A 139,644-nucleotide genomic window follows, 5' to 3' on the forward strand; every position below is an offset into this window, starting at 1 on the left:
TTATTCGCTAACACTCAGCTGTGGTCTGTTTCCACCTGACACTAATTTCAGGATTTTCAACATCGAAGAACAACCTGTAACTAATGAGGGAAAAGTAGGAGGATGTAACAAGAAACCAGCTACATTAGTGTCTGCATCATTTATATGTTTTTTTCCCTGATGTGCCGCGACTGATGGCAGCTGACTTGGTATTTATAAAAAGCTGTCAGCAAGTATTTAACACCAAGCAAAGTCTCGCCTGCTGTATCAGGGAAAAGATAATGCTTTGTGCCATATGCAGCCATCTCCACAGTACAGCAGAAGACATTTAATGAGAAAGCGGGAGGAGGGAAGGAAGGAGAAAGTGTGTGCAGGGAGCAAGGGAACCAGATGCTGCTGTTAATGCACCTCTATCTGAGCCATCATTACGAACTATAAAAGATTATGGGGACATCAAGGCAACTGCTGAAAGTACACACACACGATCACAAATGCCACTGAGTTACAATGAGGATTTACAGCACATCGTCTGTGGCCCTCATTACACATTGCGTAGTCTGATGTGGAGCAGAATAAGAAGCACTTGATACATGTTAGTTACATTCAGTTACAGTTTCAAAGAGGTGGAATATGGGGCAAGCTTAAATGGAAACCAAAAGCAACATGTTCAGTACATGCATGCGTTTAACACACAAACACACACTTACATGTACTCAAATAAAGAAACAAGCATGCTCACACAGGACTTGTATTTAGAGCATCTGATCATGCTGAGCTCCTGTCAAATCCAACTCAGAAAGCAACCAAGGTGGAGGCCTTTTAAGTGACAACATCAAGGATCTGTGGATACAGAACCAGTTAAATTAGGCCACGGCTGTGGAGAGGAGGCACTCCATGATCAAAGGCTGCGCTGATACCGGTTTGACTGTTCCATGTTACCGAGGCGAGGCGGATATTTTCAGAGCCGAAAAGGAGAAATTGCAGTGGAGGGTTTATCTCAACAGCGATTATATGTGATCCTGGGACGGAGACAGAGGAGATGGAAACACAAGGAGAGATGAGCAGAGACAGAGAGAGAAACTAAAAGAGAGGGCACATAAACAGTAAAGATGGAGGAAGGGGGGTGGGGGATACAATTTGAAGGTAATTAATGAAAAAGCAGCGAGGTGAGATGAACAGGAAATAATGGAGGAAGCTGAGGCTAAATCCTGTTCTTTGATCTCTTGCTCCAGTGAGACTCTGTATTTTGTTAACACCTGGAGGTACAGCAAGTACTCTGACTCACATCTGTTCCCTCCGTTATAAAACACACTGAGGAGATGAGGTTGTGTTATCGGCTAGTAGGCTTCCTTGTCACGGACGCAGAGGGAGGAAGGATCTGATGGTACAAGTACATGTACTTTCAATCATAAAGTTACAGTTTAATAGTTTAATAGACCAGCAATATGTAAGAAGAGTGAAGTCATGCCCTTACTCCGTCCTCACACCATCAAGTGTACCATCACCACACTGCCAGTCGGTTGTACATGGAACTACAGCTCAGAGGGCAAGGGTATATGTGTGTGTGTGTGTGTGTGTGAGAGAGAGAGAGAGAGAGAGTGTGTGTGTGTGTGTGTGTGTGTGTGTGTGTGTGTGCGTGTGTGTGATTAGAGGGACAGAGACAGGAGGATGAGATAGAGAGAGGACAGATCGGAGACACAAGCGGGAGGCAAAGGGCTCCCGAAACATCAGCGGATCCACTGATGTGCCAAGGACCATGAATCCGATTAATAGTGTGATGTGAAAGCTAATGCTATTTATGCTCTGAGTCAGGGTATGGATCATTGAGATAAGCGTTACTGCTGAATGTAGATGGGCAACCAATGGTAAATGACCTGCTAACCTCTTCAGCCAACGAAGCGGGGTATCCATAACGAGCACACCCGTCAGAGTGACAATGCTGCGGAAACTCCACTGCTGTGACCTCTTGTTTGGCCATGCTTCATTTGAGAAACACCAGAAATTCCCTAATTTCATTTCAAAGGTCTCAGCACTTGTTTCAGTACTTGTAACACATTGTGATTCTACAATGAGCACTTATTTCTCTGTCCTCTGGGGCAGAAGTATCTTGGGCTGGTTAATAAAGGACTACAACAGTTTTCTTCACACAAACATGGCCTCAAAACTCTCAAAGGACTATTAACCCCTTGAACTCTGATTTCCTGTTACAGTTTAAATAATGCTAGAAAGTTAGAGAAAAAAAAAAAACTTTTTGAGAGTGTACGACAATGCCACATTCATATTCTGTATCTGCTGGTTTCATCTCACTTATTTTGAGTGAAATATTCAAACCAAAGATGGCATTGTTTTAAAGCTGCACCATTACATCAAACAGAAAATATCATTTTATACACTTTTCCCTGTAATCCAGCAGGATACATTTGGTATCTCTGGAAACCCTGGGATCTCCAGCAGAATATAACATAAAGTGCTGTAGTTTTCAACAAAGCATGTCCGTGCAGTGTGCATTTGTAATGACAAATGCACTGATGAGACCAGCAGGGTTGAAGAGTTAACAAGTCAGATGAAATCCTCAGCTTGTTACTGTCCAGCCGTGTCATGGTAGAACTGGAGAGTCAGCTATAGCTCATTTATCTCTGAATTTGTTTGTCTTTCTAATGAACCACTAACAGCTCTCATTCCCTCTCTCTGTCTGCATCATCTCCCACTCTGGGGCCAACAGTCTGTCATGAGTTACCACTCCATGTGCTGGTGAAAATTCATTAAACAGTCAATATTGCAGAAGTGCTGCTGGAAAAAATGCACTTGGGAGTTAAAATCTAATCTCATTGAAAAATATTTACTGTTCAAAAGACTCAATCAGCCTCAGAAATAAAGTCCAAGAGGGAAAAAGACTTAATTTCTAAGCTATTAGAACCATTACAACAATCCTGATTGTGAACATCTTTCTCTCTCACCCACACACACATGCAAATCTCTGAAGTTTTGCATAGTTATTACATCTCCAGATTTTCCAATTTTGTCGAGCGCTTTCAAATTTTATTAAGACTCTACCAATGCGCTTTTGTTTGCTCTATGTCTTGGCAATTTCTCAGCAAATGCTGTTTTATCTGTCTCTCTCTATTTCTCTATCACGTTCTTTCTACCTCCCACTCTGTCTCTCTCTCTCTCTCTTTCTCTCTCTCTCTCTCTCTCTCTCACACACACACACACACACACACAGTCAAAACTGCACTATGTACCTGCATTTAGTTAAAAAGCAATATACTACTAACGCACTGTGAGAGAGATGAGAAAATAATTAAAATTCCCGATGAAGCTCTTAGTAATAAACAGCGACTGTAACGGTTGTAATTCTGAACAATAATCTTCTTATTAGGGGTGTGAATCTTTGGCTTAACATTAATTTAATCTGATTCACAATCCACTATTTGGTGATCTAATTCAATTATTATTTTTTTTTTTTCTCTTTTGGAATAAATCAAGTCAATTTGAGTTTGTAAACCATGGTTGAAGTCAACCATTCACTCCAGTAACTTTTAGCAAAACTTTTCATATTCATATATAAACACATGCAAGAATGTAAGAATATCTTTAATCTTTTGAAATATGTAAAAATGTAAATAATGTAATCATGTAAAAAAAAACAGACAAAAGAATTACTTTAGCATTTATTATTCTATAAAAAAGTTTTAAAAAGTGTAAATTCATAGTATTCAGTGAGCTCACGACCATTTTATTTATTTTTATTTATTTATTTTTTTTTAAGGATTGTGAATTAATTAATTTAAAGCCTTTCATTATAACTCAGAGCAATTTGCTCTATATGCTCTTTTTGATTTGATCTTTTATCAGACTTGATATACTTGATGCATGGATGCAATTGATGAATTCCTCCTTTGCGCACCTCCCCTATAGGTCTTTTCCTTTTTAATTCTTGTTTACCGCTGCTCTGAGTATGTAAGATAGGTGTGCGACAACATGATGGATGGCTCCAGCTTTCACAATCCTTTTATGTCAACAAGGATGGAGAGGAGGCAATGAAAGACCCTTGAAAGCCAACACAAAACACTCCAGTGAAGTGAGTACAGAAGCTAAAGGAGATATGGCAAAAGGGAGATGCCGTGCACATGACAGCTTTACAACGGCGAGAACAAACTGACAGTAATATCTGCCTACTCTCAGAGGACTGGAGTCGTCTGACAGGCAGCTGCAAGAAGACGTTTAACTTTCATTTGACATAGTGCGGATCGGGACACTAATACAACAGCATACTAAGCCCGAGAAGAGAAGTGTAGCTTCTCTCTCAAGTCCCAAACAGATGGTCTCTTGATCTCTCTCCCTTTCTCTCTCTCACGCTCACACAATTCTTGCTCTTCTAAACTGTGTTCAGATCAAGATAATTTTACCTTCAGAGAATGCAAAACTGACAGACGACCCATCTTCTTTACCCTGTGCAGCAGAATTTTGCTGCCGCTGCTTGGTTTTCTTTCCTGTGCCATATAACTCAAAAAGGAAATCTCCCTCACCTTCAACCCCTCCAGTCTCCAGACGAACACTTTATCTTCCTGTCTACAGGCACAGCAGACTGAACACACTCTCTAATAGACGGTGTTTTCTGTCCAAGGCAAGCCTGTCTGGAGGCTGTAAGGATTGAATCTGTTGTTTGAATAATACTCTGCTTCTATGTACTTCATCAGCAGTGGCATAGAAACATAATAAGATATAAAAGCACACACACACACACACACACACACACACACACACCAGTATGAATGAGTTCATCCTGGAGAGTAACGTCTCTGCCAAGCTCTTTCTGGTACAAAAGCACATGTACAGTGTGTATTAGCGCAGAGCTCACCTGTACTCATGCAAAAGGCTCCAGACTCATCTAAGTCACTGTTTGGTCACTTGGGCCATCGAAAATATCAGTGTGTCTCTGCCTTTTTTTCAGTACCAGTATCAGCATGTCCAAGTCTTCCCTCTCTGATATGAAAGAGGTTATTTTCTAAGTCTTTTTTTAAAATATTTAATATTATTTGAATGTATCTTTTTCATATTATTTTGCAATTGCAAAATGTATTATTGGATACTGATTTTGAACATTTAAAGATTTAGAGCATTCACATAAAATATCAGCTATTGACAATTTCAGTAAATCAAACAAACAAGCAAGCAAATAAATAAATAAAATATCAGAATCAGTCTTGTTCTTCAAAGCCCACATCATTTGAACCCAAATCAACATTTGAATCTTTAGGCAGGTGCTCCGGTGTTCCTGTCCAGATCATGAGCATGTTTCAAACCGCTTTCTCCTGAAGGTCACATGACCTCTTACTAATCCAGAGGCTCTTCCTCCTTCAGTAAGCAATAAAAAGAACAGAAGAACATGTAGATCCCTTTCTCCCAAGTGTGGAGAAAGAAAGCAAGTAACACTCTCACTTACTTCAGCAACAATGAGCTGCCCTTGAGCAAGGCACCCGAACTGCTCTGCTGAAGCTGCTCAGTGGACACTGAACACTACAGGACGGTGGCTGTCCTGGGAGGCTCCTGGGTGTGAATGTGACGCAGGGTGCAACTCAAGAAGACCATATGTGTTTATTTGACTTTCCAGTGAATAAAAGCAGTGACAAACGATTTAAAGCTACTGTGAAATTTATTGGACAGACTGAGACAACTTTGAGTGAGAGAGGACAATAACATGGACCAGCAGTCTTTATAATCTGTCACTCTGGATTAAGGTGGGCCAAGGAAGAGGAGGAAGCAAGCAGTTTTCAGTTACACACATCACTGAGACAGTAATTGATTTCCAATGTGATCGAGTCAAACATCATCAAATACATGAAGTTTACTTTGCCTAGTATTTCAAAATTGTGAAGGTAATGACACACACAGTTAATCAGGGTGAGTCTACCATAGCAGTTCAGCCAACAGAGCCCTGTTAGAGGGCAAAGTCTGTGTGACGATGACAATATAATTATGCTGAAAAAGAAATGTGCAGGCGGGAGATTTTCTCTGAAAAATCTAGCCTTAAACTTTGCTCATGAAATATGAGTTTTGTGTTCAGTGCTCAGAGTAAGATTCATCTGATTGATACAATCAGGACAACAGAAAAGGGAACAAATGATAAGGGAGAACATGATCTATATTTCACTCTGTCCCAGCCAGTGCTTCTCAGATCTTTTCATCCATTTTCATTTGTACATGGACCCTCCAACTCTCATACATACTGTGAGTGAGGAACTTAAAGAAAGCTCAATACTGCCTCCTTATGGATATCAAGTGTCAGAGTTTACAGACGTACCCACCAACATGCAAATCTTTGTGTTGAGGACTTGCTTTCTGCCAGTCAGTAACGAGATCAGTGTGTAGCAGAACTGAAAAAGAGAAAATGAGGAAGACAATTAATCCTGGAGCCTAAAGGATTTTGTTTTTGGTTCATCAAAATGTAAAAGAACAGACTCTGCCACAGATATCCACTGGAAACTGTAATGAGGCAGAGAGACAGAGACAGTGCAGCTTTATCCAACAGCTTCTCCATGATTTGATTATGTTATTGGTATCACAAGCTTGCATCCTGACTCAAGTGGCTGACATGTCATAAAATATTAATAGACTAAGTCTCTACATGCATCTGTAACATGACTAACTAACCATTACAATATACTGCCAGTGATGTAATTCTATGTAATTACAATATCTAAGCTACATAAATGAACGTTTTTTTAATTGAAACTACTTTGACAGAAAAAGATGACTAAATCCTTGTCTGTTACCATATTTACAATAACTAATTTATTGTTTGTCTTGTTAATTAGTGTGTTAGTTAGTTGCCCATAAAACAGTCAAGCATAATTCACAAAAATTAAAACATTGTGCAGGAGGGGCTAGAGTCCAAATTGACTTGATAGACAGTATATTAATGATAACCAGAAGTTGGTTGTGCAGCTTATTAATTCTGTGTTTTATTTCTGCAATCCAAAACAGAAGTTGGTGTTCCAACAATGTGATACAACAAAAGGCCAGCATCAAAATGAAATCACAACGCTGGTCACAGTGGCTTCATCTGATCAACTTACAGGACCACAGAGACTCTTCGATGCTCACCATGGATTTATATTACAGTGCAGGAGAAAATGACCATGTGCCATGTCGCATGAAACATCAGCTGTGTCCGTGGAGTACATTATAATGTTGACAACCACCTGGAAGAGCATCTACACAGGCAAGAGAAAAAGTCTACAAAGTCACAGGCGGCAAGAAGAAAATCGTGCTGGAAATGGTTCTGCTCTGAAAGCTTTTCCCTGTGAAGGAAAGGTAATCTGCAGCTTCCCGGCTGTTTTGGGTAAACTGCTAACCTCACATGTTACCAAAAATAAATATTCCTTATCAAATCCTCTTTCAACCAAAAATGCACTTGCAAAGAATAATGAGGTGCCTTCTGAGGTAAACAGGAGTGAGCAGGTTTCCACAGCTACATGGTGTTAGCTGGCCATACAGGCTGCTAACAAGTGTGCTGCCACAGCAGAACAGGATCAGGCCCAACTGTAAATCCTCTCCTCTGTATCTCAGGATCCTCGTGTCAATACATCTGCTACTACAGCTTCACTGTGTGGAGTGGCTCCAGAGGCTGTTAATGAACAGGCTTTCACTGAAGACAGGAAATTCGCTTACACAGGTCCCCACTGACCCTATCACTCCTGCTGTCAAGACAGTTCTTTTACCTCTGAGACTTAAAAAAAAAAAAAAAAAAAAAAAAAAAAAATACTCTTGACTGTTAGTTTGCCCTGAAAACTCCCACCAAGCTTGTCACCTGAGGCTCAGCCAAGTTTGCTCAACCTCACTCCTCAAATGCTCCTGCTGCCATGTCTGTTAAAGCAGGGCCGCACATTTTACAAAGATGTTTTAAGTGAGACAGCCTTGGATATTAATGCTAATGAGTCTGCCACAGCCTTAACCAAGTTTGTAACTGAGCAGCCTCTGTCTTCACTTTCTCTTCCAGGAAAGGAAAATCACAAAATGCACATGACCGGGAAAGTTTTCCACCACTTTTACTGACGTCTATGAATTCTACATATTTCCACAAGTTAGTTTCCAGTAATCTCCTTGTGTGCAGTCCAAGCAGAGCAGAAAATTACAGCAACTTCCACCTTTGTTCACCCAGATACTGTGGTGGTCACATCTACTGCAACGGCCCAAATGATTTCAGGGAAGTGGCACCAGAAGCTGCTACTGAAACATCACCCGCAGCTACCCAGAAAGCCATTCCACACAAGAAAAAAAAACTGAGATGTGTTGATTCCTGCTGAAAATTCTCATTAAGCTTGTCTCTCTCCAAAGCAGCACAGTCACAGTTCGCTGAGGATATTCATATTTCTGCACCATCCCCAAAAATACCTTAAATGATAACCTTGTTGATACAGATGAAGTTGTTTTCACTGCAAGGAGTAGCTCAAGCTATAACCCCAAGGCATATATATGAGTCAAATCATTAATGTCAAGAAACCATTATATATTATCATAAACAATGAGAAACAACACAGAGGTACTAAATTTGGCAAGGTAAAAGAACTAGAGGATGTAAGAAGGCAACCAAAAATTGAGAAAATTTTTATTAATATAGTCTTTTTTTTCTCTCCTTATCTTTCCAGCAAAGAAGGAGCTACAAGGTAGGAGCTGTTTGTTTGCTTGTTTGTTTGTTTTTGATAGTACAGAGCAGTGATTGTTCTCAAGAGATTTATCCTTTCTTGTGCAGCAGCCTGTAGTTACTTGAAGCCCTGCGTTAAATCATGGATTAACTTTCGAGTGTCTTTGTGCCTTGAAGAGTAAAATGAATTCAGTTAAACTCCCTCTAATCGACTGAGCAATATAATTAAAACAATAATTGAGTAAAATGTAGTAGCCCTCACCTTGGTTGCAATTTTTCACTGAAACTGTTAACCCGGGGTAAATTGGACTGTCCACCTAATTAGTTTTGAACGTATGTGGTCATTTTTTTTTTTTTTTTTTTTTTTTTAACAAGACGAACTACCAGCTGCAGTTAAGCGATTCCTCGATTGCTTTAAGGATCTTTGCTCTTACATCTGCGCTGTTAAATTGTAAATGACCACTTACTATGCTTTGAATTAATCACTTTGCAGCAGCCTGTAAAGTAGCCTATCTTAGATTAGCCAACAGAGCGAAGACGAAGCAGCGGCAGAGGTTGCTTTTCTCTTTGCCTGTATATTATCTTTGTTGGCTGTCTTTTTTTTCCTGCCCCTCCTCTTATGCTAAATAGCTTCGGTATCCGGAAATTAGCAATCCCGTGATGTTAGGGGGGAATGTTAGCACAGCATCGGAATGAGAAAAAGTGCCTAGATTTACAGTTAAAGCTCAATGTTTGGCGAGGTTTTCGCCTCAAGACATGGGATCGTCGCAGTGGAGGGATGACGGAGGATGTGTCCGCCGACATGGACGGTAAAGGGATGGTCATGTCCCTCGGAGGAACTCTCGCTAACGGGATGCTGTATAGTTAGCCTGTCCGGACTCCGTGTTCAGATTTGAGTGCCACAAGCCAGCTGGCTAGTTAATACACTCCGTGGTAAGTTTGCACTCTCCGCCTCCCTGTTCGTCTCCCACACTCAACACGGAGTCATGGCACAACCGCAGCTGGAGAAAGTGACAGATTTCGGAGACTACACTTGTGGCAAAGAGCTGAGTGAGCTGCTCAAACAAATCAGCCTGTCGGATGTGCGCCTCAGTCCAGACGGACGCCACATCCATGTCATCCTCCGCAAGCCTAGAGCCGGTCTTGTGACTTTTGACAAGCACGAAAGACCCCAGTTCATTCAGAGCCACAAGCGTCTGGATTTGGGCCCGGCGCGGACTGTCCCGGTCGTGGATGTTGTGTATTTGGACCATAACAACAGCAACTACAGGAAGACTGCTGTTTCCACTGTAGCAGTGGTGTATGAGAATGGAAAGACTGAGTTTTGGAAATTCCAGGAGTGCAAAGCAGGCTGGCATCTCGTGCAGACCTCAGACTTGTGCAACAGCCCCCGGGCCAGAGTGGTGTCTGTGTCTGCCTGCTCCAACCTCATCATCTGGTGTGAGGAGAGACCGCCCTCGGAAAGCTCCTCTGTCCTCAGCGCCACCAGGAATAACTTGAGATACTGTATCTGCAAGCGGGACTTTGAGGTAGAGGAGGGCGCCGTCAGCTTAGGAGGAGTGAAAATTGCCCTTCACAACAACCCTCGATACACTGTCATCAGCTCAGGTGAATATGTCTACCTGCTCCCCGACTCTGAGGAAAAACCCCTGTCTAGCATCTCCAAATTCTTTCTTTCCTGGTCACCCCAGCACGACACCTTCAGGGTCAGCAGCACATGTAAAAACACTCTTCTGAAAAAAGACTCCCCTGCGGTGAAAGAATCTGACTTTAAGAGGCTAGTTACTGACTGTTTAGGATATTTATCATCCTCGCAGCCACCTGAGATATACGGCGTCTCTCCCACAGCTGGTGGAGGGCTGCTGCTTCTGCTCAGTACCTGCTGGGTGTGTCTGCTGCAGAAAGACGGGACTCTGCGGCAGGTATATAAACTGGCAGACAACTGCTCGGTGAACTCCGGGACACACAACAGCCTCCACGTCTACCAGGACACCTTGGTGCTGGTGGTAGGACAGAAGTTGTATTTGATAGACTTGAAATGTGGCAGGGAGCTGGGGAGGATCTCTCTGAAGAGGGAGGGCTTGTTATATGTTAACAGGGTCGAGAGACAGTCGCCTTACCTGCTTTCAGAGAGTGGGTTGTATGTGGTGGTACGCCGGGACACAGACACCAGAGGCTGTGATGCCAACTCTAAACTGAGACCGTCTCTTTTTGGCACAGTGGAGAGCATCTGCCCTGGACTCTTCCTTGTAGAGGCTGTCTTTGAGGAGGCCTGTAAATACTACCAGCAGAGGAGCCTGAGCAGCACCCAGCTCACTGTGGACGCACTGAAGGAAGGAGGCAAGTTCCAGGCTCCCATTTCTCTAGCCTCCATTCTCAGGAACTACCTCAGTGCAGGAGGGAGGCAGAAAGGAGCAGAGGTGTCCCAGGGTGGTGGAGGAGGCAGTGGGTTTGTGGCAGGGCAAGACAAGCTGCATGGCTCTTTGGAGGCAGAGCTGAAGGCGTTGGTCTCTCTGGAGGATGTGAAGTTGAGTTTAGTTCGGGGAAGTGTTAAAGAGGTGGAGGCGCTGTGTGAGAGCCTGGTTCAGCAGGAGGTAGCCAGGCTGCTGTCTTCATCAGAGCTGGACAGAGATGCTCTGCTCTACCTCAACTCCATCTTCCGCATCTTCCCCTGCCAGGCCTGGAGGGCTGCACAGGCCACCCTCCAGCTGCGCTGCAACGGGGAGGGCTCTCTGTCCAGCAAGGCTCCCCCTGAGGTGTGGAAGACGGTCCTCAGTCCTACCCAGACCCCCGGCACCCCAGCCAACCACCCCTATACCAACGGTGAGCCAAAACTTAAGCTTAACCTCGACACCAATTCCATAACTAACTCTAACCCCGGCCCCACCAGCTCTACATTCCCAGCTGCTAATCTAGCGCTGCCTGTGTTTGAGCTCCTCTGTCACTCCGTGTTCCACTTCCAGCCTGGCTGGTTGCCCAGGTTTCTTGAGCTCGCCCAGCAGCAGCAGGGCTTAGCTGGCCTGGGCCTGAGTCTGGCCTCCTCCTCCTGGAGCTACTCCAGTGGGAGAGGAGGGGACGGCGGAGAGAGCAGCGTGCCCCTGTACAAAAGAGCCCTGTCTGTCTTGTCCAGCCTGGAAACAGACAGAAACCGGAGTCAGGACCTGGAGGTGGAGCTGCTGCTGGTCAGTGGACGGCCCAATGCTGTCCTCCAGGCCCTGAGGATTCTCATGAGCCGGCAGCAATGGGAGCAGGTCATCCAGGTGGCACAGAGGTTCTGTAAGCAAAGTCCCCTGCTCAACAAGGAGATCTTCACCACTCTGCTGTGTGAGGTGGCTCAGCACAGAGACCTGGATCCGTATTTGGATCTTCTGTGGGCCCTGTGCCCTGAGGACCTCACCGTCACCTCCATCCTCAACCTGGTACTGAAAAACATCCCTTCACCGAACCTCCCTTGCAGTTCCTCATCCCCCAAACCTTTTGCGGAGCCCCACAGTAGCCAGCTGACCATTGGCCTTTTGAAGCCCCTGCTGAGTAAAGTTCTCCAGAGGGAGGCCAAGCCAAGCCAGCGCTACGCAGACATCCTCCAGTCCCCGTCATTCCCTCCTCCCACGCCCCCTCGCCAGGCAATGGAGCAGCCCAGGGCGGGCACTGAGCCCAGCACAGACTCACCTCATGGCAGCAGCATCACTACTGCAGCACTGACAGGCACACCTGAACAGCAGCCCTGCTCACAAACAAATGTCCAGGGGGCCAGAATGCAACTACCTGCTAACCCAGTCTGACCCACCTGTACATGTAAATGCACACACATACAAACAGACTGGAAATGGAACATCAACAGTAACATGTGCATTTATGTAGAGTTCACACATAATCTGACCTAACTTCGCCAGGCAAAGTAGTGTGTGTTAGGCGGAAAAACAGTGACAATCAATACAGAATAATATCAGCATAATGCAGAAAACAATATCAGTATACTGCAGTTATTTATGTGTTATGTAAGAGGCACACTTTCTGGAAATAGTAATCTCAGACAATGTGACCACTAGGGCCTAGGAAATGACTACTGAAGGTCTTACAATTGTAAATAACGCTATTCTCAAGCCTTAATATGTATATATGTGCGGTGTTATTTAAACTTTTAACCCTAAAATGGTGTTGCATGCACATGGATAAGAATGTCATTACAATGATTTGCATGGAATACACTTGGCCTTTATCAAGATACCATTGATAAACATTGATTTTGTACTGACGCAGTATAGCGTGACCACTCTATACTTAAGTACAAGCCTACTAACTCCCGTTTTTGGGGTTTTTAGTATCTGTGTGCAGAATATTATCTGTCTTAGCCTTTAAAAGTAGCTGATGTCTGCTAACTGTGCCCAGGTATTGCTGCCTTTCACTAGATTGTTTGTGTCAGTGCCGCAGTCTATTGTATTCACTGTTATACAGGAAAACTGGCCTTTCTGTTTGAATGTTTGTTTTAAATGAGGTATTTCAACACCTGTGTTTTGGAAGAGGCCGGGTTCAAAGTTCCTTCACTGACTGCTGGTTTTGTATTCTCCATGATACTGGTCAGCTGTCGAGCTCAAATATTAACCCGATCTCTGTGGACTCAACCACAACATACTAGTCTGTAAACCAGACCGTAAATAATCCGCCTGTCCAGCTTCTGCGTTTCATTTTTTCCATTCCTGTCATCCGTCTCAGCCTCTCCAGACTCCATCTTGTTCAGGCTGCTCTTTCCCAGGTTTCCACACAGAACATTCCAGCCAGAGAACCCAAGAAAAGTGACTCACAGTTATACTTCAAATTGAATTTCGGACGTAATTCTGTTAGGCAACTAGTGTGGGTGGGGCACATTGTGACACACACACACACACACATACGCCGCACAAGGTCATGTCTTCCTTCATGGACCGATGAGGATAATGATATTAAAGAGATGTTAGGCCCTCTGTCTTCCTCCTGCTAGCTTTATCCTCACTCTGATACTGCTTTTGCACTCCTGCCCCACCCAGTCAGTATTGTTTGTACTGTACTCTCGGCGTATTTGTTGACATGAATGTTAACTTTTTTCTGATTAAATGCAATGTACATCAAGTGCTGTGAACAAATTATGTTTAAGTGCCTACTTGTAAGTATTACACTTGGATGCCTATGCTAATTGTTTCTGTTTTAGTAGTTTACACTGCAGGATTTAATCAAAGTAAAAGGCTTGTCTTTTTGTTACTGAACTGTGGACCACCTGCAAAACAAAATGCTGTTGATATTGTAACACTTTTTTTAAAGAACTTTTTAAGTAAAAGGATAAATGGACTATGCAGCTATAGATCACAGATGTAAAAAAAAAAAAAAAAAAAAACAGCTTGTGACATCTGTATGGCGAACAGTTACAATCAAACTCCAAAATGCCACTGTACAATCAGAGTGCCTGTCAGAGCACTGCGGCTCATTTACACAGCAGTGTAACATTTCTGCTGCGTCTCCAGTCTCCTCAGCGTCACTCCCCCATTTCTGAGCTGGTGGTGGGGGCTGGAGGGTCTGTTTTCTCTTGCAGATTACAGTATTTTACGGTTAACCAGTTTACTATGTGGAGAATGGCTCTAATCCGTGTTTTCTGATTTTGTGCTTTTGTAATTCCAGTATGTGGCTTGATGCTCTGTAAATGTTTTCTCTGGTCTGATTGTTGCCATTAACTTATTAATAGTTTCATTCTAAGTATACTTGAACAAGCATGACAGTAACGGTGGGACTGCAAGCAATACAATGAAATGTGTTTAACGGGCACTAGATATGTTTCAGTCCAACTGTGACATAACCGGGAAATCCCTGACTTCCCCAAACAAAACCAGTGGATTATTTCAACTGTTTAATGTTAATTTGCCATAAATTTTGCTGGTAATTTTTAACAGGTGCAAGTGAAACTCCTCCTATATGTGCCTGACAAAGTGTCCCAGCTAAGTGGCTTTGCAGACTTTTTTTTATGATGCTTTCCTTTTGCCATGTTTGAAAAACATAAGTATTTATGAATGGATTCTGTATGTTATTAAACTAAAGAAAAACTGCTGTATGGTCTCGAGTTTCACATGTTTGTGTGCCATTGTAGGTCAATCGTATGTTCATCAGACGTAGAAACTGTTGTTTGCCAGCTTCTATTCATTGCATTCAAGTGTATTTCATTTTCACATGCCTGCTGCATGCTGCAGTTCTGGTTTGTTCGGCTTTGTCAGCACACTGCACGGGCACTATTTTACGACGATAATCTAGCTGACAGATCACACGCTATTCAGTTGTACACAGTTGAACGAGTCAAAGGCAACATAGCTAAGTTTATTCTTTTTTTCACTGAGTCAAACTTGCAAAACGGACACTCCTATAGACTTTGTGGTCGCTTAACAGTGGGCATGCCAAAAAGTGGCAGTCATGTACACATACAAATCTCCATTCATACCATATGATCCACTGCCCCATTGCTGAGTTTTAACTTGAAATTCACCATGTCCCTGCCACGGGTAAATCCACTTACAGCTGCAGCCATGTGTATGTGTGTGTTAAGCGGTGAAAGCATTTGAGTGTGTAAATGCACAGGAGAACAGTGGCTGTTGTGCTGTGTTGCTATGTGTTGGTCAAGGCTATAAGAGGAATGTTGAGTCTTTACCCAAGCTTCTGAATCAGACACCACCTCACCGACAGGGCCACAGGGATGCTAATACTGTTAAGTGGACTGGTCGTGTGTGTGTGTGTGTGTGTGTGTGTGTGTGTGTGTGTCTGGTTCTCTCAGCACACAGGCAGGTTCCACATGAGGCTGTGAACATCTGATCACAGCAGTGGAATTTTAATTAAATGTACGGGCAGAAAGTGGAGGATAGTCATTCCTATGTCTTCAGTATCGGAGGCAGACGGTGACAGGAGAAGAGATGCAGTCTTCCCATAGGACAAGAAAACTGCAATGTCCTGCAGATACAGACATCAGGGTCAAATTCCATGCTGATACCTAACCTAACCGCCCCACATATTCTGAACCAATCTGGCTCTCTCTCTCCTCTCTCTCACACACACACACACACACACACACACTTTGCTCTGCTGACTTGCTCTGTGTCAGGCCTCTCGTATTACAAGGTTGGTGTTGTAATGCCATTGATTCACCTGTTCTATTTTTAGATGCCATCCTGTAAACAATAATCAATCTAAACAGATGCTGGCTGGCTGCTGCTGTCCAAACACAAAAGGCTTGTCTCTGAACTGCTGACTGTGCTGCTGATCTGCATGAATGGCTGCATCATTAGCCCTAGTTACACTGCATTCAGCCTGGCTTTAACTGCATTCATAAATAAACCTTTTTAACACTTAGCTAATAGGGCTCTCACCATGGTGTTAACCAACATTTTACGCTCTCAACTTTGGGTTAACTTTGTCTTTCGTCAACTTGGGGCACAATTAGTACCGGCTTTTATAACTAATGATGCCCTGAAGAAGAAATGCAGCATGTTGTTTGCTCTCCAGCATCAGGAGGTCACAGTTACTGGCCACAGTTACCACAAATACTATGCCAGTACCAACAAAATGTGTTTGTGTGTGTGTGTATTACATGACATACTTGAACTTTGACCTTCCCCACATTTGGTAAACATGTTAGCAGCTAGACCAAAAGGTGACTGCACCATTCATGAGGAGTGACACACAAAACTTCATAAGTGCAATTACAACAGGAGAGATTAAGGGGCTGATCAACTTGGGTTGTGCTTGATTTTGCAGTGCAGCCAAACTTGGTCATACAACAGTTGATGCAGTCCAAAAGTGGTTCATGAAACCTGAGCCAAAGTATATACTTGGCTAAAAATGTGCACAATTAAAAGCACATTCACGGGATGGGATGAAAATAGAAAAAGATTGAACTCTGAGGTGAAGCTCATGTTACCGTCAAGAGGCAGAAATATACACAGCGAAGACAAAGCGCAAACAGTCAATCAGTGATCATTTTTACTGTCAGTAGTTTTCACAACAGCTAGCAGAAATGCTTACAACATTGAATCAAGCTGGGAAGAAAGACCATATAAAGTGCTGTATAATAGAAAGATAAATAACTTACTCTTGGTGTCAAGTACAAAACTGAATCAGCACAAAAACAGTAATCACTTCAGTCAAAATCACTAATCATTACAAAAATATCTTTGGGCATAATAAAAAACACTATAAAAATGATACAGTGACACCAGTTTCATGGCAAAATTAAACAGGAAGTGTAGCCGTTTCATGAAATGTTTGATACACAGTATATGGCGATATGGTACAAGGGTTTCCATTACAAGTGCCAAGTATAATTTAGGGATTCATTTAAATGTGTTTCCTGTTGGCACAGCCGACAGGAAGGATTAAACCACTGCCAGGAATGGAAAGAGACTGACACATTACAAATGCCTATTGGCACAATTACATCGGCCTATCGCTACATTCATGAAGCACTAAATGCAGAAAGACTGCGGCAGTGTGTGTGTGCATCAGTGTGATCGTGACCATTTTACACAAAGCAGCTTAACAGTTTGAAATATAAAATATGCATTGTTCTCAGAACACAGCAGCAGTTCAGTCCATTTATTACGCAGGTACAAAAATTTTAGTAAAATCAACGCAAAAATGTATATTTGAAATGATGTGTCAAATTCCCTGCAGATTCCCTTATGCCCTGCGTTACCCCTGAGATAAATTCAGAGATTTGTGTGTGTGTGTGTGTGTGTGTGCATGTAATGTGTGTATACTCCAGTTGTTAAGGAAATGGCGTTGTTTCTCCCCGCTGAGGTGAGAACATGAATAGGCAGTAATTCCAAGTTTCAGTTTCATTCTGTGTAGTCACGGACGTGGTTTTTTAAAAATTATTATTATTTTTCATTCAGAGATGACGCTGTTACATCTGTAGTCTTGTAAAACAGTAACACACACTCTCAGTCTTCTCCTCCCCTCTCAGTAGGGTTTCATCTGGGCCCGTGGGATGTGGTTCATGATTATGTGGTTGCTGTGAGCAGACACATGACAAGCGGTCAGAGGGGGCAGCGGAGTATAATGAATCAAACATGTGACTCTTTCACAACGTGAGTGTGAATATGTGTTTGTGTACGGATATGCATGCATATTTGCAGTGTGTGTGTGTGTGTGTGTGTGTGTGTGTGTGCTACTCACTCATAGACATCAGAGGAGTCCATTCTCCGGTAATACTTGGCCAGTTTGATAGAGAAGATAATGCTGGGGATGAAGAAGATCAGACACCAGCCCAGACTGAACCAGAATGCATTCTGCAGAGACAGAGCGCATGTGAATACAACACCAAACCCACACAACATGCAAAGAGAAGTTAAACTGGCCAAATTATAAAGTATTTAAACTGACAAGGAACACAGACACTGAGTGATTTATTCAGATTTGAGAATTGAGAAGATTTCAGAGGAGACTGTCTTTTTTCTTACATTATTAGCTTTAAAATCTTTCTCTTTAAAGGATTGTTCTTTTGAAAATAGGAAACTTACAGCACGTCACTTATGTCTGTCCAACCAAACAAAAAGGTTGTCGACAGTGGCTTCTAGCAAGTTTTATTTAGCATTAATCATAAAACACTGGCTTTTGTACATCCACGCTCCTCTGCTGCTAATGCTGTGTTCATAGGATCTCAGAAGTCGGAGTATCCATCTTGTAAAATTTTTGACCTGCAATACCATGGTATTGCAGGTCATGTTCATGGTATCAGCTTGGGATAAATTAATGCTCACAGGAGCAAGAAACCCAGAATTTTTCCTCAACAGAGAATAAAACAGAAAAAACCGTCTGGTTTTCCTGAGTTGACACCATGAACACCACGTTGTCAGAAGTTTAAGTCTGAGTTTGAGTGAATGCAGCATTAGCCATGGTGTCAACAGAATGGTGTGGATATATATGCAAGGCAAAGTGCTATGAACAGGTTGTAAGTGATGGGTATCAATGTTTTAATCGGGCCTTGGATACCAAACCTAGCATTTCATTAAAAAATCAATGAGGGACAAAGATGTACAGCAGGAAGCAGAAGCGTCAGTATCTGCTTCTCACCAGAGACTCCACCATGTGTGAGCAGATGATGATCTCTGCTGAGTCCACGGCTCCCGACACCGGCCCACAGCGGCCTATCTGCTGCGTGATCTGAAGGAGAGGGCGTGCGCAGGTCAGGCACAGGGGAAAAAACACACACAGGCGTATGCACAGTATGTCACAGCACAACATTTGGCCAGAACTGAGTTTACCGTCCCATTGGCCCAGTCAGCAAATGCAGTGAAGTATCCCATCTGACAGTCCAAGAACTCTCTGCTTTCCTACGACAGACAAAGCAAGGGGGAGAGGGGGAGAGAGGGGGAGAGAAAGACGAAGAGAGAGAGAGAGAGAGAAAGGGAGTAAATTCCACACATTTTCTCCCGACTTTACAGTGGGAAGTCATGAGGATCAGTGAAACTCCCAGCCATTTCACCAGAAGGTGGAATGACCCGTGAATAACTGCAATGGCGCTGCACTTAACGCAACACCATTGCAAATACTGCGGGTCAGGGTGGCTCAAAATGCAACACTGCAATCAGTTTGGAAGCTTCAGTTCAAATGGACACGTAATTCTTATCCACAACACACACTTAGAACGCAAGAAACGTGTGGATATTAAACCAACAACCACAGGGTTTAAACCACTAATACACCCATACCAGCTGAACTGACACATATCTCTGTAATCTCTGGCCCCCTTGGCTAAACGACTGAGCGACGAGAGGCATTAAGGATCAACACAGTTTTGTCTTGCTCATGTGACTCGTGGCTCTACTCACACTCTTGACAATCTGCGTTGTGTTTGTGTTCAGGAAGTCTTGTGCTGCTCCCACGTTGCTCAGCACCTCCCCCACTGTTCCCTAGAAAAGACGGGGAAATAAAGAGAATAAGACAGTGATGGGGAAGGGAGAAAAAAGGGAAGGATTGTGTTCTCGGTCCTTGCCGTTCCACATATTAGTCAGTGTACTCACATTGATTTTTTCCGCTGTGGATCGAAGACTCTCTATGGCTGCACTGAGCTGATTCTGGAGGTGGAAGACATCATAGCCATGTACGTGTAAATGTGTGTACATTCAGACACCAGGCCAAGGCAGACTATAGCACTGGAACTCACCAGCTGTGGGATGATGGTTATTTCTATGTTGGTCTGGATCTGTCTCAGGTCCCTCGCCTCAGCTCTCAACTCTGCCTTAATTCCATCGTTTGTCTAGAAATAAGCGAGTGACAAGTTAATCAAAAGGACTAAAGCATCAAAATGTAATAAATAAGGAATCGCATCACAAACTAACTGCTTGGATGTTGTTTATAGCGCAGAAAAGCACAGTATTTTTAAGGTTGATGTATTCATTCACATAAAAAGTGTAAAATATGTGCTGAAGGTGTGTAATATTAATTTGTCATGACTCACTTGAACAGTAGCAAGCTCTTCAAGTTTATCTGCCGTCGTATTTAGATTAATGCTGGAAATGTTGTTGATCTGGAGAGGACAAACAAGAAGCATATGCTGCCTTTATAACATAGCATGTAACACGCAAGAAATGATAAAACAATGACACCCAGGCATGCATGTCCGTATGCAGTGGCTACCTGCTGTGTGACACCAGTGAAGTCAGCGCCGTCAGCCTTGGCAGAGAAACTGCTGAGCTGGTTTTGAACATCAGGGCTCAGAAAAGTGATGGTGGACAGGGTAATGTCAGTATTCTCAAAGTGCTGCTGGATATCCTCTGTGTACTGTGTGTGTTAGAGACAGTGAGGGAGAGAGACAGACAGACAGATAGACAAAACATGATGCACACCATCTTCCATCATTATTTTTTCATATTTTTTTAATCAACGGAAAGTAACTGTGTGAACTGTGATGTTAAATTATGGCCTACTTTAGACACATTGAGCAGGTCTTCAAGGTCAACGAGCTCATACAGGCGAAGTGTCGACCACAGAGGCCTGTTTTTCTCACAGTCACTGTAAACAGAGACAGGCAGACAAACAGGCAGTGACATTAAAGCAAAGCACTGTACAGCTACAGCCTCAAAGGGTGTCATATGCCCACATTTTAATACAATGAGGACAAAAAAAATGGAATCAGGATATATCCCTTACCAGGATAGGCAAACAAAAGCTAAATAAATTGAAGAGTAAATGCAGACAATTTTGTATTTGTGTGTGCATGCCTGTGCATGTGCGGCGAGGATTGGGATTATATACCTGTAAATATCGGTGAGTGTGAGGTTTGATTTCAGTCCCAACATCGGGCCTAATTGAAATCCTGGAATTACACCTTCAGTATCAATGAACTGTGGACAAGAGGAAAAGACAGTGATGTGTACATACATGAGCTGTCAGGGTTTTAACACAACACTTGCATAGCTGTGTGCATGTGTGTGTGCGCGTGTGCCTGCGGGGTGGGGGTGATCACTACCTTTAGCAACTCTCCGTTGTCCCAGGGCTGGCAGACGAGTGTGTAAACGTTCCCACCTAACAGGAATAGCAGCAGCACCACTATCATGAAGAGCCAGCCGAACAGGAAGCTGAAGCCGGCACCCCTGCAACCACATCCAGGTCAAGGATAAAACAAGAGCTCAGACTGTGGCTTAAATCCTCTCTGCTGTCCGAGAGCCTACTTATGACTCCAAGTGTCCTGAAAAGGTTTGGAGCAAGACACTAAACTCCTAGCGGCTCGTTCATTGGCTCGTTCATTGCAAATTGCTCTGGATAATAGGGCTTAAAAAAATCTAATTGCAATTGTTTTGATAGATATTGTGATTGTGATATGATTTACAGTTGCCGTGAGGATGATTTCCATGGGGATGATGTTTGCTTGGTAATTTTCATTTTCACTGAGAAAAAAAAAAAACAATTAAATGATGATGATGTAATTTTTGTGGGCTCTGTACCACACAATCATGTTCTCTTATGTCCAGAGAAAACAATTTGTAGGCCAGGGCATCTCTGAGATTTGAATATTGTATTTGGCCATATTGCAGTTTTCATGATATTTTGATTAATTGTTCAGCACGAGCGGATAAGAGCATCAGCTAAAAATGAACAGAACACAGTAATAAAATGGTGCAGCACTCACATCATGAGGAAGGTGCCTCCGCAGTTTGCTGTACAGGAGCGATCTGCAGGGTCTGCTTTTGGTTTCAGCCCCAGGGGGCCCAGGAGGAGGCCCAGGATGTTACACACCACCACCAGGAGGACCACACAGCACAAGGCCACACACACAGTCCATCTGGAAAAATGTACACACAGACGGTTCATATACACAATTACTCCCCGCCTCCCACCCCCTCTTGTTTACTACGATCACCCCATGGATGCCTTGTTCTATCTGTTTTATTCATACAATATCTTATTTGAACTCCTGTGCCACTGTAAAACTTACTTTAACCTAACAATTTTCTTGCACTAAATTAACTTTTGTTTGATTTTTTTATCTTTTGTTTTATGTCTGTTTTTGGTGTTCGGCAGCACATGTGAAATATCATGAAAACAAAACCTAATGAACTTCAACTTGAAACCTTGAAATGTGGTGATCTCGCTGTATGACTAATGTTTTGTGGTTGTTTTGTGTTTGCATGTGAGCACGTACCTGATGTATTCTGCTGTATCGACCGTTGGGGTGACTGTGCCGATTTCTCTCTGCAGCTGATCCAGTCTGTCTGACACGTTGCTCAGAGCAGATAGAGGGATGTCATTCTTCACCTGGGAGATCTGGGTTTTTATCTCCTCCAGCTGCTGCTTTGTACCTAAAAAGCACACACATTCAAAAGCACAAATCACATATACAAAAGGGTAGTGATGGCCTGAATCCTGCGGGGGATGAACGTTGTGCTCACTCACTCTGAACTACGTCCTTGGTATCATTAGTCACCCTCTGGGGAATGCTGCTGAAATAGTCCTCCACCTGAAATAAAGATGTGCAAAACACCATTACTTTGACGCACCGGCTTATAAACATATTCATCTCCATTTGTTTTGAATTTAATGTCAGTGTCAATAAGTGTTTAACCCAAACAATATGTTTGTTTACACGCATTCTCTACATCTTGAACTAATTGTAAAATTAATTGTAAATCACATTCCAGAGAATATAACATTATCTTTGGTTGCATATCCCTCACACTCTTCACTTAATCAATAGACATTGAATAATGACGAATGATGGTATTATTTTCAGTTATGGTAACATTTTCTGTTAAGAATGAATCATTTTTATTTTGGTTGTTTCCTAGACAGAGAAATCACTGACCTTCCTGATTTGGGATTTGAGATCAGCCTTAATGACTTCATCCACTCCTGACTGAAGTTCCGTCAGACTGGAAGTCTATGGAGACAGGCATGTTCACCCACACACACACACACACACACACACATATACACAAACAGGTCTTGTGAGCCGTGATGAAATGTAGATATTGTAGCAGCACCGTAAACTAACAGAAGGGGGCAGCAGACATCAGCAAAGCAAGCGCATGCTGTATGTTTTCATGATAAAAGCCTCCAACAAAGAAACAACAGGTCACACAAAAGGAGGTGACATCAAAGTCATAACCTGTTATAAAGTTTTTTTTTTTTTTTTTATTGGCTTGTATTGCTTTCTCTGTGATTCTCTACCACTGTGGTCCCCAGTGAGATGATACAAGTGACAGTAAATTTGGCAGAATTGTAATATCTCACCATTTACAGTCGCCTATATGATGACGGTGAGTTATCGCGATACCTAAATGTCAATTGCAACATGATTGGCTAACTGATGTTTCCTGTTGCTTAATAACTGTCACTCCTCTGTGAGGAAAGCTTTAGTTTTATAAGAGTGAATACGCAGAGCCACCTTGTTCAGCTGTATCTTTGTCATTCAGTCAGTCAGTGGGTCAGCTCATCAGTTTACACAGGAGTGCTATTTACATTCCACAAAGACTCCATGTCTCCCAGGTGAGCAGTACTCACAGTGATGGTGGTGTCCAGCGTTAGTTTCTGTAACTCTGGCTGCAAGGAACCACAGTTTATGCAGTTCGGATTAAGGCTGGTCCGGTTGATGCGATTTTTCACATCACTGACGTTCGCCTGGAGGAGGTTTACACTGGACTGTAAACGGGCCAGAGATGAATTCAACTCCCTCAGTTGATTACTGGTGCTGATAGTCTCTGTACATACACACAGTAACACAAGCATCAGGGTAAGGTATCTGTAGCTTTAAGGTGATAGTTCAGAATTTTACACAAATTGTGGTATTTGTTGGTTTATGCAAGCGTGATACATCCACCAAGTCCGGTTCATTAACTTCTTCCCTGTCACGAGAGCGAGTTTCACCAGGAGTTTACTGCTCCAAAACGAATGGAGTAGGTAGACACCTGAAAACAGCATGATTTTGAGCAGCGACACAAAGTTGAAAAATTGTGAGGGATGCACAACACCAAGGGGCTGAAAAGAGTGCTGAAAGTGAAACCAAAACAAACATTTGCTGTTGTGCATGCCTGAAATAGTTTTTTTATTTTGTCACCACTCAATATCCTGTTGTTTTCTGGTCTTTATCTCCTCCATTCATTTTGGAACCAGTACACTCCTGGTCTGGTTTGCTTTCTCGAGACAGGGAAGGAGTTACTGAACCATGCTTGGTGGATATATTACACTTGCGTGGACCAATGAATATCACTACATGTGTAAAATTTTGAACCATGACTTTAAGAATGTCCAATTTTAGACTTTTGAATTTGAGACCAGTGTAAAAACTAAGCTAAAGAAATAAGATGGCAAAACAAACTTGTCACTGAACAGTGAAAATATAAGACTTCTGATAATAATTGAATACATTTTAATACTTTCCAAGGCAATTAACAGACTGGAGCAAGCAAGATTGGACATGAATCTTGTCTGTGCCACTACTGATACTGATCTCCTTCCATGTATGCGCCATAGGTACAGTTTGTATACATGTATTTAGGTGCACAGAGTCAAGCAGGATAGGGTATGGAGGTGCACAGTACCTTGGTCCATAGCTCTAACTGAGCTCAAAGCTGGATCTACTGTTCCTTTAAAGCTTTGCTGGATCTCTCTGCCAAGCTGTGGGCCAATATCTGACACACACACACACACAGAAAAAGAGGTAAGTGACGGTCACGAATGCACCGAGAATAGGAAATGTGCTACAGCTTTTACGAAGAAAAACATTGGGTCAGTTCCTCAGAAAGACCACGCACTTCCCAAAACTCACCATTTAGATTTTCGCTAACCTCATGTACGGTTTTGTAGCTCTCATTCACCACACGGTCAAATTGCTGGAGATAGGTAGGGGAAAACACATTGATTTAAAGCATAAACATAAGATATCCTTTGAAATATAGCAAACAACAGAAGCCAAGGGCAAATGACCTAATCTAATCACACACGGCAGCTTTGCCAGTGAAAAGAACAAACGGAAACACAGCACTCTGTCTTTCCCTCCAACTCTTTCTCACTCCCTCGCCTCTTAAGATAAGTGTATTGACACTTGAGGACACAGGGCAGTCTTTAATCAGCGGGGTGAATGGAGGACTGAGGCTGTGTTTGCAGCACTCACAAAAGCTGCCGACTCATGGCGGATTGATGGTATGGGTGGGGTGATTCATGTGACAGGGTTGTTTATGTTAATGGTTTTAACAAGTTAACAGGTAACAGTTTCAAAACACATAAAAACTACATCAATCATTAGCCAGTCATCAATCACTATAAATTAATCCTGCCACTATAAAGTGACTGACCTTTGACTATGCTGCTTTTGCATATTCCCATCATTATTTGACCCACTTAAAGGATCATACTAGTCTTATCTTGACTTTTCATCAACAGCTGTGATCATATTTTTCCATCACAAATACGGGTCCCATAATTGTATCCAGAATATGTTTTGATAACTTAGACATCAGGGCTAATATACCCACACTTCAATCCCCTTCATGTTTAAAAACAAAATGTGAAAAAACACTGTCACTTACAATTTGCACATTAACGCCACATGCAATTCACTCTTGCAATTCAGCCCAGCATACCACTAAACTTGAGAGTTAAAAACAGGTGGACCCAAAAACCACTTTGAGCTTCAAATACGGCACATGTGGTATTAATGCACAAATTATATGTGATTACAGCAGAGTAAAACAGTCAAGAATTTCCCTGGTTGGGTTCAATAAAGTATATCTATCTATCTATCTATCTTAGCAAATGTGCATGGCCCCTAACTATACACAAGATGGAATTGCCTACACATGCTGTTTCAACGTGAATTTGCACAAATGAGGTTGAGTTAGCCATGACCTCTGAGCTACCAAAGAATATTTTGTACACACTCATGTAAACAATCATGACCTTCGATAAGAGGTAAAAATAAGACTGGTACAGCCCTTTAAATTGATTTAACAGGGGCTTACCTGAGGCACAGCACCGAGGAAGATGTGCAGGTTGTCTATAGTAATGTTGAGATCCTCGGCACTCTTGTCCACACTCACTTTGAGGGCCTCATTACTTTTGAACATACAGATGTTTCCTGCGCTGTAAATATGTACACACAAACACATACATGTAATTTTCTGTCGTAACCAAACATGTCTTTACATATCCTCTTTACATAAGAAGAGACACATGGAGAGGCAAGCAAGCATACATTTTCAATCTGCTTTTTCTTCGCTTAGTTCAAGTAACACATCATTATTTGCTATTCAGGGAGACACATGAACACACACACACACACACACACACACACACATACACAGACTCACAGAATTATGAGTGTGGTGATAAATGTGCTCCAGTAGAGTGCTCTTCTGCGACAGTGCATGCCAGACGTCTGCTCTTGGTGCATCTTCCCACCGCAGTTGCCACAGCAGCGACAGCATGCCAGGAAGAAACCAACTAAGGGCATCAGGACAATGTAAATGATGCCTATAGCTGCACACACCAAGAAGCCAACCTCATATTGTAGGGCCTGAAAACACAAACACAGAGAGACAAATGACACTTCTAATTAGGACAGTTCCCTCTGAAAATGCCACAAATATCAATTTCAAGGCCGAGATGCTATAACAATGTCAGCTCTTTGTGGTTTGTTGTGACGTCAGACACACTGAGGGTTCAGAGTTGAGATGGATTAAAGAGTCTTGGTAACTCTAGTAGACAGGGAAACACACACACACACACACACACACACACACACACACACACACACAGACATAAGGGCTCTATACATTAATAATTCTCAGGTTACCAGCTCTAGGGGGCAGGACAGGGTGTGTCTGTGGCCTTTTAAAAACAAAATTCACGTGCGCAGAGGTTGACGACAACATCCCAGCATATAGGACACTCGTTGTCCTCATTTTCATTCACTCACTTCTTTGATGATGTTTTGATCTGACTGTGCTTGGTTAAAATCCTTCACAAATGTCAGGAGCAGATCTAGAGGAAAAAGACAGAGAGAGAAAAGTTTGACATTTTATTGCAGCTCAAGATGAAAAAGAAGACATGAAAAGTTCATTTGAAAAAACATATACCGTATCTCCAATTGTGTTTATTCTGTAAACTGTGTTCCAAGATAATATCAGTCAAAAAAAACATACGTATCTGTTTTTAACTGTTTTTGCGCATGAACTCTCTGACAAATACATTTTAAAAGGCAGGAGTCAAAGGCTGGATGGAGAACAGGCCTCAGATTTTGACTGTGGTAAATGCTCTTATGTGTGTCACCCACACACACATTAGCTTTGCCGCAGGGACAATATGTACCATGCTCTATACAAACATTTTTATCTTTCACATTGTAAAAGTTGAAATCAAACACCTCACCGCCACGGTTACCAGGAAACCAGAACAGCTTTCAGAGAGATTAGCTTTTTACAAAGATACGCTGCCTGTTGTTCTTTGTCTCGCTGAAACCTGTTGTTACGGTTATTGTTCACAAAACACAGCCGCTGAATGTAAAGGGAAACTGAGACGAGGCATTACTCAGGGATTCACAAAGATGCAGAAGTGAAGGTTCTCTGTTTTTGTGTAGCTGTTCCTATCAGTCTGTCTAACAGCAGACTGTAGCCTGGTAACACACACACACATATATATATACATACATATACATATACATATATATATATATATATACACACACACACACACATACATACATACATACATACATACACACACACACATACACATACGCACACACACTTGTTAGTCACATTTTCCCACTGTGTGACTATTAACTGGTTAAATGTATATATATTTAGTTGTTTTGAAATCCACAAATAAACTCAATAAAACGGTCTAGAATTGGGGAAGCCCTTTCACCAGTTAGTAAAGGTCATGCTGGAGAGCTGTCAGGTCAATGAACAGAACTGCAATCCGGCTCTTAACCCTGATACTTGGGCAACAAGCCAGGAAGGGAGGGAATTAGAGAGAGAGAGAGAATAAATATCCGTTCTGTTTAGCTCTGGCTGAGACGTTGTGAGAAAAGCTTATGGCTTTAAAAAAAAAAAGTACAGGATGTGTAGGCAGGGAAGTTCACTGCTTGACATTTAACCGAAAGGAAGCGATGAGTAGTATCAGAAGTCTACTGATCAGTGATTCACTGCTGTAACAGGAAACTGTTGCAAGCAATCACAGTATCAATCAATCAGTCATAGCTACACTATATGATCAACAATGAATGTACAATTACTTTCAACTGGGCAAAGGTTGATTGTGTGTCATGTGATTGCAGCAGAGTAAACAGGAGAAACAGGTGACATACTGGACTATTGTCATTTATGAAACACAATAAAGCGAAGACTAGAACATGTAACAACAGACAGTATCACGCTGCTGCTACGTCAACTTTTATATCAGGCAGAATGGGTATATTACAAGCCTGAGTCATTGCCTACTAGAGGAAACACTGGCCCAAAATTATCACCTGAGTAGTTAAATATTGACTGAGCTATATGCAAACATTCCCCTTGACTAATTGAGCCAAGCCTGTGATATGGAATGTAGGTTAAGACTAATGCCTGGTAGGGAAACCGTTCCCCGCTCAGGGAGTGGAAACCAAAGTATTTCTGTTTGATTTGCATAGTGATCCATGCACCTGGCAGCACAGAGATGAAAAGATAGGAGGGACAAAGCAACAAAAGTCCTAAAGCTTGTAGATACACAGTGTACTTAGCGTCTAAACATGCCGGCGGATATTTGTGGGTTGACGACCCACAAATATCCTTGGTTAATGAGTGCAAAAAAGAGAGGAGGATTTCTCCAACACTGACCTTGAGGGAAAGGGTTAGGCTGGACCGTGTGGAGGAAGGACTGGACGATATCTTTCATGAAGCCCACGCCAGTATCCACGGCAGAGTTGTTGAGGTAATGGGGCTGGTTGAGACTGTGTGGCGCCACACCTTTAGGACACTGAGGCTGGGGAACGGTGGACTGAGCCAGGCTGAAGCCCAGGAGCAGCACTCCTACTGCAGCTCTGAAGGCTCCTGCACCGCCCTGACACCTCCAGCATCTCGACTGCTCACAGAGCCCCATGCCTACAGATGAGAAGGGGCTGGGAAAGACTTGTCCGTTTTATTGAGCGATCACCTCATGGCACTATCTCTGACTCAATGCACCTGTGAAAAAACAAAAGGGAAACCACCCTGACACTCTGGAGAAGAAGAAGCAGCAGCAGAGGAGAAAACCACAGAAACCAACAGTGTGACTCACCAAGAGTGTGGTCTCTATGTAGTGCAATACAGAATGGCATAAGGTGGAAAAAAAAACTGTTGTGCAGAACAAACACAATAGTGGCATTTTGCATGGAAAAAGCCAAATGTTACAGCCCATGCGTATTTAGTCTGTCAGAAAAACAGTGTCCTTTAACACTCAGTCTCATGCTCTGCTCATCCAGCAATACTGACACAGCAGTACTGCCCACATCAGCCTGGGCAGTCATGCAGTACAGGATACAGTATACTGGCATGTAAGATCCATCTGAGATCCAAGGAAAGTATTGGGGCGGATGACGAGACCTATGAAAAATTGATTTAATGCGATGCCAGCCAGTGATCTCTCCTCATCTGAGTGTGGTGTAAGAGCTGTGTTCATAGTGTAAACAGTGAAGGGCTGCAAATCGGCTCACATACCTGCATTGACACTGTTTATCCAGATACAGCCAATCTAAACTGACTCACAAGACAGCACATTGTGAAACAAGACTCAGGACATTCAGGACCTAATTGAAAACACTGAATCCTCTACCCCTGACTCAAACATTTCTCATTACACTTTCATAGATTGTATGGTTCTGTAGGTGTTGCTCTCCTCAGTAGCCAAATAAATGAACTAAATGCACCTTCCCCCTCTTGCCCAATGTTAGGTATTGAAAGCTGAGAAAACCAGGGTGTTTTCTCTGAAGATCTGAAGAACACAGTCAGCTTTTTAACCCAACACACAGCAGCCTGAGGATATTTACTCGCTGGAGCTCTGGAAACAAACCGTGACTGTCTGCTGCTTTGCCTCTATGGGTGTGGGTGGGACAGTAGAGGACAGGGAGACAATGAAATAAGAGTCATTGTAAAGTGAAGGAGAAGGATTAAGAATAAGGAAAATTAAAATAATAATAAAAAAAAAAAAAAAACAAGAAGAGGAAGAAGGACATAGCAAAAGGGTGGGTGCTGTTACCTGTTGTTTCTTCTTGGGACAGGAACAGCTCACCTTGGCTGGTTGGACACTGAAGAACAGTCTCTCTCTTGTCGGATCTCCTGAAATATTTGTGTAAGTTGGGACAGGTCCGCAGGGGTGTGTGTGTGTTACTGTTTGCTCCTGTAGAGACGTGATAGGCTCTGCTACTCTGCTGTGAAGTTGAAGTTGACTGTCTCTGTGCCTGGAGAAATTCTGGCACTAAGAGCAGAGGGGAGGGGAGGGAGGGAGGTGATCGGGGGAGGGAGAATAGGAGGGTCTTACAGGGAGAAACAGCGAGAAGGAGGGGGTGACGTGGGAAAGAGTGAGAGGGTGGGAACCGAGCAAATAATTGAAAGGGTTACCGTCAAAGTGAGCTGATCTTGTTTTTTTCCCACTTTGTTTCCTCGATTGTGAGGTGTGTGTTTGTATGCCATTGGTGGGGTGGCTCTTATCTAACATGGCCATAATGTCAGTGTGCAAATCACCGGTTCTGAGTAAAAACTAGTTCTATTTAGCAAGAGTGTGACAAATTTTATGACCATGACTTTGCGTATTTAAGGTTTCAATTGAACATACAGGAATCTGGTTGCTTTAGTGTTACTGTCACATGTCATTAGCCTTATCAAGTCAATAAAAAAATAATCAAAAACATACAGTGTATATTAAGAGCGGTAAATGTTGCAACTTTGACCTCTGCTCTGTTGTTTTAGATTATAATACACGCCTTCTGGTTAACCCAAATTATCAATTTACATTACACATGCTCACCTCACGTGCCATGGTAAGGTGTTCAAACAAGCAATGGCCCAACTATGCAGGAAAATATGGGAGGGATAGGCACTCATGGGAGCAGATTTATGAGACACATGTTGCCAAAAAAAACCTTAAAAAAAAAAAAACTTACTGGCAGTATGATTAAACCAGTGTAAATTAAAGAGGGCAAAGAAATCATATTACATTATCATTTTTCCCTGTAAGGGTAAGACTCTGGTGAGCAAGCCAAGATGGGATTTCAGTTGTTGTTTTTGGGGGGTTTGAGACAGAATTGTAGCCTAGAGACTGATCTGTGCGTAGCAACTGTATGGTGCTGTTACAAAAGACATACCCATACCTGTGCCGAGGCACCACTTTGTAGTAGGAGTGAAGAGACGGTGACAATCATTCTCCTGAGATCTCCTCATCAATGTTTGTGAAGTCTAAAGATAGCTTGAAACTGGTGCATAATTTACAGTATATTATGACTTTGACTATAATCTGTGTAGCTAGGCTCTGACTCAACCGATGTTAAAGGGCTGAGTGGATAGACATTTGCATGGCTGGAAAACAAAACTGAAATATGAATCCTTCTAATCTAAAATTCAGTGGAGGCAAATGAAGTCATGCTTACCTTTAAAACAGAGGGAGTTATTGTCTCACCATTAATCCATCCTTTTCTCTTGTCATTTGCGTCTTCGGTTGCCTATCACTACTTCTCATCCCGGTGTGAACTCAACAACAAGTCATCAATTACAGGCTGATCCTTTAATCTGTCTTGACATGGCCTGCCAGCAGCCTGTGCACTGACCACTGATCCAGTGGCTTTGGCACAAGGGCCATCAAAACATTTTGTTGGCCAGGCCTGCAGCGCTGCAAATACTGTACAACTGAAGTCGTTCCAGTTTTTTTTTTCCCTCACTAGGTCAACATACCTGGCTCTGGAAAACCTTTGGAAACACCCCGGCCTCCCATCAAAGGAATGAAGGCATACTCAAGCAAATGCTCAAAATGAACAGTATCTCACAGCTCTCACAGTCTTTCTGTTTTTGTCAGCAGCTGCTAGGATTGGTATGATGTTTTGGTGACTCCTCCATCCTGTCCAGATACACTGAAAAACTCCCTGGTCTAAATATCTCAGATGACACACTAATTTTTCACTCAGCTCTTTCTCCAGCCCACTGTTGTTGTTGAGGTTTTTGGCCTTTTTTCTGTCATACAGTACATCTCTAGTGCCTGCGTGATTCACAGGCTTGGCATTGACAACAGCTACCCCGCACTGTCTCATCAGGGCCGAAAAAGCCATCTATGGCCAACAGGAAATTTTCGTTATCGTCACAGTTTTGTCATCATGACAGCTACGTTCCTCCCTCCCTCCTGCATCTCCCAATATGGTCCCCATCTCTTACGCTACCCTCAAACCTGGCAAGCAAAACTAGGTGAGATGTGGCCTCTCAAAATAACCAGCTGCTCACTTGTATTGGGAATAGCTCCTTGTTCTATTGGCATGTCAGGGACCACTATGTCTAAAGAGAGTATGTTTAAATAAAAAAAACAATCCAGAAACATTTGTTTCATGATTTGCTTGCAGCTGCTCTGCTTGCAACTGGAAAAACCACCCATCCACTGCGGTCATATTTGCTGTAACATCTTTGGACCTGATCTGATGGTTTTCAGGGATGACAGTGACAAAGAGCACGATGGGAGTATCTCAGTGAAAATTCATCTTTATTGATACCATACATGAATTATCAATGACAGAAACTAGGCAAAATATATATATATCAAATCACCCCTATGGTGAGGCGCTACAGGAGCCAGCTATGGGTGCATTGCCGTTACATCTCTGTCTCACGTGGTAAGACCTTATCCCCTAAATATTGTCAAAGTCGTTTATAGGGAACATAAGGTGTCATTAGAATTTCCTCTAGAGTCCATTCTGTGTCAGCCCGCTGATCTCATACACCACAAAAGTAGACTAGGGGTGCTAAAGACAATGACCAGAGGTTTCAAACACAACAGCCCAATGTGGCTTTACAGACAGCTTTTCTGTTACAAATGAAGGTGGAGGAATTTGTGAAAGTCTGCTGAGTCTATCCTGGTGCTTTGGGTGACCCCAGGTGGTGAAGTCTGCAAATTACTATCCCAAAGCTGTTAGCTGAGGTCTGGGCAGGGTTTCCTGCAGTTTCCCCGAGTCCAAAAACATTTCCAAACTACTATGATTTTATGGATCTGAATTATTTAACAGCTTAAAGAATGATGCCAGTGTTTTTTGACACTGAAGTCGCATCTTTCCCCAAGACTGGATTTAATAAGAAGACCAATTGCCAGCATCATTTGCCATTCATGAGATATTTATTTGCTATTTTGCAACCATTCATCAGTCATATCCTGTTAGTGTAACCAAAAATGTACATCATATCTCTCACATAAGATCACTTTAGAGGTGACCATGTCTTTTTTCTCCCCAGATGTGCTCATTTATGAATTTTCAGTGTCTACAAAACAGTTTCAGACACATCAGAATACCACAGCCGTGATAAATCAGCAGAAAATGGCTATTAAATATCCCTAGATTAACATGTAGGCTATTGGTAAGAAATATTAACCATCAGGCCAGAACGACCCAGGAGCCGCATGTCAAAACACACTGGCATCAGAGTGACCTCTTCTGGCATTTTGTGACAAAACAGACTCCCCAAATTCCTCCACATATTATCATGACTATTGTACATGTGAGCTGGGTCCAAACAGAATGTCAGTACATAGAAAAATAAATACAGTTTGCTGAAATGAAGCCAAAATTATTTTTTTCTTCTTTTTTTTTTTTAAATCAGTGATTGTACTGTTAAAAATCATGTTAAAAAATTTTTAAGAGGCTTTTCATCTCTTTACATTAGATTGAGTTTCTCGGGTTTCTAGGGAGGAATACATATAACTTTTACAGAAACTACTACCTAAAAATATACAAGCACAGACACATAAACATGAGGGGGGGAAGCCAACAAAATGATTTTTTAATAAAACAAACAGCATAGTGTAGTCAATATCTAAAGAATCTTACATGTAGCTCCTTGGTCTGTAGCTTTCTTAATTGTGATTAAAAACATTCCTGGGAAACTTAAGTTAATACAAAAGTCTTTTTTTCTTATTTTACAATCCTGTCAAAATTGTTTTTTAAAATGTTTTGAGTAGCAAATTTGAGAAGTTTCTGTTAATATATTTTCTAGAGAATACCCCCAGATAGAGATTTCAAGACAAAGCAAACAGTTCTGCAATGACGAGACAACAGATGCAAACCAGGCGGTTAATGAAAATTTAGAGGGGAAACTGCCATCCAGTGTGCTGTTTTGGACTCAAATCAAACAAGATGGATCTCATGTCATGACACAAAAATAATTTTAAAAATTCGTTCATTCATTGCGGTGCAGTGTTAAAACACTAGCCTTGTTCTTTCCCAAACCTGTCTTTCTTAGTATCAAAGTCAATGGACTTCATGTCAATGTAATGTCTCACACAGATTGATGACGTTATATCAAGCAAAGACTTACATGGAAGTTATAACCATCACAATAAGAATGATCTAACAGCAATACTTATACATTAATATACCACGGGTGCTCTTGTCCCGCCACAGGTTTCAGATGTTTTACAGTTCGTACATTAGCAGTAATAGAAAGAACAAAAATACACCATCAATTCATAAGAAAAATAGATTGGAGTTACAGTGGAAAAACAGTGCAAAGAATATTCTGGGGTGTTTTTGTTTGTTTGCTTGTCTGTTTTATTTTTTAGAAATTGTTTACAAAAATAAAAAATTCAAAACAAATCCAAACATAGAAAATAAAAACACACTTCTGTAGCATCTGGTGCTCTGGTCCAGACATGCTGCGTACCACCTCTCTCCAGTACCTCAATGTTTAATGGTGTGGGTGTATGAGTGTGTGTGCGCATTTGAGTATGTGTAAGTGTGTAAGTGTGTGCATATGTGTTTGTGTGTATGTGTGTGTTTGTGTGTGTGTGTGTGTGTGTGTGTATGTGTTTGTGTGTGTGTGTGTGTGTGTGTATGTGTTTGTGTGTGTGTGTGTGTGTATGTGTGTGTGTGTGTGTGTGTGTGTGTGTGTGTGCATTTAAGATTTAGCGTAGTGGTTCTCAACTCCGGTCCTCAAGCTCCGGCACTGTACAGGTTTTTGTTCCAACCAGGTCCTACAAAAACAAATAATTGAGTTTTTAAAAACCGAGCGGTGAATTTTTATACTAAGAGTGCACACAGTTTCTACAGCCTGGAACAAAAAACGTTAAATAAAAGCTAAGCATTTCTTCCCTTTGACATGAGCACAACAGAAACAAAGTGGTGCGTCGTCAAGGAGACGCACACCGAGACCCGAGGTTGGAACAAGAACCCACTGACATGATCGCCATGGCGAGCACTCGGATGACAGGACACACCAACTCTGGCTCAAACACTGTGGTGAGCGATGATGGGGAAAACACATGCACGCTCACACAAGCTTGCACGCACGCACACACGCGCACACCGCCACCTTCCGGTGTCACCACACCTTTAGGAGGCCTGACTGCCACACCAGAGGAGGAGATGGAGCCGAGCAGACGAGGGCCAAGGCTGAGCACCACTGAGCATGTGCAAAAATGTGAGGGAGCGAGAGTGGGATTCTGCGGGAGATGAGCAGGTTGAAAACCTCCATCTGTCCTAATGTGACAGCACAGGGCTCTTTCAGTCCAACGACTATTTCTCCTTTCCCCTAACCACTCTCTCTTGAGCTTAAAAAAATTTAAAAAATAAACAAACAAGACAAAGCAAAACAAAACAAAACAAAAAAACAAAAAACTGTCCATTGTGAGCATACAAGTGCTCAAGACCACCCTCCCTGACTTCTCTCCCCTAGAGTGTTGGCTCAGGTGGATCCCAGTAGGGCTGGGAGCTCAGCACTCTACTGAGACGACTGGGAGTTGTCGTTCTTGCTCTCCTGGCTGGAGGGAGCCTTGTTGTTCCAGGGCGAGTGTGCCCCCAGCGCGGGTGAGCTGTTGAAACTGTCCTCATCTTCCAGGCCATTCGCCCCATCGAACTGCGTGTTCTCCAGCCGCGTGATCAGACGCTCGTCCTCGTCACCAAACTCCCCTCCCATCAGAGTGGGCTCTCCCACCATCATCACGTCCTAAAGGGGACAGCAAGGGCCGGTACACATTATCCCCATATTACAGGGGGGTGCGCGGAATGACTGACTGCACGGATGGGCTGAAACTGTTAAAGGTTTGGCCTAACGTCTACGTGTGCTCTTATTGGGCTCAAATCCAATTTTACAAATTACATTTAGGAAAAGCTCAGATTTTAATCAATCACTCTCCACAGAATGTAAATGAAATGCACTGCTATTGATACTTGGATCTTTTTAGGGACTTTGTGCCATCAATGACAAATGACACTGAAACCCTATCTCAGACGTATTAATGTCCTCTCAAACTGAACCCAATCACAAGACGTGGTGTCGTTCCGCTGGCATCAAACAGGCCCTCTACCCCGATCAAGACAGTTCAGCGGGCCATACTGCCCTCACTCCCTGCCCCTGCTCCAAGAACTGGGGACAAGGGGCCCTCCCTACTGGCCAGCAGTGGGCATCCCTGATCCCTTGAGTGCTGCATCACGGGGGGGGGGGGGGGGTTTCATTCCACCTCGGGTCTCGTTCACTCAATCAAACAACCAAGTAAGCAACGACAGCAGTGCTGTGTGAAATCATGTGCTCTGACAGGCTTAGTGCATTAATTCTGTACGTTGTGAATCAAAGTAGTACAGCGGAGTTAAGAGAGAAAACCTAGCTATCCCCACTGGAAATCAGAGCAAGGTGTTCCTGACCACAAATCCAGGAATAGGTAACCCCACCACATGGCCCCCAAAAAACCCATTAAGCATTATTGAGATATGGAACCATCTGTGCCTGTGTCTGTGGTTTAGAGGTCACTTGTACCTCCTCTATATAAGCCCATAAGCCTGTGGCCCCAGAGGACCAGGGACTGCCCATCACTGGTTCACATCAGGGGGTCTATAGACACTAGAAAATACTAACTAAATCTCCTCATCCTCAGAATTATAAAAATCTGTCACACACCCCCTCCCGTCTGATTCTAAATCCCACCTCCAGAAGCCTTTCAAAAGCTAAATCTATCCTGGATCTCCTGCTACACTTACCCTAAAACCCACTAACAAACCCCACTACGACCCCCCTCCACCCACAAACTGCTTCCCTACTTGCTTGTCTGTTGTTTTATGCCCCTGCCCCAACCCTCTGTCCCACCCTATTATGCCCTGCATCAGCTAAATTTGGAGGTGCAGTAGAGGTGGAGTAGATGGTATGCTTACAGGTACCTGGCTGGAGAGAGAGAAGCTGTTGGCTGGACTCTTCTTCTTGCTATTGCTGTTGTTATTGCTGCCTCCGCCGGAGCTCATAGTGCTACCACCAGAGACCTTCCTTTTCCGCCGTTTGTTTGGCGCTTGTCTGGCTGGCTCAGCTACATGTGCAAAAGGAGACGATGAGTTAAGCAATGCTTCATGCAGAGTCTTGTGCAGGTGTGTGTGTGTGTGTGTGTGCGAGTGCCTGTGAGATCCAGGTTCACTCCTGGGCCTGCTCCAGGACAGGAGTGAAGCTGTCCTGGAGCAGGTTCATGCCTAGGACCAAATCTAAGACTGGTTTTTAGACAAATCACCTTTTTCTTATTAGTTTTGAGTAGCGGTTTGGTACATTAAGTTACATTAAGAAGTTTCCTTTAGGTTAGATAGTAAGGTGCTACTAATAAATCTAACCTTTACTTTTTTCCATATAAAGTGAGACAGGTAAATACAACAAATTTTCTTAGATTTCTCTTTAAGAACGACAAGTATCGAGTGAGTCAGGTGTAACTTATAATGAATATTTTACCAGTATGTAATTGTAACTGGTTAAGTATAAAGGCAGCATTAGGCTCAGTGGTAGGTGCAGAATAACATTGAAAGAGTTGACTGTGATGCAGAAGAATCTGACTCACTTTGAAAAAAAAAAAAAAAAAGATGGATAAATGAATTTAAATAAAATGTTTGTTGAACTTAAGGCCTCATAAATTCAATGTGTGTTACCTGGAGGTGCCACCATCCTCTGCCATTTCTGGAAGAGGCAGGTTTTGAGGCAGTCTCTGGGGCTCAGGCTGTAGGTCTTATGCCTGGACATCAGCTCCTGCATGGGCTCCAGTATCACACATAGCTGAAGGTAGGTAAAGACAAGACATCAAGGGGACAAGAAGAGATGTTAGCAACTTGTTACATGAGTAGTAGCAACTTAATTCAGTGACTGACCCCAAAGGAAAAAAAGAAAATGTGATCATGACAAAATTTGCTTACACGGAGGTAGTTGAGTGTGGAGTTGGACAACCCACATCTCGTGATATTTTTAGCCAGCTGATCCAGCATCTGGGGATCCTGCATGTTGGGGAAAAAATACAAGATATGATGGAGATGAATTAGCATGTATTTATGTATGTGTGTGTGTGTGTGTGTGTGTGTGTGTGTGTGTGTGTGTGTGTGTGTGTGACTCACATGCATGGCCAAGATGCTCCTTGGTAGGACCTCTCTGTGTTGTCTGATACTGAAGTGCCACGTCTTGATCCTCATCATGTCATCAAACATAAACTCTAGGTACAGACGGCCCTCCACACACACCTGGCCGAGAGAAGAGAAACATGTGAGCAAGGCGACAGATAAAACCTGCAGCAATCAAAAAAATCATTTACAGAGAGGAGGGAATACTGTAGGATGCAACTCTACCTGCGTGAACATTGGTTTGCCGTTCTGGGTCACCATGGTACACTGATCACAGTCGAGAGACACAAAGTTACTGTGGAAGGACTCCTTTGGATGCTTCAACACATAGAACAGCTCAGTGGCGCCCCCCTCAAAGATACTTCGGAAGTATCGTGGAATCAACGTCCTGCCAATGGCTGCAGACAGAAATTTATGTTACTGGTTGTGTCATCACGTCAGTGAGAACAACATTAGATTAGGAATAAAATGAATGAAACTTTAATCGATGCCCTTAGGGAAAATGAATCATCACTTGTAAATATTTTCTTTATTGTAAAACTTACTGTATCGTTTGGGCCCATCCTCCAAACAGAAAGTGATGGTGAGCATGGCATCATCCTCAAAAAACTCTGTAGTGAAGGCATCCCACCAGAGATTGTCACAATCCTACAATGGAGGAAGTACAAGCATTAAATTTTTAATTCTATGAAATGAATCATGGTTTACATAACTTAAAAACCTACATACTGATGAATTTCTTCATTATTATAAAACAAGTTGGGGGTATAATCATTATAAAGATCAGATGTGCTTTTATCTGAACCAGTTTTTTAATTCCTTACTACTTTACTTTGCCATCCAAATGTAACATCAGGAAAACTACTTTATTTGAAAAGAAATCACTGTATAAACAGCACCTAATGGAGTTAGAATGACTTTTATATATTTAATATTAGTTTATGTAAACCCTTGGTGGCCTTCAGATTACATGAGGCCAGATGTTCATACCCTGATAGGTGGTATTTATCCAAACTCCCTATAAATGCATGCCAATGGCTATGACATTTACTATGATTATTTGATTTTAAGTTACTATATTAGTATTATAAGGTATTTCGCTACTTTGACCTTGAGTATTTGGTTGGATACAAGCTTGCAACAGATTTGGTTGCAGTCAAACACTCAACACCACACAGAAGGTGACATGCACCTATTTGTTGTAATGTGTGAACTAAAAACAACAGGGAAAAAAACATGGCAAAAACAGCTTCCCACTTGCATGCTCAAGTATGTAAACAGTTGGCACTCCAATTATTTTTTAGCCAGGTTGGTCAGATAATCCTATTAGAGCCTGCATGTAAATGAAGTCAGTGGGTTCTTTAAGCTTCATTTCACAGAAAATCCCTGAGCATGGTAAGCCACACATCAACAGCAGCTGGGAGGGAGAGCGAGTACGGCAACACACTCTAGTTCACAGGAGCTGCATAATGTAGCACTGAGGACTATCGCTGGAATTAATTTCGAAATAAAGTATTCAGAAAACAAATCTTCCAAGGGTTTTTAGACAGGAGCACATTTCAGAGCTGAGGTTTTATTCTTCTGCACGTGGAATGTGGACTGTCTCTCACCTCTGTCCAGTTCTGTAGCCTTTTGTTCAGCTCAAATATCCGGTAATCTGTCTGGTTGCCGTACGGTGTGGGTCTCCTAAAACAGAAAACAGAGGAATAAACATTCTGGGGTTTATTCAGTGGGTGATCCACACCCACAGTGCAAATAAATGGTACAAGCCAAAGGCAATCTCTAATTGAGATTAATTACAGACAAATGTAATGCCTTGATTTCCAAGCACAAATCAAGGACACTGGCGCATTAACACTGTATAAACTAATTCTGCACTGAATCAACCACATCTGTTATACTCACCCCATTCCAGGCTCCATGTATGATGGGGGGTACATGGGTGTTGGCCTGGCAAAAAAAAATTGCAATGATCAGTGACCATTTCCCCACAAATTATGTAATGTTCACATATATGGCAAAGTTATTATGTGCCTTGATTTGTGTAAACCACAACTTCAAAACTGCAGAAAAATGTATTGTTTGGATCCATTTTTGTTATGTGGTAAGCACCGATGCAAAAATGAGTGGGAAAACATGTATTTCAGATAAAAATTCAGTTTACCATCTAAGGAGATGTACAATCAATCAATTAGTAAATAAATGTTTGGTGTTTAGGTAATGTGCCACAGAGAGGAATGAATATAATCAGTTGTGTAACATGTAATTGGAGCAGTACTGTGTGTGGCTGCTAATGCCTGGAAGTATTCATCTGGCATGTTTAATTAAACTGAATGCTGCTTCTTCCCTATCTTCTTCTCCATTTTTGCCATTAGAGGTCACACATTTCAAAATCAGCCTGCTTCTAGCTAGTCTTATCTCATTTGGTTTTCTTCCACCATCAATACTAAAGATGTGTCACTGTAATCGGCAATGAAAACAGTAATATCTGCGGTCTGTGAAGAAATACTTGCCCTGTTGAACACAATAATAAAAGCCACAAATCATCAGTGCTGGCAGTTTTTAATAAAAAGAAGAAATACTGAAAGATAAACATGCATGCTTTGGCAAACACATAGATCAAAAGAAGAAACCAAACTGAACAGAACAATATGTGACGTAAAAGGGAAAGCAGAACGAAGAAATCCAAAAAAGAGGAACAAACAAATAAAATGGCATGGGGGGGGGCATTTATTGAAGTTCTAATACTGAACAATCCTTTTCTTCAGGTAGAGCTGCCTGTTCCTGTTCTGACAGCAAAACAACCAAAGGAGGAATCCTCTGGCTTTTCGTGCAGACCTACCCCACATCTCTGTCCAGCATAGCGCCCGGGTGGAAGGGGGGAAAGCTGCCGCCGTTTGGGGGCTCCTTAGGAGAGTACAGCTTGAATGACTTTGACGAACAGCCTGCACACAAGCACAGAGTGGGGAGGGGGAGGGAGGGATAGAGATTTAGATTACTTCGATTTAGCTCGTTCAAATCACAGCATCATCTAAGTAATCTAATGTCGGCTTATTTTGGTGAGATTTATTGATATAAAAGCACATTGCCAAAACAATTTCCTGCTGCTTTCATCATGTAATGTATCAGTAATCCAGTAACAAACAAAAGAATAAACAACAGTCTTTGCTTATTAGCCCATAAAATCTGAGACAAAAAAATCAGTGAAATGGGGGAACACTAGCAGATGAGATGGACAGTCAAGGTTTGGCATGTTCTTTGTGTTCTTTACCATCCGCACCATTACAGGGAACCCTCCTCTCTCTCTCGCATACAGACCCATCTCATGTGATCCCAACCATGCTCCTCTGCACTGTGTGTGTGTGTATGTGTGTGTGAGCCTCCCCCTCTAGCTGCCTCTTCCACCCATCCCCCACTCCCTGCCCTGGCTGGCTGTTGTTAACCCTTGTCTGCCCAGATAAGGCATTCATGTTGAAATAACACAGTGCTTTGAGAAAGCATCTCTTCAACCACCGGTATCCCTGCCTCATACAGGCAGAAACTACGTGAAATTAAGTCTACTGCGTATTATTTTTTATATTTTACACACAAGTAGAACTCCAACATCAAATGCGGCAAAGATGCTATGTATGTCTACTTCACAACTTGCAGTTGTGGTCAAAGTAGAAGCAAATACTGAGGGAGAAAACATGCACGGTTGGACTTTGTAATCTGTTTCTTCTCCTTTAAAGCCCAGTTTCCACTCACCTAACGAAAGCAATCCCTTTCTCAGTTACCCCCATCCATCCCCGGCTTCACTACACCCAAGAGAGTCGTCCCAGGTCATGTTCTCCTCCCCATTACTATGGGGGTGAACCTGCTCTAAAGGAGCCCACAATGGTTCTCAATGCATTACCTCTGACCTATAGACCCACCCAGCCAGCAACACCAGACAGCATTCAGCCCCATCTAATAAGTCTTTGTTCAATTTAGTGCACATTGTACAAAGCCAAAAAACTCCACTGCAGCATTGCCCCCCTCCCCAAATCTTTAAAATCAGATCATTTGTGATCAAGCAAATGCCAAGATGCCCAAGCTTAATGGTCTATTAAAATGCTCATGCCCGCACAGCACACTATAAAGCACACACAGCCTGTAGCACAAATTCTGATACATGGCTTACTCTCAGCTCTAATAAGTACCAGCCCACACCCTAAAAAGACGCCCAGTCACAAGAGTTAAACCTATTTATACAACATCTATGTATTTTGGGAGCCAATGCAAGCGAGGAACCTATGTGATGACAATTTCAGGGGCCAAACATTTTCTTTTATTGAAAGGCTTGGTTAGGACAACATACAGAGATAGGTTACACATGACAAATACAGATGAACCACACCAGTCTCCATGCATTCAGCAGCAAAGGAATAATCAGTCTGAGATGGGAACTCAGAAATAGGATGATGGTGTATGCGTTTAGTACAATGCAATAACAATTTCACGCAAACAATGTAAATACTTCCAGCGGCCCTTGGCCAGTAAATCAAGTGCAAGGTGCAAAGACCACCTACATCTGATCTAGCTATTGGTATGCAGTGTTTGGCCTGCGAAAAGACATAGCCAGCATTTAATTAGGAAGCTGCTGCAAGCACACAGGACAAGCAGGAGACTGAACTGCAGGGCCGCATTCATTACCCGTTTGAAGGGGACGGATGCCATTGCTAAGCTATCGTAGTTGCTAAACTATCGCCGCATCATCTTCCATTTGGTCACGACTTGTTTCAGTAGTTTGTTGTTAAACAGCGGCGTTCAGTAGCGAAAGTAGTCCGGCAGTAGAGTGAAGTTACCTGCAGAGAAAGGTTCACCGAAACGCGGTGTTGTTCAACACCTCCGCTCGGTGTTTCCAGCTAGGTAGCCTCGCTGCTAGCCGGAGCTGCTGGATGGTGGGAGCTCCAGCTCCGTCGGTAATAGTCCTGCGACCCGAAAACACAAGAGAAGCGGTGGGAAGTAAAACGCCGATGCTAGTTCCCAGGTTTTGCATCAACCTGCAGCCGCAAAATATATGCTTTAAACGGCATTTGTTTAGGGGGGCGGCGTTGACGTTCTGTACCCACTATTACTACTAAACCGTCTACCGGACTCTTTGTTCCTGCCAGCCGAGACTCGAACAAAGACTCCGCCTCCTGCCCGCCGCCCATCCCATCAGACATCCACGAGTGCAGCACGGCGGGTCCCTAACTTTTCCAATGGCCAGGACCCCCAAATACACCAATCAGCCCAGGGGTCCCAAGAAAAACCAGGTACTGTTTAATAAGTCGTCAGAACAATTAGAGAGTATACAGAGGCGATTACTCTGATCATACAGTATGCTACACTTGTTTCACAATGTCCAAGACAATGTGGAGGGACTGATGTGTCCATTAGGTGTCCATTATGTTCTTGATTTAAAAAAAAAAAAAAAAAAAAAAGTTTGGAAACCCCTACTATAGATCGCAGATATGCATTTAATATTTTTTTTTCTTTTTCATAAATATGACCTGGTGCAGAATTCTTATAAAATTGTCCTTAGGCTGGCTTTAGACAATGCAGCTTATATGCAATCAGCTGCAGGTTGCAATGAAACTATGTGACTAAACTCATCTTTGACATTGTAAATGATGATGAGCCCAATTTATGATTTCCATTAGATGATTTTCCTACTGAATTTCAGCACAATTAAGTTGCATGGAACTGAAGGGAAGTTGCACCCAAGCTTGCAGCATGTAAAGCCAGCCTTATGCCTTACACACTTTCTCTCCATGTGAAGTTAAATGGTTGAACTGATAGGGAAATTAAAGCACACCTGATTTTCTTGGGGAACCCATGGAGCCCCCAAAAGAAGCCCAGATCGTCCCTGATTTTTCACTTTGGGGCTGTTGTGACATTGTCAGTCCTAATCTTCACAACCATACAGCAGTAACATTTGTCTTGATTTGCATCCCTTTTTTCAAATCTATGCAGCATTATTAACATGGTCTGTTTGCTGTGTTCATAAAGCTGTGATGCTGACAAATAGCCCTTGTCCAAACAGTCTGCGTTATTCAAGACATCCTTATGAAGGCTTATGAAAAACTGTCCTGGGTAATAAGACTTAAGTCTTTTCAATCGCAATCCTGAGTCTTTTACAGCTTAAGATTATACAAGGATCTAATTTGCATTCCCATTTTCAATCAGTGACTATTCCAATGTTTGCAAGCAATACAAATGTACACAATAAAACAACCTTTGTAGTTTCAAAGTGTATTTAAAACTTGTTGTGTTGTGGCTTCTACTTGAGATGCCAGTCTGTTTGTAGGCTTACAAGCTAAGAATGCCGCTCAGAGAGGCAAAGAGGTACATTTATTGAAAGGCAGTGAGTTTAGTGCAGAATGGACACCTGACCACCATTTTCTCTGTCTGAGGAAAAGGACATATGCCTGTCACTCTTGTAACCCCAGCAGAGATGTTTCAGCCACAGCTTGTCACAACTTCAGACATGATGAGCATGCCACCCTGTAAAGAGTCAGCTACTCCTGCTGCCTCGCCGTGATGTTGGTGAGATGAATGTCATGACTAATATGGAAATCCCTCAACACTTGGCTAATTTCTCTGCAACTGATTGAAAATGATTGAATGTACCATAAAATAAGTGCCCATCCTGGCTCTTACGGGAAAGAAATAATAAGTGTAAAGAAATACATGGAAACAAATAAGAAAGAACAAAATAGATGGTTTCTGATAACCAAGACCCAGAATATGGATGTCCTCTTTAAATTAAGTAATTCCCAGATCTGTCAATTTGTCCCATGTGAGGAGCATGTGATGGTTTGAGATACAGGGGTCTTGATAGAACAGCATCTCCCTCTGCTGGCAAACATGACAAACACCATCTTCACATTTTGTTTCTGGACTGTTTACTTTCCAATGTGGGTCAACATGCAAACATAGACAACACTAGATTTTACATGCACAATAATACAGCAAGGGGAAGCTGGCATTATTGTCGGTATAGCATAAATCTGCTAATGATAAAATGGAAAAATGGAAATCTCGGTCATGTGAGAGTGAGGGATGTTGTTAGATATGGAAGGATGCAGAATGAGAGTTGTTCAGCCCTGAATCGAAATCAAACAAATCAAATCAATCAATTCAAAAAATGTCAAATGCAGCATGTAAACACACATGCGCACACAGTTCTTAGCAGTACGGATTTTGAGACAGTGATAACATTATGACCAGGAGGCGCAATGTTCCAGTCTTACCAACTACAAATAGTCTCTGAAATACTGATTGCATTTTGTAAGCCACAGAAACCGATGCAGCTTCTTCTTTTTAGATTATGGAGTACCAACAGTGCTATCACTATCTATACTGTATATCCATGTGAATTGCACTGAATAATCCAAGCTTTCCATTATAAGAGTAAATAACAGCAGTGTATTTCTGCTCTAATATCAGTAAAATACAATACAGATCTGATTTGATGTTTTGATTCATTCATCTGATTTCACTGCAGAGAATCTTGCTTAAAGAAATTAGCCTTGGTAGAGAGACGGAAGTGAGCTGTTAAAATGTTAAAACTGGCTGCTTCGCACTCAACAAATATTAGCCATGTGCAAATATACCATGTAAACATTTTCCAAGAGCTTCAGTGTTGTACTGCGTGTCTACAAGAGAGCGCACTTGTGAAAGAGAGAGTGTAGCAAAAGAGGAAACCAGCAGGCACTGGGAAACTTTGATAGAACAGATAGAGCTGCTAGTGAACATCATGTTCAGATTCCTGTTGCTGCCTTTCTCGAAATCATTGTGGAAAGAGAAATAAATAAATAAAACTGTCGTGGCACTTCACTGGTAGTGATGGCAACAAGGCAGCAGACAGAACAAACACACTGCAGCCGTTCTCTCCAAGGAGGATATTACTGTGGCTTGACAGGAGGAAGTTAAGCAGTGTGTGTTAAAGATAAAGCAAAGGATAACATGAGGGAAGGAGGGAGTGTATATGTGTGGATGTGTGTGGTGGCTTTGAGAAGGGGTGGGGGCAGTGGGTAAATGTCCATTTTATTTTTGTACTAGCTGCTAGGACCAAAAAAAAAAAAAAAAAAAGATGCATCATTAGACATGGTGCAGAGGAGGTACGTACTGTACAGACGAGTGAGGTCGCTTATCTTAATCCATAAAAAAGAGAATAACCCACACACACACTCACATTCTCACACATACACAGGTGGCACAGAGATGCAACACAAAGCAAACAGCTCTGCGGCTGTCTTCACGCCTTTTGTCATCAACGCAGCACTGTTTCATTGTGAATGCCATTGCCTTCTCTCTTTCTCTCTCTCTCTCTCTCTGTCTCTCACTTCAAAACCTGCTTCCACTTGCACGCATAAAGGTATGTTTTGATGCAAAATCTCGATCCCCTTCCTTTTTCTCCCCCCTGTCCTTCCCCTCCTCTCGGCTGTGTGGCACATGCCAGATTTCCTCTGCCATCCTGTCAGCCTGCAGCAGATGTGACATCACTACGACAGCTCGTCTCCACTCTGCATCCTGCCCCCACCTTCTTGCCCCCCCCAACCCTCTCTCTGCCTCCCCAACATCTCTTGTCTCCCACGCATTCCTTCTTTCTCTCTGCCTCTTTCAGCACAGAGCCATTTTGATCTGGCAAATGAGATCTAAGAGACTCACAAGGGCAGAAAGAAAGAGAAGGAGAGGAAAAGGGTAAAAGAAGTGAACAAATAAAGAGGAGAAGAAAAAGAGAGAGAAGCACAGGCTCTGGCGTACTGAGTGCATAAGGCTGAGACAATCTAGTTGTTGTGTAACAGTAATCAAAACAGCACTGGCTGTTTGGCTGCCATCTTGGCTCTGCTTTAAGTCACTTTTCTCCAATCAGGAGCCATGTGACTTTCTGCATGAGGTAACACCACTGTTACTGCAATCGGCACTGAAAGGGGGGTGAGGGAGCGCACAAGAGAGGGAGATGGAGAGAAGTGGATAGAGAAAGAGGGCGAGAAAAAGGGAAGCAGGGATAGGAGGGAGGGGTTAGAGTGAGATGGGTGAGAGACGGAGGGAGCAGTGGGGAGAGCTTGCTTGAGCGTGTGCATGTGAAAATGAGAGAGGGGGTGTCTTCAGCTCACAGGCAGTCTATTTTTACCATTTAGTTGGAACAAAGGATGCAATTGCCTCCAATGTGTTAGGACAGATCTCCTCCGTGCTGTTACCAAAGCCTTTCAAAGGCCGATTCACAGTAAAGCAACAATAACAGCAGGATGTCACTGGGCTGTCAATGAACTAGACAGACGAGAACACAGACACACGTGCACACGAACACGCCCTCCTGTATTATTTAGCCCTGGCTCACATACTGTCACATGTATGCACATAAAGCACAGTCTGTGCAGATTCTTTGGTAATATTCCTGTTTTTTTATGAGCCATCCTGACCGACCGTGAAAGAGGGAACGAAGACGAGGAGCGGAGGAAAAAAGGAGGCAGAGAGAAAGTGATGTGTGGATAAGAAAGGTCATTTTGCTTCTCCAGTGCAGCTTCACATACAAAGAAAGGAGGAGGGTCCTCCATCCACCATCACAGAAGAATGTAAACAAACCAGCCTTCAAATGCAACCTGTCATTTATATGCGCACACACACAAAGTAAGAGTAACAATGGAAGCAATGTTGTACTGTGGGTATCTGAGAGATCCACTGGCCTAAACTTGTCCCGGCAGGCTCCCCATGAACGTGTGTGTGTGTGTGTGTGTGTGTGTGTGTGTGTGTGCACTATGTTCATGGATATGCATTTTTTTTCACATGCCTGTTTATGTGTGTGTGTGTGCACTATGTTCATGGATATGCATTTTTTTTCACATGCCTGTTTATGTGTGTGTGCCTGCACATGTTGTATGTGGGTGCGCCACATGCACACATGCACATAACAAATCTGCTGGTGGACCCCCTTTCCCAGTATATCCTTCAAAAACATGTGGATGTCATTAAAAGTTTCTGCTCCACAGTAACGACTGTCAGCACAGCGAGCAAAGGAGGCAGAGATAAAGGAGAACTACAGGAGACAGTGAGTGTGTGTGAAAGATATGAGAACAGAACATCAAGCAGAGGCCTTTCTAATATTATTCCATCTGATACTACCAATGAATCAGAGCAAGCCCATTAAAATGATACTGACACCCTAATTCAATCTACCCTCTCTGAGATCCCCTCGAGCAGATGCTACGATTCAATTTCTATCTGTTACTCGCTCCCTCTGTGTGGCACACTGTTCGTCCCCTGGTGCCGCGAGCCTCCCAGTGTTCACGAGACAATTGCTAACCCAGTGTCTCTGTGGACGGCTGGCTCTGGTTGGAGTAACTCTGAAGGGAGACAAAAACAATCTATGGAAGGAAGCAGATTATCAGATCTTGATCTTGATAAAACTGTCAAAACATTTCACCTGCCAAGGACCAACATGTGCAGACAGACGCACAGAAAGATTTCTTTCCTCTGCCTCTGATACACTAACACAAAGAAAGTGTGAATATGAAATACCAGCATGATACCTTAATAAAGGGACTAAACTATCTTATTTAGCTTCAGTTTAACCCCGTAGACTGTAAAATAAACAAGTAAGATCAAGACTTTTTAAAGGAGACCCGGGCAGAGACAAGAAAGCAGAAACAAGACAACAATGTAGCAAACAAATAGCATGTGATGATGTACAAAAGCAAAATACAATCAAAGTTGCAGAGAGGGACAGAGCAAAGTAAAATTTTGAGCTTAAAGACGCCCAAGAGACAGAGGTTCAATATCAAACAAGGAGGCTCACGTGTCAAACCAATTACAATGTTAGCCAAAGAAAAAGACAGCTCCGCACTGAGAACGGCTTTTTAAGCTTTAAATCATTGTGCAATGAGCAAATGAAAGTACTTTTGCCTCATTCAGCTCTGACCCTCAGGACAGACAAGCAAAACAATTCCTGTGACAACAAACAGCGATTTCCACCAACTCTCGCAGAGATTTTAAAGTGCAAACAATCAGGAGGCAGACCCACAATGGCCCAATGAACCTCAGAGAAATAATAGAAAGGCTGGGCAAACGAAGGAGTTATTGATATCTCAACGTGTCTGCATGTGGCAACACTCAAAGAGCCATTGATCTGCTGCACAGCAAGCTAGTGTGACTGAGAAGGTCGGGAGAACAACTGAGTGTTAAAGTGTGGTAGCCACAGTCTGTCTATAACCTCTTTTTAGGACATGTGTAACAATGAGTGTAACACAGCTTCAGAAACACACACACACACACACACACACACAGCTTGACACCGGCCCTAGGCAGCTTTGCAGCATTTTTACATAAGTCATCTTTCTGACAGCAGCACTGAGCACAGAGACAGAGAGAGAAGGAGTAAGAGAGAGAGCGAGAGAAGGAGAGAGGGAGACTAGGCACTCACCGGGACAAGCACAACCTCCAACAGACATCTTCTCACATGTTGGGCTCTGCTCTAAACGAAACAGCTGCGTCCAGTCCACACGCTGCTCGCATGGGCAAACTCTGAGGAAAACAACACAGACAAGAGGGGTGGAGAGAGTAAGAGGGAGTGGTAGAAAGCAGGGCAAGTATACCAGAAGTACATTTCTCTCTCTCTCTCTCTCTCTCTCTCTCTCTCTCACTCACTCACTCTCTCTCTCTCTCGTCTCTATCAGAGACAGGAAGTTGGCGTTGGTGCTCTGGCTGCATCATTAATAGGCATATTGCAATCCATGTGGGAGGGAAAATGAGAGGAGTGAAATAGGAAGAAAGAGTAGCAACAGTATGCGAGACAAGAGTAAGTAATACGGAAGGGAGCGAGGGAGTGTACAGTGTGTGCACGCGCATGTGTGTGTAAGTGCGCATGAGAAGGAGAAGGCAAGAGGGAGGCAATTAGAGCAAAGGAGAGGAAAAAGAGAAAATGCACATGGTGTATGTGTGTGTGTGGCAGTGATGCATCGTCTATTTTTGCCTGGTGCTGCTGTGGGAGATAAACATACTCAGTAGGAGCCCAGAGGCAGAGGGTCATTACTGTCAAACAAACACACACACACACACACACACACACACACACACACACAAACGCACACACACACAAACGCACACACGTACACACACAACACACCCTGCCTCCTGTATGACAGATTTCTCCCGTCCTCCATCTCTCATATCTGCCATCCATCTCTTTCCATCTCGTTCTCTCTCTCTCCTTCCTTCTGTTTTTCCGCTGCAGAGAGAACGCTGGTGTTAATCACTACAGACAGTATCGATTAAAAATGCAAAGCCCACCTGGAGCGCAGGGACACTGGAGACCCATGGGAGGGATGAGGAGCGTGCATGTGCAAATGTGCCCGCACACACACACACACACACACACACACACACAAACAACAGGACCTGCCTGTAAACAGTGTGGCTTGACTGCAGACTGGGTTTGCAAAGCAGCCTCTCTCTCTCTCTCTCTCTCTCTCTCTCTTTCTCTGTATCTCTCTCCATCTCTCTATTTCTCTCTTCCTCTTTCTACTTAAACGTCCTTTCAGTATCACTTCACTCTTTCAGTTTAATCTTCTCGCTCTCCTGATGTTACCTTGACCTTTCCCCTGCTTTATGTTATTTGATTTGACTTCACTTTATTTCCTTTCCCTGCTCATTCATCCCTTAATTTCTCCGGCTCAAGTGTGCCTGTTCTCAAAACCAATAATCTCATAATCTCACACTTCATTACACAAACACACGACCACATAACTTGGTCTCATGAGCGGCCTTTGTTGCTCAGCTACTCAATCCTCTCTGATGGATAACAGATTGAGCAGAGTCTTTGCATCACAGCCACGGAGTAAAAGAAAAACCAATAGCACGGAGAAAAGGGTACATTGTAAAAAAAAAAAAAAAAAAAAAAAAAACCTCTCTCCTGCAGATTTATACATTACATTATTTTACAACTTCAGGCTAAACTCCCAGCAGAAGAAAATGCAATGTATTCAAACTGTAGATTCTCAGTCTAGTATATCCATCTATCTCCTTGTAGCTGTGCACCGAGCAAGCTCCCAAAGTGCGTGGAAGCATAGTTTAACAAACGTCAGATCCACTGTCTGTCACTCACAGCCAATATACTGACAAAGACAAACAACTGTCTTCAATAAAACGAAAGCTGACAGGCACATTCCCTGCTCACCGCCGCACTGGCAGAGGCATCACAGTTAAATGTCATACATGGTGTCAGACACTGTTCTCAAGACCGAGACACAATGAACAACCCCGCGGGCCTGCTCCTCTCCTCTTTGCCATCCCTCTCTCTCTCTCTTTCTCTCTCTCTTTTTCTGTCTCCCTCTCTCTTTCCCCCCATTTTTGGGTGCCCCCCCTCTCTTCCTCTGTGTTTCAACAAGGTCTTCTTATCCATTCTCCCGCTATACTCTGCCACCTTTTAGTCCAGCCTTGTAGGTCAGAATCTGTTTGTCTGGCCATTTCCTTGACTAACTTGCTACTGTAAAATGGCGAACTCTGAACAAAGGCACATATGAGAGAGAAAGAGATATCTCAAACACTGCTAGTGAAAGAGAGAGAGAGAGAGAGAGAGAGAGAGAAATGGAGGGAGAGGAAGAAAGGAGGAGGAGGGGGTGAGGAGTGGTGTGGGGGGGTACATGAATGTGATTTGGGAAATGGCTTCTGTTTCCAGAAGCATTTGGTCTTTGAAGCTGTGCACTTTACTGACTGACTGCACAGTCAGGCATGCTTTCTCCCTCTCTCTCTCTCTCTCTCTGTCTAGGTCTAGCTCTCTCCCCCTCTCTCTCTCCCTCTCTCTCTCTCTCTTGCTCACTCTCTGAAACACAGTGATTCGCACTCTGTCAACACATCCGCACATCACTTAAAAAAACCTCTCCGAGAATAACGAAGGTCCTTCTCCATGTTCCCCTCCCTCTCTCCCCACTATGGGAACGCGTAGCAGCAGTTCCATAACACTATCTGACAGGCAGCAAAGTGCCTGCACACAGACCGATTGACTGGCTGGCTGACTGACTGACTGAGACACACACACTTAACACACTTCCACCCATTAGTATGTTGTCTCCTGCTGATACACAATAAATACTGTCATTATCTTGCGGGCATGTTCCTAACAAGCTTGTTTTAGCGCATCAGCCCACAGCAAAAGGTAAAAAAGATGCAGTTTAAAAGGGATCAAGTGGCATACTTGTTGTCTCAGGTGAGTTCCTGTCATCTGTGCTTACCTCTCAGCCTTTTGTCTTCAAGCTCTTCTGCCCCCCCCCCCTTCTCTCTTTCTCTCCACACTCTCTCTCCTTGTCTCTCTCTCTTGCACACAAACACTCAACATCCTCCATCTCCACGGTTTTTACCTTTGTCTTCTTCTTTCTCCTTCTGCTACGCACGCTGCGCACACACACACACACACACGTGCGCGCGCTGAAGCCTCGCTCACAAAGTCCTCCTGGGTCAGCCACACAGAGATAAAGAGAGAAAAACAACAACGCTGCTGGACTGGCAGACGGAAGGAGAGTGAGATGAGGGGATGCAGATAGAGACACAAATGGAGAGGGATGGTAGCAGTGTGCAAATTGGATGATGAGAAGGAAGGAAGGAAGGAAGGAAGGAGGAGGAGGAGGGGGGAGGAGGAGGGGAAAGAGGGGAGCTCTCAGCTGCACTGGTATGAATATGACGCAGAGGCAGCAGCCAGAGCCACATCTCCTCTCCTCTCTCCTCTCCAGCCCCATCCCTCCATACCCACAGAGAGAGAGAGAGAGAGGGAGAGAGGGAGAGAGGGCACTGTATCCATAGCAACGCCAGAGCAGCGGTAGGTAGCAGTTAGGGAGTGTGTTGGGGCACAGTAGTCTCCTTCTCGCACACGCATACACCACGAACACAAGACCATAAGTCTTTCGAGCTCCCACAAGTACACAGTCCTGTATATACAGCCTCTGATATACGAGAGAAAATCTCCACTGGAAGATACAGGCGGCAGTGAATCCGGTGTGACATGACAGGTAGCAAGAGGCACAGACAGGTGAGGCTTGTTGTGTGTCACAGGAGACACTTGGGGGAAACAGGCGCTGAGGCAGCAGAGGGAGATTATAAAGGTGATTTAAAAAAAAACAAGATGGAAACCACACAGACTTGTCAATTAGAACAAGTGACTTCAGTATTAGCTCTAATCATGTGGAGTCTCCGGTGGTTTTGGTCGACTCAACACATAGAGGGTAAGGTTATTGTGAAGCTTTTATAATATGAATTGGAGATATCGATCTGGGACTTCAATGGCAAACACTGTTTCTACACACACTCATTCAGAATTTCCTGAAGTTCCTGATGAAGATCCTCATGCAATCAGAACAATTATCCTATTTTCCTTTCAACTTTGTGTAGCAGCCCGCACACTAAACAATGCATAGGCAAAGATGCCCCCCACTTATTGTTGTTATAGCCTTTATTTTACCAAGATAGTCTCTTGAGACACAAAAAATATAAAACAGAGAAATTAGGTAATAAAAAACACAGAAAAATGGACTAAGCCACTGAACATTAAAACAACTGCACTTGGCCAATAGAGTTTAAAATGGCCATTACCTGAAATCCCTTCCTCTGGTCTTTAATGCATTTAGGCAGTGGCCCAAGAAGACAAACAAAAAGCCTTCTATTTTGTGTGCAGACCTCTATCTTTTTATCAGAGCTTTCAGATTATCATCTAAACTAGACAGCATGTTTGTTGTCTAGGTGAAACTGTCAGCTTCTTCAAATGAAATGCAGAATGAGACAGGAGTGATCAGTAGATTCACTGTATTAGAGATGAAAATTGCTCTGTCCTCTGAGGGAGGATTTGATTGATGCCAAGAAATGCACAGCTCACAAAACCAGGGGAACAGTTCACTGCGGTGTGTCTATAAGCTGGTGTGTCCTTTAATTTGACCTGCACAACAAATGAGACAGTTCAGGAAGAAGGATTCCTCACAGTCAAGAAGTTATTGGCGATGGTAACAAAGTGACAATTTTTTTGTTTTATTTCTGGGTCACACAACTGAGAATAAATGGCAAAAGTAAAACAGCAAGAGAAACTGTGAAAGTGATAAACTGTATTGCACTGAGGGCCTCAGTGTGTGTTTGTGTGTGCACGCGAATGCATGTGTGGATGTATGTTTGTGCGCATGTGTGTTGCTGTGGCAGGAACCACCTCTGATCCATTTCTGCCTGTGGGACACAGGGAATTGCCCATGGCCTTTTGTGTCATGCAGCACCTGTCCTAATGAAGAATACAACACCACCACTTTTGTACTTGACCCAATTTAATCCCCATTTCTCCCTTTCTCTGCCTCTTCTTGCACTTTTCCTTCCTATCTAAATTACAGGCAATGACTGTATCTATCCTGTATCTATTTTACATCTCCATCTCTGGAAGAATATTTTTTTCCTAGTAGCTTGTTAATTAAATATAGATATGGATCAGTTATTTGAAGGTGTATTTATCCTTTTTTAATTTTATTTATTAGTATTTTTTGTTGTTTTTGCAAAATTTACAATAGAACTTAGGGGAGTTAGTTACAACAACATCGCAAAACGCAATTTGAAACTACAGCAGTGCAAATTCATTTGAAATGACATGCTTGTCATGTTATTATTTCAAGAGTGGAGGTGGAAATCTTTAAAAAAACTAATCCATCATTAAGAAAATGACACTGAACGAGTTGCGATGAGTGCGAACTGTCACTGTGGCACAAAATAAACCTCAGTCTGGGGAGAAGCTTCTCCACACACACGCTAAATGTTTTGTTATCAAAAGAATACCTAAGAGTCCCCCATTCCTGACAGAAAAAAAATCTTATTTGTATTCTCATCACTAAAAAATAAAATAGCATGTGAGAATTCACATTTGATACATTTAATGAACTAGTTGTAAAAGAAAAAAAAAAAAGAAAAAGGGTAAACTCTGGCTTCCATTCATATCACTATAAGGCAAACAAGCATCAATATAAACAATAATCCATCATAAATATTCACTGCAGGCCCAAAATATGGATAACCTGAGATTTAGAATTGCAAGCAGATCAGAATCTCACACTGCATCTGTTCCTTTATCACAGGGCCTTTATTTTTATATGCTCATGTGAGGGAAATATTGAGCATTGAGGCGAAATATTTGTGAGCATTTTAGGATGTACTTTTAACAAATTTACACATCCACTCAGATACTCTATCTGTCAATCTTCAGACCTTCATCCTCCTAAAAATCTCACCTGCAGAGGTCAATTTTTGATTTAGGAATTCGAAATTGTGAAATGAGTTTTCCCACCTGGCAAAAAGCTGTTCTTTAATAAAATATTACAAAAGATGCATTTTTTTTTGTCCCTCACTTTGCATCCATTTTTTTATATAACTTGCAGTAATTTGTACTATTATTATTATGTATTACTGTTATTACTATTAACCACTATTCCCTTCACGTACATACACATACACACCCAAACTCACTTAATCAAATTACAAATGGTTTTTTTTGCCTCTCCCTGCACTGTATATCACTTATTATCCTTGTCATTTTTTTTATAGGAATATATTTTTTAACTGTGCAAAAAATAAACCCTAACCTAACCTCGATGGGTTTATCCTCCACTATATCCCTGGTTATCAGACTGAGTTGATTACTAGATACACAAAAACAGAAACAGTACAAAGAAACTGTACAGCAGCTTCATTATTTATGACTGCAAAGGAATGCAAAGCAATAGCACAGGGGTAAAGTCAATACTCTTGTTTTTAGTTAGGGGGCAAACTATCACGCTGTGCACTGATTTCTAGATGTGTGAAACCATTGAATGTCAGATTATCTTTGTGTATTGCTGTTTTCTGGTTATCTCTCCAGGTTATCTATTTTACAGGTCATTATCAGCTCACAGTTTTATGATTCCTTTTAAATCCTAAGCTTTGGATTATGGGAGTAAAAGTCAAGAAATTTGTATTTTTCCTGAAATGGAAAGATGTAAAATGTAATTGTAGTTAAACCACTTCTACCTTTTCTACCTTTGGATTTTAGGTGATAAGGAGCAATGGAGCATTCATCATCACATAGAAGAGACACAGCAAGGAGAGAAATTGATATGTGTGCCTGTGGTGCCACGGTCAGAGCTGCTTGCTGTGTTTATGCTGCCTGACTTGTCTTGTTATTTCAATGAGCGACATTTCAACACAAAATTCATTGTACGGGAGGTCCTCACAAGGGAAAAAAAGCGAATTCTGATGTATTACCATTAGGTTACGGTTAGTAATTTGTGTTTGGGTGAGGTGTTTGGGTGAGGGTTAGCGTTTAGGGTTGGGTTTTGGTTAGGGATATCTATTCCCTCTCCAATTTCTGAGGCCTGAGCTATTTGTAATGGTTAGGCTATATGTTGTGATGACTGACAGTTTCTTACATCAGTCATATATTTGCTTTGGCGTGTTGACATAGGTGCTGGGTGAAACTAAAAGTCATGTGGCAGCTCCTGATGGTCGGCACTGGGAGGCAGGAGCTGTCAGTGTCGGTTTAGTTTTATGGGATCATTTACTCTTCCTAGCCTTTATATGTCGCAACAGATTCAGGGTCTTTCTCCTATCTGATTGGCTGTACCAACTAGTATTTTAATTGGTTTCTGCCTATTTCTGAGTTATTAAATGTCTGAGTTTGGGAAGGTTTTTGGTCAGATTATGACAATAATTCTACTCTAAATGGGTTAAGGTTAGGATTAAAGATGGTTTTTGCCTAATTTTAAGAATAATTTAGGATGTAAGTTTTGTTTTTGGGTTATTGGTTTGATTAAGGGCATAAATTCATTGTGTGAGTGATATGGGTGTGTGTGTGTGTGTGTGTGTGTGTGTGTGTGTGTGTGTGTGTGCGTGCGTGCGTGCGTGCATGTGTGCGTGGCTGTTACATGCTAATTTATTGCACTTGATGATACAGCTTGTGCGGCCTTCAGGGGCCGTCAGAAATGTCGTAATTGCTAATTGTACACACCTGGTAACGTATTAATCGGAAATTAATGCTTATTAATTTTAATGGGAAAGTCTGGATTTTACATGATACAAAGTATGTAATGTTAGAGGCCTAGTGTAGAAGACTGTCAACAGACGATGGTGCTTGTGATATTTTTCACTATTAAATGTTACGTCTATTCCTGTGTATGAATGATTTTGATTGATTTATGACATCGTATGCGTTTTAAATTAACCAGTTAGCTTTCAAATTTGTTTTCCGCAAATTATTTAAAACATCAATTACATGCCTGGTGCGTTGTTTCTCTTTTTTTCTCGCTCCTCTGGTAGCCAAAATACAAATAGCCACTTAAAGGCTGCAGCCATGCAACACAGCCTGGCTTACCTCTGACCTCGCTGCATCATTTTTTACGTCATTTTGCCGGGAATGTCAGACCACGTGTCTCCCACCGGCTTGTTCCTCTAGTGTGCGATTCATTACTTTCATTCCGAGCTTCACCGACCAGTCAGGGCAGGGACACTGAGTACCAGCAAGATGGCGGCGCGGTGGGGAGCAGGCGAGGAGATCTTAACTGCCTGCAATATGGATTTTTTCTCCACGGATACACTAGACGAGGTGAGGATTAAGAAGCCACCATGCGTTATTGCCTAATGTGTGATTTCAGTGTCAGTTGTTGCGCCTTAATGTCTGAAAAGCAGAGCAGATGTGTTGTGTACAAGCTGTTCACTGCGCATGGAAAAGTGACACGTGGATACAACCATGCCATTAGCAAACTTGTCAGAAAAGCCTCACAGATTTTGGATGACTATAACTCATCCCACGTCTTGATTTTGTTGTAAAAAATCTAGTGGTCAGTGCTGGATACTTTATCACAAATGTGTTATTTTTAGTTAAACGTGGCAAGTGTGGCTGGACCGGTGTCGTGCGTCGGCAAGTTGCTTTCCCCCTTTTAATCACTAGTCTTTTTTTAACAATTGAAGTGACAGCTGTGTTTTATGTTTCTGTTTGTCCTGGCATGTCTATCAGATGCAAAATTAAATCATGTAGCTCAAATCCAAGCGCAATCGACCAGAATATATGCAAGACGTGTGTGCTGCTCGCCATCTGACTCACACACGTGGGAATGCAGAGCACAGGAAACAAAACCAGCCGCTCCACTGTCACTCCAGTATTGATTTACTCATTTTAGAAAACTATTCTGCCCATTGTATCTTGCTTGTCAGTGGTTGCTAATCTATTATTAATTTGACGGATGAAATGTCTGTGCTTAATGCCAGCACATTGCGGGACCGTGTCATCATTCTTGATGATGATGCACTTATGCGTGATGGCGACCTCTGATACAGCGAATAACATTACCTGAATCGATTGGATCATCAGTACTGGCACTGCAGTCTAAATATTTTTTTTCCCATTCCATCTGTGTAAGTGTATCTGATAATGTTTTTTTTTGTTGTTTTTTTTAGTCGTGGTGAATCACATGTTGGTGGTTTTGCACATGCGCCACGGGCGACCTTAATTGAACCCACACCCTTCCATGGGGTTGTTAACATGTTTACCATTAAAAAAAAATATGCTACAATTGCTGCTTGTTAGTCAATGTACGTTTAGAGCAATGAGGACTATGAGATTTGGGCATGCGGCCACCACGTTGCGTTTGTTGTAGTGCAACACGTGGTTTGAGTGTCCCCATACGGGGTGAGGCGAGGATCAAACATGTCTGCGTCCTGTGTCTATATGCAGTATGTATGGTCAGAAACACGTGGGTCAACAGGAGATTACACTTCTTTGTAAAGTTTTGCTGCTCCATTCTATCAGTAGTACTACAACTTTACTGTGGGATATGTGTTTTGGTCATATTGTTGCACATCCTTCAAACATCTATCATTTGAAACAATGTTCAATGGCTTGTTTTATCATGTAGTAAAAATCAAATCAAATGAAATCCCAGTTGACAGTGAGAAGTAATTTCCTATTTGTGGTATTCATGCAATAGATAGGCTGTGGCCCACATTCTTCCAATGCAGTCTGTCTATTTAAAATTATGTTTGGGTTCCTTTGTGGTTTAGAAGATATTAGCTGGAGGGGGTTTTGCACTGAGATTTAAAACTCATCAGTGTTGTTCATTCAGCCTCAGCCACCTGAGCTTAAGTCCCCTTACCCCATGAGTTTGTTTGAGTTCATTATTTCATTTGTATCACCAAAACTGTGAAATCTTACTGGTCATTTGTGTACTTTTTGTGCGAGTTGCATATCTAGTAGGTAATGTTTGTGATATGTTGTTTTCCTCCTCATCCAAACTAGAACTAGGAACATGTGCCCTCCCTTGCCCTCTGGGGTTTCCTTTCAGAGGCCCATTCTCATGTGCCAACACTTTGTGCTTTGGCTTATTCACAGCTTAGTCATCAAACACATAACCTAGATTTACCAAATTGTTAGACTCCAGCTTTTGCTCAAACTTGATCTCAGGTTTTATTTGAATAACACTTGTAAAGGGCGTTATTTGTGAATATTTCCCTCTACTAATCACTGTTGTTGTGCTTTACCTTCATTCAACTGTGTGGCTCCTTACAGCTACAAAAGGGGTAATTATGCAAATGCAGGCTGTGGCTTTATTTCTGAGTCCATCCTACTTTCCAAAAAATGGTCAAAATTTCAATTGCAGCGCAATTGCCCAACTGTCATTATACAATGAAGCAGATAAGACCCAGTGTTAAACTGCAACGCTTACTGAAACTAACTGGTACCAGAGTGACCTCCACATGAGCGAAAACCTTATGCACTGATAACAGCATACATCATTTAAGACATCTCAGTTCTTTAAGAAAATATGCTGACATAAAAAGAGTAATTTCTAGTTTCAATATAGGCATTAAGTCAGTCTGTAGAAATGTTCAAAACATTTATTGATACTATGGATAGTCATTTGTTTTAGATTTGGATCTAGCCTACCTGTGGAAATTGGGGTCACAGTTTGTTTTTATACAGAGATGTTTTTGCCCATCAACTTTTTGTGCTGTAATTGCTAAACATCGGTAACGGAGCACTTCTGCACTTGGAAATGGCTTATGGTTTTTGTTTAAATGATGCATTTTATTTTGTCTGCTTTTATTTTGTTTTGCATATCAAGAAAAATATTTTTCCTCTCTCTAGACTGATGGGCTGAGCTCTGGAGAAACTCTGGAAGCCCTTCAAAGCTGCTTAGACCCCTCCATCCTTTCCATCTTCGAGGACGCACCAACTGCAGAGGCAAGACTCTGTTAACATGGTCACTTTAGATAAATCTGTGCTGTGTAAACATTTAACAGATATTAATTGGTGTACATTGTGCATAACTTATAATTTCATGTTTTACTTTAGGCTAAAGGACTTGATGACGAGAGCGAGGCAACGCTGCTAACTGCCCTGACAGAGATCCTTGATAATGTTGATGATGAGAACCTGTCCCCGTTTGACACACTTCCTGACTCAGACCTGTTGTCAGGTCAGAAGGGCAGGGAACACTCTCCGGTTAGTGCCCAGCTGTCATGTTCACAGCGCACAAAGTGCCTCACACATGCCTGCTCATTACAACCCCCATCTGGCCCGTGGAGCTAGAGTGCAGAGCCTTACAAGCTTTACAAGGGGAACAGAAGCCTAATCAGCTGCTGTGTCTTGGTTTTAAAACTACATCTTACTGATTATGTTAAATGTGATATTACCTCTGTGTATTAATTTCATGCATTAGGCATAATTAGTTTTATATATTTTTTTTTTCCATCTTCACTCTCTAGCTCAGGAGATTGCTGTGCCTGTCCCGTTCCCCTCCAGATAAAGACACTATCTGCAGTACAAGACCCTTATCAACTGGAAAGGTAGCCCTCCCTGCACACAATTTATAGATTACATCTAGTACAGATGACAGATTTCAGGGTATGACTTCATGTTTGTCTTCCCCTCTGCATTCAGAGCCTCCCCAGAATACAGGCTGACTCTGTCCAGAGGAGTGATGGCGAGGAGGAGGAAGATGGCTCCCTCACCCTGAGCCCAACGAGGCAGCCTTCCTCTCCTGACAAAGAGCTGCTGGATTGGGGAGGTCTGACCCTCCCTCTTCCCGTCACCCTTGAGCAGGAGGGCGAAGATGGCCTTTCTCTTAGCTTGGGGGACTTGGTCAGGCATATGCACCCATATTGTATGACCATTTGTGTGGAAAATGGAGAGGAGGAACACATGCTACCCGAAGGAGGCATCCTGCTCGAAGTTGTGGATCAAGGTGAACATGGAGAGCCCATCCTTGCCATCCCAGATCTCCCTGTCTCCCTGCCACTAATTGAACAGTCCTTAGAAACTGAGCAGAAAGTTCCTGATGAAACAGAAAATGCAACCTCCGACACTTCCGAGCATATAGTTGTTGATGATGATGATGATGATGATGCCACAGCCAGTGAGGCTCCAGTGAGAGTTGCAAGCCCTGTGACCTCAGCCCTATGTTCAGCTGTGGAAGATGAGAAGGTCATAAGAAGACCCAAGGAGAAGATAATAGAAAAAAGCCCCTCTCGGAGAAAAAAGAAAAAGAAAAGCAGGAAGGAGGAACAACCCAAACTTGTGGAGGAAGTTCCACCTGTAGAGAGGAGAGTCCTTCGGAGCACCTCAGCAAGGACCGCAGTAGAGGAATCACCCAGGAAGCCTGAAAAAAGGCCAGTGAGAGAGGAGATGAAAAACAACGTTCCATCGGTTCCTGTTACCTCACCTGCTTCCTCTTCAAAACCTAAACTAAGTGCATGCCAAACTAAAAAACACTCAGACATCACCACTCTAACACTACCCCCTGAAATAGGTGTAACAGGATCTGTGTCATCTACACAAGACCCATTGCCATTAAATGCTAGCTCTGAGAAGAGTCAGCCTAATGGTCCATCCACTGTAGTGAATCCCCCACAGTCTGTTGAAACACCCAAACCTTTGGCTTTAACACCAGAGCAGCTTGATGTCTCACCAGCAGCTACCTTAGCAGTCCTCTCTGCCACCCAGGCAGCCCCTGTGTCCTCAGATAGCCACTCAGCATCTTCTAGCCCTGTCACACCTCAGATCACATTGTCCCCTAGTGAAGCCCTCCCTTCTGTGGCCCCTCCAGTTCCAGAGCCCAAGCCCAGACCTCTTAGTCTGGAAGAGTACCGGCGGCTCCGACAGCAGAAGAAGCCTGCTCCAGTGGAGAGGCAAGATGACCACAGCACCAAGTGGCCCAGCCTTCCAGAGCTCCCTAAAGAGCTTCCACCCATCCCCTGCTTACCAGACCCCACTACTAGAGACACTCGCCGCCCTGTCCTGTCAGGGAAGAAGGAAGAGGTAGAAGTCAAACCGGCTTGGCAGCCCATGGGGCCTGGGGCTCCACCTACCCCTGAGGCACTATTGGTACCACCAGCCTACATGATTTCCTCTACCAACAAGTCTGCCGCTGCTGCTACAATTTCTAAACCCCAACTTGAACAAGCATCTGCGCCTCAACCAGCTTCTGCTCCAAAACCCTCTCAAGTCCAGAGTCCTTCAGGCGCTGCCCCTAGCTCTGTGAAGAATTTACCCACACAGCAACAGTCCACCTCGCTCCCTGCTAAACTTTGTGTGCCACACAGCTCTGGGTCACCATCTTCTTGTCAACCAGCCTCACAGCTGATGCCTCCAGTTGATCCGCAGTGCTCTTCTGAACCCATTGGAGAAAAAGCCGGAGTTGGTGAAAGGCCCCAGTCCCATCCAGGTTCCCCTCAATCTGTGGTGCTCAGTGAAGTCTTCTCTAAAACCACTACCGAGGTACTGAAACCCACCACTGCTGCTGTGCCTGCCCAGATAGGTACCACTGCCCTGCAGAAAACCACTGCTTTTGCCCAGAAAGTGGCCTGTCTTGCTGCTGCTACTTCCATGACTGAGTCAGTCACATCTGATAGTAAGGCTTCCAAACTGGCAGTATCTGGTACCCAGCACTATTCCTCCCATGCTACTCATTCTAACCCCCCTCAGTGCCTAACGGCTGTGCTTGGACCACAAAGGAAACCCACCACAGCCACAGAACCCTCAAAGGCCAAGAGTCCAACCCAGGAGCTCATTGAGGCCTTCACCAGTGAGATTGGTGAGCCTAATGTTTTTAGTTAGTAAAATTGTATCTTCATCCTTGACGTTCTGATAACATGGAAACACTTTTTTTTTAGATGTGGATAAATGTACTCTATCATGCATTTATTTAAAAAAAAAAATCTTGAATCAATACAATCTTTTATAGGTATCGAAGCTTCTGACCTAACAAGCCTGCTGGAGCAGTTTGAAGAGACCCAAGGTGAGAGAGATTCAAATCAATGGCTGATTTCACTCTATCCATTTAATCATCTATTGTTTTCACTCTTCCTTGCCAGTCCTCTTATCTCAGGAAACATGCTTGTCTGTATCATGTAGATGGTCACACATTCCCTAATGAGTTTTCACTGAACCAGTGCTCACGCTGTAGTGCTGGTGCATGCATAGCTGTGCTGGTCAACTGCTCAGTGGGTCACATAGCTCTGTACGCGGCTAAATGTGGTTGAGAGTATCACTTTCCCGCTTTCGTAATGGCAGGAAGCTGCGTGTAGTATTGCATGGCTATCTGTGGATAGGAGTACTGTGTTACGGGGTGGAGTGAGTTTGACTGAAGGCGTATGGCACTACTACTTGAATATTTCCATCGCCCCAAACATCTGTTGTGTAGAATGTTGTATTTAGATTTAAGGAATATGATCAGCAGTAGGTCAAGAGTCAAGCCAGAAGACCTCCTCTGGATATTTTGTAGCAGCAGAAACAAGGAGACCTCAGAGGTCATAGTCTAACAAAAGTGTCCTATGATATCACAGGTCACATGAACTTCAGGCTTATCTAATCCTTCCAGGGAAGTATTTTTAAACACTTTCTTTTAAGTGCAAAGATTTTTTGGAGTTAACCAGTTCTAGGAGCTTCTGGCAGTGACAGTCGCTGAAATGTTCCCCTTTAAGAGATGGGCGCTGCGGGCAGCTTTGTGCTCTTGTCTGCTCAGCTGCTGGAATTCTGCCCTGTCCGCAAATCCATTTAACTCTCGCCCTGCTGTCTTTGTCTGGGCGGATGTATAGGCCCCAAGCAGAACAAGTGATTAGACTCTATGTGCCATTGCTCTCATGTCAGTGGGTTTGTTATCACAGTGGATGTTCCAATGTTCATGTCGTGGTTAATGTACAGCTGCTGACCATTTGGAGAATTCACCTTGGTTTAGTACATCATAGTCATGAGAAATACCATGTGTCTTACTTCATATTCAAAGCTTAGTTCTGTTCTGAAACAAGTCCTAGTGGAATGTATGCAGTGATGACATTACTTAGACACTGTGTCCATTGCGTTTTGTGCCTGCCACGGAAGTTGTACAGTCAGTGTTACCTGATCTTGCAGAAGTTGTAGCCACACACAATCTTCAGTCATTCCATTTTCTCTGTTCCTCACTCAGTTCCTTCTTTTCCCTATGTTCATCCACACCCTTCCCTGTTTCCCCCCCTCTCTTTAGCCAAAGAGGAGCAGTGTGTGCCGGAGGTCTCTGGTAGAGCAGCTGCTGTAGGAAACTCTAGGTGAGTTACCCTACAGCCCTCATGCTGCTCTGTGTGAGTGTTGCAGCAACTGTTTGACTGGGAATCTCTTGGCAAGTGACACTACTTGCAGTGTATATGTGTGTGTGTGTGTGTGTGTGTGTGTGTGTGTGTGTGTGTGTGTGTGTGAGAGAGAGAGAGAGAGTTTGGGGAGGTGGCCTATATCCACCTTTTGCCAAGACCTACCGCAAACCTCATACCCTGCTGTTTGTAGGGCCCTGGTAACAACCTTGTCATTTTCAAATCTGTGCACTCTGCTTTTTATGGTCATTGTCTAGATTAGTTTTGAAGCTCATCTGAAGACAGACAGAGGTGCAGGCTACACTGTTTAACTGTGGTATGTGTTAACAGACCCTTGTGCTTGTTTTGTAGTGTGGAATTGGCTCCAGAGAAAACATTTGTGGAGCGTGTGAGAGCTAATGACCTCTCAAGCACTGCAGGTACGTTTTCTGGGCAAACGTGTTTTAAAATGGTGAGCAAAACAAATTCAAGAGGTGTCCCAGTACCAATAACTTTAGTATCAATATAAACCCCAGGGGTTCTAAGTGAAATCATTAAAATAACACAAAACACAACATTTTTTTTTATATAATTTAAGTATCCTAATAACATTCAGAAAAAGATGACTGGTTGATTTGTGATCAGACGAAGAACAAGAATGTGTGTGGTGCTCTTGGAGACGGGAAAACAGTACTTAAGAGGGCTATCCAGGCACTCCAAATATCCTAATTAACATTGTTTTGATATTTTTAAGAGGGCCCAATTAAAATGCCAAGCTTTTCCCTATGAGGCATATTTTCGCCTCACATAGTTTTCATGCTCTCAGATGCTACCAGCAAAACAGCATGGTCATCAAAATGGAGCATATGATTATGTAGTCGTCTGGAGTATGACTTCTGGTTTTAACATGTATGGTGGCCTGAATCTTTGTTTTTATAACATTTGTGAGGGTGAATTTATTCTAAGTTGATGATGGTAACTATGCGATGTGAAACAAACAGCTCATGCTCTGGTTTCTGGTCCTGTTTAATCTGATCAGGCTCAACGGTACTTTTTCAGCACTGGTTCACCCTGCCACACATAATGAGTCCAACATCACTGTGAAGCGAAATGCTTTTTGATTGTTGTACAACAAATTTCTTTGCTTAACCCTCTTTCTCTGCCCCCTCAGCTCTGACACCACCAGCCACTCCTCCCCACCAGATGTGGAGGCCTCTGGCCCCTGTGGCCCTGCTGGGAAAGGGCAGGGCCACTGAAGCTTCCAAGCCAAGCCCCTCCAAAGTCATCCAGATAGAAGCCCGGCCTCTGCCGTCGACCAAGTTTCGGGGCACACCCACTATAGCTGCTGCCACTGTAGCCCCTGAACTAGCATTCATGGATCATGATTATTGCCTCCCAAACAAGGGCGCTTCCACCGGTGAGTCAGGCAAGCGTTGGAATGTCAAACAGCAGCCTTCCATCACCATCAAAGCGATTAAGCGCCCCGCTACAGCCACTACACAGCCACCCACAGCTGCCCCGGCATCCTCGGCATCCTCCCTCCAGGCCACCTCAACTGCTGTGGTCACAAAATCCCAGGAGTCTCCACTAACAGAGACCCTGGATCACAGGACTGATGGGATGGAGGGAAGCTCTGTTTTGGAGACTCCGGACGCCTCCCCCGCTCGGCAGGAGCCTGATGCTGCTGTCAAGGAAACGGTTCCCAGGCAAGGACCCACTGCAAAGTCCTACCGTCGGCCCGCTGCCTCTCGCACCCCCAGCCCTCAGTCAAGCCCCAAAGAGTTTAAGAGGGGCCGGCCTAGAAAGAGAGGATCCCGTCGTTCCCCGAGCCCTACATCTAGTAGCTCAGAGGCTGACTCCCACTCCTCTCGGTCTAGATCAAGCTCTCCATCTAAGAAAAGGTGAAGCCCTCAGTCACATGCAATAGTTGCTGCTGTTTGTGACTACTTTTTCTCTTAGCTGCTTGTTACTCACTGGACTGCTTTCATGTTTGTTGCCTGCATCAATGTTGAGTGTTTTTTTTTTTTTTTTTTTTTTTTAATTGTCTTTATGTTAACTGCTAATTAACAACACGTCCAGGTACTGCAGTTGGCACATTTACAGAAATATTGATTAAATGTGCACTGTGCAAGTGCACATTTGCAACCCATGCAATATCCAGCACCCATTTCTGTGGGTTGTGATTTCCCCATGTTGATCGCTGATCCTCCTTATTCCTCTCCAGGTATTGTCCCCGTCGCTCTGAGAGCAGTTCCAGCTCATCCTCCCGCTCCTCCTCAGTGTCCTCTCCCTCAGTCTCCCTCTCGCCTCCCAGGAGGAGGAGGTACTCATATTCCTCCTCCCGTTCTGGCTCTTGGAGTCGCTCCAGATCACGGTCTTGTTCTCAGTCCCCTCAGAGACAAGCTCACTGGACTAGAGGAAGAAGACTGCACAGGTAACAGTTCAGTGCATGCACCATGATGTTCATCTGGATGGGAGTTAATACAGATTATGCAGCTTCGTCTCTGCAAAATAGTTGCAAAAATTAAATGTGAATTTCATTTTGTTTTCTGCAGCCCATCTTATCAGCCCGGCTACACACACAGGCCAAGGGCAGATTCTGAAGATGTGAAGAGACGCAAGGAGAAAGCCATTGTGAGTTGATTAGGTTGTGTGAACCGCTTTTGCTCACACAGACCATATATTGCAAATCCTCTTTTGTTTTCACTGTGTTGATCATCTGACTGACTGTTTTTCAGGAGGAGCGCAGGGTTGTTTATGTTGGCCGAATCCGGGGTACGATGACTCGGCGGGAACTGAGAGAGCGCTTCTCTTTATATGGAGAGATTGAGGACTGCACCTTGCACTTTAGAGATCATGGGTAAGTAGAGAAAAACATTGTATACATGCTTTGTTTTTCAGTCTAGTGGTCAATCGCTGGTGGGGCGAAAAAGCTCTGGTTGATCTACCACTTTACTGATGAAACGATTTAATCAGCTATTAGAAACTCTGCACTGTCTTTGAACCTTGTTGGCCATATCTGTGACCTCCTAGGCCAAGCTACAGTGCTAAAACAACACCAGGCTTGTTCATAACTGGGGCCTCTTGGCAAAACTCCCAGGTTGCTCTTTTAAAAGCAAGTCACAACTCAAAAACCCATGTAAACATTTGTCAGACGTTCACTAGACTGAAAATTAGTGTAGGCTGAGTACAATATAATGTATTGTATTTTTTCCCTCCCTCTATGACAGGGACAACTACGGGTTTGTGACTTACTATTCCACAAAGGATGCTTTCACAGCCATCGAGAATGGAAGTAAGCTACGCAAGCCTGATGAGCTGCCGTTTGATCTGTGTTTTGGTGGAAGGAGACAGTTCTGTCAGACCAGCTATGCTGACCTGGGTAGGCATGCCTGTGATTTGCTCTTTGTATGCTAAAGATGGGGAAAAAAATACACCAAATGTTGTCTGAATCATATGGGTTGTATCCTTCAAAATTAATAACTGTCCAAACATCAATAGATTGTAGATTAAGCTTGTTTTTTCTCAGATACCTAACCTTATTCAAGACAAGCAGTTGATAGATGCACACGAGGCTTTGTACACTGCCCTCCCTTCCTTTTATTTTCCTTTTTGATGTGATGCTAATTATGTCTCTCCCCCCCTACAGATTCGAATAGAGAGTACGAACCCTTGCCTACCAAGGGCAGGTTCGATGCACTAGACTTTGACACTTTACTGAAGCAGGCCCAGAAGAATCTGAACAGGAGGTAACAGGAGGCCTGCTGCCACAGGAGGCGACAGACACTTACCTCAGAGCCGTTGGATGGACCTACACCGCCAACGCAGCCTTTACATTTATTTGTTGTATTAGATTTTTTTTTTTTTCCAAATTTGTTTTGTTTGTGCAAGCTAACACCTTCTATTGAAGTGAAGATTTGTATGAAAAGAGTAAAAGAGTTAAAAAAAAAAAAATGGAGTAAAATTAAATAATTTTTTAAAGTTTATTTAAATGTATTATCAGATTTGAATTGTATGGAGGGAAAAAAAGAATATGTTTTAAAATGGAGAAAAATCATTGGGAGATGGTGTAATACATTTCAGATGTACTACAAACCCGAATAAATACCAAAACCGAACATGAGTTGTTTGTTGTTGTTTTTTTGTTGCATTTTTTGTGTCACATTTCTGTTTGGTTACATACATACTTTACTGACATACATTTGTATCTTATTTTATTTTATTGTAATGTTTGGAGGGTTATGTGCTGTAGTAGAAGTGCCATGGTAATAATGAGATCACCTTTCACCCTCACCCCACACTCGCTTATTGCTCTGCAAGAGGGATCGATGACACCATTGAAACACTTTTAAACTTGTATCTGTAAAACACACATCCTCTTTGCCGATTTCTGTAAAGAGAAAACTAAAAACATCAATCACTGATTTCCTTATGGGCAGATCTCAAAGGGTAAGGGTAGGCAAAATCATGTCAGAGATGCGTTTTACCTCTGTTGGCACAGCACTGGGCAGTGTGTTGTCACTTTGGTATTTGTTTTATAGATGGACTGTTGTCGCAGCAGATGTCCTGCTCCGGACACCATTTAATCATTTGTGAATGACATTGTCGTGGTCAGCCCATTGGAGTATGATAAAGTCAAACATAGTCTAGTTGTAAATAACTGTCAACTGGAATGAGGCCTCACATGATCACAGGAGAGGAGATTGTGGTGATGGAGTATAAGCATCTTGGTCTTATTATAGATTACAAACTCCTGGGACCAATGTGCAGATGCTGATTTTAAGAAATCAACAGTGCATTCACCGAACTTTTAATGTTTTACAAATCTTTTATTGAGAGCCTCCTTTGCTATTGTATTATATGCTGGTATGGACATTACAAAATCTCGCACAAGAATAAATTAGTAAAAACTGTAAAAACCTGTGTGCAATCATGGGGGAGCAGCAGGCAGAATGAAATGTACCACCTGTTCCTGACTAAGAAGGCGAACATGGTCTGCATGGATATGTCCCATCCACATGCAGTGGAGTTCCAGCCACTCCCCTCTCATCTGAGGTATATGTACTCCAAGATCAGAGCCAGCCGTGCAAAACTCATTTATTCCCATGGCAATAACTTCATTAAACAAGATGCAGTACCATGAGGGGTCTGGGGAAACACATGGATTAGGGGAGGAGGAATGCAGGATGTGAAATACAAGGACTAGGTTGATGTGGAGTGGCTGCCACAGATGATCATGGACTGTTGCTGTTTCTGTTTATCTAATTAGCTATATCTTCTGAGCTGTCCCGTTTCCCCAGTCCAAGTAAGAGTATGTCACTCTCCAGATGTTTTCAAACAAAGGATTCAGATTCTGCTGACAAGGGATTCAGTCTTCACACATGGAGGTCATTGACAGACAAGCTCCGCCCTCCTGTTTGAAATGTGGAGTTGGAGCTCAGAGAGCCGTTCCTAATATGGTAATAGCTTTCAAGATCGTAGAGTGGCATAGAGATGTTCAACACAACATCTTGCTAAAGCAGAACGGTGGGGAATATTCTCCGTTCAGTATCCAATTTTTTGATTAGTTCAAATTACTAGTAAACCGCGTTTTGTAATAAGCTGAGAGGGCATCGCTACTAACAATAAACTGATATAAATTGGTCTGTCATTTCAGTTTGTGTGCTTGTTCCAGTAAATATGCACTGGTTTTCCGTCTTTTTGAATAATGTCTGCGCTCAACCTTGACTTTACAGGCTGAAGTGTGTAAAATGATGAATTTGTATAGCTATAACTATGCACAGTAATTTGCATAAGCGTAAATGTTTAAAAAATTGGGGTCGAAATGTTAATCATCTTCTATACACTGCAACATCTTTGTTGTGTTTTGTCACACAGATCTAGTTTTGACTGGTTTTATCTAGTCCCGTGAGCATGCGCACTCGGTGTAAACAGGAAGAACCGACCGAAAAACCAGGACAAATCTACTAGAACTGGAAGATAAGGATCGGCCAAAAACTAATGAATGTCTTGTTTCTGTTTACCTGCTAACCAACGGGAACGATGTGCCATATTACCTGATACTAATCGCAATTACGTGTCGTCGGATAAGTGAGGAAATTATCGACAAGCTTGGATAGACTAGCTAACGTCGTAAGCTACTCAGACGTATTGACGCGATTTAATTCTCGGTTTTTGCCAGGCGAAATGGCCCTCTAACTTCCTGGTTCCTTCGTGGGAGAAGTACATTTTTCTAAATCTTTCGGTCTTCCGATTACTCTATATTTGGTCGCTTTGCTCTGAGGATATTTAAAGCAATGGTTCAAAAGGAAAAGACGCTAGAGACGTCTCAAGTTGAGGGCGAGCCGAGCCCCAGCCCAGTCTCCGGAGAGGCTTGTGCCGAGGCCCCCGGCCCGGTGGAGGAGCCCAGCATTGGAGTCGAACCAACAGGCCATAGAAAATTCATTAGCGGAGTCGTTGAAGGTAATATACAGAGTCAACATATGGTACATTGGTGATTTGTACGCAGTCGATGAATAATGAAACGCAGAGTACTGCTGCAGCAGACATATTTGCTGGGGGGGGTGAGGGCTAATGTTGACACTTGTCAAAACGTCACCGAGACGTAAATGTGTAGTTGGTTAACATTTAATGATGGGACAGTCAGAAACGGGTCGTGAATTATTTATAACGGCCAAGTGGTTGTCATAGTGATATAACTGTTCACTACAGGCAAATCAATTTGAAGATTTACGCACATTGTACGTTGGCATTCATGAAGAGGCACATATATACAATGGTTGGGTATCCCAAGCACGTACAGCCCCAGCCCATACCTTGGGGGCGATTGTAATGATAAAAGCAGCTGAACATACACAGGGAATTTCGCTGGTTTGTCAGCACCGCAGGCTGTGTTGTAACAGAGTTTATTGCTTGACGCAGGTTTTTATGGTCGGCCATGGACAATGGAACAAAGGAAAGAGTTGTTCAGAAGGTAAGAAGATATTTTTGTGTTGTGTCTTACCAGTGGTATTAACTAAATGACATTCAGTGCATCATAGTTTGGTGCAGATTTGAGTGTTTTTGCTTCATTGTGTTCCACAGGCAGCAGAAATGGGGACTGAATACATACCTTTATGCACCCAAAGATGACTACAAACACAGAATGTTCTGGAGGGAGTTGTACTCCGTTGAAGAAGCAGGTGAAATTTTAAATGTCCTCTTTATAACAGAGTTTCTGTCTTCTGTGTTGCAGTGATGAGATTAATGTCTAGTCATCTAAATGAAAAAGCAACTTGACCACTCAATTTACAACATGATTGAAATATTTGTGATCGTTAATCACAGCTGCAAATGAATGCACTCCAATGACCAGTTGATCTTCCTACCTGTCCTAGAGCAACTCATGACTCTTATCAGTGCTGCTAAGGAGCATGGGATAGAGTTCATCTATGCCATCTCCCCAGGCTTGGACATCACCTTCTCCAATCAGAAAGAGGTTTCTACACTCAAGAGGAAACTTGATCAGGCATGGCTATATTTTGTGCTGCAGTACTATAAAATGTATATTAATATATAACCCATGTCAAGAAGATCCCCATGCATCATACAACCATTGTCATTCTATAATTTCTCTTTCCTTGATTTCATCCTCACCCTCTTCTCTCATCCTCAGGTCTCTCACTTTGGCTGCAAGTCCTTTGCCTTATTATTTGATGATATTGACCACAACATGTGCCCTGCTGACAAAGAGGTGTTCAGCTCATTTGCACACGCTCAGGTGTCCATCACCAATGAGATCTTCCAGTACCTGGGAGAGCCAGAAACCTTCCTCTTCTGTCCCACAGGTAAATCAGTCCCTGAAGCCATCCCACTTTTTACCAAGTTGCCATAAAGCTCACTCATATGCACATAGGATACCTTTATTTATGTATGTATGTATTTATGTATTAATCTTCCTGAAACACAGAGTACTGTGGAACATTCTGCTACCCAAGTGTCTCTCAGTCCCCCTACCTCCACACTGTAGGAGAAAAGCTGCTACCTGGCATTGAGGTGCTATGGACAGGTTAGCGTAACACAGTCTACTGGCAACTAGCCAACACCATTACAACTGCTTACTGAACAAAATCAAAACAACGTGAATGACTCAAATTTGTTTGATGGCTCTCTAAAAACTATTTTCTTTCTTTAGGTCCCAAGGTAGTGTCCAAAGATATCACAGTAGAGTCTATTGAGGAGGTGTCCAAAATCCTGAGAAGAGCCCCTGTCATCTGGGACAACATTCATGCCAATGATTACGACCAGAAGAGGCTTTTCTTGGGTCCATACAAAGGCCGCTCCACAGAGCTCATCCCTAGATTGAAAGGAGTCCTCACTAACCCTAATTGTGAGTTTGAGTCCAACTTTGTGGCCATCCACACCCTGGCTACCTGGTACAAGTCCAATATGAACGGGGTGCGCAAGGATGTGGTCATGAGTAAGTATGAAAGTACAATTTTCAAACCTGTAAATTTAATATTTTGTGTGGATACAGGATGATCTCTGATTTTTTGCTCAAACAGTATGTGGTTGTTCTCTGTCATCTGGCATACTATTGTAACACAGTCTATCAAAACTGTGACCTCTGTCTCTTTGCCCCTCTCCCAGCGGACGGTGAGGACAGCACAGTGTCCATCCAGATCAAGTTAGAGAATGAGGGCAGTGATGAAGAACTTGAGACAGACATGCTGTACAGTCCTCAGCTTGCCCTTAAACTTGCCCTCACAGAGTGGCTAGGGGAATTCGGTGTACCTCATCAATACAACAGTAAGAGTTGTCCCTTCATTATCTTACATACTGCCTGTTATTGTGTGTAAAATCTATCCTCATGACTTCCCTTGTGTAATATCTACAAACAGGGTCATAATGTTTCATGGATAGCCTAGAATGATATTTTTATGTTGGGTAAATAAACATGATATGACCAGGCTCTGCTCTTTCTTTCAGGCCGACAGGTGCCTCACAGCGGTGCCAAAAACTCAGCCATAGACGTGACAACCTTGGGTGCCCCCTCTCTCTGCTCATCAACCACAGTCACCACAGTGTTCCAGCAGCCCATCATGTCTCCAGCTTTGCCGTCACTTTGCCCAGATCCACATTCCCACCCCATGGCCAAAAGACAGCAGGAAGTGGAGGAGGTGATTGGTCATTTGTCATATTACAAGTATCACAGATAGAAATGTAGAAAGTATCATTTTTGCATCAACTTTTGGTAAGTCAGACAAGTGTCAGACACTCCTTTGTATGTGATATCAAACTTATTATGGTTATGGTGTGAAAAAAATATGCTACAAATAAAATTAACCATGAATATTCACACCTTGCTGTGAATTTTCACTGAATCCCTACAGTCCTCTTCTCATGTTCATAAATCACATGTAGGCTGCTTTCCCCTACGTGGGAATGTACAATATCTGGACTTTTTCCCAAATGTTTAGGAGAAGAGCATCTGTAAAATAGGGCATACGAATATTTTAACTTGTCTCGTCTATGCAGGTGGAGGTGGAGAAGAAGGATTCAGATGAGGAGCCCATGGAGATGGTGGTAGAAAAGCAAGACGAACCAGAACCAGAAGCCGAAGCTGATCCAGAAGGCAAGCATGTTAGTCCCACCTTGGCTGACAAGATGGCTGAGGACCTGAAGCCGATGGATACAGACAAGGAGAGCTTGGCAGAATCCAAATCTCCAGAGGAGTCCATCCAGGAGGACTCAGGAAGTGATATCGCCCCCATGCAGACAGATGAGCAGCTCAAACAGGTGCCACATATAACTTTGAATGTTTGCCCTCAAGCTCATTGGCATACAGGATGTGCATCCACTTCAATTTAATGCAAAATTGTTTCCCTAGAAATTAAAATTATTGCTCATTTGTTTATCCAGGATGTGTTTGTGCCTGGGCCCAATGAGAAGCCCCTGTTCACAGCAGAACCCCTCACACTGGAGGATCTGAGTTTGCTGGCTGAACTCTTCTACCTGCCGTATGAACATGGGCCCAAGGCCATGCAGATGTTAAAGGAATTCAACTGGCTGAGAGCCAACAGCAGCACTGTCAGTGTCAACTGTAAGGGCAAGGACCCTGAGAAGGTGGGTTCAAGCATTGCAGTGAACCAATTAAACAATTAATTAAAAAGTAGATTAACATCCAACACTTGGAAAATGGTTGCATTTTTGACAGCAAACCTGTCCAGGCCTGGTGAAGATGTTAAGCACTGCAAAACAAAATGGTGGATGTGTACTACCTATATTGCCCATTGGGTGGTGTGCTTATGACATGAGATGAAGCCTATTTTTTACCACAGAGCTTCATGTTGTATGATATTGTAGAAGGCACAGCTTTCTCTTTGTAGCCCCTTACAAAGAGTCAGTATTAGGATTTTACTGATAATTATCTTTAACCACTTTTTTTTCCAAATCTCATTTCCCATCACTCTTTTGTTCTGCAGGTCGCAGAATGGCAGTCCAGAGCAGAGAAGTTTGAGGAGATGTGCTGTTCAGTCATCCAGATGTTCACACGTCTGTCGAATTCAGCCAACCGAACCATCTTATATGACCTCTACCCTTACATCTGGGACATAAAGAGCATCATTTCTATGGTCAAGTCTTTTGTCCAGTGGCTAGGTATGTATGAGAGGGAACACATGGCCCTTAACTGACAGAGTAGCAGAGTAGTAGAATAGCAGTATTCTCATCTAATCTGGAAATACTGACCATAGTCTGTCTCAGAGGCATTTACACATTGATATCACCTTATCACTATTTTTTCTGAGATTCAGACTATATAAAGAACAAGCATTTTAATGACATCACTGGGATGCAAGGAAATAATCCACAAGCTCATTGTTTTGTAGTTTAAACAGTCACACATCATGCACAGTCTGCTTAACAGATGGTAGCAGCACTGATTATCAGTCTTGATTCGAGTAATATGCAGCCACTAACACCTCCAGTTTTAACTGACGGCATTCATTGAAGATCAGCTTAGAGCAAATCAGGCCTGATACATTGCCCATTACTAGTTCTGATTCTATTAATAGGCCTTTTGGTGACAAATTTGTTTATTGCTTTTGGTTTTGTTTTGGTTTATTTCTTTGTCTGACTGAATGCCGCTTGCACTGCTAGCATTTCCATATGTAAGCCATAACAAGCTGCTCCATCATGGTGATATCTAAACTGGGTCTCTGTGTCAACTGTCCCAGCAGGGTTACTGCTGCTTGCTGTGTATCCAGTAACATCACTGCTGCATTCCCACACAGACACACTTGCTTCCATCTCTCTGTCTGTGGGGATGGGCACCAGGGGGAACTCCCTGCCCCCCCCATGCCCTAGCGCGCACGCGAGCTTGGAGAGCAAGTTGACTGTCTGACTTTGGAAGGCCATTCTGGTGCATAAACCAAACATCTGAAGTGGTTGCTGCTCACCCAGCTGTTTTCACACGAACCATATGGCTATATATTGTAGTAACAGTTAAATGCCACAGCCTCACTGAGTAGCTTCTTAAAGAGGTTGTTGGTATGGTTGGAAATCCTCTGAATGATTTTCTCAAACTGTATGATGGTGAGCCTGCCATAAGAAAGGATAATATATCCACACCCCTCTCTCTGTTTCTGTCTCTTACTCCCACTCTGTCTCTCCTTGAGTCACACTTAACATGCATTCATTCATCCAGGATCTCATGCAAATGGTGCACCATGATACAGTTTGAGTGACATTCAGTGTTGTGATAATATCTCCAGTTTTTTGGAGTGTTCTTTGACAGTGTAAAGCACCAGCATGGCCTGTAGGTTACTCCCTGTAACGCAGTTTCATTCACAGGTTTCTGTCTTGTCCGGCTATATGGTAAAGCTGAGGACTCTAGCCTACAGTACACAGCAGGCAGCATACCCACACTGGCAAACCACATCCAAACTGGATACCACTTGTGTAAGAAAGTGATTATAACCATTCTAGCAACAGTGGGGGGTTTTCCTTAAGCAGGAATCAAAGAAATTTGATGAATACCCCCATGAATATGCTTTAAATCCCTTCACAATTGCAGTGTCAAGAAACACTCAATGGTTTACCTCTGTGGCTGCAGGTTTTTACATCAGTCCCCCTCCATCCATCTTCCCCTTTGTTGGAAGCTGTGCAGCCGGCACTTAGTCACAACCTCCCTGGTTTTTGTACTGAGAACACATACTAATGATTATTTTCTACTGTTTTCTCCCTTCACTATGTACAGATGGAAGAATCCACAGTACAAGTTTCTACTGCTATTGGATCGACAGTGGCCGATGTATGCACAGTGCAGGCGTTGTCTCTTTCTTTTGTTCATGTTTGAATTGGATTTGTTTTTATTTAATTACATCAGACTGATAAATGTAAATGATTGATTTGGAGGAAAGGAAGCAGCCCTCCGGATGAAGTCACATTTTGCGCAGCGATTTAGCTTGGAGTGATAAGTGTTAACTCCTAAATTTCTCTCTCTGGCAGCTTCTCTCTAACTTGTTTTTTGTTTCTATCAGTAGGCTTATAGAGATGGTTCAGACCAGCCTGATGCACCTACCCAAGGGAATTCACACCTGGCTTTAAAATTTAACAGTGGCACATGATCTACATTCTACTCAGGGATGATTTTGACCATGTAGTTATTATTAGTGTACTTGCATAAATTTGTATGGCCATGTTGGTTGGACCATGCAAGACTAAGGGTTGCAGGTTTGCTGCACAACAGTGGCTGCGTTAATATAAAGTAGACTTGGTGGATAATTTAGGTGCAGGTCGTTCTGCATTTCTTATCCCTTTTGCAGCATTTCACTTGAGCGCTCTGTAAAGCGAGTTCTGAGTTCCTCCCCGTGGGTGCATCTGTGTGCTGTGTTGTGCCAGCTCGTCAGAGGAATTGTCTTAGGTGTCAGGGTGAGATCACATGTAAAAGCAACAATACTAGGTGTCCTGCCCGCGCGCTGCATATGTCTGGTCACATGACAGGGCTCCTTGTCACCAGGCCCAGACGCACTGTACATAGTCTTTGCCACTCAAGACTGAGACATGATGGCACCCAGTAAAGAACTGTGATGTGCTGCTTTTGTGTAAGTTGTTTGCAGCAATGCTACTGTAGTTACCAAGAAACAAGTGTGTTGGCTGTACTCCCATCATAGAATTTGTCTCTGCTGCGTATGTCATGCTTGGTCTGTCCTGATCATGGCTTTGAATAGTAAGTTGAGAAGCCCCTTGATGCAAGGGATATTCATACGTCCTCTTGCTTTGTCTTCCTGGTTTAATGACTCATGCTCCCTAGTCATGTGACAAGGCAGATAAGATGAGAATGTGACTTCATACGAGGTGCCGACATAAGTGGGGTGATGGCAGCTGAAGCTTACATTGTATTTCTTAGACAGTGAGTTTCAGCGGTATGGTTTCAGCTTCTGCTGGTCAGTATAATATTTGTGAGCTCAATCTGTGCTTTTACCGTGAAGCAATTCAGTGGCCCTTACTGAAACAACAAGGCATACCAGTGTGTAATGACATTAAAATGGCATCCGCGCTTTGGTCACCGTCCCTCTGCATGAAAGTAGTTTGTTAAGGCCTGCATACAGTATGTGAAACTTCTTTATATTTGTGTAGTGATATAGTGAACTTTAGGGTGTGAAACATAGAAAGAAGTAGATTTGTTTTGAAGCAATTCTTAAAAATAGTCTTTTAGAATCATTTAGATGTTGGACCAGATTCCTGTCAAGTTGCACACACGTAAGCTTTAGTTGCTTGAGCCCCATTTCATCATAAAATTTTAAATTGAATATAATTTAACTATTCTACACTAAGTCCTTTTACGTTTTGTATGAATACAGACAAAAAGTAATCATTAATATATATTTGGATTATGCTAATAGATACCTATGACCCCCTTCCTCCCCATTTCCCTACCCCCTTCATCTGTGTCAGAGAGCCCCATCCTGTGGTAACAATGTCCGCTTGGCTCTGCTCCTAACAGGGTGTCGTAGTCAGTCCTCAGCACAGTTCCTTAGTGGAGACCAAGAGCCCTGGGCCTTTAGGGGAGGTCTAGCAGGAGAGTTCCAGGTATCCAATGCACTGAATTCACAGCAATCAAATGGAAAAAAAAGAGTGTTTTGAGTAAAGAAGACAATGGTATTGCGTGCGCAGGTATGCAAGGGTTTGGTCTGTTTAAGGTGAGCTGATTGCAGTATTTCGGGCTCTATAAAATGTGGTTTTATCCCCTTCCCTTTTACTCCAAAGTGTATTTATAGACATATGTCATCCTTTTAGATCTGTTTTAGGGGAAAAGGTGACCTGAAACCTGCAAAAGAGGTTAAAGCCAGTGTTTGGCGTAGCATTTTCTAATTGACTCTCAACTTTGATTTCTTTCAGCAACTGCCCAAAGGAGATGCTGCTTTTCCCTAGCGCACGCAGCGCAAGCGAGCATGGCTAGGTTTTATTTTCATGACATCTCATTTCTTTGCAGGAAAGCACAGTGCAAATATTATCCCCCCCAATCCTTTGCACGCGCAAGCACACGCATCGCAGCGCCAGCGAGAACGCAAGCATGTTGGCAAATAGAAAACTCCATGATCAAACATTCTTGTCCAGCAGAGTAATATCTCCAACCATAGAGAGAAGTGAGACTCATGGCATTTGATCTATTGTTGAATGATCTCCGCTAACTCATTGTTTATCTTTTTGGTTTTGTTCCTGGAGTTTTCTCTGTCTCTCTGCGCAAGCATCATTACTTTTCTCAACAGGAGGGTCCTGCGCAGCGAAATATTGCGATGCCTAACAAAAGGGAAAGGAGCATCTCCTTCAGCCAGTAAAACCTTACTCAGACCAAAACACTACCCTCATTTTGTTTCTTTGAAAAACAATTATGAACTTGTCTGTTGTGCTATGTGCTTCTAGCAAAAGTCAGAAAGGTGTTGTTCGATGTTGTTTGCTGTTGTTGTTCACTACCAAATCAACAAGGAACATGGGTCTTTTTAGATTTTGAGTTTTTTATAATATGTGTCAATCAGAGCAGTGTTTATCCCAGTTCCTCTTGGTTTGAGAGTTGTTCAGCCGCAGCAAATAGACTGAGGCAGTCAGCCAAGGCCAACACAACGCCTGGTACCAGGGAAACTGAACCTGTTTGTTTTGATGCCCACAGCGATTGTTGCCAATAGATGGGGCAAACGATCTTTTCTACCAACCTCCACCCTCAATGCCAACCTCCAAAATATATTCCATAAGGCCATACTTTCCCAAAGATGAGGTGAGATATGTGTGTGTTTGTGTCTTTCTGCAAAAAAATTGTCAAAATTCATTCATCTGTGCATGTGTGCCAGTGGAGTCATGACTTTCAAGCAGGCATCCCTCTGATTTTCAGGGTAACCATAAAAGTTTAGAACCAAGCCACATTTGATGTATGGTTGCTGGAATTATGTTCGGTACTCACTCGTATTCCCAGCAGAGCCGGCCTAGTTCAAGTAGTGAATGCTTTACAATTAATGTGCCATGCTGCTGCTCTTGACCATTCTGTGTAGTCAGCAAACTTATGTGCTGAATGTAAAGGCATCTCTTAGAAAGCTTTATATGCACACTGACTGACAGTCTGTGTGGCATTTTCTGATCTTAGCTAGCTAATTTGACAAAAAATACAGTGTTGGAGGATGCCATAGAAAGTTATTGCATGTGTTATCTCATGCCCTCCAATGCCAGCTGTGTCTGCCTGTTGTTTTGCAGGCTGCTGTCTATAAAATATGCAAAGAGATGTACTCTGAAGGAATGGAGGGAGTTCCTTTCCCAGACCAGGATCCTGACCTCATAGGAGACAGGTAAGACATGGAGCTGTATACTAGTGTTTGTTTACAGTCACCGCTCACTAGAGCTGCTACGACTTTTCCCTCTGTGCAAATCATCTATATGGCTGACTAAACTCCCACTGTTTGTTCACAGGTTAGTGGGTGGTTTCCTGTCTTTGAGTCCGGACTATGGCTTTGTGCTAGAGGACGAGGAAGGGATCTGTGGTTATGCTCTCGGTACTGTTGATGTCAAACCCTTCATCAAGAAGTGCAAGTTGAGCTGGATTCCCTTCATGCAAGAAAAATACCACAAACCTGATTGTCAGAAGGACCTCTCAGAGGCCGAGGTATGTTCAAAATGTATCTCTCCTCTTATTATAATATTTATGTCACAGGGTTGTCAGCTGTTTTTAAGTCATGCAGGTCAATTTTACATTACCCTCTCTGTCTACCTGGCATTCCTGCAGAAGATGATGCTGAGTTTCCACGAAGAGGAGGAAGGTCTTCCAGAGTCATTCCTCTCTAACTTCCCATCTCTAATCAAGGTTGACATTCACGCAAAGGTCACTGATCCCAGTGTGGCCAAAAGCATGATGGGATGTCTGCTATCTTCCCTAAAGGCCAACGGTAGGTGGCACCTGGCAGTGATCATTAGTCGTGAGAACAATGAGTACCACAACTGCTGCTTACTGCTGTTATTACTACAGCCACAAAGAATACTTCAGATTCATCAACCAAGAAGAAATTAATCTGAATCTGCTTCTCTGTGATCTGAGTTAGGGTATCCCATAACCTTGTTGAATGAAACAAAAGAGCACATTAAAGATAAACATTTAGTCTTTTACACAACTAAAAGAACCTCAAAGTCTGAAGCAGGAGGGATGTGCTGTCCTTTAGGATGTTAACTGAGCTTGATTGCATAAAAGGAAAATCACATCATTGTATTTTATTTGAAACAAAGGCATATATCAGTTCCAGTATCTTAAACAGTAGTTTCAGTTTGGCTGTCTTTCTTGAGTGGGAAACATGCAGGGTTAACTAATTTATCTAGATGCAGTTTCAAACTGAGGTCAGTTTTCTGATTTGTAGATCAAGACTGCCCATGTTGTTGTAAAACGTGTTCCTTTTATCCATCTCCATCTTATTTGGCCATGTCAATAATCAGAAGGGGAATCCCCGATCGGAGGCTTAGTCAGACTAATCATCTGCCCAGATTATCTTGTAGAAAGAGGGAACAGAACAGTGCGGTGTGTGAATTTGATGATCTGCATGATTAGAAACTGTTTAATGTATTGGACAGAATGGCATATTGAAAACCTTTTTCCATTTGTTATTAATGGCAAGAGGTGAGTAGCCATTTCAGTCACCAAGAAGACTAAAGTTACTACCATACAACCATCAGAACATTCTGTTAAAGTGCCGTACCATAAAATTTTGTGCTTGTGTGCCATTGTTAGTTGAAAGTCAGGATAAAATGATTGATTCACTCTTGTGATGTCATCAATAACTTACCAATTTACAGTTTAAAAAATGGTAGCAGGAATCTATGATTTTAAATCCCTCAGATCAAGTCCCTTCTTCTCCTGACTGCCTTTGTGTCTGTCTTGTTGTGTTTGGCTCCCAGGGTCCCATGGTGCATTCTGTGAGGTTCGACAGACTGATAAGAGGATGTTGGACTTCTACAGTAAGCTGGGCTGCTTTGAAGTCGCCAAGATGGAGGGCTTTCCCAAAGACGTCATCATTATGGGACGCAGCCTATGAGGAAATGTATTGCTACAACAGCCCCAGACAGACAGACGAGAGACAGCAGCGGTCAACAAGGCTTTTGAACATGTTTGCTACCTTCATGAGACAAACTTTCATGATGATTTTATACCACATTATCATCTGGGTTAGCCCAAGATAACCTGTTTTTAAGAAGCACAGCAGTCGCACAGATTCCTGGTGCTGTTCCTAGATGTAAAGGTTCTGTTGGATTCAGAGAATCCAAAGCTAACGGGACAAAAAGTGATCTGTAGTCTCAGTAAGTCAGTTGATTTGAGCCAACATGGAAGAGTTGCCCTGCAGCATTGTGTTCTGGGGCACTTCTACTCAAATACCTTCAGGAGGGAGGAGGTGACAACTCCATAAGCCTTTTTGATTTACTCCAGTAGCCGCTACATTGCTATGGCCCACATGCCATATTGCAAAGTGTCTGTATGTGAAATGGCAAGAGGCAGAGCTGTGAAATGAAGGCAGTCTGTGTCTCAGGTAGTGCCTTACTACCCTTAGGTCCTGCTTTTACCTGCTTTGACATAGAGAGAGAATGCAGCTGTTGACAAAAGTAGGATGTTATTATAAGGTGTTGTAAGGTGTTATGTGAGATTTTCTCTTTCATCATCACGCCATAGTATTTCCACTGGCTCAGCAATAGGATTGGGGAAAGAGGCCTTAAGTATAGCACCATTTTTCTCCTGATTTTAAGAGGCATGTGTCAAACAACAACAACAACAACGAAAAACCCAAAGCGATGTATACGGCATTTACATGCAACAGGCTGCCGAGTGCATGCATACGGAGAGTGGAAAAATATGGCTTATTGTGGTTTGTTACAGCCCTAAATGGGTGGTAGTGATAAACCAGCAAAGCGAAGTGTTGAGTCTACTGCAGACTTGACAAGGACGTACACTGCATTCTACATTTACACCTGAGTAGATGTTGACGTCACGTTAGGAAAGGAAGAGAGAAACTTCCATCAGTTAAAGAACATGGTTCTCAGCCTATACAATAGCCTTTTCAATGCTATTGGCCATACATTCTTTTTTAATAATTCAGTAGTTTTTCATTCACATTTCCCCTTTTAAGTACTGCCTTTGGGTTCATTGCCTTTGAATTTTAGGTTTATGTTGCAGACCCGTGTCTGAGAAGCATGTTTCTGCTTAAACTCTTTTTAACCTGTGTCAGTCAGATGCAGATCAAGATTGGAGATTTGCACATTGACCTCGTTGTGGCTTAAATTACAAGACATACAGCCTGCAATTCACTGGCATTAGTTGTTAAATGGCTTGTCAATGACTGACCCGATCCCACACTCCAGCACAAAAAGCTTTAAGGACACAAACTGGCTGACACAGGGTTCCCTCAGTCAGAGAAAACTTAGATGGTCAGGAAAAAATATAGAAAATTATACATTTTCTTTCTTTTGTTTTTCAGTTGTTTTTTTTGTTTTTGTTTTTGTTTTTTTGTTTTTTAATCGATAAGGTTAATGTCAGACTTGTTGATTGGTTATCTTTTGAAGAATTCAATTCTAATTACAGAAGTCTTATGTGATAGTTGTGGAAAAACAATATCCAAAAATTTAAATCAGCTTCTGGGCAAAAAAAAAAAAAGAACAACATTTGAATATAAAGACTGGCAGGCATTCACATTTGAATTTGTAAAAAAAAAAAAAAAAAAAAATGCATAGGACTCCTGTATTAAATTACAGCTAACAACTCTGCCACTGTAACAGAGCTGCTCAGTCCCTCATGATGACCACTAACCCAACTGTTCAGTTGTGGCTAATTGGGGCTGTATTCAAGAGATTGCAGTGTTAGCACATGGTCAGATGTGCTGTGTCAGTTGCATTCCCTCCTGCATTGTTTACAACATTGCACACTCTTGAATGAATGTTCTCTCACTCAAGCCTTGGGGCAGCGCACTTCGGATCATCGAGGTTATTGAATCCTGTCACCAAAGTGGCACTGACTCCTACACCATTGTACTAGATGTGGGGGTTTGGAACTGATATTCATAGGCCTTTTCGTATATCTCTGTTGAATGTTTTCTACGCTGATGCATTTACCATTTCTTTTTTTTTTTTTTTTTGTAAATATAAGTTGTTGTTTTTTTTTTCCTGTTTTTTTTTTTTTTGTTAAAAAAAGCACTTTGACCATAAATGGAGTGTTCTTCTGTTGGTTACATGAGGATCATCTGTTTCTCATGCTCTTCAGTAGCTGCCTGCCAATGTGATGTTTTGATACTGTGTACATTCATGATGTGCATGAGGTGTATTGATTTGCTGTGGCAGCCATTAGAATAACCTCATCTTTATGCTACATAGGGGGAAGAAGCATGCCACGCACCTCTGTGTACATAATACTCTAGTACATAGACAGTCTATAAACACTGTTAATCATAAAGTGTTATTATTTTGTATATCTGTTTTATTGAAATTCTGTCTAGCATTTTTTTTTTTTTTTTTTTTAAAGATGCTGACCTGGTTTTGTCAGCTACAAGGCCCTGTCCCGTGTAGCCGTCCTGCCTGGCTGTTTGTCAGTGAGGCTTGAAACCCACCACCAGATTTGCTGTCCATCTTGACATGATGGCGAAGTTCTCACTCGTGTTTTTACAAGGTTTCAGTTTGCAGTTTGTCTCTGTCAACGCTTGTGCTTTCTCCTCTGCCAACTTGATTTGATAGACATAGGCTGTGACTGAGAGAAAGGGCTTCAATTGTACATTTTGATTATTCATTGTTGGAATTTGAGTTCAGGGGTTGGGACATGGGGGGTCATAAAAGTAACAATTTATGTAACATTTGTATGTAAGATAAGATTCAAAACTAATAAACCATGATAAGTGTTACCTCTTTCCTCTCATTATTTATGTTTCACAAGTCTGTATTGAATGGGTTAAGCATCCCCCCCCCCAGTAAATCCTGCTCATCTACTTGAGTAAACTTTATTTTCAGTTCATCTGTGGTGGATGCAAGAAAACAAGCATGGAACCACAGAACAGCATCTCCCATGTGTCCTGGCGCGTAGCGATGACGTTTCAAACACGCTCATCTTTAGCGACGCGCTTGTTTTTGTCGAGGCTTCATTTAGCAGAAAGTGTCCAAAGAAAATCTCCGTTTCCAGTTTAGACAAAATGTCTTTCTACGATGACGAATCCATGGACATGGGCCCCGCTGGCCAATCGAAGCTGGAGAGCTACCTTTTCAGTAAGATTTTAATTTCACCCTGTCAAAGCTAGCCGACCTAGCAACGATTGTGTTGTGGCCAGGTTGTCGCACACGTGGGTTTCTCCGTGTCAGTCTCACAGCGAAAAAAAGATTTACTTGTTGTAAAAGCCTAATGTTACATCATCTGTAATGTTACCCAGTGTTGTAGCGTACATCAAACCTGAAACAGTCGCAAAAATGTGACATTTTCCCTCCAGGCTGCGAGCTGTCCTCTAAAGTCCCCTTATACACTTTCCAAGGCGATGAAGAGGAGGATTTGGAGCACTTTCTTGAACTACGAACGGTATCTGCCTTATTCACTTTATTTAATTAATGATGTGGGCATCTATTTTAGATAATCAGATCACTTGGGATGCAAAAGACCAAGTTACATTCACATTAGTTGTGCCAAAGCAATCTATTAATCCTACGATAAGAATATGTAAAAAAAAAAAAAAAAAAAAAAAAAAAAATAGGTAGGAGTTTTTCCAGTGTAGTTTTTGACCATGTCAGACTGAGAAAGTCTGGATGAATGCTAACAAATGCATCACTGATACTTACAGGTTTGTCTGGGAGAGGGAGCCAAGGAAGAGAGTAACGTGGTGGAGGTGACAGCCATGAATCACCAAGGAAAGACTATATCAGTGCCTATCGCCAACCTTCACATTAACTGCCTGCCTACGGTACAGTATTTCAATTGGTCTCTGTTGGGACACTGGTGCACTTGTGGAAATAATTTGCCGTGTCTGTATTTTTGTGTTAATTATGTTTCCCCTCTCCTTCTTCCTCAGGTGAGTCTAGGAGAGTTTGAGCTGAAGGCCCCGGTGACCATCCGGCTGAAGTCTGGAACGGGACCGGTCACCGTCAGTGGCTTACACCTCATCGGTAATGGAGGGCCGAGGCCAGACTTCATTTTTACAAACATACGTCCTGCATTTCCATCTTTCAGTAAACCTTTAAAGCCCACCATCTTGTGTTAAATGTTTTTACTGCAGTCATGTCCAAGTAAACATACTACAGTATAAAGACTGAACTCACAGTCATCAAGAGTGCTCCCAAAACTATATTGGAATAGCTGTGCGACAGTATGAATTGGGTGTTACAGCTCTAGAAAATACTGTCAGTTATCAGAGTTTTTTCTTTTAATTTGATCTGACTGCAAGAAAAGCTAAAACACTCCTTGGGGCAAAAAAAAAAAAAAAAGTCAAACAGTTACTCTTGGAAATGAAGTCACATATTTATTGCTGGATAAATTCAGATTTTTGAGTTGGATTTCTTTAACACATTATTGTATTATTGCATAACATTTAAGTTGTAACAGCATGAAGTTGGCACAAATTTGATATTCTAAGGGTCGCACCATGATCAGGATATTATACTTTTTTCCCTCCCCTTCTACACAAAACCAGCATTTCATGTAAAAACAAGTGATTAATGTTATTTTCTCTCCTCCTGTAGCATCAGAGGTTGGAGATTCAGACCTGTCTGATGCAGACGACGACGAGGACGATGAAGACGAGGAGGAGGAGATTATGCCAGTCAAACCAGCGAAAAAGAAGCAGAAGCTCTAGTTATCAGCGGGTCTTTGGAACGACCTCGGCCACTGCTGGTTTATAAGACATAACACAGTCCTCTTTTACCACGGACAGATTTTTACAGCGTCACTTCTTCCACACAGCTGGGTGAGAGCGCAGTGCGGTTAAAGCTCAACACACTGTCCGAGGAAGAAAAATCTGACTGCCGGCCTCATGTCTGGTGGGGTGCACATGTTGTCGCCTCACCACTCCTCGGTCTCTTTGAGAGCTCTCGGTCTCGGCGGTGCACTTCACTGCAGATAGGACATCCACCGATAGAAGAACTTTGTTTTTGCTACTAAATGCTATTCAGTCTTTTATACTGTATATGACACCACTGACATGGATTTATTGCAGCAGTGGAGAACCATCTTTTAATAATCCTGGTATTGGCGTGTAAAGGTACAATACTGCTATAGTGAAACGTGTGTACTTGGCATTGGATTTTTGGATTAGTCATATTTGAAAATTGGATTTCTAGAAGGTTTTGGTTCCAACAGAGTGGTATTTCTCTCTGCAGGTTGGCCAGGGTTCTCAGTGTGACGATATGAACATGAAAACTGAACTGAAACTGTATATTTGTCATACATTAAATGACTAGTTAATAGTTGCAAAATACTTTTATTCTTTCTATGTGAGATGCCTATCTTGTAGTGTGAAGATATTTTGTAAAGTTGGAGATTGCTTCTAAATAACAACTTTGGATTGTCTACTTTCATTTGTCTTTCGTATGAATTCATGCAAACACTAATTACACTGATCAAAAATAGTGAATATGCATCATCAAGTATAATGTCTCCCACCCAGCACCCCTTCTTACCACAGGCTGGAATTTAGATGTAAATCAAGTGTGTGCACAAGACAGCCAGCTTTGAATCAATGCCTAATGACTTTGTATAACACTTTTTTAAAGTTACAAAGTGCTGAATCTCAAGAGTCTATGCAATGGAAAAAATGTCCAGATGAATAAAATACAGTAATGAAAAAGCACAGAAACCTGAAAGACCACGAGCCTTGAGCTAGATATGTCAGTCCACCTATGAAAACACCATCACTTCAATTCAGTTATTCAGTGTAAAGCCATTTGCAAAACTGACAATACACCACCAGCAAAGGATAACTGAGAGGACTGGCTCTATGGTGTCACAGCAAAAAGGTGATAGCAGTTAAAGCTTTATAAAGACAGATCAAGTCTGTCAGGTTGCGCTGCGTCACCCGTGCACGTGCATGATGGTCCCATTTGCACAGTGCAAACATCCTGATGCGTTAAACATCTTTGTAAGACAACTGTAAACATTAAGTCACTGAGGTGAGACGATTGCATGCAGGGAAATACTACAAAATATATTTTCTGGTTCGCTGAGGCGGTGAGGGCTGGTCTGTAACTGGTTCATCTGCAAATGATAATCGGACATCTGGGGAAGAAATGCTGCGCCAGGGATGTCTCATCAGAGCCCCTTGTTGAAGTAGACATACTGCACTTTGTCTCCATATTGAGACACAATGGAATTCCTCAGCTCTGGCTCCAGTTTGGACACGGCCATTGAACTAGAAAAACACACAGGACAGACGTGCCTGGTCACCGTGCGATTTCTTTTTTTTATCTTATTTGTCTGGTGTTGTTTAACTTACCAGTTTTGTGGGAAGAGTGAGCAAGCTGCCGGCACCATGAAGATGAGGCTGGAGGAGATACAGGGCAAGAGATGGGAGAGGTCAGACGAGAAAAGATGCAGTGCTCACGTCGAGCAGACAAATGAGTGTTGTGTATGCACAAGTAACAGGTTTTATTTACTTACAAGACTCCCACCATCATCACTTGTAGAGGAGCATGGAGGAATGTGATCCTCTGCAACAGAAAAATTACATTTACTTATGCCTGAAAATAAGCCAACTAACACAAACGCATGAAAATCTTCTTGAAACGCAATGAAATTGTACAGATGCACAGCTCACCTGCATGAATTTATGCTTCTCCAGTCTCTGCATAATGATGGGCAGTATGACTGTGAAGGAGTGGGGCAGACAAGGCGAGAGTTGAGGGAGGGAATGCTAAAGAAGACAGGGCTGACAGCCAGATATCCATGTGAGGGTAATGCTACTGCGACTTTTGCCCTAACAACTTACTCATGCCGGGGGCTGCCATGGTAACACGAGAAATGACCACCTGTGTGATGCCCTTGATGGCAGCTTTCTGGTAGGGAGAGGAGGAGACGGATGACAGGTGGAGAGTGGAGAGAGAGAGAGAGAGAGAGAGAGAGAGAGAGAGAGAGAGAGAGAGAGAGAGAGAGAGAGACAGGTGGACAAGGAGGGGTGGGTCTAATTAGAGGAAGCTTGGATAAATATGGTAGGTGGATTATCAGTGTGTACTTGACAAGCCCTCACCCTGGAGTGTCCCAGCTTGTTGCCGTTCTCGTCTGTCACAGCAATGCCGTTGAGAATCTCCCTGCACAGAGAAAAAAGACACACCCATAGTCTGCTGTACATCGACTTACCTCTCCGAAACCCCATATGTGTAGGTAGGGATGTCACAATAACTGATAGATCAAGCTGGTCAGTACCAAAAATTTTAAAAACACCACCAAACTAGTGTTTTTATCAACACGCCATGATGCCTCTCTCTGTAACTCAGTGTCCTTCTTCTGATGTTTGAATACTTGAGAAACTTTAAGTTGTGCTGTAAATCACAATGCGAGTACATAATCATATAACATTGTATTTACTGGTACGGGACATTTCATACTGGTCCTCTAATTTGCAGAGGTGGAAGTAAATAATTACATTTACTCACATTACTGTAATTGAGTAGTTTTTTTGTGTACTTGTACTTCTTTGAGTATTTTTTTAAAGTCAGTAATTTGACTTTTACTTAAGTGAATCTTTGCTTGCGTATTGTACTTCACTACATTTTCATTTTCATATCAACTACAGAGTACAAATGACCACTGACAGATTGTAGGATGTTTCACAATAAAAGCTCAGTCAGTAAAGATAAGGAGGAATCTGGGTCTACTTTTTTCTACTTTTTTCTCATTTGCAGTACAAGGTGCACGATGAAAATCTGCAGATGGTTGATGGATGTGAGGACCATTTAGACTCAACCGGCAAAAATGTATAATACGTGTGGAAAAAGTGGAATAATATCAGAATTGGCCTGATGGTGAGAACCATGTACACTTAACATAACTACATATCTACATGGTCCTCACTTCAACCCTGGACAATTTTGCACAATGCATCTTTAAAACAAATCAAGCTTAAGCCTTATACAATCATCCTTGTATAACTACAAACTGAACAAAGTTACTGTTTTGAAAAAGTAACTCAGTAACTTTTACTGAGTACATTTAAAATGAGCTACTTTTTACTTATACTTTGTCTAAAGTAAAACATAAGCAAAGTAACAGGACCTCTAAATGAGTAGAAATTTGTAGTAGTCTTTCCACCACTGCAAATTTGAAATGTGTATTTTATTGGGCTGCTTTGTTTTCCACCTGAAGGCTACGGGCCAATGTTGTCCTTGTTTTTACTCGAACATAGCCTACTAGTCACATACATGAAACTGATACAGTGTCTGTTTCCTGGTTAATGTTTACACAGAGTTTCTAAATACACGAGTGTGTGCTGAACAGGATTTGTGTTTTTGCCGTAGTAATGAATCAGACATTGACTGGTATCGGTACCATCACCCAGCAAAATTCTGGTATTGCGACATCTGTACACACCGAGTAGTGATACTCACTGCTGCCTCATCATGGGGATGTTGACACAGTTAGCTGCCGCCACCGCTGCGAAGGGCACCCAGCGGGCCACCAGGGGAGGGGCTCTCTGCGACGAAGGGTGAAGGTGCGTGGGGGAAAACGAAGGAGGGGGTTAGGGTTAGCGACTCATGATGGTGAGAAGTCAACAGACGGTGTCATCAAGTGAAATGATGACCATCACATAATCTATTTGGGATTTTGATGTATCTGTGTGCATCTATAATGTAGGGCTATCAAAGTATCTAGCTTCTCACGTCAACCCTTCCTTTGAGAGGTGTCAGGAGGAGTGGGAGGTAGTTTTGTTATACACCAACAGCATGAGAGGACCTTGAAGATTCAGGTGACAGACAGTATGACAATGTGTAACCATCTTCAATCATCTCATGCATAAACAACCAGTTAACATCACCCTGATTGTATGGTATGACTGTATGACTGTATTTCCCATTAAATGCATATCAAAGCATGATTCATAACCAAATGAAACCCAGTTGGTGTCTAGTGGGTGGGAGTTTTGTGATTTTTTTCCCATGAGACTGGTGTCAGTGTGATGTCTCCAGGTCCTGACCTTGGTGTAGAGGTTGAGGCCTACAGCTGTGGCCAGGGCAGTGCTTGTAGCCGTAGCATAAGCCACTCCAATCTGCCTGTTAACACAGAGGAGCACATAAGAAACTAATGCACTGGAAAAAGAGACTGACATTACTCATAGCAGTGTGTGGCACCCTGATACAGCTTCCAAAGAAATTGATCACTTTGAAATTAAAATTCTGGCATTATCTATTTACTCTCATTTTGGTCAAAGCTCTGCTGAATTTGGACTGCTACACACACAGTGCTTCAATCTCAGCCCTCTCTCAAACTATTATGCTGGTTTATAATACTAATGAACATAGCAGTCTATTTACAGCTCCAAAAAGCATTGGAATGTCCATCAGATTTCTCCATACTGCTTATGCAGCATAATCATGCAGTATTTTGCAGCCAAGCAATTGCACAAGTCCAATATTTTATCCCATTATTTCCTGCATTTTCCTCCCTGACAATGCTCCAGTTTTGTGCACCCTACAGCAAGCAACGTTTTCCAACAGACAGCTGCAGGCTGCAAATAAAATGATAGATATCTTATGTACTTTTTATGAATGTGGAAAAAATGGCTCTATTAATCTCACCAGCCTGGGATACAGCTGAGATGGAGTGGGGACTAACTTGGTGGTGGACTGACAAATTTCAGTGGAGTGTTGACTGACATGGGAGGAAACCAGAGAGCAGATAACCGACTGAATTTTCATACGGGGGGGAACTATTCCTTTAACAAATGCCACTGAGGCACCAACATGTTGTAAAGTACAGCGAAAATATTGGCAACATCTTGGAAATAAAGGCACATGAACTCTGATATTCAGTATGTTACCCTGATGTTTAGAGCTCTAGTCATTTCTGTATCTCTTGTTTCTGGCTCATTTAAAGGAGCAGGTCACCACACGGAAATTATCTAAATGGGCAGACTGCACCAGGGGTTCGGGCTGGGCAATATATCAATTTTATATTGGCATTGTGGTCTAAGACTAGATATCATCTGGGATTTTGGATATTGTATCATGATATAAATGTAGTCATGATATGATTTTAAAGGCTGCATTACAGTAAAAGGATGCAATTTTCTGAACTTATGACACTGTTGTAGTTATTCTATTATTTGCCTCTTCTTGCTTGATCATCATATCCACATTACTAATAATTTTTTATCAAGAATCTCACTGTGAAAATATTTTGGTATTCAGGTATTCAGTCAAAAATATTGTTATATCTCCAAACCCTACTAGGAGTGTGCGAGAAAATGCATTTTTTTACATTTTGGTGAACTGTTTTATAATAGGAGGTATGCTGTGTTATGTGTCTTTTTTATTACAACCAGTACCACAGTGAAGTTACTGACTTGTTGGAGATCGGTGATGCAGCGTTGCGGTTGGTATAGTTGACCAAGGCGTTGAAAGACTGGTTCACCCACTGCCAGAACACCACAGCCGGGACCGTCCTGCAGAGCAGCACAAACAAACACACAGGAACCCCCTTATGTCCCACAAACAGCATGCACCATTACTGCAGTTTGTTTTGGATTATGAGTCTCGAACCTGCTGGGAGATCCCCAGCTCACCTGTAGAACTGCAACATGAAGCCGGTGATGGCCATACCACCCGGCACCTGGAAAGACATGCGTCCAATCAGGTTCATGCGTTCGCCGGTGTCTGGGTGGAAGGCAGAGTCGTACAGCTTCTTTGCGTAGAACAGCTGCTCCTCTGTGGTGCCGGGCGGGACGCTGCCTGCTCTAACACACACACACACACACACACACACACGCATATATAACAATTCAGCAGCCGCTTTTGCTTTCCTTCAAAGGCATCCACTCAGACATTTGCCATGGATAAATGAGTATCATCCCCATGTACCTGCAGCTCTCCACCAGTTCTTTGGCCTCGTCTAGCCTGGCATCAGACAGCAGGACCGTCCGACAGTCTGTGATGTTAAAGAAGTGTTTCAGTCGGCCCATAAACGTGCTCTGGTCCCACCGGGGAGAGTCTATATCAAAGCGGCTCAGGTCCATTCTTAAGGCACTGGGGAGAAGAAGATGAGAAAATCCGGCAGTTCTGGGGCATATTTCTCACTGGACTACTTTCAGCTTTGCAACAATGTGGAATGATGAATGAGAAAGGCCTGAAACAGTACGAGCCCAAACACCCCTAATGTTTCCTCTCAGCTCAATGTCAAAACAAAACAAACAAATCACGATCATTTCACCATAAGGCGCTGATAATATGTATATTGAACTATTTCCTATGACAGTGGTTGTTGTCCAAAGGGGGGTGACAAGGGAACTGATAGTTCCAGGAGGTCGCAGAAAAAAGAGAAATCGTGACATTTTACTGTAATTCAAATCAAATGATCCTGATTAGATAACATATAAGATTACTATCTTTATTCCAGGCTTCACCCTCACCACTGTGTATTCTCAAATAGTGCTCTCTTACGCAAAATCTTACAAAAAGGGCATCTTTGTCTAACCTTCAAGAACCAACTTTGGCATCACTGATATTCCCGTTATCATTGGGACCTGAAGATTTGCTGAGCTGTGTAGAAATACTTTATTGATCCCTGAGGGGAAATTGGGTGGACTATGGATTTTTTTTTTTCCCTGAACTCCTCTGAAGTCAGATGTGCTTTCTCAAATCTGATCGTTGCCATTTTCACTGAAGGACAACAGTGACATGACACATTTTCACACAGTCTAATATTGGGCTGCACACATACTTGTTTCCTAACAACGTGCCGGTCATCTGTCCAATTCATTTTACACGGGGTTTTTGATACATCAGGAAGGCAAAAAACAAAAACAAACAAACAAACAAACAAAAAAACACATTATTATTAGTACAGTAGCCATAACTGCGAGAGAGCACGACTCGCTGCAGCTTGTGGAAAAACTATAGCAAAACAATTGACAAGGCATTGCTATAATGACTGCACGTTATAAACGTGAATGTGGGACTATTTTGATGCCGCAACACCTCTCCTCAGTGCGGACATTCACATTTTCTAACTTCATCGTCCTGACCCACAGCGATTCAATGAGTTTCTGGTAAACGTGGCAGAACAACTTCTACCCAGACGCGCAAGAAGCTGAATATCATTCTGTCACGTTTGTACTACATTCAGCAAAGTCGGTTTTAAATCATGCATTCAGCTGTTTGAGCCTTGCATTGGTCTAAATGCAACGTTTAAAGCTGAAATGACACAGAAGTTTGCTTGTAAATACCTGGCTGCAACAACTTCCTGTTGTTCGATGCGCGTCACCGTGATGTCACCAGGAGCGTGTGTTTTCCAGCCTTTTCAAAATGGTCAATGCCACCTGCAGAGGGAGGCTGCCAGATTAATTCGTTTTTTTTTTTTAATGCAGTAAAATACCAAACATGCTGGATGGGTGTGGAAAAATCCCTTTTGCTTTTAAATAAAATTCAGAAGCATGGGTGTTTGCCCATTTTAAGTGTTGGGGACTTTAACTGGAATCCCCTGATATTTTGGATATAGAAAATTTTCCTTATTCGAAAAAAAAGTTAAACAGCAGCAGCTTTAGGACTTTAGTCTGTTCCTGTAAAGACTGAAACATGGTAATGCATCACAATAACGGATTCACTCATCAATAATTCATTAATTTCTTTAGGCTGACTCTGATTTGCATAACTTTGGTTGCTATTTTGGGATCATGAGGTCACATAACATTTCCTACCAGTAGCACACCACACATGCCTTGTTATAATCCAACAAACACTTTACTAATGGGAAGAGATAGATAAATAGGTAGATACACTCACAGGCGTGTGTGTGGGTGTGTGTCCCATATGCATTTGAAGGTGAGGTCTCTGCTTGTGTTTGGTGGTTCCATCGTGCACACACAAATACACACACACACACACACACACACACACAAATGTGCACACGCGCCTCCAGGGTGCCACCTGTGTCACAGCAATGTCAAAACCTGGAGTTACCATGGCAACTGCTCAAGCATGCCACTTTATATTTTCACTCAAAGATTGATAAAGCTGTTCTCCACAGAGGCACTCTGAAATGCCCTTTAATTTTGCTTTATGCCACTCTGAAATGCATGTCATGCTCACATACCCTCAAACAAATACACAATGGTGCAATTCAGCACTCATATACATACACACACACACACACACACACACACACACACACACACACACACACACACACACACACACACACACACACACACACACACACTCCCTTTTTGTCTCTGGTTATTTTGGTTATATCCCACAATGATGCTGTCTGTTTGCTCTGTTGTTTCCCCTCAGCTGAAACTTGACTGAGGACTGATTTGTGTTCCACTGATTTACAGATGAGCAAAAATAGACCTGGAGATCAATAAGCATTGCCATGGATCTTTGTCTTTGATGTTTGCACGCACTATGTGTGTGTGCGCGTGTGTGTGTGAGTGTATGCTACAATCCTGGATTTGGATTTTGGCACAGATTTCAAAGGCTCCATCAGATGAAGGTAGTTATCAGCATTCTGCATGATTGATGAACAGTAATTCTCTGTGTGCATACATACATGCATGTTCCTGGGAGGATTGCTACGACTGTTTATGAAATGTTCAGAAGTTCACACTAATAACCCCCTCAATCACACACTCACATATTTATTCCACATATCATCATGCATTATAATGCCTCCTCAACGGTCTGTTCTCTCCTGTACAGCTGGATTGATGGCAGGTAGGCAAGCTGCAAGCTATGCAGCAGAATTGGATCTACATCAGTCGTGCCCATCAGAGGCTGGAGGCTAAAATCCACACACAGATTCTCTTATGCACTGTTATACATCATCGGCCTACGATGTCTAGGTGCAGTGCATCCTTGGAGTTATTTTGTGAGGAAGTGTTGTAATTTAGTTTTTGTCTACCCACTTTGCTTCAATGTTGCTCATTGTTTTAGGGTTAGGGTTAGGGTTTTTTCTTCAGTTTGTGATTTCCTACGCTGAAAAAAAGTCTTCATCTTAACAAGCAATTTAGCATCTTTTTCTGTTCTTGTTTCTCTTAAGGGCAAGACATAATTCCACTTGTTTCTAATACAGTTACCACTTGTTGGGATTTTTTTTAAATTTTTTTTTTACTAGGATTAAGTATAAATATGGTGAAACAAGGCAGATCAGCCCACTGGTATCAAGGCAATCACACCTGATTCATGAAAACTCTGGAAACAAGTTGATCAGCATCAGAAACAAGTGAGATTATCTCATGACATTGGCAGATTTTTTCCCCACCTTTTCTAAGAAAAGCAAGATTTTGGCACCAAATACAAGACTGAATTACTTGTTGCAGTGTACATTTCTCAGGCCATCTCTGTCATCTCATTCAAAGCACATGGTCTCACTGCTTTGTTGTATTGTGGTGTGTTGAGGCCACTGCAGGTGAGGAAACTGGTGCCTCTGCCTCCTCTGATGGATTTCTCCCTGTGTGATTGATGAAGAAGAGTGCATCATGATGAGCCTAGAGAGAAGCTCTTGCTCTTTTTTCTCTGACAGCAAAACCTGATATTAACTGTTGATGGGTTAGAGTTCAATATGTTTCTGCTGTAAAACCCCACTGGAAATGATGCCATGTTGTTCAAGTTTGGCAGGTTCTCAGCAAAAGTATAAAAATATGCATACATACATGCAAAAATGAATAAATACATAAATACACCAAACAACACAACGGACCCAGAAGTGTGAAGTACACTGCAAATAGTTTGGTAAGAGTGTTTTAGGTTGTTTTAAAATGATTTGAGAGATGAGAGAGAAAAAGAAGAGATAGTGCCCACTGTAACTCCAACAGCACCCTCAGCCTCCGGGTAAAGCACACAAACAACAGCTGCACAACAGCTGACAGTTCCCTATGCATCACACACACACACACACACACACACACAATCTCAGGGCCTGCTTCAGGCAGGGGCGTGTTACACTCATACATATACAGCCTGAACACACCTGCCACAACAGAGCACAGCTGTCAAGTACATCATCCTTTACCCTATACATAACCTCAACAAACACACACCACACCACACACACACACAGAGACACACGTACACACACCAAGCCTACTCCTGCATACATGGGCAAACACACACTAACCGTTTGACTGTTCAGACACCTGAGCATACATTCGCTCACGCAACAGGATTTGACTCGCGTAAACCCTTTGCAGGAAGCCACCCAAACCAAACACACACACACGCAGACTACATGCTTTTCTTCAAGCGCAATAGTTGTGCCGCTACAAAAACTCAAGCTGATTTGATGTCACTGTAATGATGTGCAGTGATGTGAAAAAAAAGAAAAATGCAGGTAATTCAAAATATTGCTTAAGAAATTCAACATTTCGAATACATGAATACATTTTCTACGTTGCTCTTTTGACACTGAATTAAAATTTCCTTCCCTGGTGCCAGAACTCAGCTTTTTTTTTTTTTCCTTTTAAATGAGGATGCCCTAATCCTGTTATGTTTTCCCACATAAAAAGCTAAACCTGATCTAAAAATGTACATATATCAATGAACTTCAAATTAAATGGTTTAAATTAATAGTATGGCCTCCTTCTGCAAATCTATGTTTTATTAATAACACACATAGAGAGGGGGGCAGTGCACAAAGGGGAATGCTAATAGGCTCACACACACACACACACACACACACACACACACAATAAATGTCAGAATGATGCCACAATCGTCACACGGTAACTAATACTTGTGCGCTGCCTTGTGTATTCCTTGCTAATGGAACCAGGGTCTGGGTAGACGTATCACAAATCTTCTGTACTCACTCTAAGGCAGGAAGGGGAAAAGGAGAGAAATAGACTGGACTAGAGAAGAGGAGGTAACAGAGAGGAGGGCAGAACATTTTATAACTCATAAATAAGTGATGTGCCTCACTTGCAGTATTTCTTCCCCATCTTCTCCCCTTTCTGACAATCCATCCCACTCTCCTCTCCTCCCTCTTGGGCCTCCACTCCGCCCCTCAGCTCGCTCCCTCCGTCTCACGGTCTCACTGGGGGGAGGGGAGGGATGAAAGGAGCGTGAGTGACAGATAAGTAGATGACTATGCCGTCCCAGCCCTCATTAAAACTCTTCGCTTATATCATCCGCCATTCTTACCCCTCCTCCTCAGCACTGAGACCCGGCAAATGATACCCCTGGAGAGGGAGGGAGAAAAAAGAGGGAGGTGCTACTCATCAGTTATTCCTGTTCTGTGACCTAACTTGCCAACCAGCCCCAATAATGAGACAAAGAGGGATGAGACAGTGATTGTGCCAGAGACCAGGATGTTGACAAGGAAGTGAACTGTCCTAAATTGAAGGATAATGGGCCTGCTGTACCGGGTCTGCAACAAATCACTGTCCAAACCTCGTCCATCATATTCCCAAATTCCTCCAACTAGAGTAGCTCTCAAGCATCCTGTCTTTTCTCTTTTCATGAGTCTTAGCCTATGAATAGATCAGTTATAGGGTGGGGTGAATTGCAATATGATGACTTTTTTTTTCCTTTGACAGGAAGCTTTGACATTTCAAATATGACCTGGTGAGACCTCTAAACTGTGAAACCTCCTCACTTAAACCTTGTTTCCTTCACATCAAAAATATAACCATTGTGGCCACATCATGTTCGAAATAATAAATGGATGTCACTTGGTTTGAGGTACACAGCATAACCACAGGAAACAATCCATGAGATTCCACTCAAATGCTTGTTTATTCAATATATTCACTGATTTTGGTCTATTCATCTTTTTGTATAAAAAAAAAAAGTCATAAAAATTCTGACAAGTTTTTTTTTTTTTTTTTTTTTTTGTCCAGTGTGTTTCTAAGCCACGTGGACTTTGAGTGCATGAAGAGGCTCCATGCAAGCTTTCAGCCGCAAACAGGAAGTCAAAAGCTAGGAACGTCCAAGTACAATAACAGTCTTTAGGCACTGAAGACTCTGGAATCCATACCAAGGCTCTTTAGATGAAGGATATGTTTTTTTTTCCTTTAAGGTGTACCTGCTTGAACGGGTTTAAGACTACATATTGAAATTACCATTGACAAATGGGAACAGAAAGTAAAGAAAAAAACACATGGTGGCTGGGATGTTGTTTTTAAATAAAGCATTATTTTTGTGTCTGTGGTAGAGATTCTGCGCTTTTCCAGTTATATGCTCCAGTAATGCCAGTGGCTCAGAGGCCTTGAAGCAACCAGACTACCAGATCCCTGCTGAAATCCAACCACCACTTCGGTTTAGCCACTCAGCTCCAAAACCTACACAGTGGCCTTTTATATTTGGAACAACCACACACAGATTTACCATCGTTCTCATAACATGGAAATGGTGAGCGCTACTGAAGTAAATTGGGCACATTTCCCAAAAATAGGGGCAAGAGAATGTTATAATAAAGGAATCCCAGAAGAGAGTTGGAGTTGTTATTATGAATCCCACCAGCTTTGGGCAAGAAACACCCACATGGTTAAAGTAATATTCCAACATATGGGCAAAATACCCTGCCTCCTGTGGGTAGCACTTTGTGTTATCTTAGCATAAAGACTTGACTTGCTCTATCAAAGTGAAAAAATAAACCTTACATCAACTCCACAATATACCATGTGTATTTGAAATACATGTCTTGGAATTAAAAAAAAAAAAAAAAAAAAAAAAAAAAGACGTTTTGAAATATGGTTTAAATAAGACAGCTTTGGAGTTGTTGTGAGATTTACTCTTTCACTTTAACAGAGCCAGGCTAACGACTCCCATAGACTTCAAGTCATTATGCTAAGCTAACATGAAATGCCACCTATAGGAACCGAACCACTGGATGCATACCAGTGAAAATGGTGTCAAACATCTTGTCTCAGTCTGGATAAGTCAGAAAAAGTGTAAAAAAAAAAAAAATTGGAGTATTCCTTCATGGTTATGGTTAAATATGGGAAACAGGCCAACAAATTTTATGACCAATCACAGCACTGGTGAGTATATCTTGCCCAGAACTCTGGTGGGATCCATAATAATGTGAGAAACATAGTGAGGGAGAGCAAAAAACAAAGATGGGCCGAACTTTGATGCAAATGTGTATTCGGTTTTATTGACTATTACCTACTAAATGCTAACTGTTAACTATTAACTACATAGTGCTTGTTTGAGGCCTGGCCATAGAGTCCATAAAAGTTGGCAGGTCTCGGTGCCTGTGCGGCGTCCATCAGGCCCCTCATGGGAAGTCCCTGCAGTGTCTGGCCGGTGGGCAGCTGGGCGTGAGGGGGGACGAACTCCTGAGGCGCCATCCAGTGGAAGGAGTTTGGCACTGTGTAGGAGGGGTGGCCACGTGGTGGGGCCCTGGAGCAGTAGCAGTTTTCCAGAGTGCACATCAGTACTTTCCTCCCTTCATACTGCGGTAGCATGGCTTGTTGCGACGTGCCTCCACCTGAGAAGGGCGACGGGGGAAACACGGTCCCTGAGTGATGACCCACCATGTGATGGCCTGAGCCGTCAACGACCCGGCTAGGGCCAGCGACGGCAGGAGCAGTCTGGGAAAGGCCCTCGGAGGAATACGATGAGTCACGATAGCTATGGTCGGCCAGCAGGATTTTTTTGCTACTGCAAGCCAGTGATGGACGATCATGGGAGCTGGAGGTGCCTGGTTTACTCTCCTGAAAAGCCACGTCAAATTTCCTCTTCTCTGGCCCCGAACCAGTCCCTGCGCAGGTGCCAGGACCACTGCCGAGAGAAGGAACAGTCTGGAGGATGGGCGTCTCGCTGAATGACTCTGAAAATGGCAGCAGGGGGTTGGGGACAAAAGGAAATAATACATCATTATTCCTGGCCATCCAAAATCACTATAACTGCAGTTTAACATCCTAAAAACACACCTTCCCCTCAATGTTATTGTTTCATCAATGCTCTCTCTTACCCTGCAGCATTTTGCGTAAGTCCTTCTCTCTCTTTGAAAGCTCAGTGAGGAAATGGACACAGTTGAGCTGGCCCACTCTGTGCGGAGGGAGGGCAGTACCCAGGTAAGAGTTTGACCTGAGAAAGACACACACACACACACACACACATACATAGTCACACACTGACCTTCCTTAATATAGCAGGTGCATCTATGTGAGAGTACCATCATGCAATGTGAAACAGACACACTTACCTGTCTATTAACATCTGGTAAGGCTTTGTGTTCTGCAAAATACAAGCAGGTGATAGATGAGTCATTCACGTTTTCCATCAGCTCTTACAAAAATATTTCTTTTAGTTTTAACCGGACAGGTTTTTGGCACTTTAATGCCATGATAACTTTAAAGTTTATAAGAAAATTAATACACTGTAGTTCACATAGTACTCGAAACTGTTCTCAGTAGGGATGCACGATACTGGATTTATTTGCAGATGTCCAATATGCCGATTTCCCAAAGAGTTATTGATATACAAAGATTTTTTTTTTCATTTTCTTTCAAACAAACTGTAACATTCATCTGGCTTAAACAAGCTTGGATCATGCTCTTCCCAAGACAAATCGCCACAACAGAACTCAAAATTACTCAGCAAGATTACAAGTTGCTTTGACAGATTAGCAGCGTTTTTGTCTTTCACCTTCCATTTACTTGCATAAAACCAAAGAACAGCCTGAAAATGTACTTTTATCTTATTTGTGAACCTATTCAGCAACATACCCTCCATTTAGGATTCCCGGGGAAATTTGGGTTCTCATCTATAGAGCCATGCACCGAACTGTGCACCTAGAAGTGATACTGTTGTTTGTAAACCATTGTGACAACAAGGACTGTTAACTGTGGCACAAGAATAAAATGAAAGTGAAATAGTTCCTGCTTGGGAGACCGGATATACTTAGATTTTTTATAAAAATATTAATGCAAACCAAGGATGGAAAAGCAAAATGAATGCAGATCCAAACCTCTATGATGTCTAAATAACACGGGAGGAAAATGAAAGAGCTCAAATGCTACAAACTCATCAGACTATGACTTGGAATCTTGGTGAGCACCTTTGATTGTGTGGCAAATGGTGTAAAGTGCAAATGGCCCGACTATTTAAAATGAAGTGAAATACTGCATTAAAAAGCCTCCCACTAACACCAATCCATGGATTGCAAAACACCAATCTATATATTTTCAGGAATGTGAGGAAAACTGAAGAATATATAGATTGGCATTTTGCAAAGGTCTTTCTTGGTGTGGTAAAAAAAAAAGGCTTCTGAAACAGTGTTTAAACTGCATGACAGTGTCTGTTGGTTGGCTTTGAAGTGACAGCAAAGGTGGAGCTATGTGTAAGTTTCTGTGTGTTCATGTGAGTGTGGGTGGCAAGATATGCAAACATGTGAAAAAAAATGAGAGAGAACAAGAAGGACTTCTACCTTCATGCAGTTGATGTTCTCTGCTCTCTCAAAGAACATCTGAGCTGAGGTGCGAAGTTTGTCTGCTTCCTGACGCTGCTCCTTGAGCTGCAAGGCCTGCTGGGAGTTCCTCTGCCGGTACACACCATGAGCGCCATCCACTATCTGCATGGTCTCGCTCATGTCCACCTCTAGCAGTGCATGCATCCGCTGATACTGGGCTTTCACGCGCTCCTTCAGCTCAGACACTGCTTCCTATAGAGAGGCAACATGTCATAAATTCCACATTACAAACAACACAAATTGTTATTAACCAAAGTAAACATAAATCAAAGAAATGATCCAAAATAAAAGGAATTATACATCATAAAATCTTTAACTGAATTGATAGGGCTTAGTATTTTGGCTTTGAAGAATCGGTGGCTTAGTAATAACATTATGAAGACTAAAATTGATGTAGGCAGGCTATTTAGTGAAATGCATTTTCCACCCTAATACACCAGACACGTTCAAAGCCATTCAGAGATGAATTACTTTTTTCCTTTCATTTACTAACAGCGAACAGAAGTAGAGAGTCATTTGATTACAGCACAGAGGACAACGAAGACAGGGGGTCTCTGTAACTGTGTGTGTGTGTGTGTGTGTGTGTGTGTGTCTTACTGTACCTGGATCAGCGTCCTGTCTGTCTCCAGCTTGCCGAGCTGCTCATCGATGTTCTGGACACGACCATTCAGACTCTCCTGCTGCCTCATTAACATAGCCTGTGGACAGATGAGACACGAGAGATCAGACAGACAGATACACATATACATATACATATATACACATAAACACACACACACACACACACACAGACACACACACCCATATATAGAATAGATATAGATATTTTATCTATTTATTCTCTGTCAACCATCCCTGAAAATACACACACATTTGCACAACTGTGGCCTGCGCTGTGCTGTGACCTCAGCAGACGTTATTGGTTTTTGCAAGTCACTAAGACAACCTTCCACTGAATCCAGATCAGACCGAGGGAACAACAGCTGCCAGCAACAGCCACATGCATTCATCCATTAGGGGACACAATTGCACAAATCTGTCTCCCATGCCTACTTCTAAGTTTATCAGGGATTCTGCGAGTCAGTGTCAGGACCAGCTGATTCTCTCAGAGGAGAGAGGGAGAGGGAGAAAGCCAAAGGCCAGTAAAAGACCCAGTAAACATAATCCTTCTCCATTTACCGCAGGAGATGGAAATCAATCAAGTCAGAGGCTGACAGCTAACTAGGAGCAGGGGAGGGCAGGTAGGCTTTTTAATGAACTGCTTCTGCATGGGAAAGGCACTATGCCCAAATAAGAGAAAAGCTGCTGTCATGGCAACAAAGCGCTTGTGTATGTATTTATATGTGAAGCTAATGTGTGTGTGTGTGTGCGTGTGAGAGAGAGAGAGAGAGGGAAAGAGAGCAAAAGCGGGGGAGTCTCAATACCCCTCTCTGCTTTCTCATTTTGCCACATGCATTGCTCCCATTGTTTGCATTGGCCTCTGTGTCAGTGACAGATTGTCATGTCTGTGTGCATAACGCCGGGGTCTGCGCTCGCTCTCTCTCCGCGAGTGCGCGAGGGAGAAAAGAGAAAGAGAGGAAAAAGGCGAAGTACTGTGGGGCTCTGCTTGCACATGCCAAGACCGAGACAGAATGGAAGTGAGAAAGACATACAAAAAGAGAAGTGAAGGCAATGGAGAGAAAGTTAGAGACAAAAAAGAGATAGGGATTGAAGGGACATTCCTGCGGTCTTTAGTAAGTGGGTCTCAGTGTAGCTACATTGTGGTATCACGGCAACAGGCCTCTTCAGCTGCTTATAGCACTCATAGAGTCCTGCAGACAACAACTGGCTGGTTCCTCCAGTAGCCACTACACTAAACTCACGCTACAGCATGCCACAACATTTCAATACAATGCATCACACCCAAAATGATACTGCGATATTTCTGCTTGCTTGTGCACATCTTCACATTTGTTTGAACTGTCAGTCCTTTCTGGTGAAAAGTAGCAGTGACGTAGACACTGAGAGTCTCATCATTTAAACATTTATATTCCTCCTGGTTATCAGATTGTGGGGGATTCAGCATTTATAAATGAAATTGACTCCCACCAGCAGGAGATCGCATAATAAACGAAAGTGTTACGTGAATTGCTGAGTGCTTGGATGAAAATATTGCATTTGAAATTATACCTCCGTTGCAATAGAGCCATCACACTGCTGAAGGAGGTCCCACTAGAGCAATCAAGACTGCATATTGCTGTATGCTGTGGGGTAAAGAAATCTATATGGAGTGCGACTGGGGGATTGGGAACTTTGATTAGCTTTTTTTTCATTAGACTTTCATTAACAACCCTATCTTAAATTAGCCCTTTTTGATAGGCTATCCTGTTTTATTTGTACCTTGGTGGATAATAATGAACGGCTTGCATTTTTAGCTTCCGTATATATAAACTGAGCTGCCAAACATAACAAGTGCTCAACTACTTTCCCTCAAGCCTTTGTAGTCAGAAGGCCTGGTGAGGACAGAGGACAAATTACACATATCTAGGGGTGCAGACACTGGCCTCAGAAATCTACTCTTCTACTGTTCTTCTCTTCTTACCGTCCCACTCACCCAATCATGACCACTTCTAGCATCCACCCCTCCTCTCTCTTTATGTCACTTGATACGATCAACATCGATTTCCAAATCCCCTCTCCCAAACCTAGTCTGTCACTCTGTCTGTGAGTGAGGTCACTGCATAACATAAATCAATATTAATGTAATCTTACGTCACACACTCATGGCACACCCCATATCTCTAAAACATTACCACACTATATCTTTCCATTATGCAAGAGGTAGCTCCAGCCAAGCAATACGATTGGTCAAAGACGTGTTACAGCCATGCTGATTATTCCCATGAAGAATGACTCACTGTGCTAACTCCAGGGGTTGGCTGGCTGTCTTTTCATGTTTCCTCATGTATGTGTACCTCTTCAAAAAAAAAAAAAAAAAAAAAAAAAAAAACTTTGCAGGCAATATAGTTTTATGCCATTGTGCATCCAAAAGCATGGTTGGACCTAATATGTAAAATGCTGCTTCCCCTGAACTGCTGTAAAAGTTCACAAGCCTCACATTGGCCATAGCTTCTCTGCGCGTGGATGCTTCTGCTCAGAGAGCTTCCTCATTTTGCCATGTTTCCTCCAATTCCCCCTTTGTCTTGTTGTGTGCCTGAAATAGCAGGAGAGGAGCACTCGGAGCTGTCTGGTTGCTGATCTCTCCGTAGCAGCATGAAAGCCTACCTTTATCAAGATTAAACCCACCAATGATCACTTTCCCCACTGTCCTATTTAGGCATCCAGACACCCGCGGGTTGCCAGGAAGCTCATGTTTAAATGAAGAGCCTCGGGCTCAATGAACAGAGAGCCTCTTTCACAATCAACTGACAACTATTCCCCACGTCTGATGTCATTGGACTGCCCTCAGCATTCTGGGGAACTGACTCACTCCAACCCAGATACCAGAAGCAGCAAATAGCAGAGCTTCCATGAGCAATGGTTTCCTGCTGGGGTGCCTGAGAAAACCAAGGTGAGGTTGTGTGGGAGGGCTCCTCCTCCGCCTGTCCCAGGGATGAAATTACTATTATATTACTCTTCCTTTCTTGTCTTGAAATTATGACTAAGCCTGCAGGAGGTTACTGTGAATGTCTCCTTTGAGACCCAAAGAGCCAAAGATAACCAAAGATATGAACATAGCTCCATTGGTTGTTCCCTCTTTGTTTATCGCATAAGCAGCCAGAGTGCTGCCAGGGGAATTCAAATCCTTTTACCAAAATAGACCACAGCTCCTCCAAGGAGAACGACCCCACAGCAAGTAGCGATGAGAAGGAACTCTGGCCTCAAATTACTTGAACAGGGCACACTAAAGCCATACTTCTTAGCTAATACCATCAATACTAGACTTCCCTCAGCGTGGCCTATGTGAAATGTCTCCGTATGTAAAGCGGGCAGCCCCTCTCTCACAGCTAGGGCTGCAAACAGCTGGCCAGAGAGTACCAACAACTAGGTGGTTACGGTGGAGGCGGGGGCAGGTAAGAGGCCCACACCCTTTTTATGGGACAGAAGAGGACCATCTCTAGTCTGAACCCAGCCTAACCCAATCCACCCACCCTTGTGCCGCAGGCAGGGAAGGAGGAGCAGGGAGCGGCTGCTGCCAGGAACTCTGACTCCTGGATGACTCTATTTACACTGTGAACAGTTGTGAAAGAACAGAAAGATGTGTGTGTGTGTGTGTGTGTGTGTGTGTGTGTGTGTGTGTGTGTGTGTGTGTGTGTGTGTGTGTGTGTGTGTGTGTGGAAAGCAGCTGTGGAAAGGGCTGAACAGACAGCTTTTGTCCCAATAATAGCTTTGAACCGGAGCAACAGTTGCAATCAACACTTTAAGGAGACTTGGAACTTTGCGATCCAAGCTCTGGAAAGAAATGCTGCGAAGCGTCCGTGACACCCCGCGGTAGAATAACACTGTCATCACCATATCAACAAGAACTGTAACATGGAAGATACTAAAACTAATCTGATTCTCACCCCTGCCCCTCCACAGATCCAACAGGGAAGAATAGGGAGGTGCATGAGGCAGCGTGGGTGGCTTCATCACACCTTGGCACTCAGAGTAGACATACAAAAAGAGTGCCAACTGACATGTTACACAGAATCTGAGGCATCGCTCTCTCTTTAGCCAAGTGTTAACTATAGTTTGAGCGATGACATGCTGGCCTTACGCTAGAGGCACTCCTTCATGCATCCTGAGATCAGCCTTGCCAAGCCACATCACTTTATCTGCGGCCAGTTGGACACACACTCTTTCTCTTCTCCCTTCTTTTTTTAAGCCCTTATCTCTGGCACCATTTCTCACGCTCTACCTCAAGAATTTGTTTGCCCATGAGAAGTATGACTTATATACTGTGCAACCCCATTCTATTTAGGCATTATTACTGTCTGATGAACAGGAAGTTCATTCATAAGACAGACTCTGAGTGTTTATTTCCCTTCTGATAAATCCTGAAACCGTTACCTCAAGTAATTAGAGAGACTGACATGAACAAACTAGACTACATTCTGGTGTGTGGAACCGCCCACGCAGTGTGTAATCATCATATCCGGTGGCTACAGTACAGATTGCATCACAGCACTTACCCTTGAGCATGTGAAGGCATAGTGTGGAATGGGTGGTATGATCAAGGTCAGGAGCAATGTGTGATGTATGCATGCATGTGTATGTGTGTGAATGCCCCATCCATCTACCCAGAGAGGCGGCTTTCACCTGTCCACTCCTCTCACATCAGTTGAGATTAAAGCAGTGGAGAGGAAGGAGAGGCTTTATAGACTGCTTCACCAACATTCAAACAAAATTCCACAGGAAAAAATGAGGCTCAACCAATCTGGTGGATGGGTAGATACAGTAAAGTATATTTTGCCAGACTGAGATGACAGTTTTACCTCGGTCAGTGCAGGTGACTCAGTGAGCGAGTGAATCAGTCAGTGAGTCAGTGATTTAGTGGATGTGTAATGAACTGCACACCGGTGGCTCACCATGTAGAGTGGGGCCCAGACCCTTTGCTGCATGTCATCCCCTCTTTCCCCTAACTCTCCTGTCTCTCTCCACTGTGACTGACTAATAAAGCAGAAATGCCGCCCAAAAATCTTAGATGGAATGGTACTTTTTTTTTTTTTTTTGAGGCCGACAGCAATATTCAATATATTTCCATCTATAACGGCTTTTGAAAATCATTATACAAATGCTGGTACATAACAGATTAAGCTTGTAAGACAGGCCTGTCTTATGATAATTATATTTGTTTATGTTTTTTGTTTTAAACAAAAACACCAAGGCAGTTTTACTCTGTTGCTAATTTGCACACCCCTAGAAAATGTGACACAAGTCCAATTCCACAACCAACCAAAAACTGACAGAAAAATAATATTAGACTGATGCTGATAATGCGTTTAAACCTGATATTGGCCAATACCGATAGTCTGCTTATATATGAGCCCATACAGTGTGTGTGTGTGTGTGTGTGTGTGTGTGTGTGTGTGTGTGTGTGTGTGTGTGTGTGTGTGTGTGTGTGTGTGTGTGTGTGTGTGTGTGTGTGTGTGTGTAGGTCGTTGGTCACTGGGCAGCCAGTCTCATGCTGATGCCTGCTGGCGCACTTCACCTACCTGCAGTTGCATGCGGTGCTTCTCCACATCGCAGACTGTGTGTCTTTGGCCTGTGCAGCGGGTGATGCAGCAAAACGGACATAAAGCCACCTGCTCCTCCTCACAGTGGAGCAGCCTGTACTCATCATGCTTAGTGCAGGTCCAGGCCTTCAGCTCCTCAACATCCACTAGCAGGTGTCCCGGGAACGTGCATGGCTGTTGCAGGTGAGTGTGGATGTGGGTTTGGCAGCAGGGCTCCTTGCAGCGCAGACAGACCTTCTGCACAGGCAGCGGGGGGCCGGGGCCGCGTCTGCACAGGCTACAGTCCAGTGTGGCAGGGCTCTTCTCTGTGCTCAGTGCGTTAAAGCGCTCCACTATGTTAGCAAGCTTGATGTTCCTCTCCAGAGCAGGCTTCTGGATGTAGTCGTGGTTGCACTCGGGGCAGCGGACAGCAGCGGTGTCTCTAGCCCAGGCCTCGGAGATGCAGTCCTTGCAGAAGTTATGCTTGCATGGCAGCTGAACGGGCTCGTCAAAAACAGTCAGGCAAATAGGACACAGAAGCTCCTCTTCAAAGGAGTCTTTCCATCTTTCTGGATCCATGATCCTGTGTGAGTCAGAGGTGAGCAAACTGGCTGTTAGTTACAAAACATCCAAAGGCCAACAGATTGAAAACTATAAGAGCAAGAAACAACAACATCGACAAAATGTATAATACACCTCGATGAAGAGAACATTTCCCCGGCTGACTACTCGCGTATCTTCCTTCCTTAACGTTACATCTCGTCCGAGTTGGCACGGAAAGCAAAAACGATTCTGTAAAGGTTTGCTGGCAGTGTAGCACACCACATGTCAGAGGTGGTGTAAAGCCTTATCAGGCAACAGTCTGATCAAACAGGTAACCAAGTCCCGCACAAGTGACCACCGCGGTCACAGAAGCAGCAACATTTCCAGTGGACTTAATAAAAGATGAAAGGTCGCTATACGGACTCCAAACTGAGTACAGCTCAAACACTTCACAGCGATTTTTTTTTTTTTTTTTAAATCTAAGGCGTAATTCCTACCAAAGTCACAACAGTGCTACGCAGACACACACACTTACCTTGGCTTGTGGCGTTTTGAAGTAAGTGACAACTTGCCTCAAAAATACACTGGAAATGGGACTAGTCTTGGCCAATAAAATGACACACCAGGCTACATTTTATTGAACGGGACCGTGCTGTTGACTGCGCTGTTTCAAAAACATTACGTTTAGCAGCCTAAGGACCCATTTTATATTTCTTCCGATTAATAAAAAGCAACATTACCAACTATTTCTTTTCCATGTCGTCGGCAGACTCCAGTGCACCTATCCTAATGCCGTAGCGCTTTGCATCAGCCCCACGATGAGCTCCCAGGTCCTTTGGTTAAATTAGAGCAGGCTGTCCGACAGCTCAGCGCCGGGATTATCAGAGTATCCCCCGCTGTTTTTCGGCTGCTTTCGTTTCCCTGTGTACTCTGGCTAATAATTAAAGGTTAGTCTAGGCATAATGTAACTCCGGAGAGAGCCCACTGCTCACACCGACTGCCCCCCTCCGATAACGTGACCCGTCAGAGAGTTGATACATAAACTGGGAGGAGCCGAAGGGAAAAGGGGAAGGGAACGGGCACAGCAAACTCTACCGGAGAGACTGTAAATGACTGGGATTTGGCTGTAGTCATCATTTAGTCCGTTTAGGGGTCCTGGTCCAACTTGGTGGGGAGACCCATGCTGGGACCCAACATCCTCAGCACCTTAAGAAACAATTATTCCACCAACATTTCAGTATGAAAACATGTATACTTAGTATACACAGTATCCTTCAGAAAGGTTTCTTTGTGCTTTTGCAGTAGTGTGGTGACAATAAGAGTCTTGTTCCATCTTTATTGTGTAAATATCTATACCCTTTAATGCACTTGGGATTATAAACAGACAGGCAGTTCAGTGAAATGAGACAGTAATTACAAAAACGTTGTATGAATGCCCCCCAAACTTCTTTTTTTTTTTTTTTTTTTTTTACATTGTCACTCTGAATAAAAAACAAAAATCCAAAATAAAACAGATGAACCAAAATAAGACATGCTAACACGCTGGCAGAGTACTTTTTCTGTTAAGGACACTGTAGCTGAAATAGTCTTTGCTCTGTTTTGGTGTTAAACATGGAATGCAGTAACAGTATCAGATGAAGACATGGAATACAGCACCCTTGATTCAAAGTGATCTATTTTAGTAATCCAGGAGCTGTAGGCAGCATTAACAGTCCACAGAATACATGGTTCAAGGCACTGAGGAATTTTACTCCAACACACTTAGAACAAATCCTACTGACAGGGAACAGCACGTCAGAAAATACATTTCATATTTCTGTGGCCACTGGAGACAACACTGAGGACACTGAACACAGATTCTCATTAAGAAATGTTCCAACATGTACAACGGACCTTGGCAACTGCTTTGTTCAGTCTCCACTTAGCAAAACAAAATCCTCTTGAAACATCAACTTGCATATGACATTATTTCATTACATTAAAACAGACTTCATCAGGCTTAAGAAAAAACTGCAATAAAACACATTCAAAAATATTACTCAGTAGAGGAATCATAGTCTTGGCACAGGGGAGGAAACGGTGGTTGCACCTGTAATATTTTAGAGACACAGGAGAAAACAGTTCAAATGCTCATCTGATGATCCCAGCCAAGTTTAGTTTATCACATCGACATCACAGAATATGATGCATGTGAGGCACAGGCATCACTGGCAGTCGAGTGCCAATTGCTCTACCTTTGGTATGACCATGAACACATAAAAAGAGAAATGTCCAGCATTTGAAAATACTATACATAAAAACTAGTTTGAAAATAACACTTACAATTTTCAATGTGTGGCTTTTCTGCCTTTTCTATGGCCAGTGGAATAAATATATCAGACTTCTTAAGAAGTGCAAGCCAGTTATTGCTTGGGACTGGGTTTTTTCCTGTCTAGTGATTTTAACTCAAATTTTTAAGTCCATTAGTGTTCTATAGTGTTACATCTAGGACCCTTACTGGAGGAATGATAACGTCCTGGTGTGCCCTACAGCTAGCATGCCACCAATAATGACTGCCACACCAGGTCAAACATCTGGAGAGGCAGGTTTCAGGTTGACTGAACATTTCCCATAGCCTTTGAACCTCACAGACATGCCATAAACAATGGGTCCTGTCTGAGAATGGAGCAACAGTGGAGAGTCTTTAGGTTGAGCCTCTGTATCGGACAATCCAGAATATTCCAAACGTGTCACCAAGTTAGTCTTGTCTCATAAGTCTTTCTAAGTGAGGCAGTCTCTGGTCGTCCACTAGGGGAGTGCAAGAGAGTTCTGAGCCCGATGACAGTTCAGGGTCCACGGATGTCCTGGGAGGTGTCACGTTCATGATAGTTTAGTCTGCAAGTGGGTGTGAGTGTATTTTTGTTGGTGTGTTCTCAGTCAGGACAGGGATGTATTTAGAGAAAAGTAGTGTATGTGTATGTGCGTGTGCGTGTGTGTGTGTGTGTGTGGTCTCTGTCTCATGGCAGCAGATTATCAAAGACAGAGTCTGGAAGGACAGAGATCTTCAGCTTCTTTTCTGGCCAACTGTACTCTTTTGGTAACTTTGTCTATAAATAAAGGAAACACAAGGTACTTAAAATAGGAAGACAAACAAAATCAAAACCAAAAGGGGAAGCAGTTAACTTTGAGAACATATGAGGGAATTTTTTTCTTTTTTTTTCTTTTACCCACCTCTTCGCGAGTGTTAAGCTCCTGCAAGTCTCCAAGCATCTGCTCCACAAACTCTTCAGTCAACAATATCTTAAGAGAGGAGGGAGAGCAGACAGTCAAATAAATACACTGAGTTTGAAAGAAACACATGGAGTACATTTGTGTGTGTGTGAGTGTGTGTGTGTGTGTCTGTGTCTGTGTGTGTACCTGAAGCCAGGGGCCATGGGCTGCATATGGATGCTCCTCAGTAGCAAAGGCCCCTTCAACTCCTGTGGACACAAATGTAATGGCTGTGTCTCCATTGATGCTCTTGTAAGTGAAGTGTCTCCCATGGAGCAACCGGCCCCTGTAAACATACAAGTATGAGAGGAAAAACAGTTACATCTCCTCATACTTAACTAAATACTCTACTGGGCTTTTTCCCACGGCACAGAGCTGCGCAGTGGGCTGGGGTCGGCAAAGTCAGGTCAGTCAGTCAGTCATCGGACACTTTTCTCCCTTAAACCACAGAGAAGGAACCCGTGTCACGGCATACAGTACATTCACACGGTGACAAGTATATTTTTATCTTTTGTCAAATTGTTATTTTACTTGTATAAAAACCTTCTTCATATGAAGAATTATATTATTTGTCATTCTCATATTTGTCATGTCATGTTACCTTTTCAATGTAGACATTTTCATCCTCATTATCACATGCCATAATGTAAAATACATTGGCCATAAGTTAATTTACATTATGTGATATTTCCACGAGCATCTCCTTTCTTTCATTCAAACTTAAGACTTGGCTGTCCCGTTCAGTGCCCTGGCTGTAACTTTCCTACTTAGCGTCATGGGATTGTACAGCATCTGTGCTTGTTGGCTCTCACAAAACAACTTTTAGCCAAGTAATTCTGCCACTCAAACGAATTGTCAAGATTATGCTTGGTTGACTCAATAGATATAAGTGTCTGTGTCAACAGTAAGCATAGCTACTCTTATACAGTGGCTCTACATTTCTTGCCTTTCAATACAGTTGCAGCCAAGTATGTGCCAACATCAGGGATTCAGAGTTGTTTAATTTCAAATTTACATGTGGACATATGAAGAACTTCTGCAGCTGCGGTGGACAAAAATACACAACGCTGGAAAAAAATGGCAATGAGTGCTGAACTTCAGACCAAAAAATATTAACAGGTACTGATAGTGCTGTGTGTACACATTTGATGAAATACAATCTTATAGATAAAGAGATCTAAAGGATTAGCAGGTTGTGAGGCTCTGTCCCTGAACCCAGTCACAGAAGATTTGTGCAGAACATCAAGCTCCAGTCCCTGGCTTGTCTATATGGATGTGTGCATCCATATAGCTGACAACTGAAATCTGCAAAGTGCTATGGTTTTAATGTGTTCCATTTTATAGCCTATTTTAATTTTAATAGTCACATAGTCTGTAGGCAGCATTCAACATAATCACACACTAAGACAGGTATCTCATACTTGGGCCCTTTAGACTCTTCTCACTCTTGACTCCCTGCACATCTCTCTCTCTCTCTCTCCTCCTATCTTTCCTCTCTCACACAAAGGCTTCTCTGTGAGCTAACTGTGGCCTTGTTCTTTCCCACAGAGACAGAGATTACATAAAGCAGGTTCATCCTCATCTCCCCACTAAAGAGAGAAGCACTAACAGATGAGTGTTTTATCAAAATTCCACAGTTCACATTAGACAGTAACTGCTGTGTTTTGTACAGAAAGAAATACCACATTGTGCCAGCCACAGGTGTGTAAATACCAAATGACATACAGCATATCAGTTGAGAGAAGTGCAGAAATGTTAATGACAACAACAATCGTTTTTATTTATACAGTGCTTTCCAAGCAGAGCATAAAGTGCTTTCCAACGGGACATTAAAAAAATCCTTTACACACACATATGCATACAAATGGAATGATGAAAGGGCAAAAGAGGACTCGGGAAACCGTGTTAAGAAAGGCAACTCTATAAAAGGTGTTTAAGACAAGATTAAAAAAACCTGGCTTGAAACAGCAAGCCTAATATCACTCAGTAAGCTGATCAAAGTGATAAAAAGTAGTTGATAAAAAACTAAAAGATGACAAGTCAAATCAGAAGTCAAAAGATGTACATATTAAAAAGGCAATTTGATAAAAAAAAAAAAAAAAAAGTTTCAAGATGAGATTTAAAAACCTGCACTCAATCAGCAAAACTTATATCACTCAGGAGGTTGTTCCAGAGCGTAAGGGCTGTAATGGTAAAGATTCAGTCACCCCTTGATTTTAACCTAGACTTTGGAAGAGCCAAAGGTCCTTGGTCAGAGGACCTAAAATGGCTCAGCAGTGTGATAAGACCTGAATAGTTCTGACATACATTCAGGCACCAGAGCATGCAGGGACTTGTAAGTAATTAATAACATTTTAAAATCAATTCTAAAATTCACTGGTAACCAGTGCAGAGGCCAATCCCAAAATATGTGAAATACATCTCTTTTTTTGTCAGTAGCCTGGCAGCAGAATTTTGCAGGTTGAAGCCATGTAGTGGGATGGCGGTTTATTCATGTAAACAAGGCATTGCAGTAATCTGGGAATGATGGTTTAAAGCTATATAATTCTCTCCAAGTCAGTAAAAGATAAAACCAATCTAATATTAGAAATTTAATAAAACTGAACCAGCTCTTTGGTGTGATACTTTAGCCATGGGAAACACAGAACTCCTAAGTTCTTGTATATTAGATTGATGGTGGGCATCAAGGGCCAAGAGATAGCTGGATTTTATTTGAATTTTTTTTCAGCACTGATGATGAGGACCTCAGTTTTTTCTGGGTTTATTTGAAGGAAACTTAGAGGCATCCATTTCCTAATATCAGCTAGGCACTAATGTAGTATGGCCAACCTCTTTAATTCATTATTTTATTAATTTTTTAAAGATGATCTTTTTGGCATTTCTGCCTCACCTGACAGCCACAGTAGAAAAAGGCCAGAAAAACAAGGAGAGAGAGGGGACTACGCACAGCAAATGGCCTGAGGTTGGACCCAAACCCAGGACCCAGCCTCAACAGGTGGGTTTAACAGAAAGGTAAAGCCGAGTGTCATCAGCATAGAAATGAAATGAAAAGAGATGCCGTACTGGCAAATAAAATGGCTCAGTGGTAGCAGATAAAACAAACAATATCGCCCTGAGGACTAAACCCTGAGACACACCACATGTAATTAAGAATTCAGAGGAAACGCTGCCATGAATTAACTGAATTTTTTCTATTTTCTAAGTATGATCCAAAGCAGACCCTGAAATACCCACCCAATGCCTTTATCTATTAAGCCAGCCGGATCAACAGTATCAAAAGCAGTAGTGAGGTAAAGCAGAAGTCATACAGATGGAGGCATGATTTAAATGCTTCAAAAATAGTGTTTTTTTCCCTCTACTGCCTCTAAAAGTTGCTTCACTAAAACCAAGGGTTTACAAATAAAAGTAGAAAAAGTAGAACCATTCCTTTTCAGAAGAGGCTAAATACTAGCTGACTTAAAATAAACAAGGACACATCCATTTGAGAGACAAAGAGAGCTGTTAAAAATGGCAAGTAACCTAGGACCTAGTAACCCAACAGTCCCCATTAGCTTCTTAAGGAGATTAATGGGTTTGATATCTAGCAGACTGGAGGGTATTCAGAGGATTCAATATGGGCAACAATGCAGAGAACTGGACTTCAACAGCCACAGCAGAACTCAGTGGGGACAATAGAACTCAAGAATTGGAAACATGAGGAGTGATCTTAGCTCTAATAAGGGTGACCTTGTTAATAAAATACTTCAGTCAGTTCAAATTCAAATTCAGATTCAGTCAGTTGCAGAAGACGCTAGAGCAACAGTAGAATAATTTATGATCAATAGCACTGAATAAAAGTCTGGAGAGGTGCTTATTGGTGGAAATTAAATCTGAGCTCTATTTTAGCTTGAATTTTGTTATTTGAATAGGTTAATAACTACTTCATCTGTAGGTTATAGACATGAAGCTTAGTGGATTTACACTTCTACTCAATTTTTCTACAATTCCTTTTCAGACTACAGATGTCATTTTACCAAGAGGATGTTTTTATAGCACTTTTTGCCCTAATTGTGAAAGGAGCAATAACATCTGAAGTAGATGAGCAAGTCTGATTAAAACTGTTTATCAAGTCATCTGCGTTAGAACAATGAGGTAGATACTCAAATGGAATTGGAAAAAAGGGAGGACATTTTTGAGGCAGTGCTATCATTAAAGATGTGTATGAACTGAAACATCTTGGCATTCAAACTTTTGTCAATTTAACCTTCGTTTATAACATTTTTCTTTTTTTGGTGTCAGTGGATACATTAATACGGGGCAGCAGTGTGTATCTCCTTCCCGTTAGCTATAGGAGATCAAAAATGAATGCAAGCGTACATGGCTGTTTAATTTTCACTGAAAGTGATCTGTATTCTGAAAATGTCATGTGTTTCACTTGGAATATCACTGGACATTGACAACTAGCTGAAGTACATTTTTCTTTCTTAACACTTTGAAGTTGAATGTAAGGGGAAGTTGAAAGGGGAAAGTTGGAGCTTGAAACTGAGGTATGGACAACCACCCTTTTTTATCTTCCAGAGAGAGTTACATAAGTAAAAAATGTAATACATGCAGGCATATTCTGACATTCAATAATGTATTTAGACTATCATATATCTGATAGAAACATTAATATGGATTATGTGTGTTTGGAGGGGGATATACCGTAGACAGAGGGGCAGCAGTGTGCCAGACTCCTGGTTGAATTTCAGATGGACGCTCTCCAGTTGTCGTGTTCGCACCAATTCATGAGGAACAATTGCTGCTGAGCTCTCACTCTCCAAACTGTCCTTCCGACTCCTGAGAAAAACACAGCGAAGAGAAAAGGAGGAAAGAGAGTCATTAGAGAGAAAATTAAGTGAGGAGGGTTGTAATGGTTTAGAAAAAAAGAGAGAATGTCTGTTAGAAAAACAACTGCCCTAAAAGCAACTGGCAAGTCCTCAGCCTGCGTCTGACACCCTTAAGAACAGTCTTGATAATGTTGGTTTTGCAGTGATTGTTAATGAATAGCTACAATACGCCATACAGTGCTGGAGGGACAGGGGTGGTAACAGTTCAGACACCAGGCTCTGAGTCAGTGCACATGATGGAGAGAATTATCTTTGCATAACCCTTATGCTGAGGTGAACTGAGGTGAGGGTTTCTGTGGGTGTGTGGTGTGTGGGAGAGGCACTCACTGAGGTCTGTCATGACTCTGTCTCTGGCTGTTGATGGGTGGTAGTGCCGTCTTGCTGTTGAACTCCAGTCCTTTCCTTAGGGCCTCCCTGATCTGCTCTGTGTCTGTTAAACAGGGACACATACACACATACAGTGACAAGATCACCACGGAATTATCCCATCATGCAGCGTTATCAGCATGAGGCCAGAATCCCTACATATGTTGTTTAAGCATTCCTGAATCTGCTCAGTCTTCATCAGAGGATCTGCCGCCTTGGCTGCAAGTAGTCTGCCTCTGACCTGTTCCTTAAGGACTTTTGTACCTTTGTCTGAGAGCCTCCGAGGCTGTGATCCTATGCAGATGGATCTGCTGTCCTCTTCATCCTCTGGCGGCCGACTCAGATCGTCCCACACACACTTGGCACTGACACCACTCAGGTTGGAGCCTTCTGTCTCAATGCCCTGGTCCACTCTCTCCTGCTTAGATGAGCAACACACATACGCAATCATTAACACTAGCTACTGCAAAACACTGGAGCTGTTGCAATACAGTGATATACTTGTGATAAAATTTTCTACAATCAAAATACAAGACATGATCTACCTTTTCAAAATGACTACATGTGGATCAAATGTTGCATAGGCAGTGCTTCTTTGTATGCATCTGTTATAAGCTATGTTTGCTGGCTGTTCACTTGTTAAATATTAACTAGAAACCCAAGCAGCCTAATGTTACTCTGTTATCATATAAAAAATGAAGACAGCTACAAGACCAGAGCTGAGATCACATCCAAGTCTACAGAAGTTAACAAAGCCTTACTTGTAGGTGTGGGTCGATGTCAAAAATGGTCTCCCCCCTCCTCATGTCTGTAATCAACCAAGGGCCACCAGCACTGCACACAGGACAATCATTCACACAAGTTTAATGTGGTGTAAAAACTCCAGGCCCCTATTCCAAGTCAATAAATGAACAAGTAAGGACACTGTCTGTTAGCTGCACATAACAGTGGGTGTATTATAGGGACCCAGACTTTTTATATTGGTGGCAAAAATATTTTTAGCTGGTGATGCTATCAGACAATCTGGTAGCATCAATATATCTGAAGATTGTTTCACACACACTAGACAGTAGTTAGTATTAGGTTTAAAGTATTCTGCCTGTCAAAATATAACAATAAAGAATGTGCCACAATAAATACGTGTGACGCTCAGGATCCATGGTTCATGTATTTTCAGTTTTTGTCACAAATGCACATAAAACGCTAGAAAATGCTTGACAGTTTGTGTTGTAGAGGTAATTCTGAGCCTGAAAAAAATCAACACTGTAGAGGGTATTAAAGAGAAGAGAGAGAGCTCATAGTGAAGGACATGAATCAGCATTAGTATAGAAACATTAGGGCTTAAGCAATGCTTTGTAGCAGGAGCATAAGCACTTAGGTGATGCTTTCTCACTGTGTTGACATCAAGGCTCACACGGGTCAAGTAACATTCTGTAAGGGAACAAACCTCCACCTGCACTGACCACAACTGCCATGCCTAAAGGCATATCAAGGTCTGACCTAGTTAGAATGTATCCAGTCAGCCTTTCTCATGTAGAAAAAAAGACCACTAATCATCGGCCAGAGTCCAAGATCTACAAACCTAAGGTACATCTGGCCCAATTAAAAACTGTTATCTTACCAGAAGCCTTACACTGGCACAGCTACTCTTGTGATCATGTATGATCTCTTTGTTATGAACAGAATCGATGACACGGTGGTTGGGAGGGTATAAAATCAAGTGCACAAACTAAGAACGTCAGTCGTCTACCTTTTGTGATTGACTCACTGTTTGTTTCCATTTGAGATCTCGAATGAAAATAAACCTGCCTGCTTGAGACTCTGCCTCGTCTCAGTCTTAATTTTGAAGCCTCCAAGACTTATTTTATTGATGTTTTTGGTACCAAGTCTAAGAAGTTTTTTGAAGTCAATCTGATCTGATTTGGACCAAAGTTTTTCCACATCAGTGTGTTGATGTACAGTTCTACTCACACATGGACTCCACGCAACAACTCCAAGATGCCCTGGCCGTTCCATTGCTGGGCAGCCTGCAGCTCCTCTGTACATACACCCACAATCTGTTGGTGAAAGCAAAGAGCATTTGAGGGTGTGACATAAAATATTATTGTTACTTTAAAACTGACCTTGTCCCTTAGGACCATTAACGCCTTTATTCTGATAAATAAATATATAGACAGAAATATATAGACAGAATGTAATATATCTATATATCTATATATCTATATATCTATATATCTATATATATATATATATCTATATATATATATATATATATATATAGATATAGATATACATATATAGATATATATATAGATATAGATATAGATATAGATATATAGATAGATATATAGATATAGATATAGATATATAGATATATAGATATATACAGTACAGGCCAAAAGTTTGGACACACCTTCTCATTCAATGCGTTTTCTTTATTTTCATGACTATTTACATTGTAGATTCTCACTGAAGGAATCAAAACTATGAATGAACACATGTGGAGTTATGTACTTAACAAAAAAAGGTGAAATAACTGAAAACATGTTTTATATTCTAGTTTCTTCAAAATAGCCACCCTTTGCTCTGATTACTGCTTTGCACACTCTTGGCATTCTCTCGATGAGCTTCAAGAGGTAGTCACCTGAAATGGTTTTCACTTCACAGGTGTGCCTTATCAGGGTTAATTAGTGGAATTTCTTGCTTTATCAATGGGGTTGGGACCATCAGTTGTGTTGTGCAGAAGTCAGGTTACTACACAGCCGACAGCCCTATTGGACAACTGTTAAAATTCATATTATGGCAAGAACCAATCAGCTAACTAAAGAAAAACGAGTGGCCATCATTACTTTAAGAAATGAAGGTCAGTCAGTCCGGAAAATTGCAAAAACTTTAAATGTGTCCCCAAGTGGAGTCGCAAAAACCATCAAGCGCTACAACAAAACTGGCACACATGAGGACCAACCCAGGAAAGGAAGACCAAGAGTCACCTCTGCTTCTGAGGACAAGTTCATCCGAGTCACCAGCCTCAGAAATCGCAAGTTAACAGCAGCTCAGATCAGAGACCAGATAAATGCCACACAGAGTTCTAGCAGCAGACCCATCTCTAGAACAGCTGTTAAGAGGAGACTGCGCCAATTAGGCCTTCATGGTCAAATAGCTGCTAGGAAACCACTGCTAAGGAGAGGCAACAAGCAGAAGAGATTTGTTTGGGCCAAGAAACACAAGGAATGGACATTAGACCAGTGGAAATCTGTGCTTTGGTCTGATGAGTCCAAATTTGAGATCTTTGGTTCCAACCGCCGTGTCTTTGTGAGACGCAGAAAAGGTGAACGGATGCATTCCACATGCCTGGTTCCCACTGTGAAGCATGGAGGAGGAGGTGTGATGGTGTGGGGGTGTTTTGCTGGTGACACTGTTGGGGATTTATTCAAAATTGAAGGCACACTGAACCAGCATGGCTACCACAGCATCCTGCAGCGACATGCCATCCCATCCGGTTTGCGTTTAGTTGGACGATCATTTATTTTTCAACAGGACAATGACCCCAAACACACCTCCAGGCTGTGTAAGGGCTATTTGACCAAGAAGGAGAGTGATGGAGTGCTGCGGCAGATGACCTGGCCTCCACAGTCACCGGACCTGAACCCAATCAAGATGGTTTGGGGTGAGCTGGACCGCAGAGTGAAGGCAAAGGGGCCAACAAGTGCTAAACACCTCTGGGAACTCCTTCAAGACTGTTGGAAAACCATTTTAGGTGACTACCTCTTGAAGCTCATCGAGAGAATGCCAAGAGTGTGCAAAGCAGTAATCAGAGCAAAGGGTGGCTATTTTGAAGAAACTAGAATATAAAACATGTTTTCAGTTATTTCACCTTTTTTTGTTAAGTACATAACTCCACGTGTTCATTCATAGTTTTGATTCCTTCAGTGAGAATCTACAATGTAAATAGTCATGAAAATAAAGAAAACGCATTGAATGAGAAGGTGTGTCCAAACTTTTGGCCTGTACTGTATATATACATACATACATAGATGGCATGGCTTTCTAACTTGTCTAATTTGTTCTATATATATATATATACACACATACATATATATATATAGATAGATAGATAGATAGATAGACACACACACACACTTTATCACAATTAAGATTAATGTAGCCTACTTATTTTCCCCACAACTTCAACGGTAACAGTTTTTATTAGTTTTATTAGCTAAATCTGCTTTAACCATTCAATCAGTGTTCCTTCAGCCTAACCTAGATGAAAAGCTAATTATTAATGAGTTCAATTAGTTATATAGATCAGATTAGTTAGCATTAAGTTAGTATTTTATCTAATGTGAGTAAGTAAGCAGTAAGTAAGTTACTCTTAGCTACAATCTGCAAGAAAAATTTGTAGAGAAAAATATGTAAATGTACTGTTATGTACTGACTTGTGACTACCATCTAGTCTAGCTGGGTTAGTTAAGCAGCACCTGGAAGTACCTGATATATGACACACATTGTCCTCACCTGAAGAAAGCTGACTGATCCAAACGGAGTTTGAACTGGTTGCATCTGTGGGTCCTCTGTCAGTAACATGTGCTGGATGCGAGACTCACTGTTGTCCAGTGGGCTGTGCCATGATACATGGTCCCCACTGCAAAATGTGTTTTCTGTAAGAAAGAGGAATAAAACAGGCTTAAAGTTTGAAATTCACATGGCTTTCTAACTTGTCTAATTTGTTCAGGGAAAAAATGTTCCCTTGCAAAATGCATTTGGGTCACTGGCACCCTTCACCTTATTTGCCAGTTGAGAATTAAAGTAGGAAAGTTAAGATGAAGAGAGGTAACATAGATCAACAAGAGAATGAAAGTGATAGAGAAATGGAGTCCCCGATGAAGAGCGAAAGTAGAAAAACTAAGTTTCTATCTGAGGAATCCATCTGCTTGGGAGGTAACATGCACCCAGTCCAGATTCTCTACAGGAGAATAGAGAGGGGAGAGATGGCCAGGAATCAGCATTCATTTAGCTCAGGGGCCCAGCCCACCCACGCGCAAATTGACCCCAGCTGGAGAGTAGAGAAGGGCTGGAGGGTGGAGGGGGTGAGGAGAGGGGAGCTGAGCCTGAAGAGAATGGCGTTCTTCTCTTCCTGCACAGCTTCCCTACCTCAACGCCCTTTAATGTGTATATTATATACACAACTGAAGGATTTGTGTAACTTAAAAGCAGAGTGGAAACCCATTTCTCTCACACACACACAGTGAGTGCACACATTTCCAAAGGACAAACACTACAAGAATGCTCTTGTTTGGCATCGGCAAAAACAATCTCATTACGAGGGTAAAGGGAAAGAAAGGGGAAATTAATACTTCCTGTTAATGCCCAGAGCTCTGACAAGCACAAGGATTGTGTATTAAGCATAAGCCAATAGCCTGCAGTACAAGCCTCTGTTCATGTCTCTATGTATCCCTGGCTTTACAAGTTAAAAACACACTTCAGCAAAGATATGAATAAGTGGGATGGCAACCGTGGCCAGATAGGAATGTTTTATCACAACCAGTGCAGATAAAACATTTATGAGACTAATAAACTGTTACTACATCAGCCTAACAACTCACAAGTCTCTGCTACAAATTTGCTACATGTTTGGGGCATAAACAAACTTAAATTCTAAACTATTTCTGTCGTCACCAACACAAATGTACTGTATGAATTCCCTCCCTTTGATTATTACAGCAAAAAATGTCCATCTTTGCAAGTCATTCAATCTTGTACTAAGTGAGGATGGGGCAGTACGTCAAAATGCAATACAGCAATGCAAAAATGTGACAATGCATATTGTGTGGCAGAGAAATGAGTTGTGATTCTAGCTAAATTTGATTCTGCTGTAGTAATCACAAATAAAATGGCCTATGCTGCCAATCTCTCCATAAAAATAATATTTGCCCTTTGTAATGACAAGCATTGTTTAAATTCTAATACGACAATACTATTGTGAGAAGGATCCATGGCTCATGATTTCCCACAGTTCTGCATACTTTTTCACTGAACTAATATTTATTACATTGTATCGATACATAGATAGATGCTTCACCTGTCCCTCTGTGGGCAAATTGGTTTGCAGCATAATCAATACTTCTACAGACATCCATACAATAACTTGCACAGGTTAGGAGCAAAGCAGAGAAGAAACAAACAACAAACTCCTACCCAGATCAGTTGGCCATCCTGCTTAACTAATTATACACAATGCCTGTTTAAAAACTTTAAAACAAAGCAGGTCAGCCACAGAGCAGCGCCCAGGTGCCATGATATTGTGGCTGTATCAAATCATGAACACAGTATCATGTACCGAATAGTGTTATGAGATAAGCATATCATCCCATACCTAATATTCAGTGAGTTTACAACAAAATATGGGATTAACTGACTTGCTGAAATTGACATATTTATGTGTTAATCAGTTCCACAAAGTATTCCTTCAGAGTGAATCATCATATGCATGCAGCAGCCAATTCCTTTCTTGTATTGATTGTTTGTTCTTACATGTAATAAGCAGGTCTCTTCCAATAAATCTAAGGCGCACTGTCATTAATTTCGTATAATTAAAATGGATTATTTTAGTCTTCATTAGAGTCACTGTAAGTCATAACATGCCCAATCCATCCAAAGATCATCTGTAGTAATTACAGCTTTAGACCCAACAGCGCTTCCTTCCTCTGTTAGTAATGCCTTCAGAATATCTGTGGTATGCTCCTTACTACTGGTGAAGCTACAAAAGATTAGAGTGCACCTTTGGTTTTTCAAATACAGTGGTGCGCATATCACTGTGCTCTTACCTGACTGGAACACATAGCGAGCCAAGCCTTGCATGAGTTCAGCTGGCCAGGTTGGTGGTGCCGTCTCTCCCACTTCTCTTTTCAGTCTAAAGGTGAGTTCAAAGCCAAATCCACTGGGTCCCTCTGTCCCTGTGAATCTGACACACAGCAGGAATCCGTGTAAACAACAGCTGCTATGCTATTCACTCACTTCACTATGTATGAGTGTTGTGAAGGCCACAATCTTGTCAAAATCAACAGACTGCTGTAAAATAACAGGAAGGATCAATCATTAGCCCCGGGTCTCTGTAGGAGATTTCCTAATGAAAGAGGCTTCCTACTATATCTGCCACAGTCACAACAGGTATAATTCAATATCACAGAAAACCCTGGCTTTGCTCAATGTAGGAAAGCATTACAATGTAATTAAAAAGAAAGACCTATGACCCGCACATCAAACAAGAATAATAAAGCTAACAAAATTTCATGCTTTCCTTTCCTAACTACAAATCAGAGCTATCAAATACTTACTCGTGAACTCGATTGTCCCCATACAGGTCACTCAGTCCAAAGCTGACATAGTGCCAGTGCTCCTGGATGTCCTGGGCTGGGCAGCCCACATTCCTGTACATGCTGATATAATCTAAAGGATCTGGCCCCCCTAACCTGTAAGAAACATGGGAAGAAAAACATTTTATGTAACATCTGCTAACGCGTCGTTTATGCTGTCCTTTGACTTTGTTTACATGTTGTCTCCCTCGACATACATAGGCTGCAAGCTAACCTGGGAGACTATAGGATTTAGAGAACTCTAGCGTAGATAATGTAAAGGTAAGACGATGGTAACTTAATTAAAATAATTCTGGTTCCGACTCCCAAACCCCCCCAAAACAAAGTAGCCCTCGCTTATGGATGTGGATGCATCATGTTAGCTTGTTAACTGCTAAGCACCTAGCTAGCTCTTATTACTGAATAAACTTGTTTGAGTGGCTCAACTCCTAATAGTAATGATGTGTCTGGTAGCTAACAGGACGGGTCACCTACCAGTACTTAACAATGGCTGTAACTTGAAGCGGGTTGGCCTGGTCGGGGTACAGGCGCCGGCATTCTCCATAGATAGCCTGCAGTCCGGGGGGGAACAGCGACGCTAGCCCGTGGGCTTGAGCACCGCTGGTAGGCCGTACTTCATCCATGCCACGGCCTCAAAAAGATGTGGCTAGTTTTTGAAAAAAACGGTGTAAACCTGGTTATCTTTCTGTCAGTTAGCTACCCTCAATTGAACAACAACTGACCATGACAAAACAATATAGACTTCACGCTCGGACTGTAATGTTGTCTAACGGAAAACTGTTCCACCCGATCGATGTGCTACACTCAACAGACACCAAGCCTGTTGCTCGGCCATTGCAAAATACTACCTTGCCATTGGTCGGATGGAGGAGCTGACGTTACTGAGCGACGGCAATGTCAGCCAATCACAACGTAGCTTTGACTTTGTGTGGATGTATGGATATCGGTGATTGGTCAATAAGTTGTCAATCAGACAGTAAGAAGGCGTGATTCTATAGATAATGGCACCAAACATTATAGGGACCAAATGGACCTTCTTAGGATAAAGCGGACCGTTGTTGTGGTAGAGCTGACGTTTATGAATGTCAGATAACTATCCAGGAATTTGTGTATATTTATATATATTGTTCATATTCCAAGTCGAGACAGTTAAAGATAAATGGAGAGTCAAATTCTTATATTTACAGTATGTTATCAGCAAACACACAGGCTGTCCATGTCAGTCGCTATTGAAGCTTTTCTGGTTTAGTGCGCCTTCTGCTGTTGGCTGTAGAGATTGTTTAATGTGACTTGTAAACCACCCTTGAAATAAAACTCTATATGCTGCACTGCTTTTTTTCCCCTCTTTTCTTTTCTTTTTTAAAAAGGATTAAGATAACGAACGCCTGCATGGTGCTTATCCAGCCATATCAGGATTTAGATTTATCCTACTCCTTTGTTTATGTAGTGCCTGGACTGTGTTACCTCTGGGCCACATGGCGGGGCCACTCTCTCTCTCTCTCTCTCTGACTTATGATAACAAGATTGGAGTGCGAGTTGTTCCAGTGCAAATCATTATCAGGGCGCATGCATTATTTAACTCATACTTTTATTTATTTATTTATTTATTTTACCTCAGCTGTAAAAAGGTGGTCAGTTTGTCATCTTTTTCATTATACTGAATATAAAACTGAATAAGTAATCTGTTTGTTTTCTTAGCTGACAGGTTACATCACCCTAGACATGCAGTGACAATAGACACCTTTTTCCACTTATCATCCCTCTGGTATACACAGCCACTCCCAGTAACTAGGAATATGATGGCTTCCCAGGAATTGTGTTGTGGTAACATCACTACTATCCACCGTGTGGCAGCTACCCAGATATTCATGCAAATCCAGCAACTGTAACGTTGGTGGTTTCTGTGGCTTCATCTCCACCCTGACCACCAAGGCAGCAGTCCCAGTCCAGGGGCTTGGCCTGAGGGCTTCACCTTGAGGGGGGACTTGATCTGTTTGGGGGAGGTCGGAAAGAGTGTGGAGTGACTACCAGACTTTGTCAAGGATGAGTACGAGCATCACCCAGCAATGAGGCGAATATGTTGTGAGAGTGAGGCCTAATATTGGAGAGCAAGAATGCAAGGTAGAGAGGCAAGAGGTTTTGCAAGAAAGGAGCCTCGAATGGAATAAAGTGATAGATGTTGTGAAGCGGAAGAGGAAAAAGAAGATGGAATGATGATTATCCTTGTTGACAGTTCCAGAAAACTGGGTCAAAATTCCTCCTGTGTCAGATTCTGTAACTCACGTAGGGGTTGCGAGTTTAAAAGTAGATGGTTGCAGTTTCTGTTTGTTGTTTGTTGATGTTGAATAATCCGTATTATTCATACTTTTCAATTACTTTACTTTTTGTCAGTGCATCTATCAATGAGCCTATTCTTTTCTGCGTCTTTGGCTGTGTCATATAACATTGTTTGAACTGGGTGGCCCTTAATTAAATCTGATTATTATGCCAGAGTTGTGGTTAAGTTAATGTCAAAAAAACAAGTGCCGTATGAAGACTTGTATTGTTCTGAGATGACATTAAAGTTCATCTGAGGTCAAGCTGTTCATTCTGAAAAGGCCATGTAACAGCAAGCTGTATTTTAAGTTGTTTGCTTTACAAGTCATTAAGTCTGTTGGATTTCTATTGATGTTTTTTACTTGAAAATGATTTCTCTGTCATAGCTAACCATAATCTTTATAGATCATCAGCTAAGTACTATCTCCCTGGCTGCAGATTTTTATGGAACTTGATCTGATAAGATCTGAGGATCTGTGGTCTGCGTGTGTGGGTTTAGTGTGTGATATGCTATTTCTATCATCCTCTACTGTTGTGAGCTATTTAACTTGAATTCACAGAACCTGTTACATATTTTGCATCATCTGTCAAAGGCACCGTCCACTTGTGAATAAAATATTTGAAATGTAAGATGTGAAAAGGAAAATAATTTATTTAGTATACACAATACGCATCAACAGTTTAATTCAAGTTTCTCTGATGAGCAAAGCAAAAATAATTACAGTAACATCACATGCATTTTGACCTTATTACCATATTCATATAAGGTTATATTACATTAGAACAAATTCATGACATGACAACACAAGTCTAAGCCATATGGGTAACATTTCTTTCTGGAGGTCTTTCTGTCTTCTGGCGTTGTGAAAACTAGTACCATGCCAAAAGAACTGAGCCCATAGATGATACCTGAAGTAGCCACCATCTATGGAATTCAGTTCTCATAGTAGAGCACTTCTTATCGTTTGGTCTTCAGGAGCCTCGTTTTCATTTGAAAATGCCTCCCATCGAAATCCATACATGACTGACAACAATGATGTTAGTTTGATTTTGTTTACTACAAAACAACAAAATAATTCCCCATTTGCAGTGTGTATAGTAATGAGATAAAATAATAATAATAAAAAAAAGCCATCTGTAACCAGTAAAATCATATTAAAAGCAATATAACTGGCAGGAAAAGAGTGGCAAAGCGAAATTGAATGCGCAGTGCCTTCAGTTTTACTCACTTGTGAACTTCCTATTTCTTGAGAAAGGCTGGGTGATGATGAGTTGATAAGGTCAGCTATTACTCCTCTAACACATGGTGGAAAATTGAGCAAGAGGTCAAGAGGAGTGGCAATGGATAAACTTGATCTTAAAAATTCATTTGGAATAGTCCAAGGTGTCAAGATAATTTTTCAATAAAGAACGTATAACATCTAGTTAAAAACATTTGATAGGTTGTGGGGCATTTATGTCACCTGAATCGTCTTAAAAGAAAATGAAAATGAGACTTGCCACATGGAATTTGAATTGAACTGATCCAGTTCTGCCATGAGACAGAGCCAATGGAGAGCTTCACTGAAGGTCATCTGAGGAATCCAACCATCCTCTCAACTTAAAATTCCTGAAAATGGTTCACATACTGAAATGAAAGTCAGTCCTCGGGGCTGATACAAGCCTCGAATCAGATCATAGTGATACTGCGTTGGTCAAGGCATGAAATGACTCATCAATTATAGCCATCCACTCCCATGAGGAAGAACTTTGGGCCAGTACGATCACTGACATTCAGCCAAAGTGATGTATCTTTGAACCTTCCAAAGTTGGCCGAGTTTGCTATTAACTATTTGATCCATAATGTAGGACCTCTTCCTCGATCTCAAAACAAAACTGTTTAAGGCTTGAAGTCAATATTGACAGTGAGAGTACAGTGAAACAATTCTTCAGCATTATCTCAGTTAACTCTAGTTTATTCAGTCAGTGGGTAGGTTCCTTTGGGATACACACACAGTGCAGCACCAGAGATTTTGTGAGGAAGGCCACACCTGAATGTGTTCAGGAAACTCCCATCTGCCCAGCAGTTGGACCGGGAAACAATCGTTTCCACAGTCTATTACAAGACAATAAACCTTGTTCTTCACCAAGTCTTATGGCCTACAGACCTATTTTCACAAATATCAGATTTAATAATACAATATAAACAAAAACAATCAATTTCTGCCAGTTCGCAGAACATTTAGAAGTTGGTCCATTTCCTTTGTTACATTCAACTACTTTAAAATTTTCACACACAATTCTCATCAAAAGGCTCTAACCTATTTGTAAAGGTAGTTATAAAGATGTGATACTTTAGAAAAAAGAATACCCAGCGCCCTAAAAAGAAAGTCAAACAGTCTGAGGTAATTGTTACCTCAGTACTTACCACAATCATTCACTGATGAGCTCACTTCCCAGATCTTGGATATACTGTTTTAGAAATACATTCCCTCATAAAAAGCTTCCCAAGACTGTGCTCTTGCGAACTGAAACTTTCAAATACATCAGTGCTCCCATCTCAACAGAAGATGTCTTAGTGTTGCATCAGCAGTAAGGCTGTCCAAACTGAATGCACACAAGCCATTGTGTGATTCTCTCCCCAGTTCACCTGCATGGTCTGCTTGCTCTCCCATGTCCTCCAAGTCCCAAGGAAGGATACAGCATACTGCCTGACATTCAGAGCAAAGAACCTTAAATACCACCACCTTTCACATCACACAGCAGCCTCCCTCCCTCTGTTTTTCATGCACTCCCTCCGTACGGTAAGCCTGACAGTCACTTCCCAGTAATAAGGAAGCAGTGGGAGTGAACACCACGCCCCCTCACAGTGAATCAACACATAATAGTTTCTGAGGAAAACCATCTGACCAGCCCTGCCCCCTGTTCCAATAAAGTAACCAGGGGAAAGGCTGCGTCTACTGGAGGAACCAGGAATTCCCCCACAGGCCATGAACAGCTGTCGAGAGACGAGATGATGACGAAGCGGACACGGTGGAGTATGATGGGCAGACATATGCAAACAGAAACCCTGTTTGGTATTTATGTGTGTGTGCGTGTGTGTGTGCGTGTGTGTAAGAGAGAGATAGTGTTAAACGCTACAGTATATTTACATAAGGAAATGGAAATTCTGTCCACACTGTGGGTGTTGAAATGCACAGTCATGTTTGAGCGGGTGACACAATGTTTCCAAGAAAAATAGTTTATCTATGTTGAATAATATTTGTCAGTATGCAAAGTGTATTATTTGCATCAGGGGTATATTTAGGATAAGGTTTATTCGTATTTCTTTGTGGCTGAGGTCATTTATTAGGGTAAGAGTTTGATAGGGGTCTATTCAATAATACAGCCTTGGTAAAAATGTTTACTCTGTGGTCATGTTCAAACAGGACAGTGATGTGATACTGAAAGCGTGTTGTATCAGAGAAACGTGGCAAGCCTGGACCAGGAAGGTTAGACCAGTTTTCTTCATCAACCAACTAACACTACGTCTAAAAAAAAATCATTGTTTGCTAAGCCTGTGTAAACCCTTCAATTTCCTTATCTTTTTATTTACCCAGTCACTCAGGTATGAGAAACTAGTCTCAACTGGCACCTGACTGGATATATACTTCCCCCAAAAAATCCTGCCTGCTGTATTCAATGAATTTCCGTAAGCTGAGCAAAAAGGGGATTCCACACCCAGTTGCTCACCTCTCAAAACAATCTGGTTCCCTTCTCTTTGGAGGATATGCATCAGCACAAATTCCCAAAATGTCTCGTTGCATCACAGCACGTCAGACCATCCTTTGAGACCACAGAAGCACATCTACAGCATACAGTGAATGCTTGTTTGTTTGTTTGAGAAAACAGATAAGGTAAAATCTCACTAGACCGCGAGGATCCATTATTAAAATGAGAGGTACAGAGACCCCATAAAATCCTACCATTGATGTTCAGTGACTCTAGAATCCACTTTCAAACTACATCCTTGGGCTGGTGGGATAAGTTGCAATTGACATTTTGCGCTGGACTTCAGAAACAAGCTGGGCTTTCATGCTGCTGTTTGAACACTGGGGAAATCACTTGCAAAGGTCACTGAGCCCATTTCCTTTCTTTCCTCCCCATGCATCTAAAGACCTGTAACAGCCCCTTTCAACTGCTCTTCAGTTACTGGCAGGCATATTCAAATGTCTATATAGGAAGTGAGAGACGGTGTAGGTAACCAAAGAGCAAATGGAAGATGAAACAGCATCTTTTATTCTAGCACGTCTTTGTACCATTTCTGTGGTAACATACACAACTTAAATACAGCAGAGTAAAAAGATTTCATTACAAATTCTGTATTCATTCATTTCCTGTAATTTTCACAACTCTCTACAAGGTGTGGTGTTTTTCCACAACCATTTATATTGATCAACGTAGTGATTAACCACACCTTTTGATTCTGGGTTCACAGTCCATGACAGTCCTCAGTTGAACTCATTACACTTCTGCACTTTCCAGAACATCCACTTTTTGCCCGGCTGGTATACATCAAGTTACAGAATTACAGTTACAGAGAGTAGACTGTGTGAAGGCACATACTGTTATGTAGGACCGCTTAACTAATTCAAGAGGTCTTTACCATTTTGAAGCGCAGGCCCACAACATGTCTCTTAAGTCCTTCTTCCATATCCCACAGGTGATTTATAGAGAAAATACCCTTCTGCTCCACAAAGTTCTTGAACAAGTGTAGCCCACCTCCTACGCCAAAATAGTGGGATTTGGTGGCCAGATATACAAGTCCATCTGGTGCCAGCAGTCTGTGCAGGACCTCATGCAGTGCTGGGTAATATGCTGTGTTGTAGATGGTCTCTGAAGTGAAAACAATGTCATATTTGGGAGCCGGGTCCTCTTTCAAAACCAAAGCAAGGAACGTGGTCCAATCACCGGAGAAGAAACGGCACCTGGTCAGTGATGTGTGCTGGGATGGAGCTAAGGCTCTCTTTTTTGGTGGTGGCTCATCATCATCCCTTGCCTCCTCCTTCTCCTTGTCCTTTTCTGTCACTGTCTTCTTGCAAACACCGTCTTTATGTTTCTTTCCCTTACCCTTCCCTTCTTCATCTTCCTCACTCTCCACATCATCCTCATGGCAGTTCAGCAGTACATTTGGTAATGTGAGCTGTTCAATAACTGTGCTGTTATAATCTTGGAAGTGGACCTGCCTGGCTCCTCTTCTCAGAGCCAGTATTCCCAACAATCCCGCCCCACAGCCCAGGTCCAAAACCCTCTTCCCCCCAAAAGTCTCTCCATCTTTCTCAATCAGCTCCAGAAGGTCATAAGTGCACTCCCACACCTTCAGCCCACCCTCATAAACACCAGAAATGAGATCAGACCTCTGCTCAGCAGTACGAGAAAGAATCTTTTCCCCATCTTCTCTCTCTGAGGCTGTCTTCTCAAACACAGTCTCATTCAGGAAGTGGAGAGGAGGAAGCGTGCCAATGGTGACTGTTTCAGGGACAGCATCCATAAGGAGCAAATCTGGATCTGATGATGGATGGTGCTCTTTGGCCAGTTTTACCGGCTCTGCTGGCTTGTCACTATCCTCTGTCTAAGAAACACAAATAGCATGCATGGTTAGGATACAACTGTGACAGCTTTGTTATGTATATGTCTGAGTGCTTTATTCTAAGAATATGTCTGCTATGTGTGTGTACAACTGTACCACCAGGGAGTTAGCAGGGTAGCATTTGTATAAAGTGACGTGAGGTAAACATGGCTGAGTTGCGTTGGGCTATCTAATTTAATAAGCTGCAGCTAAAAGTAACTATTTCAGGATATTTAAGATATGAATTACCTTTGATCTATCGTCACTTAACTAGAAATAAACGGCATTAAAAACCTCGCTACTCACAGATTTAGCTGCATAATCTGGCTTTCCATTTTGCAACTCCTTGCAGTCCACGTCGTCCGGACCTGTTTGTACATGTACATCGAAGTTAAAACTAAACGACATGACTGACAAAATGTGGGAAGCTTGACGAATTACACTGAATAGTTGTCGGTTTTCTGTCGGCTGCACGTGTGCGAGGCAAGCGGACTCGCATGCGTGACAGCAGCGGGATAAAGAACTACAAACCCCGCGATTCTCAAAAACAACCGCCGCAACCGACCCACAGCTTTTTCCTTGTCGCCTGAGCACATTAAAATGTTCTAACTGAGGCGTTTACATGATATTAGACCGGGGTTAAATATTATACATGATGGCAACTTAAGGCACAAAACAAAACAGTTTTTTTAGTGTGTCAAAAATTAGCATCCAGTTCCTGACTCAGAGTACCATGATGCCTTTCGCCGGTGACGCATGCGCAACAGCTGCAGCTCAAGATTCAGGGATCAGGGACTGTCAAAAGCTATCTTGTCCAGCTCCCCTTCGTAAATATGCGGCAATTGCCTTAATTTCTCCTCGTTCTGACAATGTTGACTGGAGGTTTGGGCTTCACAATTTGCGAGCAGTCATAGAAAAGTGAGTATTTGTTTGCAGAAATCTGAAATGTGTTCTGTATACTGAGGCGCAGCCCCAGCGTCAGTCATTTGAATGGAGAAATGTGATGCTTAAACAATAGATATTTTGGAGCCGTGTGGAGTCTGTGAGATTACAATCAGAAATATGTATTGCGTACAAAATATTTCATACAGTTCAGGGGTTTCATACGGTGATCACCATTGCTGATTATAAAGTGTCTTTCTTTAACGTTGTTTGATGCATTGGAGCTAAATATTACTGTTGAATAAGGTAAAGGTGTTCCCAGGGATTGACCCTCTCACATAAGTAAGGCGGCTGCAAACCAGACTCCACCCTGTGTGTTTTGGGACACTGGAATGCAGAATAGCAAGACTGTCTTTTGTCATGGGGGTTTTTAGCCTTTACCCGCATGTTTACAAAGACACATGTGGCATACCAGCCTATAGTTTTGTACATATACTGCTAGTTATCTCTAATTTTTGAGTCGTTAAGCACTTTGAGTGATCTAGTTCACCTATCTTGAACTATAATTTTAGCTCTGCATCATAAATACTGAAAAGTGTCCTCTGGCAAAGGCTGATGTGATCATGGAGGTAATTTAAACCACCACTGAACCCAGGTTTAGTGACTTCCAAATCGCAAAGTTGCTTGATTGAGATCATTTTTGATTCTTTATTTCTTAAATACTTGACAATAAAGAGGTGTGTCTTGTTAAGAAGCATCTGTCTGTCAACTTGGCTGCATGCATGCTCAAGAGGGTTAATCTCATGCACCCTCATGAGGCCAAGATTCGTGTAACTTTGAGTCCAGTCAATATTATCTCACTTTTCTTGCAGCTGTGTGCATATCTCAGATGCATGATGCGGTGGTGGCCTAATTTCCACTTGCTGCGCTGCTTGCGGCTGCGGGTGTGCACCAGAAGAGGACGGAGCAGGCTGCCGCTGTGGTTGAGGGAGATATGTGCCTATGTGAGACTGTTAGTCCGGTCACTTTACTTTAACGCCCTCACCGACTCCGATGTAGTCTTCGACTCAGTCTTTGAGCCAGTGTTCTGGACTGTGGATCATGTCACTCGCTGGTTCGGGATGGTAAGTGTGTGTCTTTGTACCTGTGTCTTTGTACAAGCAGGTGATCCATTTTTTCCTCTATGAAAACACATCTCTTTGTCTGTCCCCTGTCCCTGACTTTTAGGTGTTTGTCTGTCTTGTGGTGATACTGACCAGCTCCATCGTGCTGATAGCTTATGTGGTTCTGTTGCCTCTGGTCCTCAACACATACTCCCCAGTGTGGATTGCTTGGCACCTTTGTTATGGACACTGGAACCTTGTCATGATCGCCTTCCACTACTACAAAGCTACCAAGACCTCCCCTGGATCTCCTCCTACAGTAAGAAGTTAACTCAAAAGTACCCGGAATGGCCTATAAATCATACCAGTCTGGATACCAGTCTTGAAGTCTGAATGCAACACAGAGGTCAATGTCTATTTTTTTTTTTTTTTTTCAGGTAAAAAATGACATTCCATTTGTATCTGTTTGCAAGAGATGCATAATTCCCAAACCAGCCAGGACACACCACTGTGGTATCTGTAACAGGTTAGGCAGTGTCATCTTTCATGTTCCCTGTAATTGACTTTTCATCAGTCGCTTGTGGATAGCGGTATGCCAACACAGATAACAGACTGATTTTTTTTTTTTTTTTTTTTTTTTTGCAGGTGCATTCTGAAAATGGACCATCATTGTCGTATCCTTCAAGCTAAAAATGTTTGCAGTTAATTTCAAATTAATTGTTTTTCATGAAATATCCACAATCATGAGTTTAGATGTGAAAATACTTGGGAAATGCTCCTTAACCTTAGAATTTCAGCCTGGTTGAATAACTGCGTAGGACATTTTAACCATCGCTACTTCTTCTCCTTCTGTCTCTTCATGACTATGGGCTGTGTTTACTGTAGCGTCAGTGGCAGAAACCTGTTCCTGGATGCGTACAATGCTCTTGAGGTAAGACACCAAATCTCAGGTCACACTGCTGGACTTTTGTTTGTGGGCCTTCTTGGTGTTTGTCCCTTGTCTGCCTTGTTGGGGTATATCTGTATTTTCTCTCCTCCTCTCATGCCTTGCTCTCTGGGGCTTAGTTGTTTCCTGACTGATGTTTTGCTGTCTCTGTCTTTAACACTGGGGTTTGTGTATCTGGATTGCTTCATAAGCGCTTTAAGCATATGGATATGGAAAAGCCAGGGGTACCGGTGACAGGGATGGGACTTCTCATAGGGATTCTCCCCCCTGGTCAGGTACACTCTCAAAAGCACACACACACCAAACTCTATCAAGCTGGTACTTTTTTTATTAGCTGGTAGTTGTGTAATGTTTGTTTTTTATGTTTTTGTTAAGACCAATTATCAGACACCTCCACCTCCTTACACCTTCAAGGATAAGATGATTCACAAGAGCATCATCTACATGTGGGTCCTTACCAGGTAAAGTATTAGTCTTTTCCAGGCAATTTTACTGAATAACACTGCCTGTCTCATAAAACACGTTTGGCAGGTTAGTGAGCCAAATTTGCGCTAACTCTTGGACTAACATACTGTACAGCATGTAGTTGAAATCCACGTGTCCGAAACAGCCGGGAAGTGAAGAAAAATTGAGGCAAAAGTATATCTGTATCTGAATTCCCTGATTTGTATAATGCAGCTTTGAGGGGATGTCAGGATCTCAGGAGGAATTAAGCCCTGTCCTGTCCTAAAAACAGCTTTCCAACCTGTAAGGATTCCAGGTTTGTTTAAATATAGTGGAGATTAACTGTCTATAACCAGGGGTATTTTATTATCAAAATGGTTTAACATCAGCTTTACAAGGTACTCAGCTTTCATGATTAGAACTAGTTCATGCATTCCAATACCCACAGATCACAATTTGATAGGTTTTTATGGATAAGACCTCCTTCTTTCCTGTTTGAAAACTACAATCCCTGCCTATTTTCTGCATTCCTCATAACTTCCCCAACCTTATATCTTATAATGTGCACTGTGACAAGCCGCAATCACAGCACAGTGTCTTATATGTGTAGCATGCCTTCAGGGTGGACGCCATTAGGCATAAGAGGACAGCCATAGACTTTAATGTTGACCCAGTTGACTGGCTACCTTTTGATTTAGTCAGAGGACCGAAGCAGCCTCAAGGGGATTAAAACTAAACTTCAAACAGCTCAAAATAAAGTAGTCAGATTGGTAATGAACCTTAGCCCTGTGATTGACATTAGAAAATATTGTAATGGGCCAAGGTATTTCAAGAATTATTTTATGCTTGTTAAGGACTCTGGGACACAGACATAGCGTCATGTAGATTCAAGGTGTGTTCTGGGCGAAATACCTTTCTATGTAACGCAGCTAAAATCAAGTCAGCCTTAGGTTTAAACATGCATTTGGGGGAATGGTTAATTGACCGAAAATGAGAGAATGATTTAGACATGTATGTGGGTGTATTTATGTAGGTATGTGAGTAAGGATGTGTGTATGCACGGAATGAAGGTGAGTGTGCTCGGAGGATGTTATGTTGGGTGCGCCTAATGAAGCAGCCACACAGAAGATGGGAGTCACCGCTTTGTTGGGTGTGTGGGTGTGCCTGGTGAGGTGGCCTGCTGGGTGTATATGTTTATTTATAGGGCTGTAATAGGTGCCTCTCTCTGTAATTTTATATGTATATGGAAGAAATTGTTTTTAAGGATGTAGTGATTTTTATTGTAGCCTGTGTGATGGTTCGTGGTACCTCAGTCATCTGTGACTTGTCTGGCTATCTTTGTCTGCCTTGAATAGTGGACCACAATGGAAATAAGTTATCCTCGACATTATCAATGAATATGTATTTATTGTGGTGTATGGCATTATATGTATTCCCAGCTTGCCATCATTAGGTATTATGAGGCCAAAAAAGATCAAAGATACACTGACGACACCAAACTTGTTTTGTGAGACAGGCTTTAGGTCGTGTTGCCACTTGTTGTGCACTGCACTGTGCCATTTTATATTTCCTTTTATTACCGTGCCATGCTGATGACAATCCAATGTTGTTGATGTTTTCAGCACAGTGGGAGTGGCCCTGGGTGGTCTGACTATCTGGCATGCAGTTCTCATATCCAGAGGTGAGACCAGTATAGAACGCCACATTAACAACAAAGAAAGAAAGCGCATGGCGAAGCGGGGCAAGGTGAGCATATTCACTCTAATGTGCATTCACGTCTTGAAACTTGAAGGCTTATATCTACGACCCACAATTCCCCTCTCAAAAGAAATTACTTCTCTGGGTTAAGGTGAGAGTTTTGAGAAGTTTTATTCCTCATCTCTTTCTTTGTCTTTCACCCCATCAGCTGTACAAAAACCCTTTCAGTTATGGGCGACTAAATAACTGGAGGATCTTTTTTGGTGTAGAGAAGAGAAGGTGAGTTTCTCTCCTTTTTGTTTATAGATAACTTCCACACTTAATGCTGCTCTATCCCATTAGCTTGTATCAGCCCTGATTTATATATATGTAAATATATATATGCAAACATATTACTAACTTATGTTTCACTTGTTTTGTCTCCAGCCACTGGGTGACACGAGTTCTCCTTCCTTCGGGACATGCCCCATATGGTGATGGTCTGACGTGGGACATCTATCCAGTTAAAAAGGACATGATGCCTGTATGACCCTTGCCAAGATTCCTTTCAGGCATCGTCTGCTTCCAGCAGCCTTTGCCCTGTCCAGCCCGCTGTGGTCATTAGATCTAGTTGGCTATAAGGGTCCTTGTATGGGGGTAGAAACTGCTCCTTACAAGTGAAGAAACAGGGTTATGTAAGCCTTCAGTACCTCAAGAACATGCTGTGGAGTAGACAAGTGGGCCTTGTTTGATTATCTGGA

At 42.4% G+C, this 139,644-nt stretch overlaps 11 protein-coding genes and 1 non-coding gene across 27 annotated transcripts in view; 6 read left to right on the forward strand and 6 right to left on the reverse strand.

Annotated features, from left to right (window-relative positions):
- Nucleotides 1-9,279: 9,279 nt before the first annotated feature.
- Nucleotides 9,280-14,699, forward strand: hps6 (HPS6 biogenesis of lysosomal organelles complex 2 subunit 3). The gene has a single exon (XM_030070639.1). It carries the CDS (start codon nt 9,613-9,615, stop codon nt 12,406-12,408), a length of 2,796 nt encoding a protein of 931 aa, XP_029926499.1. The 5' UTR covers nt 9,280-9,612; the 3' UTR covers nt 12,409-14,699.
- A 2,115-nt stretch (nt 14,700-16,814) lies between these two features.
- prom2 (prominin 2) lies at nt 16,815-31,814 on the reverse strand. Its single transcript, XM_030070640.1, has 25 exons — nt 31,731-31,814; nt 30,344-30,620; nt 28,948-29,292; nt 27,048-27,112; nt 26,440-26,645; nt 26,092-26,212; nt 24,900-24,963; nt 24,673-24,762; nt 23,636-23,832; nt 22,938-23,012; nt 22,529-22,592; nt 22,278-22,434; nt 21,765-21,917; nt 21,105-21,228; nt 20,891-20,979; nt 20,563-20,647; nt 20,273-20,416; nt 20,094-20,162; nt 19,800-19,892; nt 19,657-19,710; nt 19,465-19,545; nt 18,898-18,966; nt 18,707-18,796; nt 17,810-17,922; nt 16,815-17,645 (listed from the first exon to the last, which is right to left on the reverse strand). Exons 3-25 carry the CDS (start codon nt 29,207-29,209, stop codon nt 17,594-17,596), a joined length of 2,517 nt encoding a protein of 838 aa, XP_029926500.1. The 5' UTR covers nt 29,210-29,292; nt 30,344-30,620; nt 31,731-31,814; the 3' UTR covers nt 16,815-17,593.
- Nucleotides 31,815-32,807: 993 nt separating this feature from the next.
- On the reverse strand, nt 32,808-58,079 carry ldb1a (LIM domain binding 1a). Of its 6 annotated transcripts, none has more exons than XM_030070286.1 (12): nt 50,815-50,882; nt 50,113-50,213; nt 41,524-41,626; nt 40,587-40,631; nt 40,292-40,367; nt 39,227-39,329; nt 38,907-39,079; nt 38,679-38,801; nt 38,484-38,561; nt 38,223-38,346; nt 37,479-37,621; nt 32,808-35,302 (listed from the first exon to the last, which is right to left on the reverse strand). In XM_030070286.1, the coding sequence occupies exons 1-12, from the start codon at nt 50,865-50,867 to the stop codon at nt 35,249-35,251; spliced, it is 1,176 nt and encodes a 391-aa protein (XP_029926146.1). In that variant the 5' UTR covers nt 50,868-50,882; the 3' UTR covers nt 32,808-35,248. The 6 variants fall into 6 exon arrangements, with proteins under 6 accessions (XP_029926146.1, XP_029926145.1, XP_029926142.1 ...); XM_030070285.1 differs by having other exon boundaries at nt 37,473-37,621; XM_030070282.1 differs by lacking the exon at nt 32,808-35,302 and adding an exon at nt 35,309-36,273 and having other exon boundaries at nt 37,473-37,621.
- pprc1 (PPARG related coactivator 1) lies at nt 58,068-69,385 on the forward strand. The gene is made up of 14 exons (XM_030070278.1): nt 58,068-58,275; nt 60,814-60,909; nt 61,021-61,170; nt 61,434-61,514; nt 61,609-63,760; nt 63,911-63,964; nt 65,189-65,249; nt 65,640-65,707; nt 66,439-67,168; nt 67,492-67,701; nt 67,823-67,901; nt 68,006-68,127; nt 68,498-68,649; nt 68,917-69,385. Exons 1-14 carry the CDS (start codon nt 58,195-58,197, stop codon nt 69,018-69,020), a joined length of 4,140 nt encoding a protein of 1,379 aa, XP_029926138.1. The 5' UTR covers nt 58,068-58,194; the 3' UTR covers nt 69,021-69,385.
- Nucleotides 68,256-68,395, forward strand: LOC115373179 (small nucleolar RNA SNORA50). The gene has a single exon (XR_003929510.1). It is a non-coding gene; the product is annotated as a small nucleolar RNA SNORA50 (small nucleolar RNA).
- Nucleotides 69,386-71,186: 1,801 nt separating the features above from the next.
- oga (O-GlcNAcase) lies at nt 71,187-89,882 on the forward strand. Of its 4 annotated transcripts, none has more exons than XR_003929449.1 (21): nt 71,187-71,729; nt 72,189-72,240; nt 72,351-72,448; nt 72,644-72,774; nt 72,922-73,093; nt 73,216-73,314; nt 73,441-73,725; nt 73,896-74,054; nt 74,235-74,425; nt 74,784-75,044; nt 75,168-75,371; nt 75,731-75,905; nt 77,506-77,559; nt 79,255-79,340; nt 80,419-80,523; nt 80,994-81,085; nt 81,207-81,399; nt 81,520-81,679; nt 82,677-82,858; nt 89,151-89,157; nt 89,851-89,882. XR_003929449.1 is itself a non-coding variant. In XM_030070280.1 (19 exons), exons 1-19 carry the CDS (start codon nt 71,564-71,566, stop codon nt 82,811-82,813), a joined length of 2,820 nt encoding a protein of 939 aa, XP_029926140.1. In that variant the 5' UTR covers nt 71,187-71,563; the 3' UTR covers nt 82,814-84,517. The 4 variants fall into 4 exon arrangements, 2 of the variants coding, with proteins under 2 accessions (XP_029926140.1, XP_029926141.1); XR_003929448.1 differs by lacking the exon at nt 89,851-89,882 and adding an exon at nt 89,821-89,847; XM_030070280.1 differs by lacking the exons at nt 89,151-89,157; nt 89,851-89,882 and having other exon boundaries at nt 82,677-84,517.
- On the forward strand, nt 85,825-88,304 carry npm3 (nucleophosmin/nucleoplasmin, 3). The gene is made up of 5 exons (XM_030070291.1): nt 85,825-86,012; nt 86,231-86,316; nt 86,576-86,695; nt 86,804-86,897; nt 87,471-88,304. The coding sequence occupies exons 1-5, from the start codon at nt 85,940-85,942 to the stop codon at nt 87,581-87,583; spliced, it is 486 nt and encodes a 161-aa protein (XP_029926151.1). The 5' UTR covers nt 85,825-85,939; the 3' UTR covers nt 87,584-88,304.
- Nucleotides 88,642-95,196, reverse strand: LOC115372412 (sideroflexin-2). Of its 2 annotated transcripts, XM_030070290.1 has the most exons (12): nt 95,159-95,196; nt 93,795-93,959; nt 93,500-93,670; nt 93,281-93,379; nt 91,913-91,988; nt 91,326-91,411; nt 89,969-90,029; nt 89,711-89,777; nt 89,540-89,589; nt 89,383-89,432; nt 89,219-89,266; nt 89,035-89,134 (listed from the first exon to the last, which is right to left on the reverse strand). In XM_030070290.1, the coding sequence occupies exons 2-12, from the start codon at nt 93,947-93,949 to the stop codon at nt 89,035-89,037; spliced, it is 963 nt and encodes a 320-aa protein (XP_029926150.1). In that variant the 5' UTR covers nt 93,950-93,959; nt 95,159-95,196. The 2 variants fall into 2 exon arrangements, with proteins under 2 accessions (XP_029926149.1, XP_029926150.1); XM_030070289.1 differs by lacking the exon at nt 95,159-95,196 and having other exon boundaries at nt 88,642-89,134; nt 93,795-93,949.
- Nucleotides 95,197-101,001: 5,805 nt separating this feature from the next.
- LOC115372463 (probable E3 ubiquitin-protein ligase TRIM8) lies at nt 101,002-111,092 on the reverse strand. Of its 3 annotated transcripts, none has more exons than XM_030070384.1 (7): nt 110,810-111,092; nt 109,527-110,109; nt 103,953-104,048; nt 103,309-103,542; nt 102,085-102,116; nt 101,851-101,966; nt 101,002-101,706 (listed from the first exon to the last, which is right to left on the reverse strand). In XM_030070384.1, exons 2-7 carry the CDS (start codon nt 110,103-110,105, stop codon nt 101,057-101,059), a joined length of 1,707 nt encoding a protein of 568 aa, XP_029926244.1. In that variant the 5' UTR covers nt 110,106-110,109; nt 110,810-111,092; the 3' UTR covers nt 101,002-101,056. The 3 variants fall into 3 exon arrangements, with proteins under 3 accessions (XP_029926244.1, XP_029926245.1, XP_029926243.1); XM_030070385.1 differs by having other exon boundaries at nt 110,605-111,092; XM_030070383.1 differs by lacking the exon at nt 110,810-111,092 and adding an exon at nt 110,223-110,481.
- On the reverse strand, nt 103,922-126,761 carry sufu (suppressor of fused homolog (Drosophila)). 4 transcript variants are annotated; one of them, XM_030070388.1, is made up of 13 exons: nt 126,403-126,761; nt 125,890-126,024; nt 125,380-125,516; nt 123,071-123,213; nt 120,524-120,609; nt 119,314-119,386; nt 118,817-118,973; nt 118,514-118,616; nt 118,002-118,136; nt 113,466-113,604; nt 113,280-113,348; nt 113,038-113,155; nt 103,922-103,942 (listed from the first exon to the last, which is right to left on the reverse strand). In XM_030070388.1, exons 1-12 carry the CDS (start codon nt 126,549-126,551, stop codon nt 113,066-113,068), a joined length of 1,416 nt encoding a protein of 471 aa, XP_029926248.1. In that variant the 5' UTR covers nt 126,552-126,761; the 3' UTR covers nt 103,922-103,942; nt 113,038-113,065. The 4 variants fall into 4 exon arrangements, with proteins under 4 accessions (XP_029926248.1, XP_029926247.1, XP_029926249.1 ...); XM_030070387.1 differs by lacking the exon at nt 103,922-103,942 and adding an exon at nt 109,391-109,466; XM_030070389.1 differs by lacking the exon at nt 103,922-103,942 and having other exon boundaries at nt 111,494-113,155; nt 118,817-118,970.
- Nucleotides 126,762-132,465: 5,704 nt separating this feature from the next.
- mettl18 (methyltransferase 18, RPL3 N3-histidine) lies at nt 132,466-134,493 on the reverse strand. Its single transcript, XM_030070869.1, has 2 exons — nt 134,138-134,493; nt 132,466-133,834 (listed from the first exon to the last, which is right to left on the reverse strand). The coding sequence occupies exons 1-2, from the start codon at nt 134,237-134,239 to the stop codon at nt 132,854-132,856; spliced, it is 1,083 nt and encodes a 360-aa protein (XP_029926729.1). The 5' UTR covers nt 134,240-134,493; the 3' UTR covers nt 132,466-132,853.
- An 81-nt stretch (nt 134,494-134,574) lies between these two features.
- zdhhc16a (zDHHC palmitoyltransferase 16a) overlaps nt 134,575-139,644 on the forward strand; it is a 5,571-nt gene continuing 501 nt past the window's right edge. The window contains exons 1-11 of one of the 2 annotated variants that reach the window (XM_030070867.1): nt 134,575-134,749; nt 135,586-135,837; nt 135,941-136,135; nt 136,254-136,342; nt 136,462-136,490; nt 136,614-136,747; nt 136,954-137,037; nt 137,138-137,223; nt 138,829-138,952; nt 139,113-139,183; nt 139,331-139,644. The exon at nt 139,331-139,644 is cut by the window's right edge and continues 501 nt beyond it. In XM_030070867.1, the coding sequence (XP_029926727.1) occupies nt 135,607-135,837; nt 135,941-136,135; nt 136,254-136,342; nt 136,462-136,490; nt 136,614-136,747; nt 136,954-137,037; nt 137,138-137,223; nt 138,829-138,952; nt 139,113-139,183; nt 139,331-139,433 (1,146 nt within the window). In that variant the 5' untranslated portion in view covers nt 134,575-134,749; nt 135,586-135,606 and the 3' untranslated portion in view covers nt 139,434-139,644. The remainder of the gene's footprint in view (nt 134,750-135,585; nt 135,838-135,940; nt 136,136-136,253; nt 136,343-136,461; nt 136,491-136,613; nt 136,748-136,953; nt 137,038-137,137; nt 137,224-138,828; nt 138,953-139,112; nt 139,184-139,330) is intronic. The other variant, XM_030070868.1, reaches the window with a different exon arrangement.

The sequence above is a fragment of the Myripristis murdjan genome, chromosome 15, assembly GCF_902150065.1.
Source record: "Myripristis murdjan chromosome 15, fMyrMur1.1, whole genome shotgun sequence".
NCBI classification, from domain to species: domain Eukaryota; kingdom Metazoa; phylum Chordata; class Actinopteri; order Holocentriformes; family Holocentridae; genus Myripristis; species Myripristis murdjan.

Excerpts from the sequence above, each read along its gene's own strand:
- ldb1a (XM_030070282.1), bottom strand. The coding sequence starts at position 50,867 with ATGGCAGATATGAGAGATGGAGGACGGGAGAAATCTGTCATACAGGAG. Across the intron at positions 40,632-41,523 it reads ATGCTGGACAGAGATGTGGG|GCCAACACCCATGTACCCCC; the intron begins GTAGGTCTGCAC and ends TTTTTTTGCCAG. Across the intron at positions 39,080-39,226 it reads GGATGGGCCCAAACGATACA|CCATTGGCAGGACGTTGATT; the intron begins GTAAGTTTTACA and ends TTCTGTCTGCAG.
- LOC115372412 (XM_030070289.1), bottom strand. The coding sequence starts at position 93,949 with ATGGACCTGAGCCGCTTTGATATAGACTCTCCCCGGTGGGACCAGAGC. Across the intron at positions 93,380-93,499 it reads TTCATGTTGCAGTTCTACAG|GACGGTCCCGGCTGTGGTGT; the intron begins GTGAGCTGGGGA and ends GCTGCTCTGCAG. Across the intron at positions 89,135-89,218 it reads TCACTCTTCCCACAAAACTG|TTCAATGGCCGTGTCCAAAC; the intron begins GTAAGTTAAACA and ends GTGTTTTTCTAG.
- mettl18 (XM_030070869.1), bottom strand. The coding sequence starts at position 134,239 with ATGTCGTTTAGTTTTAACTTCGATGTACATGTACAAACAGGTCCGGAC. Across the intron at positions 133,835-134,137 it reads CAGATTATGCAGCTAAATCT|ACAGAGGATAGTGACAAGCC; the intron begins GTGAGTAGCGAG and ends TGTGTTTCTTAG.
- LOC115372463 (XM_030070383.1), bottom strand. Across the intron at positions 104,049-109,526 it reads AGCACCGCATGCAACTGCAG|GCTATGTTAATGAGGCAGCA; the intron begins GTAGGTGAAGTG and ends ATCTGTCCACAG. Across the intron at positions 103,543-103,952 it reads CAGACAGGACGCTGATCCAG|GAAGCAGTGTCTGAGCTGAA; the intron begins GTACAGTAAGAC and ends GCCTCTCTATAG.
- sufu (XM_030070388.1), bottom strand. The coding sequence starts at position 126,551 with ATGGATGAAGTACGGCCTACCAGCGGTGCTCAAGCCCACGGGCTAGCG. Across the intron at positions 126,025-126,402 it reads ACAGCCATTGTTAAGTACTG|GTTAGGGGGGCCAGATCCTT; the intron begins GTAGGTGACCCG and ends TGTTTCTTACAG. Across the intron at positions 118,974-119,313 it reads ACATCGACCCACACCTACAA|CAGGAGAGAGTGGACCAGGG; the intron begins GTAAGGCTTTGT and ends TGCTCATCTAAG.
- npm3 (XM_030070291.1), top strand. The coding sequence starts at position 85,940 with ATGTCTTTCTACGATGACGAATCCATGGACATGGGCCCCGCTGGCCAA. Across the intron at positions 86,317-86,575 it reads ACTTTCTTGAACTACGAACG|GTTTGTCTGGGAGAGGGAGC; the intron begins GTATCTGCCTTA and ends TGATACTTACAG. Across the intron at positions 86,696-86,803 it reads ACATTAACTGCCTGCCTACG|GTGAGTCTAGGAGAGTTTGA; the intron begins GTACAGTATTTC and ends CTTCTTCCTCAG.
- oga (XM_030070280.1), top strand. The coding sequence starts at position 71,564 with ATGGTTCAAAAGGAAAAGACGCTAGAGACGTCTCAAGTTGAGGGCGAG. Across the intron at positions 71,730-72,188 it reads CATTAGCGGAGTCGTTGAAG|GTTTTTATGGTCGGCCATGG; the intron begins GTAATATACAGA and ends TGCTTGACGCAG. Across the intron at positions 75,906-77,505 it reads GTCTTTTGTCCAGTGGCTAG|ATGGAAGAATCCACAGTACA; the intron begins GTATGTATGAGA and ends CACTATGTACAG.
- prom2 (XM_030070640.1), bottom strand. The coding sequence starts at position 29,209 with ATGGGGCTCTGTGAGCAGTCGAGATGCTGGAGGTGTCAGGGCGGTGCA. Across the intron at positions 26,213-26,439 it reads ATCACCACACTCATAATTCT|CGCAGGAAACATCTGTATGT; the intron begins GTGAGTCTGTGT and ends ACATATTTACAG. Across the intron at positions 19,893-20,093 it reads AAGAGCTTGCTACTGTTCAA|ACAAACGATGGAATTAAGGC; the intron begins GTGAGTCATGAC and ends GCTTATTTCTAG.
- pprc1 (XM_030070278.1), top strand. The coding sequence starts at position 58,195 with ATGGCGGCGCGGTGGGGAGCAGGCGAGGAGATCTTAACTGCCTGCAAT. Across the intron at positions 61,171-61,433 it reads AGGGCAGGGAACACTCTCCG|CTCAGGAGATTGCTGTGCCT; the intron begins GTTAGTGCCCAG and ends TTCACTCTCTAG. Across the intron at positions 63,965-65,188 it reads GCAGTTTGAAGAGACCCAAG|CCAAAGAGGAGCAGTGTGTG; the intron begins GTGAGAGAGATT and ends CCCTCTCTTTAG.
- hps6 (XM_030070639.1), top strand. The coding sequence starts at position 9,613 with ATGGCACAACCGCAGCTGGAGAAAGTGACAGATTTCGGAGACTACACT.